Genomic DNA, 106,965 nt, shown 5'->3' with positions numbered 1-106,965 from the left:
ATAGCACAATTTCAGTTTAGGCAATAAATAAAAAGGCAAAATACATATTGTATCAACTAAAAAGTTTCACCCAAAGTATGACAGTGTCAGAGCTTACTCGATTATGGTTGCACTTAAGTTTATTGTATTATTGATTATCAATAATCAACAAATCTGGCCACATCTGCCACAGCAGTGCATCCACTGGTCTTCCCCGCTAGAGTTAATTGCATGCAGCCTGCTGAAAAATACAATTGCTAGGGCATGATCGATCATCACAAAATGTTCTACCTACCCACTACTGAATACCGTTGGGTACTGAGGTGCTTCTGGAATAATAGTCATTTGCGTATGATCAAAATCATTTCAATGGGACTGCACAGTACTGGTTGAGGTGAGGATTCAGGTTTATAACATTTTTTGGTGAGATAATGAGAAATCTCTTATGAAATATGAAAGAGCTTGTAATTTCAAGAAGGATTCAACGTTTATGATGAAAATTGGTCTTGAATAGCTGAGATATCCATAAAAGCGATCCTAATAAAATTGACAGGCCACGACTTTTATTAGGATCTCTGTGTTTTAATTTGTTTTTAGATATCTCGGCCATTTCATAACCGATTTTCATCAAATGAACCTTTGATTCCCTTTGGAATTGTATGTTCTTTAACATTTCAGAGTGGTTTCTAAATATCTCACAAAACGTTACAAACTGAATCCTCACCTCAACCAGTACTGTACAGTCCCTTTAACCTTCAGATTGCAAAATACTCCAAATCAACTCATTATCCTGGCAAATTGCATCAGTCTGACAAGTTTCTTGGTAGACCGTTTCAATGCAATGTAAGCAAATTTCAGATGGAAGATGAATTTTGAGCCCTTCTGAGAACTACAAGTGTACAGTACATGTATTGTATATTTTAGCATTCACAAATGGTGGTTCCTGAATAATAACATAATTCATTTTTTTCTCCATCATCTATTTTTCTATATTTATGTCTATGTAGCTACATGTATACACAAATTTCTGTCTATCCATCCTTTCATCCAATTACTAATCTACCTACCTACCCACCTATCTATCTACCTACGTACCCACGCCCATACCTACCTACAAGCTGTACCTACCTGTATGTATACCAGGTATACACAGTGTTAAAGGCATAATTTACCATTTGCAGATGAAACAAAAACCCACCATTTGTGCTTTAAAATAGTTCTAAAATGTGAGTTAGGGATAGAAACAACCACTGTAAAAATTTGAATCAGTAAAATCAATAAATATACAAAATGTGAACAGTAGTTATAATAAAAATGCTTCCAGACTAAACTGTATACAGTTACGGTTTATTAAGAAAAATACTTATATCTCCTCATATTTTAGGCTTTATCGCGAAAATTGTATATGGTAGGATGTTTTGTGGTACAACAGACCTACACATATGCATCAAATGTGATATCTTGCACATTTTTAAAATCACTGCTCCCAAAGGTAAACTGAACCTTTAACATAAAATATGCTACATGATTAAAACAAGATGTGCTGCAAAGATTCAGGCCAAATCCCTCAAGGTCAGAGTTCAAAAGTCACTGAATTCAAGCTAAATATGGCAAATTTCAGCTGTAACTTCCTCTAGGACTCTCCTTTCCTGATATGAATTAGAAGAAGGCGGGGGGGGGGGGGGGGGGGAGTAAAGGGTCTATGCATTAAAGGTACAGGTCAAAGATCACTGTACTGTTTAAAAAACAAAAACAAACAAAAAAACAAACAAACATAATTTCCTGTCATGATTGTATCTGTAAATACCAAGTGATGTTGTAAGTAGTTGGACAGGTTAGAAAAAAATCAACCATTACGGTACTAACATTGGAATTTGAAATGGGTGATGGGTCCATGGTCAAGGGTCATCGCACTTTAATAGGTTAAAAATGAAATTCTCGGGCCATATCTTTTGTTAGGAAAAACAATTGAAAATATTTGATAGCATTTGCACAGAAATAAAATCAACAGAATAACAATCAATTGCCTGAAATGACAGGGATAGGAGGTCAAATGTCATGTTGACAGGTTTCAAATGTTCAGCTGATATGTTAATGCTTGGCCGTGATTTCCATTTTGTATAAGTCCAATAATGATATTATATGTGGTGTGGGCCTATGACTGGATAGAAATTTGAACATTTTTGTTTGTGCAGAAAGAGTTGAGGTCCAGTGGTCAGGATCAATAAACTTATAATTATGAAAATGTGTGTGAAAGGCCAAGGTCTTGTGACAGATATTGTGAAAACATTTAGAAGCCAAAGTGATTGGGCAGAACAGTCAGGTTGCTCTAGCTTTCCTCTATCTTTTTTTTTACTCACTTTGTCCTACCTCTTCCTCCCAATCTTATTACACCTGTGCTTACCTTCTACATTTTTATTGTTTATTACCTTTATCTTTTACCCCTCTCATTGTGAATTCCGACATGAAAGGGATCGTATAGTTTTGGTTGAGACCTAATTTCAGGTTTCTAACATTTTTTGGTGAGATAATGAGAAACCTCATATGAAATATGAAAGAGCATGTAATTCAATGAGGAATTCAATGTTTATTTGATGAAAATTGGTTTTGAAATGGCTGAGATATCCAAAACAGAGCGATTCTAATAAAGTGTGGGACCTACCTTTTATTACAATCGCTTTGTTTTGCATTGTTTTTGGATGTTTCAGTCATTCCAAACCCAATTTTCATCAAATAAACTCTGAATTCCTCTTAAAATGGTATGATCTGTACTATTTCATAAGTGTTTTCTTGGTACTAGTATCTCGCAAAGAGTTAAAAGCCCAATTCTCATCTTCACCAATACTGTACCATCCCTTTAATATGTATAATGTGTACAGTCAAATTTCTCCATCGTGATCCTCATCGTTTGTTTTTTCTTTCATTTGTTTTTAATCATCCCCACCTTTCACTTCTTTTTCCATTCAGTATCTCTTCCTTGAAAATCTTTGCTCACCCAAACTCCTTTCTTTTCATTCTCCCGATGATAAATGTCTCCAGCATACAGATACAGATATACAGATATACAGTATATAGGCCTAATGTATGTGTTGAAATCTGTTACATGTAATCGTGACAAAGCCAATACATCAAAACCGATAAAAAAGAACAAGTTTGATTTTTCTCAAATACGAAGAGCACAAAGCTTATTGAAAAGAATGTCCCAAGATTTGTAGTTAACATTGCATAATTTTCCATATTCTGAATTTGCCTCGGATATTCAGCACGTATGCTTCAAAGTCTACTCCTCAAACCTCAATGCTTGACAAGTAACGTTTTCTATTGTTGAATTTTCCTGAATATCAAGTCTGATTCACTTTGAAGACAACTGTACAAAAGGTCTTGTATCTAAATCTCAGCTTTCAGGGTCAGATGCTGATGCGCAACGCAAAGAGTCCGCGCTGCGCGAGCACAGCTAGCTCATGCAATACACACATAAACACATGCAGTGCTTTCGATCGACCGCAGGTTCTTCGTCGCAATCCTCGCTGCTGTATATGCCGCGCGCAAAGCGGCGGAGCCTGCACTGCACGCACTACTACGCACCGGTTCGAGCTAGAGCTAGAGAAACGGAGAGTTACGAACGGCATAATGGCATGGCCGTGGTAGAATGCATTGCAGCGCTATATCCAATACACGTCTTCTACGCACTTCGACGGAGGAGGTGGTTCCAGGTTTATATCACTATCAGTGCAAACTGACTTTTAGAAGACCTTTGAAGCTGATGAATTAACTACGAAATTCTTTACAAACGTGGACAACCATGGCGGATGACGAGCCGACGGATAAAAGCAGTCCTTCGGATATCTACAACACTCCTCGAGTTGTGACCATTTGTAAGAGCGAGACAGGCTTCGGATTCAACGTTCGGGGCCAAGTGAGTGAAGGGGGTCAGTTGAAGTCGATCAATGGCGAACTCTACGCACCACTGCAACACGTAAGCGCCGTCTTGGAAGGAGGGGCAGCGGAGCGAGCTGGGATAATGAAAGGAGATCGGATCCTCGAAGTGTATGTATAATATTCACTCTAAATTTTACATTAAAAAAGTCTTCCATGCGTATGCTTGTTGAGGAGCGTAGTGATAAACTACAGCAATACAGGGTGACTGAAAGTAATGTAGGATATTCTAGTAACAACTAAAGAAATGGTGTAATTTTTCCTGCAGCAGTAGCCTACACGTATATATACGTGTGGGACTACTACCGTTTCCGGTGCACTTTTTACCTATTTAATTTAGGCCGTGTAGAAGTCTAGAACCTATACTAATCTGCAATCTTTACAAGCCAGCAGGGATGCCAACTTCAAAAAATTTTTATGAGTGAGATTTTCATGACTCGGCATCTCGGCGCGCGAATGTGCGCGCGAGCCAGGGTGTTGGAAGGGTTTTCCCCCCTCCCACGGCCCGTAGGGCGTTAGGGAGCTTTTTCAATTTTTAGCTCTTGATGGTGCGATCATGTGCATACTTAAGTGACTATATTTTTCACTTATTCTGAAAGACAAACGGGATACCTTCAATTGCAACTATCACTTTAATCCCTTGAGCTATGCTCATTATCATATAGGCCCAAGTTGCAGACATCGCCCGATGCGTGAGAATAATGGGCGCCATGCGTGAGATCGTGAGACGGACCCTAGATGCTTGAGTCTCACGCAGAATGCATGAGACTTGGTAGCTCTGAATCCAGCCACATGCATGTTATGTGGTTATATTCATTGGCCAAGTCACTTGATACAGCTACATGGATGCACATGCGTACAGCCACATCAACTGATCAACATGCACCAAATGCAATTTAAGTTTAACGCAGACATTTTCAGGGTAGGCCTAGGCCCGTTGTCAGGTTCTACATTATTTGGAATTTGTGTTTTTTGCACTTGAGTCTACTTCTGGGGAGCCGCTCAATGCGAAAAATTAATCTTGCGAAAATATTGATGTTTACATTAAAGTCTAGTAAAATCTAGTCTACAGAATCTAAATTATTTGGTTCTATACTTATAGTCTAGTTTAGTACTCTACAATAAAAAAGGTTAATTTTTCTTATTTAGTAGATAACTTTGGTTTATACGTCATCCACAGTATTAAACATTGTCCTTTCTCGCTCTTTTCTCTTTTTTTTTTTTGGTCTTGTCACAAACCTTCATCTTTTTAACTGCAAGATTCTCGAAGCTCTTACTTTCTACTCTAGGGCCCCTGGTTTGCTCCATTCTGATTTCACAGTCGGCGGCGGCGGCGACCAGCTAATGTAGTGCTACCATGTGTTTTGTGCATGCTGCTGTACGTGTACATGGAGAGTCGTACAAGCAAGCACTATGATTTAAAATATTTGGCTAGGTTATGCATGCACTTCAATATGCACATGTTCTTCTAATGGTTACATGTTGTGTACGGCCAAAGTCCCAATATGTATCACGATAACCCAGAACTCCATGATTGCGATGTGATAATCCTAATCAATTGCAAGTCCTCCAAATAATATAGCTTTTCATTTCAAATCTATCCTAAGTCAAAGATGATGAGATTGGAGTGAAAACACTGTAGGAAAATAAAGTAAAATATGACAAAGGTACGATAAATGCAAGGCTGGTTAAATGAGGTTATTTTTATTGCTTCACGAGGTTGTGCGTGATGCACGTTGAATGTTGAGGTGTCTACATACAGTATCTAGTTTCCTTTTTTCCTCGATGTAAACATGTGGATATAATACAGTCTCGTCACACACGTGTGGCTGTATCTGGCCACTTGGACTATGGATACAACCACACAAGTGTGGCTAGATGGTAAAGACACATGTATGCGAGTGGTTGTATACTGCTATTTATTTGATTGGCATGTGTTTTTAATAATAGGGTGTCTGATCGCGCACTGCCAACCTTCGGACAAAACGCGCCCCTATCTTACAACACGCAAGCCCCATAGAACACAATGGAGTCGCGCGCCTACGCTGTTTTGACCCCGCGTTTTGTGCTAAAAAATCGCATTTATTGCAAAATCCCCGGTCCATGCCGCTATCGAATCCTAACAAATTTGGTATCATATGAAAGAGGAAGTTTTGCTCCATAATCTATCAAAGCGCTGGTACATGACTCCGACGATAAATTGGTGTAAATGTCGTTAGAATCACACCTATCTCGATATCTCGGCGTCTGCTTCGCTACTTGTACCAGCGTGTGGCATGCGAGTAGTTTAGGATGTGCTGAATCCGATGGTGAGGTCGGTTTTTCGCTAGCTCCACGTCTTGGACCGGGGATATTGCCTAGAAGATACCCCTTGCAATAACTTTTTGATCTCAGCGAACGTGTTAGGCGTGGCTTCGTATGCAACAACCATAGTAATGTCCGAGCAAATACGCTCATACATATGTAAATCTACACGCATTTGCCCCCACATGTACATGGCGCGCATGGAGCTAGCTCGCGCGCTGTGTGTGTGTGTGTGTGTGTATCTCACGGACCTACACGTGTAGGTCAGCAGTGTGTCTACCGTCGCAAGGTAGCTACGTAGCTACATACAATGTAGTTCGCTAGATCGCTGTGTGTGTGTGTGTCTACTTACGAGTACGTGCGCACACCCGTGCCACTGAAAACAGACTGAGCTAGCTAGCTAGCTGTCACGTCGCTTCGCTTGCGATAGTTCTACAGCACTGAGTTCTATGGGGTTACGATTGCCCAGCATTCACAATGTGCATGTATGTAACACGCTCGTAAACCACCTGGCGCATCAGTTTCAAGTACATGTACTATTACTGGATTGATAATGATCATAACAGGCCTACAATGTATGAGTTCTGAAGCAATCCAAACGAATGACCATGTAGAGTCATATTTATTTTTTTAAATACTTCAGGGCAATTCCGCAGTTAGGTGGACATGACATGGATATAAGAAATGTGCCTCTTTATCTTACTCTTTAATCTAGGTATCAACTAATGCCATGGATGTTCATCAATCATTAAGGTCTTTCAAATTCAGTAGATTTTATCTTTCGTATTGATTGATTTCGCGAGATCTAAAACCATCATTTAAAATGTACATGTGGGACTGGGGATGATGAAATTCACTTAAATGCAAATTACAGTGGGTTCCTTTGAAATTTTTTCCTCAAAGTTTTGCTAAAGGGTAATAGATAAATACATTTAAATACTCCAGAAGTCATGTGACATTTTGTCAATTACAAAAGGGTGAAATGACCTGCGGAATTACTCCGGACAAATGTAACGTTACTAACCGTAACGTTACTAACCATGCTTTTGGGGGTCTAGCTAAGAAATTATTGGTCGAACTGCTAAAAAACATTGTGTGAACATTTGTCATGATGCAATAATTGAAATTAATGCAACACTCTGTTTGAAGTAACTTGAATTTTTGCACACTTTTTGTTACAAGACATTGATTTTTTTGTCATGTCCTTTTTTCGTAACGTTACTAACCAGCCCTTTAAGTTGCCATAGCAATTCTAATATTTCTTGGATTGTATTCATTCTTTTCTGTATCATAAACCTGGGAATGATGAACATGTTTTTGACATAATTTTGGCTTGAAATGAATAAATGGTAATTTAGTAGTAAAAACAAATATCTAAATTTGTTCAAATGTAACGTTACTAACCGCGGAATTGCCCTTCAATAGAAAAGTGCACTAACGATGCACAAGTTACAGTCTTTCTCGCGATCTTTATATGCAGCACATCAGATAGGCCTAGGCTACACAACGCACCATATCAGGCAAGTCAATTGTGAAGCGGTACCGCGGTGGAAGGTAGGTACAAATACCGATTTTTACGACTGAACTTCCAATCGACAAAAAAGGGCAAACAACGATTTTAGAAGCTATACTCTTCATGCCACGAATGGTGGTAAAGTGGCACCAATTCATGGCTAAATAGCCATATAACATTTTCACATGAACTGCCATAGATCTCGACAGCATCGACGTGTTATGTAGTCGTCGCATTCAGTAGCCAGCTAGATGTGTACGTACGTGTGTACACACGTACGTAGTGTAGCGCATATAGCGTGTGTGTACAGTGTGTAGGTAGTACAATAATACACTCAAATGCACGCTCGCTAGCTCGTCCGCCGATGTTGGCTGGGCCGGAATGCATGCGCTACGTATTCATTCATAACGCTGAGCGCTGTATCTACGCACAACATGTATTATGACGACACGAGGGGGAGTGGCTTCTGCGCTGGTTACGCGTTTTAGCAATCCGCTGTACGCTCATTAACCGGTCGCTGGCGATCTGCACGCGAATGCTACTTATCGGCCTTGTTTGCAAACATGATTTGGACACATTTTCGTGCGTGCTGGTCTAAAAAAAGTTGTAATATTGCAGTGATTTGAAAGTTGAATTTCTCGAGATAGAATAATTATTTTGACATGAAATTTGAAATATATGCTAATGACATATTTTTCTTTCATATGAAATAGTTTATAATCCACCTTTTATAGAATTTCAAATGTTGGAAAAATGCTACAGACACCCTATTGATAAGTATACCAATTGTAAAACTAGTTACGGTATCTAACTATATGGTCTAGACCTCGGTAATTAAAACTTAAAGCCATTGTATTGAAAGGCTACAAGGTGGCACAGTTAGTAGCTTTCTGCCTGGCCCTTGTGATAAAAAAAATGGCTCGATTTCGAGGCTGACCACCACAGATCATCTCAGTGGACCTTGCTGAGTATGAGCGATGTTTAACTTGTTATCATGCGTCCCCTCTAGCAAGAGGCAAAACGCTCTGATCCTCAGATAGGACATAAAATGGAAGTCCTGTGTGAGCGTAAGAGTCACAAACCCCGCGCTCGTAAAAGATCCCGCTTCATTCATTCATTGCAAAGAGCAGGGTGCAAAACCTGGTGAAGAAGTGGTCCATCCCCCAGTGCTAAAACACACTGGGAAACAAAAAACTGAATGATATCTAGAGGAATCTTCAGAAATTGAGGTGACAGATTTGTACCCAGAAGAAGTACAGTAGGGGAAGATTGGTAGTTGAGTGCACAGCTCATCAGTCATTGGTTAGTGTACAACTTCACAGTGAATACCTAAACACACTCACTTTGTCTTCAGCTTTCTCGGCACAAATCAACAAATCACTTTCCTCCAATCGGATAAGTATCTGAAATGAGACTCTCATTCTGGTTGTAGATAGTCTGAAGTTAGGTTGTATTCCGGTAGAGTCTGCTAATTTATTGTTAAAGGGGATGGCTAGTAACTGATCAGTAGGAATCAGTGGGAATCAGTGGGAGTGCTGGGGGATGATTGTTCCAATCCTTGTGGGATTCATTTAAGAGTACATTATATATCTGTTGTTGTGTGAAAATTATTTGCTTCAGAATGGTCTCATATTCAAGTAATGTGCAGTTCAATGTTTCCAGGTTAGCATGCCTGTACAGTGTCGGGGCGACTGTTAATGGCCCATTAACAATTGCCCCGACACTGTACAGGCATGCTAACCTTTCCACTTTTACAGTATTGAAAGCTAAAAAACTGTAGGCTGACAATTGTATGTACTGAGAGTGCTGTTTGGCAGAACTATCAATGAACCAGTATCATGCTGTCTATAAAGATATTACAGAGGACATACAGACTATGTGTAACTTAGATGTATCCTACATATGAATAGGCAATATTAAACAGGTGACTGTATGGTGATTGATCTTCTTTTTTTTTGGGGGGGGGGTGTCTACAATGTACAGTGAGTAAGTTGTCTTTATCTGCTTTCTGTAGCATTGGACCATCTTGTTGTCAGTTTTCATCTTCTTTTTTTCTTCTAAATTTTGATAGCACTTCAAGTGATTGTGCTACCCCTGTATCTCTGGTATGGCTCTCCTTTCTCTGTTCTGCTCGGAAGTGAAACTCTTATTTCATCGCTTTCTGTATGGCCTACCAGACTGCTCTGTCTGCTGTGCCTTCTTGTCTCATTTCTGTCCTACTACAGCACATCTGGGTACCGTTTCATGAAAGTTGTCAGCGCTGACGAGTTGTCAGTCTCTGACAATCACCATAGTAACAGTCAGTGACCAGAGCATTCCAGCCAATCAAAACCAAGGATTTTGCTGAAATTGTCAGCGCTGACAACTTGTCAGCGCTGACTAAATTGATGAAACACCCCCCCCCCCCCCCATGAACTCTCACCAGATTTCTGTGTCAGTTCAAGGGCATTGACCTTTCATGTCGAGATCCTGTGATAAGACTGGTTTTGGCTGAAAAATTGTTTTCGATGGCAGGGTCCTAGAAACCATCAACTCGCAAGCTTCTCCAGGGGTAACTAAAACTCGGTCCCAGGCAAGTCGAGTTAATGAGCACTAGCCTGTGTAATTACAATTTAATTTGTAATGCATAACACTGATTTATGGATACAATGTATGCATTGCATGGTAAAAGATACCCATTATATGCATATCATGATAAGCATACGGCTGTGCCAATCTGATGGAAGAAGAAACTCAAGTTACATGAGAGTTGGAGAGAATCTGACAGTAGCCTTTATTTGTCTTGTTTTTGTTTTTATTGTGTTTTTGTTGTTTTGGGGAGGGGAAGGGTTGCTGGTATTTCAGAATAATACGAGAATTTCTGTTCCAGTAGTTGGGTTGTTTGGATTTTATTACAATACAACAAATATTTCAGTTATTGTTCAGAAATCTTTAGTACTTTGTATAAAGACCTACAAGTCTCATGAATGTGATACATGCGCTGTACATGCAATACTGTATTGGCATTCAATATTTTGTAGGTAATAATCATACGGACAAGAATAAAAAAAATATATTTCAAACTGATTATGCCAGTGCTGTATACCCACACATGGATGAAAACAAAAAGAAAGTGGTCAAACGTAGAGCTGTTGTAACTTTTGTAGTCACTGTGCAAGTGCAAGATGTGGGCCCTTATATTGTGCAGGTTGGGTTTTTTTTTTTCTGAATTTATGCCTTGATTTAAAGACATTTCAATGTGCAATAATGTAAGTGTAAAAAATGCTTCATAATTGGACAGAAGTGACATTGATTCCCCCTCTCTCATAAAAGGAAATGGTCAGTAGAAAATTGGCCCAAGGTCAGAGTCATGTTTTTGCTTGTTTAATTTGTTTGTTTGTTTTTTGCTTTCCATGAGAGTGTGAGCCGTTGTATCCCCCCCCCCCCAACATTTCTTGTGATGGTATCGTGAGCCTGCTGCAGGCTTCAACAAGTCCGTCATAAATTCCAAAATTCCAAAAGGAATCCCTCACCTTTTTAGCATGGAGGACAGCCACCGTAAGTGAAGTAAGTGAATTGAGCTGCATGTCATTCTGTGCCCACTGTTTTCACCAGGCCCCTTTTTGCCCAGACGCTTGACGACAGACAGTTGGAAGAGCAACCGGCACAAAATGTTAACAGCCTCACTGGCATTTGCTGAATTAAAGATCCTATCACTAAACCTACAGGACAGTTGTCATTCTGCCAAAGTGGTCAGCCATGCAGTTAGTGAATGATTGCCATGATCTTCATAATCTGACTTTACGACACTTGTATGATGTGAACTGAAGTATGAATTAAGGTTATTTGGCATCTACACTGTACATGTATATCAGTATATGATCTTTTTTTTTTATCACCATGGTCATCTTTTTTTAATTTATGAGTCATGGACAAAGTTTAAGTAGTTGGCTGAAGTCTTTCTTGAATAGATTTGTTTCTTTTCATACATTGTACATTGCCAGATACACTTGTACACTACAGTAGCGCTCACGGTAACCTGTGTCACTCCCGCGTATTCCCGCGTGCTTCTTCGAGTGGATAAATCGGTGTTCACTTCCGACATACCTGCGGGAATACGCGGGAATACAGCGGGAGTACAACGCAGCGAGACCGCGTGCGATTTATCGTGTGGGAAACACGCCAAAACAGCCCGATGTACGATCAACGCAAGCCCGATGTACGATCAACGCAATGTATGAACAATGCTGTGCTTCGCATGGCTGAGTGTGCGATTTGCGCTGTGTTGGCCTACAGGTACATCCTTGCATAGCGCGTGTGCTTGCAGACGAACCAGCTCAGTGACAGTTGCAATTATTTGCAGAGTAAGAAGAAAAGCACGCAAAGAAAGCTGCCTCATTGTAATTTAATTCCACGTGCCAGCACATCGTACTAGTAACTCGCACGGAGGGATAGGGCCCTGTAAGCAGCGAGGTGAAAGGGACTCGATTCTACCTTCATGTCAGTCCACTGCACAAAACTGCAAAGCAGTATTACGAATGGAGCGATGTTTCAAGCACGTGATTTCCCGACGTTTTTTTCTAGACTCACAGAGAAATTATTCAAAAAAAAAAAAAAATAAATCTTTCTTTTCGACTTCGTGCACTCACCTCGTGACACATTTCCTGAGAAGAGTTCTTCTATCTTTGTTAATAAATTCACATCGAACCATGCAATAATTTTCCAGAAAAAAAAAAGATTCATCTTTAAACAATACGGAGAAAACCTTGTGAAGAAATTACTACATGTACGGTATCCGTAAATCGCTACTCATTCTCGGGGAAGTTGCACATCTCTCCCGTACTCAGTGGAGGAGTGTGGGAGAAACGCGGGAGTTACAAAGCTCGGATACGAGAGTTACAAAGATCGAACCCTAGGGTGTGAGGGAAACGCGGGAGTTACAAAACTCGCACCCCTCCCGTACTGAGAGCATGGTGTGCGGGAAACGCGGGAGTTACAAAGCTCGGATACGAGAGTTACAAAAAAGAACGTACCCCACCATCCCGTATTAAGAGCATGGTGTGAGGTAAACGCAGGAGTTACAAAGCTCGCACCCCTCCCATAGTGAGAGCGTGTTGTGCGGGAAACGCGGGAGTTACAAAGCTCGGATAACAAAGATCGTACCCCACCCGTATTAAGAGCAGGGTGTGAGGGAAACGCGGGAGTTACAAAGCTCGCACCCCTCCCATAGTGAGAGCGTGTTGTGCGGGAAACGCGGGAGTTACAAAGTTCGGATAACAAAGATCGTACCCCACCCTATTAAAAGCAGGGTGTGAGGGAAACGCGGGAGTTACAAAGCTCGCACCCCTCCCGTACTGACGGCGTGTCGTGTGGGAAACGCGGGAGTTACTATAAAGCTCGTCCCCCTGCCGTATTACTTTGTGCCCGTTTACTTTTCTTTTTTTTTTAATCAGGTGATGAAACATCGTATAGACCAGAAAAATAACAAAAAGCCTTTCTATTTCTTTTCTAATTTATGCACTTTCTCTACTGTTATCTAATCTTTTTCTGTTCTTCTTCTTCTTCTTTTTCTTTTTTTTCTTCTTCTTCTAATTACTGTCATTACAGTAGGCCTATTAGTATCATCACAACTTTGTTACTATAACCTCTGTAATTTTCTTTTGTGCAAGCAACAAACTATCTTTCTCTATCTTTCGTCTGCATGAGCACCAAGTGTTTTCTTTATTCAAGGGAAAAAGAAAAGAAAAAGCAAAATCACAAGCGTTGCGCTCAATCTACTTCCTTACGTTTATTATTGAGAAACTTAAATATATACTATAGCAACGATTGTACTAGAAATGCATATCAGCATCAAAGTAAGCCCATTTTTCTATTATTCCTTGAGTTACAATAATCTCGCATCCTTTCCTTGCTAACTCTATACCAGAGGAGGGATTACGGGCAATTTCAAAGTTCGCACTCTCTATTCAGTGGAGTGCGCTTCTGCGGTAAACGCGGGAGCACTAATCTCTCATCCCTCTCGTGATGCTCAGAGGAAGTTGAGGGAATACGCGGGAGTTACAAAGCTCGGATAACAAAGATCGTACCCCCACCCGTATTAAGAGCAGGGTGTGAGGGAAACGCGGGGGTTACTATAAAGCTCGTACCCCTGCCCGTATTATTTTGTGCCCGTTTTACATTTCTTTCTTTCTTTTTTAATCATGAATCATGTGACGAAACATCGTAGACCAACAGAAAAACAACAAAAATCCTTTCTATTTCTTTTCTAATTTATGCACTTACTTTGTGACACATTTTCTGGGTAAAGTTCTTCAATCTTTGGCAATAAATTCACATTCATACTTTTCTCGAAAAAAAAAATAGGTTGCACAATAAAGTTGAGGGAATACGCGGGAGTTATAAAGCTCGGATAACAAAGATCGTACCCCACCCCAGGGTGTGAGGGAAACGCGGGAGTTACAAAGCTCGCACCCCTCCCGTACTGAGAGCGCGTTGTGCGGGAAACGCGGGAGTTAAAGCTCGTACCCCTGCCGTATTATTTTGTGCCCGTTTACATTTCCTTTTTTGTTTAATCAGGTGATGAAACATCGTAGACCAACAGAGAAATAACAAAAAGCCTTTCTATTTCTTTTATAATTTATGCACTTGTTTTCTGTGACACATTTTCTGGGGAAAGTTCTTCAATCTTTGGCAATAAATTCACATTCATACTTTTCTCGAAAAAAAAAAGATTGTGTTGCACAATTAAGCAATGAAATATTCTTGCTCACATTTTCTTCTCTACAGTTATGGTTTAATGAGAAAAATGGCGATATTTCCTTATAGTTTAGGCTTTATTGAAAAAAAAAAGGTATGGTTGGATGTTTTGTGATACAACTGACTTACACATTTGCACCAAAAAGCGATATCCTGAACATTTTTAAAATCATGATCATCAAATAGATACAGTAAAATGTAATATATGATTTTTGTTTCCTATATCCCTGTTTTCAATTAGATATAAATGCATTTCTTCAATTTCACAAGCTCTGAATCTTTGATCTTACAGTACCATGAATACAAAGTGCCTACATTTTTTTCTTTTCTTTTTTTAGTGGCCTAAATCACTTAGCGATAATGGTATATACTATAGTTAACGCATCATGGTGTGATAGAAAATTATTTTCTGGCACGGGGTATATCCCTTTCTCATTTTCGCATGAGTGACATAGCTCGTATCCCCCTCCTGTATTGAGAGTAGAGAGTGCCCCTCCCCCAACTGATACTTCATAAGTGATATCCAGAGTGCGTGATTACACGAGTGACGAGGTTCGTATCCCGCCCGTATATTGAAAGTAGGGTGTGCAGGATTACGCGGGAACTTCAAAGCTGATTACCCCTCCTGTATCGAGAGAAGGGGCGCGGGAAAACGCGGGAGCAACAAAGGTCGTAATCAACTTGCCTGTATTGTGATTACAAAATGCGGGAGCACGCGGGAGCTTCAAGGGTCATTACCCGTCCCCTCCCTTATCGAGAGTTAAACAGGGAGAGCGGGACTACACGGGAGCTACTACCTTTCTTCTCATTAACATGACCACTTTCAGTGTTAATGCCTTCACAGACCACAGGCAATTATTGAAATTATATAATAGGCATGCTTTATTTTCACTTACCTTTCTCCTCACTTTCACGAAGAGTTTGTCGGTATATCATTATCCTCACTTCCTTGACAGAATGCTTGCCCTTCCCATAAGGTCTTGGTTCACATGTCCATCGACAAGCTCCGGATCTTAAATGTATATGTTAAATATCTGATAAACGCTATTAACGAAAGCTTACCTCTCTGCCACGACACGGAGTGATCATGCATTTCTTCATCTGGCGGCAAAATATTACATACGGTGAATATCCAAATGATGGTTGTACACCCGGAAACTTGAGTCGTTACGTGGCAAGCAAAATCCTCGACGTTGTTGCAATATCAAGTGTATATTGTAGATTTCATTGACATCCAATGAAGTGAAAAGGGAAAACTTGTCACATAGTTTCATAACCTTACTAAGTGTTCATCACACGCAGACGAAGAAAAATTTGTCAAGTCAAACCTATATGGTTGCACTATGCGTTCACTTTTTGAATTGTATATACAAATAATCTATTCTGTACTATCCTTAATCTGATCAATCTTGCTGCTCTTCTCTGCGTCTTCTAGTATCATCGTAACTTCCGTTTCTTTTACCTCTTTAATGTCCTTTCCGATAGGCGATAAGGCAACTGTCTTCTCTATATTTCCTCTGAACACCAAATGGTTTCATCAGTCAAAAGAAAAGAAAAAGAGGAAGACAAACAGCGAGGAGCTCGATATGCAATTTATATACATTCTTCGTAGAATATTCATGTTTTGGCAGGATATTGGTCCTGGCAATCACTATAATGTCTATTTCATGTATTTATGAACTGTGCATTCTTTTCTTCAAACCCACCAGCTATCAAACTCATTTTCTTTACTGGAGTAACAGTAACAGTAATGTCGTATCCTCCCCTTGTTAAGACAGGAAACAGAGGGGCAATTTCAAAGTTCGCACTCTCTATTCAATGGAGTGCTCTTCTGCGGTAAACGCGGGAGCACAACACTGATCTCAGACTCCTTTCATGATGTTCAGAGGACTAATGTTAAAGGAATACGCGGAAAGTGCTACCAGCTCCACAATACTTTGGGTGCTGAGGATTACGCGGAAGACACAAAAGCTTGCACGTACCCCTTCCATATTCCTTGGAGCGAACGCGGGAATCGCGGGAGCTACAAATCTCGACTCCTCCCGCGTTCACAGGAGGTTCTGAGCAAATACAAGCATACACAAATCCATTCCAGAATTTTATTTTCTGTTACATTTAGTCCTATCCATGGCCACATTTTTTCGGGATTGTGGTACCGGGAATTTTATATTGTACTTCTTCCCATCCACGAGCTTTGGTTCTACTAATCATTTTTTTTTTCCGGAAACTTTTTTTTTCATAGTATACATGTAATATGGCAAACCTGTAAATCCATCAACAGATTACAAGTAGTTTTTGATTTGTTCTGCATTTTGATAACAGTAGTTACAAAAATCCATGGGAAGAGGGAAACTTGTCAAATGCATAGTATTCAGCATCCACCTTAAACAAACAAATGCGTTCATCTTTCGAACCTTATTCTTTACACCTGTTATCTAATCAGTCTTTTTCTGTTCTTCTTCTTCTTCTTCTTCTTCTTCTGTATACTGTCATTCGTATCATTACAACAACCTTGTTACTATTATAACCTCTGTAATTTTCTTTTAGACAAGCAGCAAACTGTCTTTCGCTATCTTTCCTCTGCATGAGCACCACGTGTTTTCATTATTCAAGAGAAAAAATCACAAGCGTTGCACTCTTAATCAATACTTTCTTGACAGAGTATTTGTTATGGCCGATTTTGGTCCGGGTCATCAGTAATGAACATGGGAACCATTTTTCAAACTCAACAACTTAAGATCTATAGACATGAAGCAGAGAGGCGGAACTGCTTGAATCAATGCACTATAAACTCTGGGTATATACGGTTATATTTACTTGAGAAACTTTAGTATAATATAGCAACGACTGTAGACATGCATATCAGCATCAAAGTAGGTCTATTTTCTATTATTTCTGGAGTTAATAATCTCGCATCTTGTACTTGTTAAGACTATTTACAGAAGAGGAGGGATTACGGGGTAATTTCAAAATTCGCGCTCTCTATTCAGTGGAGTGCGGTAAACGCAGGAGCACTAATCTCTTATCCCTCTCGTGATGCTCAGAGGAAGCTGAGGGAATACGCGGGAGGTACAAAAGCTTGCATGCCTTCCGTGTTCACTGGAGCGTACGCGGGAATCGCGGGAGCTACAAAGTTTAATCTCGACTCCTCCCGTGTTCACAGGAGGTTCAGCGTGAATGCAAGCTTACACAAATCCATTCCAGAACATACTTTTTTTGGTTTTTGTTACATAGGTCCTGTGGCCACATTTTTCGGGATTGTCGTACCAGAAATGTTATACTGTACTTCTTCAAATCCACAAGCTCCGGTTCTTAATAAAATAATAAATAATCAAATATGAAATTTTATACAATGTATATAATACATTTTTCGGAAACGTTGTATATAGTAATAAAAGATGGCAAATTAATCCCTCGAAACATCAAGTCTTTGTTTTTATCTTTTAGTTTGATAACAGTAACAAAAATCCATGGTTAGAGGGAAACTTATCAAATCACTCAGCAATATTATTCAGCGTTCACCCAATAAAGAAAATAGCATGCGTTCACCTTTTGAACTGTATATACTCACATATTTACACCCGTTATCTAATCAAATCTTTCTCTGTTCTCTTCTTCTACTTGTTACTGTCATTATTAGTATTATCATAACAACTTTGTTACTATTAACCTCTATAATTTTCTTTTGGACAAGCAACAAACTAACTGTCTTTCTCTATCTTTCCTCTGCATGAGCATCACCACGTGTTTTCATTATTCAAGAGAAAAATAATCACAAGCGTTGCACTTAACCAATACTAGTCTTTCTTGGCAGAGATTTGTTATGGCCGATTTTGGACCGGGTCATCAGTATAATGAACATGGGAACCATTTTCTTCAAACTCACCGGCTTGAGATCTTATACAGACATGAAGTATATTGGGAGGCGGAACAATTAGAATTAACGCATATTTATTTGAGAAACTTCAGTATATTATAGCAACGACTGTACCAGTCTTGCATAATCAGCAGCAAAGTAGCTAGTATAGGCCTATTTTCTTTTATTTCTGGAGCTAAACTTAATAATCTCGCATCTTCTACTTGTGAAGACTATTATACAGAAGAGGAGGGATTACGGGGTAATTTCAAAGTTCGCGCTCTTTCAGTGGAAAGCGCTTCTGCGGTAAACGCGGGAGCACGTATCTCTCACCCCTCTCGTGACGCTCAAAGGAAGTTGAAGGAATGCACGTACGGGAGGTACAAAGATTGCATCCCTTCCGTGTTCATTGGAGCGTACGCGCGAATCGCGGGAGCTACAAATCTCGACTCCTCCCGCGTTCACAGCAGGTTCAGCGTGAATACAAACTTACACAAATCCATTCCAGAATATTATTTATTTATTTATTTTTTAACACTCGTCCTGCTTGACCACAATTTTCAGGATTGTCGTACCGGAAATTTTATACTGTACTTCTTCAAATCCACCAGCTCTGGTTCATAATCAAATATTATACAATTTTTTTTTTTCCGTACACGTTTTTTCTTCTAGTAATATCAGATGGCAAATAAATCCCTAAAAACATTACAAGTCCTTGTATTATTCATTTTGATAACAGCAGTAACAAAAATCCATGGTAAGAGGGAACTTATCAAATCATTAGAGTATTCTGCATTCACCTTAAAAACAAACAAATGCGTTCACCTTTCGTACTGTACTCACATATAAATACACCCATCATCTTAGCAATCTTTTTCTGTTCTTCGTCTTCTACTTATTACTGTTATTATTACTACTATCATAATAACTTTGTTACTATAACCTCTATAATTTTCTTTTAGACAAGCAACAAACTGGTATCTGTCCTCTGCATGAGCACCAAGTGTTTTCATTATTTAAAGAAAAAAATATCAAAATCACAAGCGTTGCCCTCTACTTTCTTGACAAAGTATTTGTTATGGCCAATTTTGCTCAGGGCCATCACTAGGTAGTAATGAACTTGGAACCATTTTCTTCAAACCCGCACCAGCTAGAGATCTTAGACTTGAAGCAGGGAGGCGGAATTGCTTGAATTAACGCACTATCAATCTATGGGTACGGTTAGTTGAGAAACTTAAGTATACTATAGCAACGACTGCATATACTATAGACATGCATATCAGCATCAAAGTAGGCCTATTTTCTATACTGAGTTGAGTTACAATAGTCTCGCATCCTTCACTTGTTAACTCTATACCAGAGGAGGGATTACGGGGTAATTTCAAAGTTTGCACTCTCTATTCAGTGGAGTGCGCTTCTGCGGTAAACGCGGGAGCACTAATCTCTCATCCCTCTCGTGATGCTCAGAGGAAGTTGAGGGAATACGCGGGAGGTACAAAAGCTTGCACCCCTTCCGTGTTCATTGGAGCGTACGCGGGAATCGCGGGAGCTACAAATCTCGACTCCTCCCGCGTTCACAGCAGGTTCAGCGTGAATACAACCTCACACAAATCCATTCCAGAATATTTCTTTTTTTTTATTTTTTATTTTTAACACTGGTCCTGCTTGGCCACAATTTTCAGGGTTGTCGTACCAGAAATTGTATACTGTACTTCTTCAAATCCACCAGCTCTGGTTCATAATCAAATATTGAGGCAATTTTGTTTTCCGTACACGTTTTTTCTTCTAGTAATATCAGATGGCAAATAAATCCCTAAAACATTACAAGTCCTTGTATTATTCATTTTGATAACAGCAGTAACAAAAATCCATGGTAAGAGGGAAATTTATCAAATCATTAGAGTATTCAGCATTCACCTTAAAAACAAACAAATATATACGTTCATCTTTCGTATTGTACTCACATATAAATACACCAATCATCTACCCGGTATTCTTATCAATCTTTTTCTGTTCTTCGTCTTCGACTTATTACTGTCATTATTACTACTATCATAATAACTCTGTACTATAACCTCTATAATTTTCTTTTAGACAAGCAACAAACTGGTATAAACTGTCCTCTACATGAGCACCAAGTGTTTTCATTATTTAAAGAAAAACATATCAAAATCACAAGCGTTGCCCTCTACTTTCTTGACAAAGTATTTGTTATGGCCAATTTTGCTCAGGGCCATCACTATAGGTAGTAATGAACTTGGAACCATTTTCTTCAAATCCGCACCAGCTAGAGATCTTAGACTTGAAGCAGGGAGGCGGAATTGCTTGAATTAACGCACTATATAATCTATGGGTATGATTATATTTGATTATATACTATAGCAACAACTGATACTAGACATGCATATCAGCATCAAAGTAGGCCTATTTTCTATTATTTATTGAGTTACAATAATCTCGCATCCTTCCCTTACTCTATACCAGAGGAGGGATTACGGGGTAATTAAGTTGGCGCTCTCTTTTCAGTGGAAAGCGCTTTTGCGGTAAACGCGGGAGCACTAATCTCTCACCCCTCTCGTGACGCTCAAAGGAAGTTGAGGGAATACGCGGGAGGTACAAAAGCTTGCATGCCTTCCGTGTTCATTGGGGCGAACGCGGGAATCGCGGGAGCTACAAATTTCAACTCCCCTGCGTGTTCACGGGAAGTTCTGAGCGAATACACTAGTCAGGAGGTAAAATCGAGACTTGTCAACTAATCATTATGAAGATGAGAGTTCACAAATGCGTTTATTTTTCGAATCGTATTACATCGTCTGTGTCTACTCTTTGCCTCCTCTTGTAATCATAATTTTTATTGTCTCTTCCCATTTTGTAAGGGGTCTGTGCCGTCCATTTACTCACTTCACAAAAGCTAATTCCAATAATCATTTATGTCATTATTATCATGACATCATAATTTTCTTTTAGCTCTATAATTTCCTTACGGATATTTCTAAGCGATACGACAGTTGTTTCGGGGAATACACGTTCTTTAGGGGCTACACGTGTTTTCACGGTTCTCTGCTAAACTTTATTCTCTGACGTTCGTGGCATAAAGTTACGGCAAATATATAGGCCATAAGTAAAGCAAACAAATGGAAATTAAAAAAAAAAAATCTTTCTCGTACGTTGCCTTACGCTGTGACAGGGAATTAACAGCTGATACGAACTAGCACAGGCTTATTAGCCCATGCGGTACCAGAAACACATATGGAAGGCAATATTATTTATTTATTTATTTATTATCATTATCATCATTATTATTATTACTATTATTATTGGTACTGCCAACCAATCGACTCGGCGGTCATAAGTTCGACAGCACGGTCGGAGAACTAGATGTGAGACACAGGTGCGTCAGTTACCAGTGGGCCTACAAACTGTACTTTACGTACCTACAGGAATACGGTACTACTATCGCAAAAAAAAAAAAACACATCGTGCTGTTTTCATGGGACTGGAAATCAATTCGACGTTCTGCATAAACTGTCATGTTGCATTGATTCTTGCCGTTCGATGCCTCCTCGGGACTCGCTCGAAATGAGAAGGTAACGATATTATACCGTTGCGTTCGCGGTCCTATGCGAATGTCTTCTAGTCTTCAATGATATTATGTAGCATAAATTTTACTTGGGTTTTGCTGGGATTGATTCCACATTTGTTTTTCAATGTACAAGTTTTGTACTGTGATTACGCCACTCGTAACACACAGTGCACATTGCGTCGTCAGGAACAGCACTACAAGCACAACGTTGAATCGCGCGCTGCTCCTACAATTGTAGCTGTGCTAGCTGTGCACAGTGTGCATGCATGCTGCAATCGCGATCGTACAACTCGCACTCGCTCGTGTGGGCGGGAGTTCCCTGTACTGTGTGCGGAATTGTCGCGATTTTTGGCGCCGCACACATCGTCCACGGACTAGCGAAAATTCTGCATGACAGAGCGCGGGAGTACGCGGGAGGACGCGGGCATACGCGGTAATCGCGGGAGTGACACGGACCCCCACAGGTTACCGCGAGCGGGACTGTATGTGCACTGTATCTCTGAGCCATGATACAGTATGTGAGCTTAAAAGTATTCATGACTGTAGTGTGGATTTTACTATTTAAACTGTTCGTACAAATCACAAAGTGACTCCTTTTTTAAGTCAAAGATTAACCTGGGAATGTTTACCGGTACCATGGTCAACATGGATTCCTGACAGTAGAATGATTTGAACAAAATTCCTGAAGTGCCTCCTTTTATACGTAAATCAAAGATGAGCCTTGTAATGGTACAGTAACCCATTATCAACAGACAAGAACATGGTGTAGTGATCCTGTGTGCGGTCTGAAATTGGTATTCTGACTTTCAGAGGCAAAGGGTTTTAAGTATATAGATCTATACTGATGCAGCATTATTTCATCACCTTTTAAAAATTGCATTGTCATTCTGTATGAGAGGAAAGACCAGAATGCGGCAAAATTACTAAATTCAAATTTTTGTGTGGGTTCCTCACTACCAGTAAGAATAATAATGACTTCTTTAAACCATTTGTGATAATGAGTCTAATGCTTATGATATAAAAATAAAGATAATGATAATAATGATAATATGATAATGATAATACTTGTAGATGACATCCACAATTCTAGTTTTACATGGTATGGCGTTATACAGGCTATTATGTAAGTGCTATTTCAAGCGGATCTAAATTAAACTTAACAAAGATTATTTTTAGTACTATCGTAATACCATAGTATAATGAGCACTGTGAATGTGCAATACCATAGTTTGTTGATCTTTGCCATGGACGTACTTTTGTTTTGTTTAGTTTTCTAAGGAAATCCTGCTTTCATGTCCTGTAGCTATATCCAGTATGTGTAATGGCTATAGGGTACTATATTTTAACATGTGTTTGTTATTTCTTTTTCTGTCACCCACTCTACTCATCCTGGCATAAGTATGACCAAACCCCTTGATGCTTTTAACTATGAGCTATATTTAAATCTATCAGAATTCCTGTGATAATCAGCCTTGCAGTACTGCATACGGCATATCAACATTTAGGGAGTCTATTTTTGTTTTGTTTTTTTGTTTTGCAAATGAAGACTTTCTGACAATGTTGTGAGTGGTTGTAAATATTCTATCTTTGTTTAATTTCTCAGGTTTCTTTCTTATCAACTTACTCTGTGAGGCAATGAATTCATCATCCATTCTCAAGACACTCTCAGTCGAATGCACTCACTTTGTGATAGCCATACATTTTCTCTCTCGCATGGTAATATTTTATGCAAACAGGTGTGTATGTATGTGTGTGTGTGTTTGGCTAACATGTAGCAGCCGTGTCACCCTGTGGTAAACCTTGTGTGAGATACAAGTGTGCAATGTGTACATATACTCAGCAGTTCTACAGTCAGGAGTGGCAGCCTTTTTTTTCAGTCAGTCATATGTGCAGTTTACAGTTTATTATATTTTATATAGAAATATTTTCCATTCTGTCTTACCTGTCCAATAGAAGAAATGATATGCCTATGTTAGATGTTTTAATCATTTCATAGATCTATACAAATGTATAGTGTCTTGGAAAATCATGTTTATGCTTTTATTCAATATTGAATGTGTTAGACTTTCAGTCACAGTATAAAGCCCATTATCATACTGTACCTGCCAAATTTCACACAATCATCATGGTTTAATTGTTTTATTAGATTATTTCATTTGTTCATGTTTTTCTTTCTTTCTCCTGAGTAGGCCTATGTTTTTCATTCTTACTCCTTTGATAGTCACAGTACAGTGTACAGTCTGTATGTGGCATTTTAGGTTTATATCATGCAATGTACCTGCAAATCAATTTCATGTAATTCTCATGATTTATTATATTATTTTGATATCCAATGATTTTATATATGGTACAGTAGTCCAGTGGATATGATGCCTGTCTGGCAATCAGGAGGTCATTGGTTCAAGTCCAATCTGATTACATTGTGTGCCCAGATGTTTAACATGGCTACTGCTAAAATACTGAATACTGAACTTTATTTGGACAAATAAAGAAATGAAATGAAATGAAATCTGTGATGATTTTTATACATCAATTAAGGGCAATTTGTCAGTCAGTTGCGATTAGAAAAAAAACAACAGCACAGCTTAACACAAGAAATATCAGTTTACTATATATCCACATGACATGCATATTCTGTGTTTTTCCTTTCCTTTTTTGCCAAAAAAAAAAAAATAAATAAATGATAAGTTTGATGATTTTGGTGGCCGGAATGCCCCCCCCCCCTCGCCCCGGAAAAAAGAAAAGAAAAAAGGTTAGATTCAACCCTTGCCAAATGCAATCCCTACATGCTGCCTACATGTGATACAACAGTCTAGTGGCAGGGAATTGGGGCACCACAATCATGGGCAAATTTGCTGTCAGTGTGTAATGTACTGTCTGTTCGTTACTGTTCAGAGTGTTTTCTTCTGGCATTGTGGCACTTGAAATTGTGAATAACACAAATGTATGAGGAAGTGTTCAGACAGGGTGAAAATCTCATCATGTGCAGTTGATGTGTGGGGGATGTTAATATTAGCCCATAATAGGCCCAACAGAATGTCTACGAGGATAATCAACCGAGTCCTTTTTTTTTTTCTTTTTTTCATGTGTTGGAAGAGAAAAGATTCATGTGATGTGTGTGCATTGTCGGCTGCAGGTGATTGTGCATTATTGTCTGAAATGCGGCCTGGGATTGGTTTCAATTCGCAGCAGCAAATCGATTTTGACACAATTTGAGAGTCATTGCAGCGCTCAGGCAGCCATCCGCTCCATCTCCTCATCCTGTCCCAACCCGGCATATTGCCATTTCTGCCTCGCAACGATGCAATATTTCAAGCCCGCTGGCTGCTTGGTGTTGACCAAGATTGCCAAGTTTAATTGAAATCTTAAATACACCTGCAAGGCCTATTGGAGAGAGAGGGGGATGTAAACATCTAGTTAGAAAGTGAAAGAGAGGAGAGATTACTGAGAGAGAGAGAGGGGGGAGAGAGATCTTTATCCTGGTTTCAATTTAAACAGCTCATCTTCTGTGCCCAAAGTTGATGAGCACTTTCTTTTAATTGTGATAGTGAAGACAAGTCTACACATATGACCAGGTGTGACCTGTGTGCAATGCAAGTGATACCTACCAATGCATATGAGGTCAGAGAATTATAAGACTGGTAAAGCTACATTATTAGCCTCAAGATTTTATGGCATTCGTACAATAGTTTTGCTCTGGACTTGGTTTGCTGATAACTTGGTTTCTTTTCCAAGAGCCTGAAACTAATTGACACTGTTACAAGAAAGGGAAATCTGTATTTTCTAAGAACGTATCGAGAATTATCAGAAGAATCCAGTTGCTGTCAGTCATGTCCAAGACAGCTGTCTTCAAGGGTTTTCCCACAAAGCATATTAGGAAGTGATGATAGTGATATTAAAATAGTGAAGTGATTTCAATAATTTGAGCAATTTGAATGACAAACTGAGATTTCTGACCAATCAAATGCTCTCAAGAGGCAGATTCACTGCACACATTTTTTTGTGTGTGGTGTATCTTATCTGATGACATTCACAAGTTGCAGAGAGGTGCATTTTTATCAAGTTGAGAAGCAAGAAGCACATGCTTTCAGCCTCCCCCCTTCTCTATTCCCGTTTGGAACTGATGTCATGGTTCAAGCGTTACAAAATATTCCTTGATTACTGCACTCAGCATAGTGCAGTCATTTGGCTCGACTAGGGTCTGATCTCTGTTTCTAGACTAGTAAGAAGAAGAAAATTAAACTTAGTCTGCTTTTAGCCACTAGTCAAGGCATAAATTTGGTAAATACTTCATTTTCTTTCTTCAAATGATAAAGATAAACTGAAAGAGTAGGGCCTACAACATTTTGCTTTCAAATTCTGTGTAGGTTAAGGGAGGGGTAGAGGATATGCAAGGGAATTTTATAATGTACACATCCGAGAGCCACGATTTCCTCCCATGTATAGGGCTCTGTACTCTGACAGCCACAAGGACTTTTCGAGAATTACGAGCGCATCATTGAGCGCTAGTGTCTCTGCCTTCCTTGTCAGCGTGTGATGTACGGTAACCTTACACCTGTCAAACTACTTGTGTCATCTGCTACATCAGGCAATCATTACTCGCATGAGAAGCGTTCGATCCGCTGTCCGTGCCAAAGATGTCTGCTTACATCATACCGTCCTAACTGGGCATGTCGGCATTGTAATTACACCCCACTTGACGATCTGCGTCAATTTACATTTTCATAGTAGGCAATCAAAAGTGTGTGTGTTGGGGGGGGGGGGGGGTTGTGTTGGGGGAAGAGGACCCTGACGCTAAAACACAATCCATGATACATACACCACCCCAACTGTCTCACCACATTTTGATATCACCCTCTTTTTTTTACTTTTTCATCTTCTTCCTCCTCCTTCTCCTTCTTCTTCTTCTTCTTCTTCTTCTTCTTCTTCTTCTTCTTCTTCTTCTTCTTCTTCTTCTTCTTCTTCTTCTTCTTCTTCTTCTTCCTTTTATCTCTTTTGCCAAAAAGTTTTGAAGAAGGCTCTAAGGTGAAGTGTTTATTTCAGCTTGTGAAAGCAAATTTCAACACTTGTATTGAATAAACTCCTTACTGTATGAGTGCAGGTTGAGAAAGCTATCCCAAGCGTAGAAGTAGGCAGTTTCAGGAAAAGGAGTTAGTTTCATGATAATTTGATCTGCTCTGATCATGATACAGCTAGCTATGTATTGATCAGATTTGTTTGAAACTGGGAGGGCTTAACTAATCCAGGAAGGTTGCAACAGAACACATTTTGCCATTTAATGTGCATGTACTGTACCACAAATAGTACAGATAAATATCAGTTTTGTTGTGTGATATTTAATTACACGTGAGATATGCCCATACAAACCTTCAAATATTGGAGATTGGAAATGATACATTTCTCTGTTGTTTACAGTTACCAAAAATTTTATTTTACATGCCTGTTATATTTTTTTTCCAGTGACAAAGCAAGCAGTATTTTGTCCAAGTTTTAATATCCTGTCATCATAGATGTTCATACATCAATCCTTTCCTCTGTGATGCATGAATCTTGGGCAGAGTCACAAAGAAATTATTCCTGTTTCAGAAAGTAGGGATTATGGAGAATATCATGCAAGTAAGCTATCAAACATCCTATAACCAAAATGACTTGGTATTGGTGCACATCAAATGGCATTTGTAATTATATATCATCATTTGATTATCAAATTGAATTTTCCCAATATTTTGCCCGTTTTGTGTGAATGTTATACTGACACAAGCTGTTGCAGTATTGCATTTTGGCAATCGGTGCTTTTCCTGTTGAATTTATATGCGCTTCAGATGGCTTTTTGACCAATTGTTGCTATACAAGGTGACCACTTACGGTGTGATTGCCTCTTTACACAATGACCTGTACGTAATATCAGGAGTAGTGATGAATGGAAACCTACCCCAAGCTATATTACCTTGCCACAAGCTCTTTGCAGGCTTGCCTTGCAAACTGTGAGTATAAGTTCCAAGCTAAGGTCAGTGGGATGGTAATACACAACAGCTCCTTCGGACGTGTGCATAGTTATTCATAGCACTAATACATTTGAGCCCTCTTCCCTCTTTTTGAACAGCAGGCAGCGTGATGTATCTATCACATATTTGTGCATAAGTGATATCCAACAAGAAATGGTTTTATAACTGGCTCTTTTTATCCTTATTATTATAAAGGGGATATGCAAGTGTACAAATGTATGATTTGGAATGGATGTTTTGATATTAGAAAGTGTTGATTTAAAAAAAAATGAACATGATTATTGCTTGTGATGAAAAATTTGCACAGTGTAATGTTTTAATCAATCAGAGTAGTGCCAGCTACACACATGGCGTAATAAATGATTATATTGTAAGTGTTGTGATAGTGAAACAAAACTTAGGTTTTTTACTGGAAATAAGAAGGCTAGGTTGGTGATTGAGTTCAGACTTGCTACACACAGTTGCCAATGGGGGAAGACTGCTCCATCTGTCCCATAACTAAATCAGGAGTAACAAAATTGCCCATAGAAGGTGACGTTTATTGGCCTGAAACTGGCAGTTGTGGCCAAGGTAAAAAAAAAAACGAAAAAAAACCCCCACAAACACAACCCCCCCCCCAAAAAAAAAAAAAAAAAAAAAAAAAATGTAATTCAAGAGTAGATTGTCAGGTGAAATCATCTAAATGAGCTGTGAATGGTTTGTAGATTCTATCAAATGTCAGCATCATACATGTAGGCATGGACAGTACTGTAAAACGAGAAATGTTCGCGTGCATTTTAATTTCGCGAATTTCGCGAGCGCCAAGATTCGCGAAATTAAAATGCACGCGAAATTTCTTATCTACACTACAGTGTATATGCATTGAACGAAGAGGCAATTCGCGAAAATTTCTTGCCGCGAAAAAGGCCGTCTGCTCCAATTCGCAAAAATTTCGTGCCGCGAATATATCATGTTTTACAGTATACCAGATTTGTATACAACGGCTGGTATCATGTACATGTACGCATACACTCGTATGACTGGGGACCAAAGTAAAACTACATTACAAAATGCTTCTTGATTGCATCAAGTCAGGACTTCATACCGTAATAAATCTCTACATTTGATGGCGTGTTAAAATCTACAGGAGAAGTCTACTCCTATGATATCATTAAATGGTCAAATAACTTGCATTTTACCTCTTTCTGCAAAATGGCAGTTCACAATATACATATGTAAGTCTCTTGAGTATTCCTATTATGTTCAATTGTAGAATTTCACACCTAACAGATTTCAGCCTACAGTATTCAACCTTTGCCTTCTCCTATGTTATATAGGGAAGTGCCAAATATTCCTAATGAAAGACTGGATGCAATTTAGATTTGTATCTGATTATTCTTGTTCGTTCTCGACGTGATTTCCTCGCTCGCACTTCCTTAAACAGTTTAATTCCCGGTCTAGCCACGGAAAGGTCCGTGTCCTCTACTGAATGAGCTTGGGCATTCTCATTCCTACAGTGTACATGTACATGTATGTCCTTTTTCCTGTGGCTATTTTAAATTGTATGATATATTTGCGGCATGAAATTTTCGCTGCATGAAATTTTCGTGAATTAGAGCCGACGGCCTTTTTTTGCAGCATGAGATTTTCGCGAATTGCCGCTAGCATTCATTGCATTTAGTGTAGACAAGAGCTTTCAGGTGCATTTTAATTTCGCGAATCTTGGCTCTTGCGAAATTAAAATGCACGCAAACATTCCTCGTTTTACAGTAGTCTCACTTTGCATTTTTTTCAACTCTCTGCACAGTGCTGTTGTTTTTTAGCAACTTGACCATACTTTTTAAGAATTTGAAATAGAATAAAATTGACTTGAATATTACTTTTGACAGTGTTTACAACCCTCTGGTTGTCAGCAGGTGATATAAAATATCGTACAATATGTACCATGTGCCACACGATTTAAATAATAGATGACAATCTATTCGAAAGATCTCAACATCTTTTTCAAAATCATAACCCAGCGACCTAGAAGGTTGTTATTCTCACTAAAAGGTGATAAACACCACTGGTGAGTTGGAAAGAATTGAGCATGTGACATGATGTATCCATTTACAATGTTCGGTAACAATTCCCAATAAATCACCCTTTATATCTACATAGCCTAGTGAGATATCCATGATGTTTTCTTGGATTGTGGGTTTGTGTATGGGGGGGGGGGGGTGGAGGAGAAGGGCACAATCCTACGAAGCTTTTATTACAGGCAATAAAACAAAGAAGGGCCACTTAAGGAATGTCATATTCAGAATATCGGAACAATACAAAGCCATAAAAGATATTTTTCAACTTAACTTTTGCATGTTTCACTTTGGATATTGAATTTCTGAACAAGCTGCACATTCACCAGTGTGATATTGAGATGTACGCAAAAGCAAATACCATTCTCAGTGCCTTCGAGAAAAACTGCAGCCCGAGTGCTTCTGTGATGTCTTACAGTTTGATGTCCCAGTGTGGAAATTTTTGCAAATTTTGTGCTCTTTTGAACTAGCATGACAATATATAACATGAATATATTTCATCTACAGTGTAGTTCTGAAGGCATTAACCCTTCAGCGACTAAAGATTTTGTACATAGTGGCCTTGGGTTTCCTGGAAGGTACAGCAATATTGCTCTCATTTCGACAACTTTCTAAATGATGTAAAATAGCCCACTGCATGTTTAATTTTGTCTATTATAAGTTACAATGTACATGTTTAATTAAAAAGCCTATTAAGACTTTACAAATAGAATGGTGTGTCATAGAAATAATTCTGACATACTTTTGTTGACCTTTGACCTCTTTCAAATTTTAATTATGCTGAACGCGAGTAAAGGTAAAGCAAAAAACTGTAAAAAAAAGAAAAAAAAAGAAACGGGTGGTTTAGGGCATTTTAGGGAGTAATAAGACAGGCGGGTTTGTGCGTTTCAGTTGCTAATGGGTTAAAAACATACTCATGTCTGCGAACTCATGAATAATAAAAGTTCATTGGTATTGGTCCAGTGCAAAAAAAAAAACCAAAAAAAAAAATCTCATACTAAATCCAATACAGTGTTATTCCAGTTGTGGAATTCAAATGCACTCAAGGTGACTTCTAATGAATGTCATTATAAAATGGGTTCAAGAATGTAGCCAATTGGAAGCGCTGAAATAAGTCACGTGTGCGTGCCTTAATTTCTCACTAACATGCACGGCCTGACGTCACAATGTTTACACTAGCAGTGCGCACTTGATCAGTTGCGATCAAGTGCATCATTTGTATACTATCAGTCTCATACTGATGTGCTTGACTTACGGTGTACGATAGATGAGCAAAATAATTATAAATTGCATAGTGTTGAAAAATTCAGATCCCCCCTTCAAAAAGAGGGTGGGGGTTGACTTAGTGATAAAGGAGATATTGTTTAAAGGAAAATACTCTGATAGGCAAACAATTTAGAAGCAAGTCTGATTTCTATGGAATTTGCTGTTGTGTAGACAAGAGACAAACAACCAAATAAAAATTACCAAATAATAAACAGGGCAGAATGAAACCTTAATGACCAAACATTTTAACATTTTTGATAGTAGCCAATGATTAAAAAAGACTGTAATTTCTGTCAAAATGTTAGTGTGTGATAGAATGCTATATGTGAGGCAGCTGCGCTCATGAAAGATTAATAAAGTAAAGTTAATGAGAACGCATCCGCAGGAAATAATTTAACTCCTCGCTCTCACACTTACAAAGATCTCATTAAGAAAAGAGCTTCCAAGTATCCTTCATGCCGATGGAATAATTTTGGTTTCAGACGTCTGACTGACTGCGAACTTTAATCATATTTCTCAAACCATGCGTCTCAAATCACGTTTGCGCGATCACGTTGTGGAGATGTTTTCCAGTTGTGTTTTGCTTGATTCTGGGTACGCATTTGTAATGTAAACAGTTGTACATCGTACCTCCAGAGCATGATCGAGGGGGTGGAGCTTAGGGTTGACCTAGTGTTCTCTTCCACTGTAGGGTGTGCTTTATTTATATATAGTTTACATGTGATACATTCTTATGCGCAAGTGCACAAAGGAGTACCTGTTTTGACTATCACGCTGTGGTTTTTGTGATGCAGCTAATATATTGTATGGCATGTTGTTTGCTGTTTATAGTGGCAGCACGAAGATTCATTTCTGCTTGTGAGCACTTGGTATCGTCTACACACATTTAGAAACACATTTTAAGAGGCGTGTTTATGAGGTCTTCTGAAAAGTGATCTAGCCTTCAGTGTAGCACAGTTTTTGTTGGTTATTCAATTCATGTGGCCTCCTACACAGTAAATCCTGACCCAGATAACGCTGCGGAAGAAAGAGGAGTACACGCAGCATGTAATCTCAACAGGCCCGGGAGATGTAGCCCATTATGTTCACCTAGAATTCAGAATCTTTTATACCACTGTATGACTTGCGAATGTGAAATTGCATGAGTACTGGGGAATGTTTCGTGGTATGTGACGAGGGCGAGGAAGGTCACACTATTAAAGCCTTGTCCACACACTGCAATTTATTGCGCACCAACTCGGCCTCCGAGATGAGCTGCCTGCCGCACAGTTTGTTTGCACCTCTTTGGTGTGCTACTGGTAGATTGTATGTATGTGAGAGTGTTTTGAAAATTTAATCCCTAACAAGTAGAGATTCACATCAATGGGGTGTGATGACAAAAACTGTTAAAAAAAACATTCAATTTACATTATCATAGTTTGAGGTGTGTCATTAAACACTGAATTCACAATCATTTACAGGTTCATACATGATTACATCATTACTTTTTCCCCCAATCATATTAATTTGTTTTTGCCCCTTCAAATTTTGCTTTGATTACATGATTGAGTGTACATCGTTTGACACACCTGTCATTCATTGTAACTTTCTTTTCTTGTATTATTATTATTGAAGTTTTGTTCTTTTACTGGAATACAAGATGTTTTTGAATTATGCTAAAAGAGTCAGAGTAAAAGCTAAGAAAAGAAAATGTACACAATATCTTTGTAATTTTTGCATATTTCCTATCAATATGAATATACACTATGTAGAATGCTCTTTTCACTGTAAATCATATTGTAGGCCCAGATGTGGAAAGGTATCATAACTTAATTATCCAAAAGTAGAAGTATAGCCCTACATATGTAGCCCCGCACATGTATTCCAAAGAAAGCTATATCTTAGCAAGATTTCATTTTAAAAACTTGCAAGTATATTTTGCAGTTTTGATTAAAGCTAACCCAAACCGCAACAAACTTGAATTCATTAAAAAAAAACCTGCAATCATTTTGTGATGAAAAGCTGTAGCCAAACTGTAGTGCCTCTGGTGTTCCTAACAATTGGATCATGTTTGCTCTGTAGGGCGAAAACAAAACCACACCACTCTAGAGATCATTTTATACAAGTTTGCAATTGTTGTGTGTGCCACATTGTTGCAAGTTACAGCTGTAAGTATCATAGGGGCAATTCCATAAATTTGTCAACCAGAGGGTCAATTTTTCAAAATGAAATTATCAGCACAAATTATATATCATTTTGATGGGAATTGTTTAAACTGTTCAAAAATGTTAATTAGAAATGCACTTTATCAAGGTCAAGGTCACAGGAGTGATTTCAATGAAGCCATTTGACAACTGCTCTGGAACCACTTTTATAATCCACTGTTTCATTTGATATTTTTTGTGAAGGAAAAGAAAACTTTTCAAGTCACTACATCATTGAATATGAAGGTAATGAATCACTTTTTCCATATCCACACGATAGAGAACGTGAAAGTGACAATTTATGTTGTCTTCTTTACTTTTATTTTGTGCATTATTTCAATGTACGTCCGAAACAAAAAAACACTTTTTTTAAATCTTACATAAAAACTTGAATGCCAGTAAACTGCAAAATCTCAATGCAAAGCAAGTTTTTGTTGCTCTTCAAATGTGTAACGTTAGAATTTTGTAATTATCTCTAATTAGTGAAAAAATATGTGTTCGGACGTACACTTTTTTATGTACGTCCGAAACAACTTTTATGTACGTCCGAAACACTTTTCATGTTGACTTCTTACTGTGCTCTGGAACCCATTGAAAACAATCCTATTGAGCTTACATATTTAAGGAATACATTTCTGTGTCTAATCCTCTTGTATACATAGGTTTATAATAGTCAATAAAATTTTAATTATTCATTAAATAAACAAATTCTGTCCATACATGTATGTGTGCACACAAACAAGTTAGGCTGAACAGAAAGCGTGGTCTGAAGTTGATACAGTGGAATGTATGAAAACCACCAACAGTAGGGAATGGTCATATAAGAGACATTCTTTAGACAATGTGTCTTTACAAGGACAGATATTGATTACTTGCTTACCACCTCCCTGCTTACATAGAGCAGAGAAGGTGGCTTGTTGTATGAAATACCCTCCTATTTTGGCCAAGACTGAGTATTTCAGCTTCTTATCACCTTGCATTCACATTGCAATACTACAATGTACTGTTTCCTACCATTTTTGTCAGCTGGTGTTTACAATCCTAATCCTGTGACTCGAAGTTATCGTCTGCATCTTCATGCATTTTGATTACAGATATATGGACACACAGCCTGCAATTTAGACAACAATAGACATGATATACATCATTGTTACGACCTAAGACCTCATAGACATGTATACAATGTTCAATTCACTTCGGTTAGTTCCTAAACTTTTTGTCAATTTTCTTCACAAAGCTATGATGTATTTATCTTCTTTCAAAATCGGTTTCATGGTCTACTGTAGTATCTATGTCATAAATTGTTTTTCAACTTAATGATTTAATTCAATGCTGCACACTGGCACTGGTCCGATTGTCCAGGACAAGTAAAAATTACTGTCGGACCAGTATTTTTTTTAAAGGGATGGACCAGTTAAAAGATGGAAAAACTGGGTACCTACTGGTCTGACAGACCAGTCCGACCAGTAGAAAAAATGGGTAAGTGTGCAGCCCTTTCTAATTTGTGATTTATCTTCATGCACTTTAATCATTCATTTGAAAATTACAGACTGATGTTGCTGCCGAAGGAGTACTGGAGCAGGTCATGCCATAAAAATGGTTATGATAGTGTTAGTGATTTATGATAATAATTATAAATATTTCAGAGTGAATAAGATTTTTTCCATAGAATACATCCTGTAGATTATGCAACAAAAATACACTGCATAGAGCCCATTGTTTAGCAGGTACTCAATAACATTTCACTAAATCTAATATTCTATATAAAAAACAACAACATCAAAAGGCCTTTGATTACCAGAATACTCCAAGCAAAATGCAAAACTGTCCCATATTTTACTTTCTTTATACATTACCATGCATGTTTTTGTGAGCTTGACCTCACAAAAAGGAACCCATAATGTTTAAATTACACTGAATGTTGTGTTTAATACATTTATCCCTCATAAATTGAATGTGACCACGCAATATTTGCTTTGCTCTTTTCATTGTAAGTTCAGAGAGTTTTGAGAACAGAGTAAAAATTCATGTAAAATTTTCTGGTCCAATACATGCATGTACAATGTACTTACTGTTGAATCAACATAAAGTAATCAGCAATTGGTTTCTTTTGATTATTTTTTTCCATAATTGTAAAGGTCCTTGTTTACTAAGCCTGCACTATGCTTTAAGACTAGGGTTTAATTCTAATATTGGTAAAACAGGCCTATTTTTCACTCTTATTTCCCATAAGAGGGCAAAATCAAATAGCTTTGACTTGCCCGTGAACAATATCCATTGTGTCAGGATTACTCTACTGTTGTCTGTAAAAAAAAAAAAAAAAAAAAAATGTATTGTTTTGCCACCATGGTATACAATGTACATGTAACAAATATCTAGTCAGTATGTTACAAACAGTTATTGGTTACTACACATAAATCTTTCCATTTTCCACAAATTTTATTTTTCTTTCTGTTTGTAAATAAATGCATCTGGTACAGTCCTTCGTTGACCGTACATTATTTTGTACCATGAACAAAAAAAAATGAAATATAATGTTTCTTTAATTAATATAGTAATTGGTTACCTACAGTTTGCAACACATATGATTCTGTTGTTCTGGCCAGTTAGTTTTTAGGCTGTATTTTGTGTTATAATCACAAAGTTTGATATAAGAATTCTGGTTCTGTAATACAAGTACATATACTTGTCATGCCTGAATATTGTCACATGTATTAAGGCAGCTGATAATGCACAGACCCTATGTATACAGTATTTTTCATGTTCTGAAGCTCTTTTATTCATTTACACTGGTAATGCTGACATGATAGACAAGTGCTATCATCTGAGAAGAGCCTAGGATGAAAAATAGTTATGTAACAAATTTCTTTTTGCATTTATTATAAGTGTTGTTGAGGGTGTACAAAGTGTACGTCCGAAACGGCGGTCGTGTACGTCCGAAACTGTACGTCCGAAACAAAAAACAAACATAATAATTTCCATGTTAATTGTTTAAATTGCAATTTTTTTTTTACATTTCTACATCATTTCACATCTACTTTAACTGTTATAATGTGAATTTTTAGAAAAATATTGCATACTTCACAGAACTTTGTGATTGAACTTATGAAGTCAGAAAATTCACTTTTTCTGTGTACGTCCGAACACATGCTATTTTTTAATCATTCCAAGGTCACTGAGGCCTTGACATAATTTTTTCATAGTTAATTGTTTTCTACTAACCACTTGTCATATCATGGCCAGAAAAAAGTTTCATATTCTCAATCTTGGTATCTTTGGCAGCTTAATAATGTGTTCAAAATGTACGTCCGAATTTATGGAATTGCCCATAGAAGACTCACTGGACATGGAAGGACAAGAGCTTTGAATTCTGAAAAGGTCATGACACCCTCTGTCCTATCCTTTGCACATTGTACACAATATGTAGTCTGGAGTTGTGTGAACGCATTTTGCACTTGTTCCGAAATTTGAGCCCCATCCTTTTGTCCAATTACTTAACAGCAAACACTCGCACAAAGCGTCACGCTTTCCTCGAGCCATGACTGACATGGTAACCAGCCTTCGGCTTTCTGTCAAGACGTGCGATCATTTGCGATTCCTTGAAATTGGTCCATTGTGGCTTCATCTTGCTTGAAAATATACAGTGTATGCCATGATTTGCACTATCAGGTATATTTTGAATGGTGGCACATGCTGTCAAAGTTCTGAGATGTAGTTGGGCTTTTTGTTTTTATTTTAGGAGAGAGAGTATATTGTAGTTGCATTTATTTCTTTTTCCTTTTCTCTTTGTCATTCTGTTTGTGTGTAGTCCAATAATCAGCTCACCATTTCTTGGAATGTTATGCAAAAGTACAAGAGTTTACTACAAACTTTCACCATTATTATACTATAATTACAATTTTCAAATGTTGAGCTTAACTCCTGAAAAGAGAAAGAAGAGGGGAGAAATAATTGGGAATTGATGTTTAAAGCGGTCTTGTTGTACAATCAGTGTATGAGTTGTACCACTTTTGCTATTTTATTCTGGTGCTTGAAGAACGTTCTGCCAAAGTTGTGAATCTATCAAAATTTGTTGGAATTTATAGGTGCCAGAAAAGACACCTCAGGTGTGCAAAGCAGCTGCTCCTAATGAAGGCCTGGGCAAGCGGTGGTCGTGCACGCGGTCACCTGATTGAATATCCCCCTGACGCTGCTGTCCAATTGCGGACGTGGTAGCTGGGAGCGAAAAACCGCAAACTAGGGTTCCTCAGCATGCAGGTGAACTACACACAGCAAAGTTATTCTAATGCCATTTCTTCATGTAGGAAAGGACAAGGAACTACAGTGTTGTATGCTGCAAACAGCTCTGACGCCATCACACATCCTTGTTTCAATGCCGCATGACCAGACCACAGGGTTTGAAATTGGCAATGGTCCGCTGGCCATTGGCCACCCAAAATCACGTCGGACTAGCTAAAGATCATAAAATTCTGAAGTTACTAGTCCGTCTGGCTAGCCAAAATATTGCTTCAGTGTCAAAATTGATTCTAAGTAGTCCACCTGGCTAGTTAAAAAAAAAGTTAAGTGCAACCCCTGGACCACCTTGTCTATGGTATAATATTGTACATGTTGCTGCCCTTGTTGCACCCGATGACCAGCCCCATCTTCAGGAGCCATGACTTAAAGGAGACTTCCCTTTTTATGCCTTCACACTTGAAGAGTTTTATTGCAAAACGAGCTAATTCCATTTTTGTTGAGTTGAGATATTTATGATATAAAGCTGCCAACAAACAAAGAAAATAATAAGAAGATGCAAGATATTTTTAGTCATACATGTAGTTTCTAGAATATTCCGTCTTGTGTCACAAGTGAGGTATTACTGAGAAGGTTTAATTTTGCTCTTTCTGATGATGGACTTGCTTTGAAATGTTTAACCCATTGTAGCAAAATAGAACTGTCCTCAACGGGTTAAAAGTGGCGCGTCGCTCATTTTGCAATAAAACTCTTCACTTGTATGCATACAGTTTAAATACAACAATTATATGGAAAAGCCAATCCTCTCTGGCATGGGCCTGTTTTACGATAGCCTAGCCTGTGAGAAGATCAGAGATCCACTTTATATGATATCTAGGGTCTTCTAGCCAAATGTTGGAGGGAATGGGATGGGGGGGGGGGGGGGACAGAGGGAGCGGGGCAGGATGGTGGGGTAGGAAGCAGAATAGTGGGAGTGAAGTGAAAGTGTTATTCACTGGGGTGACATGAGTATCTGGCTGCGAGACATGAATTGTCTGCGCCCATCAAACTTTCATCCGACTGCCCCGCAAACTGGCGCAGCCCTCCAGTCTGTGTGATGGGTGGAATTAATGGCAGGACTCATGAAATCTTCATGAGATGTGAGGAGAACTGAGAATAATGAAGTCCTTCGATTTCTCTCCGCGGGACGGCGGCTGCACAGTGTTTTCGTCTGTCCATGGAATGGAGTCTCACTTTTTTTTTTCCTTTTTTCAGACAACCGCACCATTGATTTTGGTTTGGATTGAAAACGCACCACTCTACTTGCAGAGATAGGCATTCGTGTACAGTTGCTGTGACAAATTATGCAAGATGTTCAGATTGTGCTGCACTCCACTAGTACACACACACACACACACACACACACACACTCACACACACACACTCACACACACACACACTCACACAATGCACAGAAAAAAACATTATGTCTTTTGAACAGCTTTTATCTTGTTTCCTTTCTCACTTCTTTCTTTGTTTATTAAACAGTTCTTTCAGTTTTTAGCTCACCTGAGCCAAAGGCTCAAGTGAGCTATTGCGATCGCCCTTCGTCCGGCGTCCGTCGTGCGTCGTGCGTCGTGCGTCGTGCGTCGTGCGTCGTCCGTCGTCCGTCGTCCGTCGTCCGTCGTCCGTCGTGCGTCGTGCGTAAACTTTTTACATTTTCATCTTCTTCTTGAAAACCCCATGACCGATTTTCATCAAACTTGGCAGGTAGCATCCCTAGGGGGTTAGGAACTCAATTTGTTAAAATGGGCACCATGCCCCACCCAGGGGGCCCCCAGGGGGGCCCAAACCCCCCAAAATTAAGGAATCTGTAAAAATCTTCTTCTCTAGAACCAGAAGTGATAGAGCGAAGTTAATACTATGAGTTAGTACATTGATGACTGTAGTTTCAAGTTTGTTCATGGCAGAATCAGGGGTGCCCCCCTTGGGACCCAGGGGAGGGGGGTGGGGAAGGGTTCTAATGGGGCCTAAATTGTACATTTTCATCTTCTTCTTGAGAACTCCATGACCCATTTTCACCAAACTTGGCAGGTAGCATCCCTAGGGGGTTAGGAACTCCATTTGTTAAAATGGGCACCATGACCCACCCAGGGGGCCCCCAGGGGGCCCAAACCCCCCAAAATTAAGGAATCCGCAAAAACCTTCTTCTCTAGAACCAGAAGTGATAGAGCTAGGTTAATACTATGAGTTAGCACATTGATGACTGTAGTTTCAAGTTTGTTCATGGCAGAATCAGGGGTGCCCCCCTTGGGACCCAGGGGGGGGGGGGGGGGTGGGGGTGAGGAGGGGTCCTAATGGGGCCTAAATTGTACATTTTTATCTTCTTCTTGAAAACCCCATGACCCATTTTCACCAAACTTGGCAGGTAGCATTCCTAGGGGGTTAGGATCTCAATTTGTTAAAATGGGCACCATGCCCCGCCCAGGGGGCCCCCAGGGGGCCCAAACCCCCCAAATGAAGGAATCTTTAAAAATCTTCTCTAGAATCAGAAGTTATAGAGCTGAGATAATACTATGAGTGAGTACATTAATGACTGTAGTTTCAAGTTTGTTCATAGGAGATCCAGGGGTGCCCCTCTTGGGGGTAGGGGGGAGGGGGGTGGTTGGAAGGGTCCAAATGGGGGCCTGAATTGTACATTTTCATCTTCTTCCTGAAAACCTCATGATGGATTTTTGTCAAACTTGGCAGGTAGCATCCCTAGGTGGTCAGGATCTCAATTTATCAAACTGGGCACCATGCCCCACCCAGAGGGCCCCAGGGGGCCCCAATTCCCCCAAATTAAGGAATCTTGAAAAAATTGGGCCCTTATTGTACATTTTCATCTTCCACTTGAGAATGCCTCGTCAAATTTTGGTAGAGCTGTGAATAATTTAGATTAGTGACTGCGTGAAAGGTGAACTTGCGATACTCAGGTGAGCGCTAGACCCGCGGGTCTCTTGTTCTCTTTTGAAGTGCATGTGTGTCTGTGTGTATTAACAACATGCATACAGTCTACAAAGTACTTGTGAAAGGAACATTTCTGTGCAGTTTGATGCAATAGAACTTCCAAGTTACTATATCAACATGCAAGCATCTTTTTAGAGATACACTGTAGCTCAACCTTTGACTTACTACAAATTTGCACTAAAATCAAACAAACTTTGGCAGCATACGCAGCACATTGTATGTATGTGTACCAGTATACCCTGTTCTGATATTCTTGTATGAGCACATGTGGAGATGAATATTACATAATAATCTCACATTGCTTTTATGAGAGATTGAATTCAAACAGTTTAGTTTAAAAATGGAAGATTGGTACGATTTGGCCTCAAGTGTCAGTGTGACAGGATGGTTAAGGAGCTCTTCTAATTATGTTCGTCATATGATTTTCCTTTGCATTGATTCAACCAAGTATGCCTTTTACACTAAAATCATACATTGATTCATCCACAAGCTATAGTATTTATAAACTTTTGTGCATCATAACTTTTTTTTTCAGAAAAAGTATTACAACACTGGCAGCACTTTATATGAATATTTCACTTCATCTCTACATACATGTACAATGTAGCATGTCTTTGTTTCCTCTAAATGTTTGTACTTCATTGTTTAAAGAAGGAATTACAATCAAATTCTGAAATACTCCTGCGATCACATTATGACAAATGTTAAGTTTAATTTAGTGTTTTCTTGATACAAAATACAGAGTACAAACAGATTTTTTATTTGGACATCTCCTGTGAAAATGTACCATGAGTGTCTTAGCTTAGGTTTCTTTATTTTTTGTTTGTCTTGCTTTTTATTTTTTGTTTTGTGTGTGTTTGTTTTGCTTTTTATTTTGTGTTTGTTTGTTTGTTTGTTTGTTTTTGCTGTGAATATTCTTGTGATACGGCAGCTGATGCCTTAAGTGCATGTTTACCTCTGTGATGCGCACGAGTGAGGATGCTCCCTTCCCATAATGAACACCCAATCCCAAATGCCATCTCGCCCGTTGTCAGTTCTATTGATTAGTGAGTCGATGAAGCGTCAGACAGTGGGCCCGCTCTCCCTGTCGACGCACAGGCCAGCGTTATCAGCGCCAGTGACAAGTGATCGTGTGGATATAAGATGCATGCATGGTTACTTCACTTCTTTAAAGATTTAACGTCTAAATGCGCACGTCATATTTGGGCGTGAAGCAGAGATGCCGTGAAGTAAGGAGGTGTGAACAATAAAAAGTCGTAGCTATAACTCCCTGTAAGTTTATTAAGTTTATTGAGTTATTCAGTTTGCTCTGTTTCGTATGTTATTACCATTACATTTTTCTCATTCCATGTGTTTTCTTCTCTCTCTTTCTCGCTGCATCCTAATTAATGGCTTTTTTAACATACACTGTAGGGGTAGTACAGTTTTAATCACTCATTGTGTCTATGCTTTGCAGCATGCAATGTGTGTATTGAATATCATTTGTTTACTGCACTCAAATCACCCTCCTTGGGTACAATGTATGTGAGTATGTACTAACAAAAATGATACTTTGATAGAAGCTGGCTAATGATAATAACAAATTGATGAAACATGAAAATATCATGGGTAAGCTGGACTGACTACTGTGCTGAAAAGTCGCACATTATCCCTGTCGCAAACGTCACAGAATTTTGCATGGTTGAAGAATGTCTCCCAACATTGTGTATGAAATGGTAATTAATATACTTCAGAGTTTTGGGTTTGTTTGTTTTTTTAAGAAATGAAAAACGAACGCCATGACACTCAAGATTATGCTCCCCTTTAGTACCGAGAATACCAACTGCATTTTTTTTTTTTTTTTTTTGGGGGGGGGGGGGGGTAGGTGAATTCAATTAAAATCTGAAATATTCATTCCCCCTCCGTCATGAAGAAGTCTCCAGTTTTATCATTCTGAGGAAAGGCCTGAATTACCTACCTCTACAATATACTGGCTTGTGAAAAGAATCTAATTTTCAGAGTTGCCGATGGGACACACAAACTTTAATGCGTCAAATTTGTTTACAATAGGCACTGCGCGTGCTTTTGGAATAAGTGTGCTTTGAAGAGGAAATCTTACGACCTGAGGACTGGGAAGTACCTCATAGCCCTTCAGAACTGATAGGAAACTCAAAAGAATATCTTCATTTTGCATGGCCATGGGAGTGGAAGTGGGGGGGGGGATGTGCCATGTGCTCTTTACTGTGTACATTGTACATGGACTTGTATTGCTATCGGGAAGTCTGTCCTAAGAAGGAAATGAGAGGGTAGTCAACACCTTTGAGATGGGTAAAAGACATGGTTGCACCATCTTATGCTAGGCTGCATTGTTTACCAATATGTTCAGTACCACTTCAAAGAATTTCATCAGAGTAGATGCTGTTTCCTCAGAACTGAAGACAGGTTAAATGTAATAGACGAAAGAGAGGAAAAAAGATACAGTTGCTAGGATACATCCATAGGGGGAAAGATGTCTTATCTCGGGTAAGTTGCTAGCTGATGGCAGCGGAAATGAAATCACTTGGATGCAGTCGTGTGGGAGGGAGCTTCCCCCTCCTCTTTTTTGTTTTATTGTCAACATAGCCTCAAGCTCCTGTTGACATTGGTTGCCAATTGTTCAATATTTGATATGTTAGGAATAAAAAGCCACACTGGATAAAGCCACTTTGTGGGCCTCTAAGTGAATGGTAGGACACTAATACATCAGGGATATTGCCATTAAGTCTATTCTTGTCACCCACTTTCTGTGAAGATTGGAGTTGTTCTGGGCTCACAGGATCTCTGCTGCACTTAAAAAAAGGACATCATGACACAATAAGACACAACAACACAGTATGTGAGAGTGTACTTTGTGCGCTAGGCAATAGGCACAAAGTAGAAAGTACGATGTCAAAATTAGACTCGACAGAAAGAGAAAAAATGATCTGTATGAGTTTTTGTTTCTAATAAGTGTCTCAAGACCCACTCCTTTCCAATACCACGTCTATAATTTCTAATTTAGAATCATTGTTGTAGTACTGATATGGTTGATGGTTTACTGATTTGTCTGCACAGTTAGGGAAGACCGCCTGTTCTGGCATTGTTATTTTGGCATTTTGGGGGGGGGGGAGGGGGACAGGGATTATGGTACGGACGTCTTCAGGGGAAAATGTCTGCATGGAATTCATCAGCTTCTGTCTTGATCTATCATCTTCTTGTGAGGAATTGTTTGTGGATGAATTTATCAGATTCCACCAGGTCCCTCTCATGTGAATTTTTGTGATGTATAAAATGTAATAAAGTAAAGCACACTGCAGCATGGTATACCAAACAGCTGCAGATCTAAGTTGATGCATCATTTCCCCAAATGCTCTTGATACTACAGGGCTGAAGAAAATGTTTGTTAATTACTTTGTCATGGTTTCTTTGGATTAATTCCCACGAAGCCCATAGGCAAATTTTCAGGCAGCTCATTCCGGCAAGCTCCTTTCTGAATGGTGCCTTTCACAGGCAAGCAGAGGTTAATATCTTTGAGAGAGTACAAGGAAATCCCAGCCCTACCAACCATCTTCTACCACTAAGTACGTTACCATCTAAAGAAGACGCAACTGGCCTTGGAAGGGACTTCGTACAGGAAGGCGCCTGGCATTAAGGGCTTCCTGCGTTAAGGCAGTCGGCGAACGTGGCGTGGCCGTGGCCGCGGTGTTAAGTGCCGGAGGTTGGATTGCGTCTCAATGGGCTCCATGCAGATCACGTTGGCTGGAGGGGAGTGCATCCAGCCCTGATCATCATTTCAATGTGCGTGGCCATAATGATGGTTTCATTCACGGAGTGTACTTTTCACTGATCCAAGCAACACTGCTTCAGCATTTTGCTTCACAGCTGGATTGTACATAGTATGTACATTACCACATCATAGGCTCTGTATATAAACTTGTCACTCACTCATTCAGGAACTTACTTTTTATTGTATCCAAACTTTGCTCTCCATGAATAAGGTTACTGCCCAGCACTGAGTAAAAAATAGGAAAGTTCCATGTAAATGTCTTCACTAAATGGTTGAGTCTTTGTGTGTGTGTGTGTGTGTGTGTGTGTGTGTGTGTGTGTGTGTGTGTGTGTGTGTGTGTGTGTGTGTATGCACGTGTGTGGCTCATATTAATTTTATAAGAGGAAGCAAAGTACAGCTGTAGTGGGAGATGAAATGTTTCTTGGTATAACAAGATTGTTCATCTATTTCGAAAGGTTCATACACGTGTGAGGAATACAAATCGGGATCATATAGGCTGTATCTGCTGCTCCGACAAATCTAAAAACGTCTCAGTACACCTACTCGTCCATTATGGAGAAAGTGCAGCATTAGCTGAGGTGTTGATTTCATCCTCGTAATGTCGAGTTCAATCAGTGTAGAGTTGCAGCAGTATTCTTTCTTCTGTATGGCTTCATCCACCACCAGTGGACTGTGAATGTCGGTATCAGAAAGCAAAGCAGATCGAAGTTGTCTCGCCAGAAAGAGCATTCCACTATCCAATGTGACATGAGAATTTTCATTATGAGTACATTGTACCACACTTGTATATGTTTTGCTGGTTGTACTTCTGTTTTTATTGTTTTTTTATAAACCTGTGAAAAAAAAGCAAATAAAAAAAGAGATGCAGCAGTAAGTTAAACTGTTGAATGTTGCTTACAAATTTAAAAAAAAAAGTATTTTATATTCTTTTTTTTTTTGGGGGGGGGGGGGAGGGGGGAGTTGAAAATGACTTACTGAGACCCATTCTTTTGATAAGTGGAAAGTATGCCTCACATTTCTTGATTTTATTTCAAGGAGATGTGATTGAAAATCCAGTTCATCTCTTATAATGACAAGTAGCTGTGATTGTGACACACTCACACACACACACACACACACACACACACACACACATACACTTTTATACATGCTCTAATGATTTGTTTGTCCTGTTGTCCATACTTGTGTGTAGTACGGCTGAATAAACATTGGATGATTGGAAGAAATCTATGTGGTCTAGAGGGACCAAGGGGGGGGGGGGGGTGCTCCAGATATTTTTTTTTTTCTGTAATGTTCACACTTGTTAGCACCATAAACACGTAGTTTGTACATTTTGTCTAGCCTGGAAAAGCCCCCTTTTCACTATTTAATACATTTACCATTTGTCCCTTCCATGAAAAACAAGCACTGGATGTTCCATCTCTGTATGAAAGACAGTTACTGCATCCAAAGAGTGAAGAAAGCGGGGGGGGGGGGGGGGGGGGGGGGGTGGGGGAGAAAGGGGATGGGGTACATTTAGCAGCAGATAAAATTCATTAGATTGCTCAGTTGTATTTCGTCAACAAGCAAAGATTTTAAAGAAGCCATTCTTCTCTGCTATACTGTGTGTAGTTTGCCCAGGTTGCCCAAATCTCAGCTGAAATTGAGAGGTACCGTAGGTGCCGTGGAAGACAGATTGACAGATAGACTACATTAAAAACACTGCTTAGGTGCCAGACACTGTTGCTAAACAAACACTCCCAGTCCATTGACAGTCTACCGCTTTCAGATGAAAGACTCAAAAGATTGGCGTGGCTATTTTACATCGATGGTGTTTGTTTGCACTGCTAATGTTTACAGAATCCTTCATGAGTTATGTCTTCTTAACTCCTTGTCTATTTTTTTTTTTTTTGTTGGTCAAAACCAGGGCAGATGTGAGAAGGAGATAAAGATAGAGGATTGGTGAGAACAGAAGAAGGGGGAATATAATCTTTGGAGCACTGTTCATGTTCATTTAGAGTTGAATAGAGTTGAATAGAGATCAGTTATATAGAGCTGATTAAAAAACAACCAGAGCAGTACTTATTCCATCTAAATTGGGCATGATATTAGTAATGTGGAATGTAATATTTTGCATATTTTCACGAAACAGTAATCAGGGCTCAACATCAGTGGTGGCCCCTTGGCCAGGAGCCACTAAAAAAATTCAATGTGGCCACCAACTTTTTAAAAAGGGTATCTTTTGGTGGCATAATGAGGCAGCTAATATTCAAAATGAATTTTAGATTTTCTTTGATTTCATGCCACTGCATTTCATTTTTGGGACTACCAAAATATCACATTTAAAGATTTTAGTAGCCCGAAGAGGCCACCAGACAAAAAAGTTAGCGTTGAGCCCTTGTAATATTGGGCATAGCCACACATACAAGTTAGTATAGTGACATGACATTTGCTCCTGCGACAATTGCTCCTTTCTTTTTTTCCTCCAGGGACGTAGGGGTTAGGGTTAGGGATGTGATAGGGATTTAGGTTTAGTTTGATGTGAGGGTTTGGATAAAGGGTTAGGGTTATGTTTGTGGATGGAATTTATCTTTGGCGTAGCGTGCAGATATTTCATGGGAGCAATTGTCAAGCAATTCTCACGGGAGCAAATGTCGTGGAACCATGCAATCTAGATGAGGCAGTGATGATTTCACATCACAACTCTCATAAGTATTGTATTTTCATCATGGTTTCACTCTTATAAGTATTGTATTTTCATCATGGTTTCATTCCCAAAAGGAGCTTTGATGATATCCAAAGCACATGTGTAACAACAAAGCAAACGAAGGCAATGCAGTTCTCTGCTGTTGCACAAGGCACAAACATACGTGTGCTCTCCTATATTATGTGTATTTTCCTGCCAATTTTTTTTTCTGGGTGACGACATAGCGTCGCGTGTGTCCTCCTTGATGAGGGGTTTAATTAAAAGCTTGGCATTTTCATCCCCGGCTGAAAGAAGCGCTATTACAATAATGAACCACTGCCAGTGCATCTCTGCTCGGAAGGAATTTTTTCCCCCTCATTTTCATTTTTGTTTGGATGCTTTCTGTTTTGTTTTGTTTTTGCTTATTTTTATTTTTTTATTTCTGCATTCCATTTGAGCTGCTTGCAAATATTTGATGAAAAAAACTGCAGGGCAAGAACAAGTTTATGCATGCATGTGATAGCTAAGCATCATAGTAGGATGGGGAAATTTCAAAAGATGCACTCTTATCTTGGCGCAGGCAAGGACCCTCACGAGTGCGTTGCCTGGGTATGTTTATTAATGCGCAATAAATGTCAATATGCGGAAGATGCTGTAGAGGAGGGGAGTAGGTAGAGACGTGTATCATGAATGATGATGAAATAAGAGATGGTCGGGGGAAAAAATGAAATGATTTATTAACAGTTAATGAAATGCTGAAGCTATATTCTTTGCTTGTCCATCAAAGGCATGGTTTGTTATCTCTTCTGTGCATCGCCTTGAATATCATTTTTGTGCTCTTTCGCTGAATTGCATCAGCCGTCTCATGCAATACACATTTAAAAATAGAAAACATTTAGGAATCTTTGCAGTGATAGGGTGAATTCTTCTTCCAGCATCATCCGACGGAAATTCGGGTGGATTCTGAGGCAAGTTTTTGCCCCTCCCCCTCAAAAAATACACGTGCTGTTTTACTGATCAGAATGAAATCATTTGGGAGGTCTTTCCGAGGAATTTTTCTGCAATAACGACATAACATTAAAATGTACAAGCTCATTTTATTGCCGGTGACAACGTGCATTGCATTTTTAGCTAAAAATCTGATTCCCATCTTTTCTGCGAGAAGCTGGGTCGAGTCAACATGGCGAAGGGAGTGAGAGGAGGGGAAGCTAGTGAGAGAGGTGGGACACATAGGATTACACTCAACCAAGCCAGTAGCTGATGCCTATCTCAAGAAGTTTTCGCAAGGGTTCCTCAATCAGCTCCGCAGATCGAGCACAGCTCAGAGCCGCGTAAACATCCATGGCTGTTGTGCTGCGCGGGCGGGCGTATCGCGTGAGGGATGGCTGCGAGGGGAAAGGGCTGCCGATGCCTGATGTACATTGTACAATGCAGGAAAGGTCAACATCTGAATCTGCTTGGTGTAATGATCTTGGAAATGTTAATGAAATGTAGTACATGTTTCCTGAATGGTGGATATCACTTCTAGAGCAGTCTGAGCTGCAGAAAAGATGTAGACATGTCCCCGAGAAGTGAGCAAAGTCTGTATCATCCCTGGCCTCAGCTGAAGGATGCTAAAGGCAAATTTATCCCCAGCTTTCTGTAATTTCTTGCTGTCCTTTGTCTCCTTTCTATGGGTGTACATGTCATTGTTTAATAGCACTTTTAGAATTCAGTCATACCATTGGAAAGGTGTGATAAAGCCTAGAAGTCAAAAGTCAGGATGCGTGTAAATACTGAAGTGCCTGTTCAAAGACCATAGAATTTCACAGAACGATAACACTTTCATGAAGATGGGAAGGATCACTAACTGACTAATAATGTTTTGCCAAATTATGTTTTGGTGGCGGGTAAAAAATTCAAAGTAGATGTAGGAAACATTATTTAACATGACATGTGAGAGATGTATTTAGATATTATCATTACTGACACATGGATATCATGTTGTAAAGCTAAAACCTTCAAAGGTTTTGTGTAGAAATGTTACTGCTTTGGTGGGGGGGGGGGGGGGGGGCAAGGGGGGAGGAAGGGAGTCAAGCAAAACTATTCAAAATAGTCAGCCAGTGTTTTGCAGACTGAAATGTATAGGAAAGATTGTGATCCTTGGAATGAGAATAGTGCATCAAAGAATGTAAGCCCTTATGTGTGTATATAAATACAATGTACAGTGTATGAGAATAGTGCATCAAAGAATGTAAGCCCTTATGTGTGTATATAAATACAATGTACAGTGTATGTTTGCTAGTCAGAGAAGGAAGGAGCGTGTAATGATTGCGGGATGACATGTTGGAATGGGGAAAATAAGTGGATCCATGTAAGGAAATCAGGGATTGATGACTTTACTCTCTTGTGGGTCCTTCTGAGAAATGAGTTGATGATAGTAACAGGAGGAATAGCTAGCGATGGAAGTTTTAAAGCGTGTGCTCTTGCAGGAATCTTGTGACTGGGAGTGTTTCTATACATAACACGTAAATTTGTACTTTAGCTCAAGAATTACATGAATGCAGAATATCTTTTTGGTACTTTTTCTTTATTTTGCGATACAATATTATAAAGAATGTGATGTGTTTCCTGTTTATACTGGATCATAGGATACTGTTAATAATGTCACTTATGGACCCCTTATTTTTAGCAAACAGCCTTTCAGTTGTACTTTGACTTGGGACTGTTGCATGGTAGACCCTCCCTAGCTGGCTTTTGCTGCACCAGCACACTGAGGAACACCCCACCCGAACATGAACCCAAACTCTGTTGCATACAGATTTTTTTTTTTTTTTTTCAGTGTTACCCCTAGATACACACTAAAGAAAGTTGGCAACTTTCATCCAGTCTTGCATGGGTGTGGAAAAATTGCTTGTGTATACTAGACAGAGATGTAATTTCAGAGGATACTGATGATGCAAGGATGATCATATGCTGTGAACCAGGCAAAGAAACACACACATATTCACATGTACTGTACCCCCACATGCATAAGCACACACCCACACACCCATACGCACACACACACACACACACACCTACGAGAGAGTGACCTTGGGCGGTTCAGTGACTTTCGAGATGGGCGACCGCTTGTGGTTCAGGAGCTCCAGGGTTAAGGGTGTATCTCAGTGAGACCGGCCTCGTGTAGTAGCGGTGTTTAGATGACGCTCGAGCGTGTTTACAACGCATGATCGCACACAGCGCACTGGGACTCGGTTCATATCTACTTATGCTGGCTAAGATATCAATTTTGCATGTAGGTCACCTTTCATTGCGACGCATGTTATTTTCCCCTTTCCTCCCATGATTTTTCTTGCTTGAGGGCTAGACAAGTCCAATTATTTTGTCAATTCAGTTGTTGTTGTCCTGATAGTCCATGTATAGTCTGTAAGTGCATGCTATAAGAATCAATAATGCTGATTTATCTTTACACAAGTTGTGGTCATTGAAAAATCTTGAGTACAAGGTATTATATTATCCGTGTTTGTTAAAGGCATAAGAATTAGAAATCTGTTAATCTACTGTCATATCTGCTGCAGCACTTGTTTTGATATCTCCAAAACTTAGCCTCCTTTTTTTTCTGTTCATAGAAAGGGAAACTCGTAAGGTATTTTTAATCAGTGATTGCACAAAATTGTGCTTATGCTCTCCATACTTCAGTTTGATTTTGGAAAGCAATTATCTTTGGCCAGGTATTAGTAATATGCATTCCAGCGATGTGCCCTTATTCGTATTTGAAGAGTATCATGCTAACAGATACATGTATCACCACTTTGAAGTGTATAAGAGGATATCTATAGGAAGCTAATGTCAGGGACCCAATAAATTTCGCATCTGCTTGATTTCTTTCTGTTCCTGGACAAAAAAAAAAAAAAAAAAAGAGAAAAAAATCACTTCAATCATAATGCATTCTGACACGCAAGTAGCGTCTGTGAAAGATTTTTCATCAAAGGCTGGTGCCAGTCATCAAGAACCCTCAATTTCATTTCCAGGTATACGTTTCTAATATCGAAACGCGACAAATGTGCATTGGATTACAAAATCCAATTTGGATATTGCGGCGATGTAGCCGCTCTAATGTTACTTCGCAGGTGCAATTGCCATGGCTATCGGGGCACCCATATCTGTGTATTTAACTCTCTGCTGTGCTGGGCTCTCTGGAAATGATACATATTTCAGAAGTACTACCAGCACATGCACTAACAAAAAAAGAAATGAGTGAATTAATTTTAAACTGCTTTGCATTACAAGTGCACGAATAAAGCAGGATTATAGATTATGATGCTGCTAAAATAGATTCAGCACTTTTTTTTTCTCAGTATAATCTTGTAACTGCTATTTTTCAGTTAAAAATTTGCTGAGCTTTACAGAGTCTGTAAATGTTTAGCAATTTACTGCAAGCAGCTGAAATGCATATAAATCAAAAGTTGTTATCCAGTCGTAAGTGCACACTGCACATTAATAACAACAAGTCTGTATTTCACAATGTTTACACATTTCAGCCTGGAGCAATTTGGAAGAGTGAATAGCGACATGTACATAATTCAAATATTTGCGATCAAAAGCCACCATCTGTTTTATACAGGTTTATGAAGTCACTTTATACTTGTATTACTGTGATTGAATTCTATTCTGAGTCTCTTTTTATTGTTTTCTGTAATTTGATGTGTGCATGTGTGTGCATGTGTGTGTGTGTGTGTGTGTGTATGTGTGTGTGTGTGTGTGGGGGGGGGGGGTAAGTTATGATATTGCAGCAGTAAGCACACATTAATGTGATGAATTTTTGAGAAATCTCCCAAAAGGTGTGTGGACACTGTCGCCTAGCACAGAGCTAGAGACATTACTACTAGTCGTCCAGTGGTGCTATGATTTAGCCTTTTGCCGCATGCACCACCAAACCGATCTACTCTGCTGGAGGTGGGGGGTCTTATTTCCTGTAATTGAATTTTCCCTCTCATTCATTAACTGGTTTGACGTAGGCATTAGGCGGTTCCCGTCCCTGATAATAGGGCGTTGGAAGTGGGCTAAATGCTTCCAGACCCTGGGAAGTGTTCTATATATCTTGCCTTTCTGTCTTTGTTGTTTATCAAAACCTTTTATTCCCAGAACCAAATGACAAAAAGAAAAAAAAATAAGATAAAAATAAGATAAAATAGTTTGATCTCCAGGTCCTCAATTATTTTAAGTTGTGCAAGATAAGTTCTGTGGAACTTTTCATGTTCTCAACTTGTCAGCAAAGGAGAGGCACTGTATATATATTCTTTAGTTTGGTACACAAGAATAAGAGAATACATCACAGGCACTATTATGACCTACGACCCCTCTCATTGTAACTCAATTAGCCTAATGATCATCATGATATAGCCAGTCCATCAGACAGAATTCCTGGGTTGTTAATTGAATACTTATGACTGCTGCGTGGATGTAATCACTCGTGCATGGGTAGATCATGACAGATGAATCAATGATGCTTGTCATTCTGTCAAAGATAATAAGAAATGTTTTCCATGTCATATCCTCGTTAAATTTTCAAACAGCCATTGAAATGCATTTAAAAGGGATTCCTTTACTTGTGCTGTTTGACTCACGTGGCCAGCTTGCCCGTGAAGAAGGGAAATGGTAATTTGAAAACAAATAAAAACACGTAGTAAGTGATCATGTCTGTTTCTCTGCTGGTATTGAGGTGTCATTATTGGTAGCATAAACCAGGGAGGTGGAACCACCTCCCTGCATAAACGCTATCTGCATTCTCGGCTTGCTCAGTGGTTTAGATCTGAATATGTTTTAGATCTGAACATGTTTTGTTTTTGTTTTGTTTTCTTTGGTGCCCTGCAGGGTATCTTACATGCCTGTGTCATGTGATAATTGCATATTAGTGCTCCATCCTGTTGAATTGAGACTTACGGAATATATTTCATGATTCCCCAGAGTTTCAGACCATGACATACTGAACAGTCTCTCGAATGTCTCTACAGGGTCCCCATGGTCTAGAACTTTGACAATTGTAGGGCTATGATAGCTTTGATGTGAGGGATTAACATTTCATGTAAAACAGGGTGGGAATCAATGTTTGATGAATGAATTTACTGAATGTCATAGTTGGATGACATGCATTCTTTATTCAAATAGTGTTGGAAATCATCGGTGAATGAACTATAACAGATCAGGTGAAACTAATGTTGAAATACTAGGTTTGGTTTGTTTTTTGTTTTTTAATGTGTCAAATGATAAGGTAAGAAATACCATAACAGTTGCATGATGATTACTCTAAAAGATTATGATTTGCAATAAAGAAAGCCCCAAACAAAAGAAATATTAAAACTGTAAACATTTTTCATTTTGTACTCTGACTTGTCAGAGTACCAAAACAAAAATGTTTAAAAACGTTTTTGATTCGTTTATGACTTTCAAATTGATGAAATTGTTGTGTCGAATTGTTTTTATTACAACTGATTGACAAATTGTCTCATGTCCATGCAAATAAGCACTTAATTGATCAGTATGTGATAATCAATTTGTCAATCAGTTGCAATGATAAAAACTTGATACAAGAATTTCATCAATATGAATAATTAAGGAGTACACGCTGCATGGTATAAGGATTAGAACCAGCACTGGCTGTCTGGTGGAAGCTTGGTGGTCTAGTGGATAAGACGCCTGCCAGGTGAACAGGAGGTCATAGGTTCAAATCCTGCTTGAGGAGGTATGCCCATTATTTCTTTTGCCATGGCTACTACTAAAACACTGATCAATTCAGTGCTTATTTTTGTCAATATAGGGCAATTTGTCAATCAGTTGTAATAGTTTATGACTATTTGTTGTTCAATCAGTTGTGAACATGATATTTCTTCAGTATGATACTATTAGCAGGAAAGACAGTTGAATCAATGTTCTTGTATGGATACCAATTCAAAAAAAAAATCATTCGTTTTCTATATAAATGCAACTTTTATTCCAAACTACAATGGTATGTCTAAATAAGACTAGACCTTTGAAGATTCCTTCCCCTATGCATATTTGACTTCAAGTATAAAGAGAGAGAAAACTGTCATATTTCTTTCGCACTGCTTGTGGTGTATACCTTGAAATACACACATACATGCACCCAGACGCAGACACATACTACACACATGTGCACTTTTATTTCTACACTCAAAGAGTATGTGATGATTCTGTGCGTGCATTGCCGCGGATTTGCCTTTCTTTCTGCTGCAGGAAATTGATATTGATCCCCAGCCAATGTGGCTGAGTCGCCTCCAATATCAAGCACCCATTTTTTTTTTTTTTTTTCACCGAGTCGTGGTAAGACGAGCAGCAACAAACATAAGGTGAACCCCACCATAGCTAAAGGTGAGATATCACTGTACAAAGGCAATGGCAGTTAGAGACGAGAATCTGAAAGAGTTAAATCCTGACTTATCCAGGTGTCCGGTGACAAACATCTTAAAACTGTGGTAGAGCATCAAATGCTTGTAATGGGTAAAGGAATAAAAAAATGGCATTGTATAGAATGACAGGCTAATTCTGAGATGGGACCTTCTCGTAACTATTACTTCTGATTCCTGCTAAAATTTTATGTGAAAGCTCCCTAACAACATCAAATTTTGATATGTTGAAGTTTTTCCTACCTATGTAAATCATTGGAAAATAAGAATTTGAAGTAATCTTTGCCCCTCCCCCCCCCCCTTGTTTGTCTTCTTAAAGCATGTAATGTGACTTAGAAGTTACCTTAACTCCTTATAGGAAAGGTCTTACTCTATTAGCCAAACATTAGCCATCCCAGTCAGTACTTTCTCTTGATGAGAGTCATTCACGCTCACACTTCATTGTGGAAAGATTTCAGCATCAAGAAATTTTGCTCACATTCATGTGTTGGAACGACAAGTAATGGCTATTAAAAGTCGTCACAAGTAGTACAATTTTAAGTTCAAGCAAGTAAGCTGGCACCAATGTATTTAAGTGTGAACTTGTTTGCGTAAACTTTTGCAAGGTTGTATAATTTACTGATCTTTTTGTCAACTGGCTATGGGCAGGTGAAGTACAGATAGTGCATGCTTTACTACAAGGATTTCAAGCTTGCCAGCAGCAAGTTTCTGATCGAATGTGAACAAAAGAATGATTTTTATCAATTACCATAAATTCCTTTCTCTTATCATTTAAATAGCCAGTGAGAACTGCTAATAATTGGGCATGGTTAGATGACGTCTTGAATAGTAAACCCTCCAAGATTGTGAAATTGCATGATCAGCTGACCAGTGGAACCCCAAGAATCTACATCAATAGGTGGTGCTGGTGTAGCTGATATTCCAGCGATAAAGCAATACTGTGAATATCCATCCTTCCCCTCAGGGTACAGTGTACAAATTATGTAGGTGCCCATACAGTGAGACGGAGGCAGGGAGATGTCTCTTGCGACAGTATGGCATGTTATGACCAACCGCAAGCATGCAAGTGTTGTGATATAGTGTCTGCTGTGGAATCTTGTCAATTAGGGCTACCGTAAACATGTCTACGTTCCTTGTTTGATAGAACCCCACCCCTCTTTTAAAAAAAAAAAAAAAAGAATGTTCGCAAATGAGAACCACCAGCGTACGTTACAGTGGCAGCGTCACGATGACATTGCATTGTATTGGTGATGATTGTCATTGCAACGTAGCCTCGGATGGTGCCACAATGAAATCAAGGGATGCTGAGAAACATGGATAAATCAAGGTGCACTCACATTTACAATGACATGGTAATTTACGTGATATTTCTTGTCAGCATAAATAGACTGCAAAATATCATGTTATTCAGGGTAATGATTCAAACTTTGCATGAAATACACATGCAAGATTTGTTTGTGAATCGTGGTACGAAATACGGCCGATTGTACAGCGGTGTAATTCTCCTTGACCCGGCACACTTCATGTCTTTTCCCGTTGAAGATATGTGCATGCCCATTGCTTAACCCAAAATACCAGGATACTTTGTGGATGAGAACAGTACCAAGTGAATTACCGCAGTATCTATGACCATGGTATTTTGCCATTCGTATCGTAGAATGATGCCAACGAATCACCTGGGTATTTAGTACGATAGTACTTCTGATGAGAATGCGCCTTTTGCTAGTGGTGTTATCCCTGAACCAATATTGCGCGGAGTATTCTTTGAAATGAGCATCACAGCAAAATGATGCGAGAACAACTGTCTTCAAACAATACATGCCTGTCTTCGATCTCTATTACTAGAACCAGCATGGTAAAAAAAAAAATGAATGTTAATAAAAAAAGTTTCTAGGCATTTAATAAATATTTGTGCAAGATGGATACAGAGGACAGAATCCCATTTCTATCATCTTGATATATTAAAGGACAAGTTCACCCTCAGAGACATGTGGGTTGAGTGAATGCAGTAATATTAGTAGAACACATCAATGAGGGTTTGAGGAAAATCGGACAATCCGTTCAAAAGTTATGAATTTTTGAAGTTTCTGCCCAGTCACGGCTGGATGAGAAGACTACTATACCTTGTGATGTCATATGAGTACAACTATATAAAGAAAGTATAAAGAAAATTCAAGATATTCTCACTTTTCTCACATAATAAAAGAACACTTGACTTCTCTCTTTCAGAAGTCAGGGGGAATAATATTACCCCTAACATAAGTCAGTAACAAGTCGAGGAAATGTGCACTCTATTCAAAAAGTCAAGTTTTGTGAAATTCTCTTTTTATTTTCCTTATATCGTTGTACGCATGTGACATCATACACTGTAGTAGTCTTCTCCTCCAGCAGTGATGGTACAAATATTTTAAAAATTCATAACTTTTGAACGGATTGTCGGATTTTCCCCAAACTTTCACTGATGTGTTCTACTAACATTGTTGCCTTCACTCAATCCACATGTATATGAAGGTGAACTTGTCCTTTAAAGTTATCTTAAGAAGTCTGTCAGTTGTGAGCATTATTTGTGAAAAGGACATGTAATGGTGGTAGTCTGTAATTGTCCTCTTGAATGAGAAATAACTGATTTTGATGAATGAAATGTGTTAATTGTGTTGAAATATTCATCAAAAACCATCATGAAATGGCTCTCAATACCAAAATACCAGTTTACTGCCCAAGCCCATTTACAAAGATATAAAGTAGATGTAAATCATAGACCTGTTACTTGCTAAGTGCATAAACTGCATATTTTGATTGTCGAGAGCAAACCATCCGTAATGAGTTGTCTGAGAGGCTGGTAGCCCCCAAGTGACCAATGCTTCTTGCGGTAAGTGAAAATTGGGCAGATTACTTTTTATTTTCCATCTTGCTGATGCGTGATACAAAATAATCAACAGGAGAAAGGAAATATATTGCTGCTGTTCCCAAGGCGGACACAGTCGCCAGCAATGACCAAGATGGCTCTTTTTGATCTGTTGTCTCTCGGAGGGTCAGGAAGGAGAGGCATCATCTCGGTTTCCATGACGACGTACTCTTCAGTTGCCGGGGGAGGCGTGTTTGCGATAATAACAACTTGATGGGCATTGCGTGCACGTCATGAACCCGTGGTGACTAGAATTCCGCTTGAATATTGAAGTGGGCTGTGTAGATTAAAACTGCCGGATCTACTGGATAAAACCCACTGCTCCTGGTGGATGAAAAGGTAGATTGTATGGAGAATGCTAGCACTGCAGGATATTGTTGTTAGCTCTACAGAGATGCACTAGAGGGGAATGTAGGTCTTTCATGTTGACGTTCTGTGGGGACATAATTGATTTCTCAAGGAATACATAAATTACAAGAGCAAACATATTGTGATATATTTCCGTGGCATGTTAAGTTTTAAACAACATTCTCCTTTATTCTTGTTCCCCTTCCTCCCCCCCCCCCCCAAACATCCACCATAATGCCAGTGCCAGGATAAGGGCTACGCTGTATAGGGAATGAAGAGTAATGAATATACGGGATGTGAAGGTATGTGATGTGACTGATGCAAGGCGATGGATCTAGCAGAGTGTGCATAGATATAGATGGGATCAAGCCACCCTCGTTTACATTCGGTCTTAATGTTTGTATGTGTGTTTATGTATGTCAGAGAGAGAGACAGACAGACAGAGTGAGAGACAGACAGACAGACGGACAGAAAAGAATAGAATAGAATAGAATGAGATAGGGAGTCTTATTGTGTGTGTGTGTTTGATATGTGAGAGAGACTGATAGGGAAAGAGAAGAGAGGAAGATAATGATTTGTGTGTGTGTGTGTGTGTGTGTGTGTGTGTGTGTAGGAGAGAATGAAGGGAGGAGAGAGAGGTAAAAGGGGAGATGGACAGAGAGTGCTCGATAGAGAGGGGGAGAAAGGAACGGAGAGCTGATGGCTGCATCTTATGGATAGACAAGGTTATCGATTGTGATGCAGGGGTAGAGGTGATGGGAGCAAGAAAATGGAGGCAAAGTAGCTCTAGCAGATGGATGACATGGCAGACACACGATGATCAGAACAAGTGCATACAATAGTATGTCTGCCGTCTAAACATTCAACTTCATCAGTCGAACCACAACTTAGCAACAAAACACATTCTTGTTCACTTTTTATTGCTGAAGTATAAATGCTGCTTTATATGAAACTATTATTTGTTCAGTTATCAAATCTTGCAATGTTCCTCTGTGTGAAGAAAACTCGGCCTGTTTCAAATGTTTGCATTGATCACAATAGAGAGGGTAATAATTGATCCTGCTGTAAAAAAAAAAAAAACCCTGTCCTAATCCTCACCATGACTCTTACTAGAAATATCTGTAAGAGGTGGAAATTTTCGCGGTGTTGAAATTTTTCGCATTTTGCGCAACCAGAAGCTAGCATGAAAATAAACGCACAAATATTTTTGCGTGCCATATGTTCCAGTAGTAAATATCCTGATTCTGCGGAATTAAAGCATCGCGAATTTCATCTTACCCAGCCGAGCTCAAAAAAAAATTACTCCCCCAAAAATATCCACTTTTACAGTACAATGTAAGAAGGTAAATCCTACAGTATGCTTTGGCAAAATGTGTCTGAAGATTACCCGATACAGTTGTTCTACCAGTGTGCTCAAAGAAGTAGATCCAACAGATGCAAGGTATTTGAGATTGTTGTAGCATACAAGATTACCACAAATATTATGTGCTGCAAGACTTTGGTCACACTGTTTTGAAGTTTGTTGAAACATATAAAGGTCTTGAATAGAGGCTACAGTAAGTTCACTTCTGATCACAGATCCCTACTACATGTAAATATGCCAGTACAGCCACACCCCCAGAGCAGCCTGCAAACACATTGATTGGGAGGAAGTGCCAGAATTTGTTTTGTTGTTGTGATCATTGATCAGTATTCAAATGCATATTTCCATTCAAGACTTTTCTGGAAAAACACCTGGAATACTTCAGGAAAATATAATCTCTTGGGTAAAATGTGATTCCTGCAGGGATGTCAAGTTTTTTTATCACACCTTTAAAAAGGCAATATCTGTTTTATAGTTTGTACTGAGCAAACCAGATATATTGTGTGTCAGTTCTCTCTCTCTCTCTCTCTTTGGTCTTTTGTGGCCATGCCGTTTGTGTTTGTTATTACATGGGAGCACTTATTCCTAGCTACACTACTAGGAAGTAAGCGAGGAAAAGTCTCCTGTTGTGGTTCCACATGTATCTGATGACTGTATATGCCATATATTTAGCGAGAGTAAATTTTTGCGAGTCGGGACTTCCTGACGATTTGGCGAGTGGTTAAATTCACGATCGTGGAGTACTGAACTGAACGGAGAAATGTGCATACCAATACATCACATTCATATTGAGATCAGAGTCAATTTTTTCGCTTGCCTTTAATTTCGCAAATAGCAGCTGACTCACAAAATTTGCGAAAATAAAAACCTCGCGAAATATTCAGCGTATACAGTATATGCATATCGTTAGGTCCATTTATACTTTGTGGAAATATATACGACCTTGAATAAATAAAAAAAGGTGTCTTATAAGCCTGCCCTCTCGCTCAAAGCTGCACTATAAAGAGTGACAAACCTTGCAGAGATTCAGGAGTATGAAACTTTCCAGTATAGGGGGTGGGGTTTTAGTGTAAACATTCCCATGCTGTTTATGTACAGTGACTGTACATCAGTATTTTCATGTAAAAAGTGTGGGTAAAATCTGGCAGTGCCGAAAGTTATGTAATCAAAATTTATTGTTATTTTTTTTTCCCCATTCTTATTGCCCATTTGCATGCTGACTTAGGGTAAATTCAAATATTTCAAAAGGGGATTTTTTTTTCTGTCATTCTTGTCAGGAGGAATTGTGATAGTTGCTGTCCAGCAACTCCTTTGTGAAGTCCACAATTTTTTCTAATGTTTATTTTTTTTTTCTAAGCAATATTGAATGACATCTGTAAATACATGGTTTTGCTCATTTTTTTTTTTTGAAGCGTGAACTAATCTAAGGCTGTTTTTCTTTGATTTATGTGAGATATTACGTGCCAATCCAGACCAGAAAAAAAAAATCCTTCAAAGATGCAAGTAACCTCTGTCTCCCCTATAAAAGCTGAGTCAGGCAGGTAGAATGTCTGAAGTTGCCTGAGGAGTTGGGGCAGGAGAAAAAGAGAAAAGAAATGTCAAAGAGGATATTTTATGATGTTTAAAGGACAAGTTCACCTTCATAAACATAAGGATTGAGAGAATGCAACAATATTAGTAGAACACATCAGTGAAAGTTCGAGGAAAATTGGACAATCGATGCAAAAGTTATGAATTTTTAAAATTTTTGTGTTGGAACCGCTGGATGAGGAGACTACCACAGCTTGTGAGTCATTTGCGTACAACAGTATAAAGGAAATGTATAAGAAAATTCAACATATTTTCACTTTTTTCGCATAATAAAAGAGCACTTGACTTGCCTCTTTCTAAAGGCAGGGGGAATAATATTACCCATAACATTTGTCGGTAACGAGTCAGGGGAATGTGTACTTTTTTCAAAAGATGGAATTTTGTGAAATTCTCTTTATATTTTCCTTATATTGTTGTACGCATGTGACATCGTACACTGCAGTAGTCTTCTCATCCAGCGGTTACTGCACAAAAACTTCAAAAATTCATAACTTTTGAACGGATTGTCTGATTTTCCTCAAACTTTCAATGATGTGTTCTACTAATATTGCTACTTTCTCTCAAACCTTATGTTTATTAAGGTGAACTTGTCCTTTAAGGGTCATAGACTGAAGTCTACCGAAACAGAAATGCAGGTCAGGTTGATGCTTTTTGGAAATTATTTTTTTATGCACTCTCAAAGAGAATATTATGATGAACAACGATTTTTTTTTTTTTTTTGGCCATGTTTATCAAAATGCCTGCATTAATACTGTATTGAAGCTGCTGCTTTTTGTAGTGTCACAAAGGGAACACAATGAATCCACAATTTCAGTAGTTATGACATAAGTAATGACATTTTCAATTAGTTATCAATTCGGTAGTATAGTATTGCATGATGTAAAAGAACATCAAAATTTTATAAAACCAGATAAACTATGGGAATTTTCTTGTGCAGATATAAGATATTATTAGATAGTATAATGAGACCATCCAAACAACTCCTTCAGCGTTTTGAATATCTACAAAATATTGGATAGAAGAAAAGGCTATTTTTGTTGCATTTGTTTTTGTACCTGCAGATAATCGTGGAAGAAAGCCAACTTTTATTGTGTTTTTTATTCCTTATAAATGTTTACCATATATATCATATATAAAGTGAGTCTAATGTTTTGCGGATCAGACTTCCTGACATTTTTGTGAATGGTTAAATTTGCAATTGTGGAGTACAGCAATGGGTGGAGTTTAATACTTCTGCATGTTTTAAAATGCAAAATATACAGCTTAAACAGTATTTTTTTTTCACGAAGAAAGAATTATGTTTCACAATGGCTTCTTGTTCGTCACTTGTAAATTTACACATTTTTCTTTCTTTTTGTTGTTGTTGTAAAGTGAACCAGCAAATGCAGACACAGTCTATGCATGAAAGGAACCATTTTCACAAATTTGTTTGTTAGTTTGTTCTGTGGTTGTAGATTCCCTGTTTGATATCGAAGTCCTCAGCTTTTCTTCCCTGCCACATGTATATTCTCTATTAAATGATATCTCGGAGAAATCTTCTTGTTAAATCGGGTGGCTGAAATTCTAGAAACATTGATACTGAAGACAGAGGACTTTATTTGCCATGTAGTCGACAACAGCGATTAGGTGAAAATGTCAACTTCGATGCCAGAAACTCAACCCTGCCATCTCACGGCCCATGTGTGCACATGGAGTCAGGAATCCACCAGTTGAAATCTAACGACATATCCATATATGCCAGTGTATTTTAGGCCTCAACTGGTTTCACCTACTTCAAATATACATGATCAACTTGTACCCAGAAGAAGTGTTCTGAACTGTGCCGGGATGTAATATCAGGAAGTACATGGCTGCTCGGGGGATCCCTGGGAGTTGCTATGTTATCCAGTATTCTTGTACTTTGGATTTTCGTTGGGAGTATCATTCGTTCCCTGTACCCATAGGTCCATGCTGTACCCAACGGAAGCATTTTTATGGCTTCAGTGGAGGCATGAATTCAGACAAGGTGACACCATTGAAATGCCTTCCCCACCCCTTTTAAAAGTCTGTTTATCTCATCTCTGTACTGTCTCTCTGTTCAGCTAATGTCACAGGTCTGCCTGTGGATATGTACAGTTTTAGGTGGTGTGTCATTACCTCTCTTTGTTGGCTGTCTGTCCGTCTGTTTGTACATCTCTGTCAACATACATCTACAACGTGTAACTACAGTGTGTCCTGTGTAGATGTACATACATGTCCACCCCTTCTCTCTTCCTTTCTCTCTCCCTCTCTTTCTCTTTCTCTCTCTCTTTATTGCTCTATCTCTGTATGTCCTTCATTCATTCTTTCTACCTTTATTTGACCCTACTGAGAGAGGTCATTGAGGTCATTGAGATCATGCTGGTTAGCAGGGACGAACTCCCCCTTTACACCAGGCAATGTTGGTCAATGCTCCTGTGTGCTTATTAGATCTGTTTGATTCACTCTAGTTTCTATTTGAAGAACTCCAGTTGAGACTCACATATCCAGTTATCTGTGGACAGACATAGCACTACTACGTAAGTATCTGAAGGAAAACTTAATGGATAATGAAACCTGCATGTATATGAATCAAGGGAATGCAGCAATGTTTGTAGAACTCATCAGCGAAGTTTTAGGAAAATCAGACAATCCATTCAAAAGTTTCAAAAAATCAAACATTTGTAGTAAAGTTTGGGTGCAGCCATTTTTGTTTGAGAAAACTACAGCACTTTGTGACATTCTGTGTGAAAGGTGATATACAGACGGTCACCAATGTTTAGAGCAATCCAGGAGCTGTGACCGCAACCCGGTTGGGTTGAAAGTGCATGCGTAGTACGTGCATTGAACTGTCTTGATCGGATTTGCAAAATTATTGGATAAGAAAACACAATCGCTAAATATAGAAACAGCTTATGTTCTGTAAGCTGCAGTGCATTGTACAAGCGTAATTACTATGTTTGAAATTCCTGCGCACACAATGGTTACCATGACAGTTATGCCTCTCTCAGCCATTCCGTGTGCAGTCTCGGCAGGCAGTGACTCTGGATATAAGAGAGTAAAGGGCATATAAAGTCAAAGAGGTGTAGGAGTGCTTTGTGCTGAACTCTGTGTAAATTGAGTATTAACGTCACATTAAAAAGATGACTTTATGACAGGAGGTTGAACCTGCAGAATGTTTTGCACACACAATCAGCAGTGCTTTTTTTACACTGGTAAGCCTCTCCCTCTGTCTCAATGAATCCTAGTGAACATATTCAGTGTAATATTGTGCGAGGCCTTCGACTGGTCAACTTTATTAAATCTAACAAAGACAGTCTAAACAGTCTAGGCAGAAATTTGTAAAAGTTTGCCAATTTGACCCAAAAAAAAGTATTTTAAGAACTGTAATCTTGGTTGAATTGCTTTTGAATATTCTGCAACAGATTGTATGTGAAAACAGATCTCAAATCAAAGGGATTATTTTACTGTAACTTTTGAGTAGTAATAAAAAAAAGAATAATAGTATGAAGCACCAAACCAACAATTTTTTTTTTTAATGTCTTGAATGATTTTCATAACAGGTACATAAGGGGTGCTCCAGACGATCATTAATTTGTCGCTTTTTGTCTTTTTGAAGATTTTTTTACATAAATTAATATATAATGGACCTGTAAGAAATGTTGTTACTTAGATTTAGATGGTATAAAGGAGAGCAGCCATCTAGGGCCAAGAGAAAGAGGGAGGGAGAAGCAATCATTCTGAGTGTAAGGTTTGGGGCTGGGATGAATCAATTTCTTCACGGCTCCGGAGTCCAACGTCAACATTTGCTCTGCTCTAGCAATGGTTCTCTTCACAGGGATGTGGTTCAAATGTTGTGCTGCCATAGGCATAGACACTGCAGGAATGATACGATGCATTTTGATTCATGAGCTAACCTTTTATGTTTTGTGGTAAACGTACAGTTTCTTGATGTACTCTTAACTCTTCTATCCCAAAGTCATAGACTGGTGGAGCGCCACAGAAAGTCTGTCGACCAGCTTTCTCCATTCCATTAGTATTAAAGTGCATCTTAGAGGGGTTGCTTAGATAGAGAGATAGTTTGTTTCTTCTGCATATATAATCTGAAGAATCTTTTCAAGTAAAAGGATCTCTTGTTTATTGTCAAAACTTGGTTTTGGATCTGAAACTGCTCTTGCAGTGGAGTGAAGTGCTTCAAGCTCTGAGTGAAATGTTGCGGCCATTGTGGGAGCAAAAGTTGAGTGACCAGCTGTCTCTTTAACAGTGGCACGATTGGATGTGTGCCTATACTTCATGTGGCTATTGAAAAGAGCCGCTGAATACATGAAAGGGAAATGTGCATTAAGTAGTAGACCTGCGGTTACACAGCAGGCAAACAGCGTTGCAATATTTTGGATGTTTTAGCACAATGCCACTTTAACCCTTGGAGTCCCTCAAAACTACATTACCGTGGCTTGGTGCTGTATATCTCTGAATATGGAATTTTCAATTTTAGTGTTTCTTTAGCTAAAGGTCATATCTCTTTTGCAAATGTCTCCAAAGTTTTGCATGATTGAAGAATAATAATGTCTCCTTACAACACATACTAGATCTTACAGTAATACACTTTAGAGTTTTTAAAAAGGAAATGAAAAACTAACCCTGCGTCACTTGAGAATATACTCCCCTTTTGTACCGAGAATAACGGCTGGATTTTTTACCTGGGTCCGAATAAATTCACTGGAAATCTACAGTATGGTTTCCCCCTCCGTCGGAATGGGTTCTGTTCAAGGAGCATTTTGAGTTATAGTAAGAATCTTCTTCCTTCTGTGTGGCTTCTGAAAATACTGAGGGGTTTCACAAGAACTGTATTGCGATTGGTCAATGATTTAACCAAACAAACAGAACAATAATAATGAAACAGAAAATGGATCAGACTGATAAAGCTGTGCTTCAAATGATTCTTTAGAGTTGAAAAGGCATTCAAAAATGAAGCAGTGGTATAATGCACAATAGCCTTTTGCTGCCTAGATGCAAGAATACGAGTTTCATCAAGCATGTCAAGGCTGACCCTCAGTGTCTGATTTGTAATCTCAATTACATTTTTGCTGGGGGGAAAAGAAATGGGCTAGAGAGGTGATGATTAGATGTATAGATATGGTTGTGTTGTAGATTATTGATGAAGGGATGGGCAAATCTGGTTCCTTATCAGTAAAGATGAGTGGTAAAAATAAATGAATGAATAAACAACAAACAAATAAAAAAAATAGATGAATTACATATGAATAAACAAACAACAAGCAAAGACCTGCAAGGAGAAGATAAGAGCTCTTGAGACAGAGGTCATGATATGGGATGAGGGGAGGTTGATGAGATGGAGTGATACTGGGTCGTTGTTTCCTCAGACAGGGTGATGATGTTTACTACCAAGATAGACCTCCAAGGACCAGAGAGACTTGCAGGAGAAGAGGAGGATTCATGGTGTTTACCTCTTTGGAGATGGAGGATTTGCACCACACCAGCTTTGGCTTCTCCAGGTGATGGGTTGACCAAGAGTAAATCCTACCAAGGAGGCTGCTCCACAAACTTGTTACCAGGAGCTCATTGCATCTTGCTTGGAATTTTTGAGGTGATGGATGGGGAGGACAGATGGGCACTTACTGAGCCCTCTTCAGATGAACAGGGGGTAATTCATATACTGGAGAAAGACAGCACAAGTCTGCAGCTAACAGGAGGACTGACTGGATGCAGCTCTCTTGGTATCCAAGGTGATGCGCTAGGAGACTGATGGCGATACTCAGCCTGCTCTTCAGACAGTCAGGCTCCTCAGACGGTCAGGTGACAAGTGTTGCCATGGCAACCGGATACGGGAGAAACTGCAAAGAGTAAGGGGATGATGACTGGAGGTACCGTTGTAGGCCTGGAGAAATCCAAGGTGATTGATTATGAGAGGGGAAGTACTTGGGCCCTCCACAGACAGGATGACAAACAACACCGTACCAAATGTAATACGCAGCAAATTGCGAGAAGAAACTGAAGGATGAGCAGACGTCTTAGAGAATCCAAGTTGATGGATGACAAGATTGGGGGTGTCACCATGTTCTCTTCAGGCAGACAGACACAGGTAGACAGATACCAAACAATACTGTGACGACATGATGATCAAGATTGAGGAGCATAGGGGGACTTGAAGTGCATCAGGTATCATCCTGTTAGAGATGTTGAGATGGGGCTACCAGACCCTCTTTTCTTGGAGAGATGGTAGTAAATTATGGTGTGTCAAGAGGATTCATTAAAGATGTTAAAAAGATATATTTCTTTCTTAATGTTTGAGCAGCAGTCAGTATTTCTATTTTTGCCATTAGCATCAACTGCTTCCCTATCTTTATTGATGCTGCCTACATAGAATAAACTCATCTGGGTTGTGTTCTTTTTATCCTTTGCTACAGAAGACAGAATTATGATAATGTGAGGAAACACCGTGAAGACTCTGCATGGTTGGCAAAAAAAGAAAGAATAAAAAGGGGGTCATTGTGAGATATGTACATTTAAGCCTGTGTAGTGAGATTTCGAATTGTTCATGATGCCAGTTTCTGGCTCTGAGATATCGATGGCTAATACTGGTAGAAACTATGAAGAAGAGTTATGTGCAATCCATCCCGGAGACGGTGAGGGAGATCTCTATTCTCATTTGCCGTCCGCCGAGAGGAAGGAAAGTTGATCCTCGTTTTCATTTTCGTAAGTAGGGGCTGATCAGATGAAAAATGCGAGATGCCGACGCTTTAGTACACCACCGCTAGTTCCCCGGATTTTTACTTCCTTGCTGCAAGGGTACCGCAGGTATAACTTGCCTCATAGATCAGCATGTTGTTCAAACGACAATACACTGGTCAGATACAGTGCGGTTATGTATGTTGTAATTCCTCTTAGTATTGTTTGTTTATTTGTGTGTTTGTTTGTTTTCTTGCTCTGGAGAGTCTGATTAAAATACTAATTCCACCTGCCACTAATGGCGTGAAAAGGGAAGAGAGAAGAAGAATGTGTGGGGCCTGTGGTGCGATTATTTCACCAGTGAAAATGAGATGTGTGTAGTCTGTGGAAAGGTCAACTGATGCGACCTCCTTTCTCAAAGCAATGTTCTGCTCCCCCCCCCCCCCCCATGCATGATTTCAAAATTACAAAATGTCTGCAAATCAGCTACAAATTACCACTGGCAGCAGAAAATGATATGACCCTTGTAGCTAACCCCTCCAGGGAGAAAAATGCTTGATAAATTGGCAAAATTGTCCTGCAAAATTGTCTAGCAAAATTGTCTGGCAAAGTCGGGAATCCTGGTTGCCGTGGGATGGGAGGAAGATCAAATCTTGTCTGTTGTTTAATTTTCCTCCTGTTAGCCCTGGGGTGCTGTCGTCTAGTTGTCAGGTGCATGTGTCTGGGATGGTTTTGATCCCTCACACACACAAACACACATACACACACACACACACACACACACACACACACACTCTGTCTCTTGAATCAAGGTGCTTTTCTCACTCCACCAATGTGTAGCTGTGTTTCACACCAGAATGTGCATCTCTTGAGTAGTTTTCAAGGAGATGGACGAGAGATGATTCTTAGAAGTGTCTCTATATTCTCCCGTCCTCTTGAAAAACTTCAGATGGCAGATGAGTTTCAGATGTCTTTCCATGCTGCCGTGAAGACACTGATGCACAAGTCTGCTGTTACTTTTGTTTTACATACCAAACAACCTGTCGTGCAACCCCACCACATGGCCAATGCTCATTGGACAATTCTGCAAAGTTAGAAAAGGTTTTCTTCTGCGAGATGATATTTTACTGCTAACTTTACAGGAATAAAGTTTTGCAAATAATTTAATATTTACCATATTATGTTTTTTTAGAGGATTGGGAGAATGATGGCCTAGGCAAGGTTATTGTCTCTCTCTCAATCTGATCATAGGTTCACAAAAAGTCAGATACCCACACAGTTAAATCTCCTTAAAGATGTGACTCAAAAATTGTTGAACTGTCTTCTGTCCGATATAATCTTCATGTAGCCATTTTATACTATCACATTTATTTTTTCTGCTCTTTACATGTATGCATGATTTTTATTGTTATGTAATCATGTGCTATCTGCAAGAGCTCTCATTTATATGAATACAAATGTATGTAATATGGTGTCACCGGGCTTCAAGCATCATGTACATTTATGAAGATCACAAGGTCAAATCAGTGTAAAATCACATAGATTTTGTCTCTAATGCTTATGCCACCTTTTGACAAAAAAAAAAAAACTTTTTAAACCTCTTGAGTGAAAATGCTTTCTTTGAGAAGAATGCTCTACTTTGGTATATTATGCTAAAAAAACAAAAACAATGAAAACCTTTCTTGCCTACATTAAGTTGTTTAAGATCCTCCACATTGCATTGAAAAATCCATGCTGCTACCTTCAGGTGCACACACAACAAAGGCACCGGTATTTACAGCGAACGTGGACCGCGTTCTCAAATCCAATTTGGCCGCGTGAGAATCTGTAACAGCCGCAGTTCATGAAATGGGGGTCATCCCTCCGCTTCCCTCGACTCGACGCTGGGAGGCGGTCGAGGTTCACCGAGGCTTGTGGCTTTACTGACCCAGTTCCCAAACAATACCGGCTTGATGAGTTCCTTCCTCTGCTCTTCCTCTCCTACCTGCCTTCCTTTTTCTCTCCTTCCCATTGTTTTTTTTCCCTCCCTTCTCTCTTTCCTTTCTCTCTCGCTATGTTTGCAATACCCTACATTGTTCCTCAGCTTGATTACTTTGTGTGCATAATGAGAGAGCTACATCCAGTGGTTACTAATTCTTGTCATAGAAAGTGCTCAGTCAGTTTTGTGTAAACTTGTGTGTTGCTCATATGTCCCTATGACAGAAGAATTCTTCACGTACTGGAAGAGAGAATTATTTTTAAAGGATAAGTCAATTTATATGTGAGTTTTTTTGTGTGTGTGCAATTTGCATATCTGGGAGGATGAAATTCACAGATGTTTATTACGTAGTCTACTGCTGATACATTGCTAGTGATTGTATTAATACAAACAAACAGGGTGAAAAATAAAAACATTGGTGACAGGTGTGTTTTCAGTTTTGCAATGGTGTCACAGGTCGTGATATGCACCAAATCTTCAGTGGCTATACCCAACCATATAAGGAATAGGCATGTTGGTATATACCCAACTATGTAAGGAATAGGCATGTTATACCCAACCATATAAGGAATAGGCATGTTGGTATGAAATGTCCACATCTAAAGAAGATTGCTGCTGCTGCCTGCTTCAAGCTGTTGCTCATAGGGAATTCCCTATCGATGCAACAAGGCAGCCATGTGACCTTCAGTCTATCAATCATGGATCTCGGGTATATAAATGAAAAGCCACGAAAAGGGAGGGGGGAGAAGAAGGTGTTAAACTGATGCAAAGTCTTATGTGTATGCTGAGATCTGCCATGCAAGTTGTATGTTAAGCATACAGAGTGAGCCATGCAGTGACACATCAGCTCACATGTTCAAAGTTAAAAGTACCCAACACTGCACACTGGCACTGGTCCAACAGTCCAGGACCAGTAAAAATTACTGTTAGACCAGTAAAAAAATAGGGAAACTGGGTACCTAGTGGTCCGACTGACAGGTCGGACCGGTAGAAAAAATAAGTTAGTGTGCAGCCCTGAAGTACCTGTCCCCTTAAGTCTACTTTTTGTTTCATATTGTATTTTATGCTTTTGTAGGTATAGTTGTATCTGTTCTTTTAAAGAAAGTAGCATAATTTAACTGAGAGCATCAAGATTTCTCATTGAGTGTAAATGGGTTGATATCCCGTCTTAGAAACGCTGCATTTGTTGTCGGACTGGCTGGCATGTGTGTGTTAATCCTGCTTCAGTGCATATGTAGAGGGTTTGCTGTCTTGCTATTCCACCCACACAAACCTTGCTGCTCAGTGGATCAACATCGCTGGGGTACATTAAAATCCCCCTTCCCAATGGATGGATTATACCAGTTAAGTGGGGTGTAGGTGGCTGTCTAGACTAAGACGTCTCAAACACCCACTGATTACCAAAAATCAATCTCCCGAGTAGATCTCCTGTTAGATCAAGTGCATTAAGCTCTCAAAAACTCTCTTGAACTGTCCCTCAAAATCTAGGGTCTGCAGAGTGGTGCCATGGAAAGATCTCACTCAAAAACAAAAAAAAAAAAGGAAAGAAAAACAGGTTTCTATTTGCGGTTAAACTTCGCCACATGCGATAGTTGATACTGGACCTTATTTAGTGGAGGCTGTTCTCTGCTATACGACATACAGTTGAACCTCTCTTATCAGGCCTCCCTTTATCCGGATCTCTCTATTATACGGACGCAATCTCGCCGTGATTTTTTTTCCAATAATTACGGGAGGAAAGGGGGATTCCCAACTCCTTGAGAACTCCTACATAATCACACATGAATTACATATATACTTGATACATTTCTTAATAATTATTTAGGTAAATCATCCCAAGAATTTATAAAAGAAAATGATTTCATTCTTGCAAACACGAACCTCTATTTTGGGGTCTGTTACTGAGTGTAACAATGAAAAGGTTGCAGTATACACATTACTACATGTGGTACTACAACGGGCTACATCAGTACATGTGTATGTATATGTACATGTATAAAGCATTGAGTCTCCCGTATCCGGCCAAATCCCTTATCCGGATGAGCCCCGGTCCCGACTTGTCCGGATACGAGAGGTTCAACTGTACTATAAACAGGAATGTCATTTCACTACACTGAATATGTGCTGATATGAGACTTTGTCTCCCATATGCACATTTTCAGTGCTGCTGGAAGGAAGAAACATGATTGTATACGATACAATGTGTTCTTCAGCTGCTGCGCTATTTCATGATGGTTTAAAATGAAAGTAGAAAAAATTACATATTTAAAGACCTACTCAATCATGAAGGATTATAGTTCCACAAAGAAATTACTCCTTCCTTTCTTTTCTTTGAATTTACCTTTAACATGACAGACAGTTTATTCTGTGAAGCTTCCTCTCATTTCAAGAGCCTGTCCTTTTGAATATTAGGTATTTCCTTGACATCATTGTTGAGGTGCTTGCTTTGTCCATACACGCTATGTTTACGAGGCCTGTGCTATGTTATGTCTGAAGTAACGGATCGAAAGTGCAATGAAGGAGCATGCATTGTTATTTGACGGGTAGAAGGATCTAAGTTCCATGGATTGTACCTTGTGCAATGCTAATGCCTTTTTGGCACTTAAATTTTGACATTTAAGTTGCGTAGGCAAGAAAATAATCACATGCAGAATAAAACACTAAACAGCGAGAGTAGCTATTTTTGGTGAGACAAAAATCATACCTGTAATGGAGCTTTTTTTGTGTGTTTGTGGAGGTTGTTTCTGGACCTGAAGCGTGCCTTTATCCACCACAGGAGTAGACTGCGCTTCAGTTATCTGGTCACAATCGGGCTGAGTTTCTCCACAATCCGTAATGATCCATCAATGAGGATTGGAATTGTCAAAACCTGTGATTGGAAAGGTCAGCTCACATCTTGTGATTGAGATCAACATGTAGCCTAACTTCAAGGCTGAAAGTGGTTTTTTTTTTTTTTTTGGGGGGGGGGAGGGAAAATTTAAGCCTTGAAGACCAATGTTCCTCCATCTACAATAAAATTGACAGCCATCTCAAAAGTAAAATTAAACGAGCAAATGGTCGAAGTTTCATTTGAATTGAGCATCGATTAAGAAGAGTTTGAGATTTCATAGTTACCCACGCCGATGAAAATCGGCAGGGGGTTATGTAAAGGGTTCCGTATGTTTGTTTGTTTGTTTGTTTGTTTGTTTGTTTGTTTTTTTGTTTGTTTGTTTGTTTGTTTGTTTGTTTGTTTGTTTGTATGTTTGTTTGTTTGTTTGTTTGTTTGTTTGTTTGTGTACAAGATAACAAGAGAACGGGTAAACGGATTTGCACGAAATGTTCAGGGAATGTTTGGATAATGACAGGAAAGAATCGATTAGATTTTGGTGATAATCGGTTGACCCTTGCAAATTCTGTGTGACCTTGAAGTTTTGACCCCATGGTATAGTGACCATTCCGAAAATTTCCCGTTTCTCACTTTGCGATTTTCCGCTACCATACGAAGACATAAACTCCCCAACGATCCGACTTCGCTGCTCAAATGTTCGTAAGAATTCCGAAATTTACGTTTAGGCCTATTTGAGGGACTATGTCCTTCTAGATTTATGAAAGTTCGTTCTCCGTCATCACAAACTGGCCCGTATTTTGATGATTTTTCAAATTAACATTGATTGTTTTTTTCGTTAGAGGAGCATTTTGCTCGGTCGCAGTCACACTGCACGATATGCGTGCTCAATGTCAATGCGTGTGCAAGGCCGCTGAAAATGCATCGCGCTCTACACTGTTGGTGCAAAATTGCACCGGGGACGTTGCGGCGCTCGTTGGTAGCCGAATACTGGTGCAGTAGACATTTGCATTCAACCCTTGCATTGAATAATTCCCGTAGACACTAATCATAGGGGTAATTGCCTAGGGGGTACGTAAATTTTGTTTTTCTTTTTTGCTTTTGTGGATACCATCAAAGATCGTACACTCATACGACCTTTGATATTTGATGATTTTTCAAATTAACATTGATTGTTTTTTTCGTTGGAGGAGCATTTTGCTCGGTCGCAGTCACACTGCACGATATGCGTGCTCAATGTCAATGCGTGTGCAAGGCCGCTGAAAATGCATCGCGCTCTACACTGTTGGTGCAAAATTGCACCGGGGACGTTGCGGCGCTCGTTGGTGGCCGAATACTGGTGCAGTAGACATTTGCATTCAACCCTTGCATTGAATAATTCCCGTAGACACTATTTCATAGGGGTAATTGCCTAGGGGGTACGTAAATTTTGTTTTTCTTTTTTGCTTTTGTGGATACCATCAAAGATCGTACACTCATACGACCTTTGATATTTGATGATTTTTCAAATTAACATTGATTGTTTTTTTCGTTAGAGGAGCATTTTGCTCGGTCGCAGTCACACTGCACGATATGCGTGCTCAATGTCAATGCGTGTGCAAGGCCGCTGAAAATGCATCGCGCTCTACACTGTTGGTGCAAAATTGCACCGGGGACGTTGCGGCGCTCGTTGGTGGCCGAATACTGGTGCAGTAGACATTTGCATTCAACCCTTGCATTGAATAATTCCCGTAGACACTAATCATAGGGGTAATTGCCTAGGGGGTACGTAAATTTTGTTTTTCTTTTTTGCTTTTGTGGATACCATCAAAGATCGTACACTCATACGACCTTTGATATCATCACACTCTCGGCTTGCTATAATCAAAATATCCCGTAAGAAAACGGCGTATTTCTCGATTTTTAGCGCTTTTTCCGCGACCCGTCGTGTAGACAATACTCTTAAAACTGGACTTAATTCGCGCGCGCTTGGAAAAGTTCCGATTCTGCACTTTTGACGGTGGAATTTGGGATTTTCGATGGATTTTTGGAGGAGACTTAAGGACTTTCCTGTACGTGAATGAGTGTTAATACCGTATGTGTAATGATGTGATTTGCGTGTGATGTGACTGTAGAACCAAAGATCGTACACTTCAGTGTACGATCTTTGGTAGAACCCACTGGCTGGTGATAAAGCACACTGGCAATTAAGTGGCCGAATTCTGGTAGATGACCGAATGCACATTATGTTTACCCCGACTTTGTACTTAGGCGTGGGTCTGCCGCCTTTGACGGCCCCTCTCTAGTTCCACATGTTTTTTGTGGAACAGTGACATTACAACTTTGTAGTTGTAATCACATACGTACATGCCAGTGAACATCAGAGGTGTCAATGATGTCTTTCTTTTACTGTACTCCTACGCAGCCTGAAGGTCTGTCTATTTAAAAGATTTCTTCCTTGGGTGATGATCCAGCAAGTATAACCCCTACTACCTTGAGAGTCATTGTTGCTCAATTATTAAAGGGTGTGTACAGTTCTGGTTGAGGTGAGGATTTAGCTTTTAACATTTTGCAAGATATTCAGAAACCACTCTATGAGATGTCAAAGAGCATGCAATTCTAAGGGGTATCAAAAGTTTATTTGATGAAAATCGGTTTTAAAATGGCTGAGATATCCAAAAACAAGGTGAAACAAAAAGATCCTAATACAAGGTGTGGCATATCGCCTTTTATTATCACTTTTTTGGATATCTCAGCCATTTGAAAACCAATTTTCATCAAATAAACGTTGAATCCTTTTTAAAATTGTATGCTCTTTCATATTTCATAAGAGGTTTCTCATTATCTCACTTAAGAATGTTCAAAACATGAATCCCCACCTCAGCCAGTACTGTACAGTCCCTTTGAAACCATGCGATGACTTGATTCGAGGAATACAACAATTACTTTTTGTTTCATTTCAAACACAGAAATGTAGCAAAGATTGCTTTGCATGTCGGTGATAAAAGTTCCTTTCATTTTACTCTGTGTATAATGTACAAATGAGCTTGAACACTGATTGGCTTTTTACTGTAAACCAATCAAGTCTTAGAAACCACATGTGCTATGTCTTGACTTTCTTTCAATGAAACCAAATGCTGCTGTGCTCATGTGCACGCAGCTGTGACGCACAAATGAACAACGTGAACAATGAGGAGCATGAAATACAATGGGGCAATAACCTCATCATAAAATATTGGACATGGTTGATTGACCAATCAGAATGCAGAATTCTGCATCACAAAAAGATAATTACAGATTGACCAATCAGAATGCAGAATTCTGCATCACAAAAAGATAACTACAGATATAAGAGAACTGCATACTTCATTTAATACTCTGCCTTTACCAATATTCAGTTGAAAATTTCTCAACAAGTACACTAAACAGGTGTGTCCATGCTTTTTGTTCTGTATTTATATCTAGGTATTACATATGTGAGTGTCTGTGTACACAGTATGTGTGTATGTGTTTGTTGAGAAAATTTGTGCTGCTATGTTGTGAGTGTGTGTGTGTGTGTGAGAGAGAGAGAGAGAGAGAGAGAGAGAGAGAGAGAGAGAGAGAGAGAGAGAGAGTGTGTGTGTGTGTGTGTGTGTGTGTGTGTGTGTGTAATGTCAACATACTTTCTAGTTCCTACCAGCCTCATCATGCTGAGGCGGATGGGTAGATATGACAGCCAAACATTCCTTGTCAGTTGGACTTTAACCTTTTCTGTACCAGGGACTTTGGACAGTGTGTATAATGCTATAGGGCTTTCTGTGCCAGTTGGCACTCAAAAGTACATAAAGGGTTTAACTGGTCATGATTATCCGCAATGATGCTCCTACTTCACCCTTGCCTTGCACTTGGATTGTCTCAAGTCAAAACAAGACAATAGCAGCATTCACACTGACACAAATTAGCGGGATTCAAATCTCGAGAGATATTTTTAGCATGATCCAAATCTTGATATTATATTGGATGGCTATGAATGGGATTCCGGGGAATATTGGCTCTGACGAGTGCAGTATTCCCTGGTTTGCCATGAGTTACAACCATCCAATATAGTTATCATTATTATTATTTTGTAGAGAAGGAATAAACTGTACAAAAATACCGTACTTCTACTCGTCTTTGAAGTTGACTCAGCACTGAATAAGAAGTAGGCCCTAGGCAACTGCATATGAAGCATGCAACTACCAAGATGTTTGCGCACTTGTGAATAGTAACAAGAGTTTGTGCACTACACGTAGTAGCAAGCGTTTATGCACTCAGCAAGCGCTCGCGCTTGTGATCATACTTAGATCTTATATGGTTTCTGGTACTATTCAAATTCTAATTCTAATTTGGGTATTCGAACAATCATCAATTTTTGTTGGAAGTAGCATTATATGCAGCTTAATCTAAAAATTTTTTTAAAAAGTTTGATATCGTAGGGGAAATAGATTGTCACAACCTATCCTTCATGATTTTTGTTGTGATTTTTAAAGAAAACATACTAGTATAGACTCTGATCCAGTGGAGATAAACAGTTGGAAACCAAGGCTACCAAAATACATCTGTCAAGAATAATGACTTAGATTTGAATTAAAGAATTCTGTTGCCATAGCAAAATAGCAACATAGCAGATTAAAAAATTCAGTGGTTATTCTCAACTACGCTTGGATGACGATCGTGGGGCATCGTGTGTGATGTTTACTAGCAGATGGCATGCTATTCAAAGGTGATGATTTTGAAGAGCAAAAAAATAGAGAAAAAATCAAAATAAAAGGAAGATGTGCATATATGTATCTTTTTTTTTTTTCATTGGTAATGAGGAAACAGAACAGTGTTGGTGCAAAGAGATGCATCATAAAGATGATTGTATGCAGATGATTGCTTGGAAGATGAGCTTCGAAAGGGAAGAAACAAATCTTTATGCCCAGGGAAGTAATGGGCGGGGGCTAGGCGGAGTTGTGCACTCTCAGCAGGGAGGGAGGGGGTTGGAGTCTTGAGTTGGGGGGGGGGGGGAATAGAGAGAGGACATCTCATTGGAAGATACTAATTATGTGTAATGATGGATCATCGCAGTGGGGGTACATATGATATGTGGAAAAAAAGAGCATTTGATGGATTGCTTTGCAATTGGGTCTGGCATTACAGCTGTCTCCATGTGCTTCCCTCTCACATTAGTTACCAATGACAACGATGATAATTGCCTAGGAGCTACCAGGATCATTTTATATTTATATTTCTCACTTTCTCTTTTATTCTTTCATTTTTTTCCCTCTCCTCCCTGTCTTCATTCTTCTTTATCTTCCTGTTTTTCCCATTCTTCCGTATCTATGTACCGTTCTGCAAGAAATAAATTGCTAAATTGCTCCTCCTTTTCTTTTTTTAATATTGCACAGAGCTAAGAAAATTGATATGATGATTTACCTTTTTCTGGGAAAATGCATTTTTACTGGTGTTTTTTTTTTTTTCTCTCTCTCAATTGTTGTGCTGTTTCCAGAATATTTTACACTGCCATATGTTCACAGAGTGATTTATCACCTCCGCTCTGGTTCAGGTTGTTAAGGGTTCAGATAGAAGACTTGTGCCCCTTGACAACCGTCGTAGTAATTTGCAATTGGAGAGGAAAAACAGAGGGGGCTGAGATAACTGGAATCCATTTCCTGCATGGTTAAAAGTGACAGAGATGCATGGATGCTTACCTGTGATTTCTTGGAAGGACAAATCTAATATTGAGCTGCCCTTGTGACGTGAGCAGCAATATGGCGAGATTAAGCATGGATTTGAATACAGATGATATTAGAGCTGTTGTAAATGATCAGAGACTTGAATTTTAATGTCAAGCGGTCCTTCTTTGTCTTCTGGAAATGGGATGAAAACAAGTGTATACTATGCATTATCCATCCCCCTCCTCCCCCCACCAAATCTTCACTTTCTCTAAACAGCAGAAGTAATCCCTCCCAAAGTGGTATGCCTGTAGTGTGGAGGATTTGTATCAATACCATGAATGATAAAGGAGAAATTATTTTTGTTTTATTCATCACTTTATTCCCAGGCATCAAACGGTAGAAAAATAAAATGGAATACAGGAAAAAACAGTGCAACGGGGGAAAAAATAACAAATATGATATATGAGATATCAGTGAGTACCTCCACTCAATGAGATTTTCAGCAATCTGTCACTAAGCTCCAAACATGAGAGCTACATGACTTGTAAAATGAAAAAAAAAAAATAATAGTCATGTGTGTATGTATTGATAATTTGTGAACGAAATTGTCATGTTGAATAGTTTTCCAGTCTCGCAGTGGTAGAATGATGGTGTATGTATGGGAAATAGATTTGTAGGAGGGCGAGTTTATCCAACGTTGATTTTGAATAATCCTATAGATGAATGATGTGAAGTCACAGTTGCACAATACAGTCAAACCTGTCTTAGCAATCCCATGTCTATAGCGGCCATCAGCCATATACAACCACTTAAACAATTCCCTCTATAAAGAGAAAAAGCATGGTAAAGAACCTGTCTATAGCGGCCACCTGTCTGTAATGCCCTCTTTTTTCCTCTCCCTTAAGTGGCCGCTATAGACAGGTTTGACTGCATATTCATGCATGTTTGTTTACACACACTTATAGTTATGTATGTGACATCAAGTGGTACATCTCATGATTTCCACTCATAATTTCTTGTTTATTTTTTCTTTTAATTTGTTATTTCCAGGAATGAGGTTGATGTAGAAGGAGCAACACACAAGTTTGTGGTAGACCTCATCAAGCAGGGAGGCAACGAACTCACACTCACCGTCATCTCCGTGCCAAACTTTCGCGAGGACAAGCGGGACCTGAGCGACGAGTCCTCGGGCTACTCGTACTGCGACTACAGCGACAAGCGCCCGGTTCCCATCACGATACCGGACTACCAGCACGTGACCAGCAATGGCGAGAAATACGTGGTGAGAAATAAATCTTTGTTGAGGTTGTTGTTGAAGTGTGATTCTACATCGTATGGGATTCGACCTGTCAGCTAATAAATTGCATGAATAGAATAGTAGAGATTTATCAAAATCAGACAAAATAAGAAGGTTATGAAATTGTAAAGTTTTCCATTTTTTCATGTGAATAGTGACATCAGAAGAAACCACATTATGCAAATTAGGAGAAAATGATGATGTCATCCTGTCACAATTCTCCCATTGACCTGTGCATGAATTTTCACTAAAATTCATTTATTTGACATGAAATCAGTAAGAACAACATACATCCATCACACCAAATTATTGCAGTCTAACAATAGCCTAGTCACAATGACTTGATTTCTGGTTGCTAAATCACAGACCCAAAAAATGTTATGTTTAGAACTTTTTTTAAAAACAATATTTTCTCTGTACAAAACTTGCAGTAGTCTTGAGATAATCCACTGTTGCTGTTTATGTGTGAAGATGTATGTCTGAGCGAGTGTATGTATGTGAGAGTGTGTGTGTGTGACCTAATGATTGCTGAAGTCAGACTCAGTTGAAAACAGGTGGTATCATCTGGACTATTTGCCATCCAAACATCATGCACAACAATGCCTCGACCCCCAACAGCCCAAATACTCTGTTGTGGATAGTACAAGTCACATCTAAAGTTTAAGTTTATGTCAATCCTGTATTTGATGTGCATACATTTGTCCCTTCCAACAGTGGGAATGAAATGTGGACGACTTGCAGAGAAAACTCATCGAAGAATACAAAGTATCCTTGTTTCCTCGCCGCCTTCTTGCGTCACTCAATTCCTCCCGGGCTTCCATTTTTCGCAGTAAATTTTATAAAGTCTTGTGGCGAATCTGGGCAGTGAATCGACAGTACATCAAGCTTCTTTTTTTCTTTTTCTTTTTTTGATCACTGAAGCTCAACACAATAGCAGTTTGAAAGTGGAAGTGGGAATATATCTAGTGGGAGAATGCACTCCCTCAGCTTTGCACCTTAACTCCATTACTGCAATCAGCACGCTTTGGGCTAAACCTGTCTGGGTAGAGCTACATGCAAAGGGGGAAAAAGAAAGAAAAAAAACTCTGCAAATTTGACATTTTTGGAAGAGGACACAAAAGCCTGCCCGGAGCATTTTACACATGGGAAAAGCAAAGATGGTGCGAGCATCATGGTGTAATTTTTCTTACGCCTTCTTCTTGCTGTGCCCCCCCTCCTTCCTCGTCATCTTTTCCCCCTCTTTGCATCTGTTTGCTGCTCTTCTGCTATTTGGTGTTTGTGTTTGGTCTGATTCTCCACAATGTTTGGGAGGGAACTCAAATTTCAGCGCAAGCCAGAAGTCCGGTGGGCAATCACGTCGCGAGATTGATGCCTCGATTGTGTGACTTCTACTCTCGGTCAACACGTCGTCAGGCTGCGTGGTGCAGCGCAGCGAGAAGAGAGCCGATGCTGAATGCAGTGTAGGAAAAATTTATGTCGGACCGAAGTCGCTCGCTTATGCCTGTGTGGCATAGTATGTGAGAATGTAAAGCATTGAGCAGATTTTGTTCGTAATACAATGCATAGGACAGACGAGGCTTGGAAAATTGAAACAGAAGAAAAGATAACTGTTAAAATCTTTATCATCACATTTGTAATGATAGTCAAGATCTCTAGTAAAATCCAGATGTTACATGTATGATTTCCTTCTATCTTCCTTTTCTGTCTTTATATGTCTGGTTTCTGTTTATCATCAAAGAAATGAAGATAATGTTTCCTTTTGTGGGAGGTCTACATATGTTGTGAAAATCAAGTACTTTGATTCCAGATTTGGGATGTGCAATGCTGATAATGGACTCCTATAAATATGTGGAAAAGGATGATATTCATGAACCTATGATGACTTGCATAAACAAAGTTCAGACAACTGGCTATATTTGGTGAAGTTTGAGTTTGTTGCTGTAACGAATGTCAATAGTGTGTTGCCTGTGCCATAAGAGTTTACAGTACTTCAAGGACTTTTTTTTCACAGTACCATATTAATGATAGTAATACTGCTAACTACTATTCATATTAAATGATAATGAAAATGGTGATGATGATGATAATCATGATGGTGATGATGATGATGGTGATGATTGTGGTGATGTTCATAATAATAATGGTGATGATGATGATGATAAGAAAGAAAAGATGAAGAAGTAGAAGTAGAAGAATAAGAAGACGAAGAGAAAGAAATAGGAGGAGGATGTTAAAATGTTTAAAAATTTGTTTAAAAATTTGTTGAAAATGTTAATTTCGGTTTTCCTCTCCTCTCCAGGTATACAACATCTACATGGCGGGCAGACTGCTGTGCTCACACCGCTACAGCGAGTTTGCCAACGTCCACGCCAAGCTGAGCGCGAGTTCATCGACTTCCAGTTCCCGAAGTTCCGGGGAAGTGGCCGTTCACGCTGTCTGACCAGCAGCTGGACACGAGGAGGAGAAACCTGGAGTATTATTTGGAGAAAGGTGAGTGCTGGCATCAGCAAACAGCCTCCTCATTTGAGTCAGATGAAGTTTGCTCTTTCTCACGTGTTTTCCCTTTTGATAATGAATACATGTACTTGCAATCTTTTGTTGCGGTTATGGTGTTCAATATCTGCTCCTGATTTGTTGAAAAGTCATTGCCAAAGGCAATAAAGGAGCTCCACAAGGATTGGCAGAGATGCCAACCCTCACTTTTTTTTCTTTTTTTGGGCAGTATTTTGTAATGTTGTTTTAGACGTAGATACTGTAGGTTTCATGGAAATACTGCTTTATCCAAATTGTACGACTACACATGCCTATTACAAGACAGGTAAAAATACTTAACCCCCCCCCCCCCCCCCCCCAAAAAAAAAAAAAAAAAAAGATGCCTTTTTCAGCCCTGGGAATACTGCAGTGCTGTTTACAAGGGGGGTGGCATCCCTGGAGCTGTAGATGTGTAGCAATAATAGTGGCATGTCATACCAGAAGATTCTAAAAAAAAAAAGGAACCCAGGTAGCTTTGTCATATTGTACATGATTGTAGATGGTATTTTTCTCATATTATGTTTATTGGTGCATTATGACTTTACTAGTATTGCTTAAATCTTGCAGGGTATTATAGTCATGTAGTATGACTGCTTTCTTGTTTGTTGCATAATCTGTAATGTTTCATATCATTACATATTTCAAATATGACCAAGATCTTAGTCCATTTTGACCAAACCTGTGACTTTCCGATCCATGCTCCCGTAAAAATGCCGTGGTCTCTGTATAATTCTTTAAGAGGAGACACAGAATGTGAGCGCCACAGCTGTTTGTGTGTAGTGTATTCTTAAGATGGTTATACTGGGTACAGAGTTTCAGAATTTATAGTGATTGGCATGAGGAATAAGAATGTTTTCAAAATTCATAAACAAATCACAATGAACAAGGATGATGCCATAACAGCTTCACATACAGTAAGAATGCGTGATCGGGCACTGAATGAAGTAAAACAAAATAAGAAAGCATGCTTAAATTCTACACTGGTGAACTTGTCAAGCAAGTGGTATTAGTTACGTTCAGACTGTGATCCTTAACGTTGAGGATAAACCAACTTTAACGATAAGCTGGAAGTTAAGTAATGGCGCCAAGTGTCGCATGGTCTCTTTCGTCACAAAATTGTTTTGTTCGTTGACCAGAGACAACGCCAATGTCGTCAACAAAGTGACAATTTCGTGACAAAAAAGTATTTCATTTTGTCAACAAAATTGTTATTTTGTTGACAGAATTGTAATGTCGTGATAAAAGAGACCATGAGACACTTGGCACCTTATACTTATCTACGAGAGTTAGCTTATCCTAGAAGTTACGGATCACCGTCTGAACATAACTATTGTATTTGAATTACATTGCTACATTTCTGGAATGTATGAGCCTCCTATGTCATCATCCTTGTTCAGTGTATTACTGTAAAACATGAAACATTCGCGGCATGAATTTTTCGCGAATTGGAGCCACGGCCTTGTTTGCGGCATGAAATTTTCGCGAACTGCCACTGGCATTCAGTGCATACAGTGTAGACAAGAACTTTCGCGTGCATTTTAATTTCGCGAATCTTGGCACTCGCGAAATTCGCGAAATTAGAATGCACGCGAACATTCCTCGTTTTACAGTATGTTTTAGGTTTTTCAGAGTATTGGTTTATTTGCTCAACGACCACAATATATTCCAGAAATCTGGAATTTGCACTATCTATGTATGTAACTACCTAATGCAACATTATATGAATTGTGTGGAATGCCCCTTGAAGCTTGGAGAGCATTGGCTTCTGTAGCTGTGAGTTGATTTAGTGACAACAGTAGTGAAAGGATGGATTTTGAACGGAAGAATGTTGTGGTTGCGATGCCGCTCTCATGGCAGAAAACGATGAGGAGTCGCTGTGCGTGTGAGTTATGCACACACACGAAACAAGCACCAGTCATCCGTGCATGCTCCACAGCCGTCCATGAGTGTGCATACACATAGGTGGTTTGTACTGGCTCATTAGAGTTCGCCAAAGAAGCATGGCATTATAGGTCCCAAGGCAGACATAAAACCCCATGGAGACCAGTCAGTCGTCATTGCATGGCCTCCCCGCCCCGCCCCCTTCCTTTACCCTCAACCCCAGCCCCCCTCCATTTTTATCTAATCAAATCCAAAGAGACAGCTGTGGCGTTTCCGGCCATGCAGCGGAGGAATCAAAGGTGGCGTGACATCTCTCATTTTCGGCAGTTTGATGAGTCCCGCTCGCGCTAACTCGCCCAATATGAGCCTGCCCCCATTATGTTTTTGGACGTAAAATGGATGAACTTTCGCTGGCAAATTTACATTCAGAAAGGAATGCGACTTGCATGCAGAATGGGTTGTGTTATCATGTAAAATCAGATTTGATGCTTGACTGTGTAGAAGAAAAAGTAAAATGTTTTGCCGAATAACTTTTTTGTTGTTGTTCGTAAGGGTAGTGCACGAAAGGTGAGAGTGACCCAGCTTTTAATAAAATTAGAAGGTTAGAAGGTTAATGCCCCCTGTAAGCTGCAGACTCTTGGTTGTAACTTGTGGAAACGGCTACAAGCTGTAGATCACCATGGAATGCTAATGCTTTCTGAGGGTAAATTGAATCTCCTTTCAGCATCCATTTAATTCTTGGTGACTTTCTGTGGCCTTGATGTGAAATGTCAGTTTCTCATTTCAATCTTATCTTGAAGTCTGAAGGAAGTCTCGGACATCATCAGAAATCCACAGTAGTCGTGCTCTTCGTCAAAAAGAAATAAAAAGCTCTAATGCTTTGAGAAAAAAGAAAACCCTCATTATATTCCTATCTTGATAACATATATGGCTAAAAACAATATGGGGACATCGGGATCTGCTTGTATGAACAATGCCCCCCATCATCATTGGTGAAGTATAACTTCTCAATGTGGAGGCAGAGTCACCAAATCTGTTAGGTGTCCAGGCGAAACTATATGTACTGTAGAAGTGGAAATTTTCATGTGAATAATTTTTCGCTCTTGTCTGGGCAAGATAAATTTTGCCAGTTTTTAATTTTGCAGATGTTCATAGTTGAGTGAGCACTTCAAACAGCTAACCGCTGTCACAGCACTTAACTAAAAGCTTTGACAGCATATACTGTGGTTAGAGATACAAGGTGTATAGCTGGTCCACATTATGGCAGCAACTTCACTAAAAATGCCACAGGACTAGCAAATGTGAAGAGCATGACAAATAACATAACAAATCAGTGGTGGATCCAGAGGGGGGCCAACTGGCGCATGCCCCCCCCCCCTTTATTTTTTGTTAAAAACAAAAGAAATGAAATAAATCCCAGAAGTGGCACCAGAAATATTAGTTGCGCCCCCCCCCCCCCCCTTTACAGAATTCCTGGATCCGCCCCTACAAATATACCCCTACGATGAACTTAGCTTGACATCAAAAAATATAAAATATCATTAAGTAAAACAGCAAAAACTTTACATGCTTTCATATTTGTCCTAAGATCAAAATGTGCAAAAGTTTTCATGAAGTCTATGACGCATGTTATGCTCCATTATGCTCTCTTTTATACAAGAGAAGATTCAGATTCCACACCCTAGAAAATATAGTTTTATGTTTTATGCAAAGAGGAAAATCAAGAAAAGAAAGCTTGTCATGGGAACATACATTGTATGGTAGCAATTTGAGAAAAAAAAACCCAGAGAAATCCCTGGACAGAACGCTTTTTATGGGAATCATAAGAGCATTTGAAATGGAAGAGGATTCCTTAAAAGTGAAAGAAGAATGAGAAAAACTCGTCAAAACAACACAGTGGCAGCTTCTTTGGTCCATCTTGTTCGTTTAGGGTGAGATTGATGGTAGTGGATATTTGTTCAGCCCGTATGATGCTGACAAGTGCCCCCAACTGGCACTGCGTAATGCAAGGGCCGATACATACGTCGTGTTCACTTATTTAAAGGACAATTCCCAACGTCTGTATACAGGTGATCATCATCTGTCTCAAGGATTTTGTTTATTTTTGGCAGTTTTGTTTTGTGACAGTGTAACATCTGATCAGAAAGTCCTCAATACGATTCCCCCTCGGCCACAAACATTGCTTTGCGGTGATTCTGTAGTAGAATGTATGCATGATGCCTTTGCTTAAAACAAAGATTTTAGCCCATGAACATTCATTGTCAACTAGAATAAGATGAGATAGATCTTTATTAGTTTCAGCTGAATGGGACAGATGATACTAAAGATTGTCTATATGCCAGTATGTCCATATTGTACTCTAGTGTACGTAGGCCAACCTGAAACAAAAAAGCTATATTGGTCATGTAATATTAACAATTCATGATAATGTCATTTACTTTATTTCTTTGAAGTAGAAAAATTAGAAAATTTGATTTTTAATCTTCTTGAAAGGAATTCAGTTCATCAGATTAATGTGAAGTCCTTTTGTTGTATGTCATTTTTATTTTTCTCTGTTTTCCCTTGACAAGAAATGTATAGACGTTACCTGTACAAAACTAGAAATACGCAGGATCATGGTGACATAGGCAACCCAAAATATCTACCATGTAGATTGCCCTATAAGTTCCACTTATGCACAAATCCCCCCCAGCCTGGAAGAAATCCGACAGCAACTGAATGGCATTTAAACCCTGCTCTCAGCGGTAGGAAGTTAACAGAAATAGATGGCGCTGCTACCCCAAGAGGGCTCTTTGCAGTATAGATCATTGTCAAATCTCATCAACAAATTGTTTTGCAAACGGCGGGGATTTCTTGGCCGGGCTTTTGAACAGATGTTCAGATGATCTGCTTGGAGCTAAATGTCCAATGCGAAAAAAAGAGTAAAGCTCTAAGAAATGCAGTGCACTCACTTCAGACATCATTTTATGTGTGTGTGTTTGTGTGTGTGTGTGTGTGTGTGTGTGTGTGTGTTTCTTTCTTTTTCTACCTTCCAAAGACCAGGTTAGTAATGTCACACCATGCATAATTCATAGCATTGAATCCTAAACGATAGGGCAGCAGAGGTTTATCATTTATTCAGTAGTGTAATTGGATGTGGTTTAGGGCTTTAAATGTAGCCCTGCACAAATGGCCAGGGAATTGCAAAATGAATTTTTCATGTTCGGTGTTGTATGCAGTAACATTATCCATGGGTTTCTGTAATACTGGGCATTTTCTTTATTTATTTTGCTGTCAGACATGGGTTTCCACTGTCAGAGCAAGCTACAGTGACAGCAAGTGACTTACTACATGCATTTACCGTAGGTTGTCCCATTTTTCAAGTCATCTAAAGTCTGTATTTGGGCCATATCCACTGAATCCTAAGCGTGTGTAGTCTTGAAATTCTTTGACAGCAGTCTGAATGGATTTGCAAACAATGAATGTCATGAATAACTGAGTAGATTTATCACTTTCATCTTCAGAATGTCATGGTGTCTCATTTTCTTTGACAGCTACATACAAGTAGCAGTTACAGCAGGTCTCTCAGCGGTAATGAATTTTTCTCTCTCACCCTGCCCCCCCCCCCCCCCCATGATACATAATACAGAATGCAGAAATTGTACTGATAGTGACATTCATACTGTAAAGCACGATATTTGGCAGCATGAAATTTTTGTGAAATTCCTCTGGCACTCGATGCATATACATGCAGTGTAGACAAGAACTTTCATGTGCATTTTACTTTCATGAATCTCAGCTCTTGCAAAATTCATGAAATTAAAATGCACACAAACATTTCTGGTTTTAAGATATCCTGGATGTGCAATAATGGCAGTAATATGTCTATTCTACCTGCGAGATTAGGTCTTGCCTACAGCTTTGCTACCATAAAATATGTCTGCATTACCCATGTTTCACCTGAGACTCGTATTTTGTATTTGCCCCACCCCCACACACACACATACGCCGAACCACTTGTGAACCTATTAATCATTAGTCTACGATGCCAATGTACGAGGTGCCACTACGACAATTAAAGTGGATCTCTCGGGCAAGGCGCAACACCTGCTCTCCTCAAGCATGCGACAGAGTTCATGCTTGAGTGGTGGTGTTGTAGTGGCCAAAATACTTCCAGTTTAGTAGAGCAGAAGGTTGTTATCCTGGGTACAGAGTATGGACACACTTTCCTATTTGTCTGTGCTATGTTCAGTGTTTCTTTCCAGATGGGTAGTTCAATTTGTCCTTCTCATGTGATATGTAAATAGCTGAAGATATTTATCCCACCCTCCTCACCCAAGAAAGTAACTAGTGTGTATGACTTTGAAGAGCATTATATGAAGCGTTTTGTCAGATATTTATCAGAAAAAATATCAGATGAAACGCTTCATGAAATGCCCACTAGTTGTGGCTCAGTGGGTAAGACAGTGGACCATTAATCTGCAATTGATGGTTCAAGTCTTCTGTCTGTGGCTGATGTGTCCCTAGACAAGGCAATCTATTTTCATTGCTTAGTCGGGGGGGGGGGGGGGGGGGGGGGAGGGGGGGGAGGGGGGAGGGGGGAGGGGGGAGGGGGGAGGGGGGAGGGGGGAGGGGGGAGGGGGGAGGGGGGGCAGTTCCCGTGGTTGCTGGCTTATAAGTATTTACTGCTTCCATAGCAGCCATGTTAAACAGATCACAGTACAAGTTGACATTTTGTTGGCTGAGAACCAGAAGGCATTATTGCAGGGTTTTTTTTTTGTTTTTTTGTTTTTTTGTTTTTTTTTGCGGGGGGGGGGGGGGTATTGAATCATTGATATCACATTGTAGAGCTCAATCTCCTTTACATCTTGGTGTAAATTTAGAATTATTTTCGTTTTCAGCGCAAAATGTTAAAAATCAAAACCATGGTGCTATTTTAGTTGATATATGGAACAATAATTTTTACCCACTTTTGATTAGATAAGCTCATTGTTTTGTGAAAATTGATTACTTTGTCTCTGTTTATGCTCAAAGCTTAGAATGCATAGTGCCCTTCTGGTTCTCAGCTGACAATATCAATTTAATGCCACTTTAGCATTGTGCGCAGTGCGCAGATGATGAATAGAATATAAATGTAATTCCTGGCTACTGTTTCTTTTGCTTTTGAAGTATTTTTTTCCCTTTGTTTTGGCATTTTTATGCCTCCAAATGAGTATGGCATTCAAATTATTTAGATTTATTACACATCATTACAGGCTATTTTGTGTCCTATTTTTACCCAGTGACTGTGCTGTTGTTTACAGTACCAAGTATTAGAGAATGCATTCCGAAAGTAGTTCAATGTCACGAAGCATCTAAGAGGAAAAAGGACCAATTTCAGATTAATGTGTATCCATACTTTCGAGACTGATTGGGTTGAAGTGCATTAGGTCTTTATTGGTGATGCAGAGGTGTACCAGTTCATGCTCTTAAGATGACGGTGTTTGTTTTTTTCTGATTTTATCAAGAGCTTGAAAGAGAGAGAAAAGATGAAAGAATGACAGATGTGTAAATGGGACACAATTTACCACATCAATGTCATTTGATGAAATTTCATAAACATGTCAAGGTCCAGTCCTTTGTGGTATGATGCTAACATTACATTGAAATGCACTGAAACTGCCATGACAGCATGTAATAATGACATGATTCCATTAATAAGTCCATATCTACATCAGATAGCAACTATGTTGAGATGACCTTTTGTGGCATATTCATTGTGTGGGAACTTATTCATCATGTTCTAGTATAATAACAAAGAGGATAATACACACATTTATGCATACACTTATACACATTCTCATGTATTGCATAGACATACACATACACACACACACACACACACACACACACACATGCAAAGATACACATACTTGCAAACATAGACACACATATGCAGACACACACACCCACTCGTATTTGTATTCCCAAATACACATACTATGCCTCCACTGTTCAATGTCAATTTGAGTGCTTGTAACATGATAAAGCACATACTGCTCCTTTAATGACTGTGGATTGTTGTAAGACCTTCTTTTTCACAGTTGTGTCCATCTGTGAATTCTGCACTCTGTTATGTAAGTGCACCAACCCGCAGACAAGGCACGCACAAGCCCAGAGTGTATCCAATGTAGCCTCTGGATTGTTGTGGTACAAACCTGATTTAGATGCTAACTTAATTTGTTTGACTTCTCCCGTTCCATTGCTGTATATTATCTTTATTGCAGGCAGAAAAGTATACATTGTAGTGCAATGTATACACAAATCTTACATTCACTCCCTATCTGTCTCTCTCCCTCTCTTTCTCTTGTTACAGTGGCGGCTGTCAGGGTGATCGGTGAATCTGACATAATGAGAGAGTTTTGAACTCAGAAGCAGTAGACACTGAACCAGAACGGGTAAGTTGGTCATTGAAACCTGCCCTTGGTACATAATATGTTTCTCCTTCTGCCTCTATCTCTCTTCTCTTTATGCCTATCTCTCCTCGCCCCTTCTCTATCTCTCCTCTCCCCTTCTCTATGTCTCCTCTCCCCATCTCTATCTCTCCTCTCCCCTTCTCTATCTCTCCTCTCTTCTCTATCTCTCCTCTCCCCTCTCTATCTCTCCTCTCCCCTTCTCTATCCCTCCCCTCTCCTTATCTATCTCTCATCTCCCCATCTCTATCTCTCCTCCCCCCATCTCTATCTCTTCTCTCCCCTTCTCTATCTCTCCTCTCCCCTTCTCTATCTCTCATCTCCCCTTCTCTATCTCTCCTCTCCCCATTTCTATCTCTCCTCTCCCCAGCTCTATCTCTCCTCTCCCCATCTCTATCTCTTCTCTCCCCATCTCTATCTCTCCTCTCCCCTTCTCTATGTCTCCTCTCCCCATCTCTATCTCTCCTCTCCCATTCTCTATCTCTCCTCTCCCCATCTCTATCTCTCCTCTTCCCATCTCTATCTCTTCTCTCCCCTTCTCTATCTCTCCTCTCCCCTTCTCTATCTCTCATCTCCCCTTCTCTATCTCTCCTCTCCCCATCTCTATCTCTCATTTCCCCTTCTCTATCTCTTCTCTCCCCATCTCTATCTCTCCTCTCCCATTCTCTATCTCTCCTCTCCCCTTCTCTATCTCTCCTCTCCCCTTCTCTATCTCTTCTCTCCCCATCTCTATCTCTCCTTTCCCCATCTCTATCTCTCATCTCCCCTTTTCTATCTCTCCTCTCCTCATCTCTATCTCTCCTCCGCCCATCTCTATCTCTCCTCTCCCCTTCTCTATCCCTCCCCTCTCCTTCTCTATCTCTCATCTCCCCTTCTCTATCTCTCATCTCCCCTTCTCTATCTCTCATCTCCCCTTCTCTATCTCTCCTCTCTCCATCTCTATCTCTCATCTCCCTTCTCTATCTCTCCTCTTCCCTTCTCTATCTCTTCTCTCCCCATCTCTATCTCTCCTCTGCCCATCTCTATCTCTCATCTCCCCTTCTCTATCCCTCCCCTCTCCTTCTCTCTCTCATCTCCCCTTCTCTATCTCTCCTCTCCCCATCTCTATCTCTCATCTCTCCTTCTCTATCCCTCCCCTCTCCTTCTCTATCTCTCATCTCCCCTTCTCTATCTCTTCTCTCCCATCTCCCCTTCTCTATCTCTTCTCTCCCCATCTCTATCTCTTCTCTCCCCATCTCTATCTCTCCTCTGCCCATCTCTATCTCTCATCTCCCCTTCTCTATCCCTCCCCTCTCCTTCTCTATCTCTCATCTCCCCTTCTCTATCTCACCTCTCCCCATCTCTGTCTCTTCTCTCCCCATCTCTATCTCTCCTCTGCCCATCTCTATCTCTCCTCTCCCCTTCTCTATCCCTCCCCTCTCCTTCTCTATCTCTCATCTCCCCTTCTCTATCTCTCCTCTCCCCTTCTCTATCTCTTCTCTCCCCATCTCTATCTCTCCTCTCCCCTTCTCTATCTCTCCTCTCCCCTTCTCTATCTCTCCTCTCCCCTTCTCTATCTCTCCTCTATCATTCTTCTCTTCTATCATCTCTTCTATATCTCCCCTCTCCCTTCTCTATCTCATTTTCTCCCTTCTTTAACTTTCTCCCTCTGTTTCTCCTCACATCTTCTCTATCTTTCCTCTCCCTTCTCTATCTTTCCTCCATCATTCTTCTCTTTTATCATCTGTTCTCATCCCCTCTCTCCCTTCTCTATCTCTCCTCTCCCTTCTTTAACTTTCTTATCTCTCTATTTCTCCTCTCTACTTCTCTATCTCTTCTCTGCCTTTACTCCCATGCTCCCCCTTTCTTATTTTTTTTTCTCTCTCACAATGTTTGTCTTTTTGTTTGCCTTCATGGTACATTTTTGTCAAGAAGCTGTGCCCATGTTACATGCCATTTAACATGAAATGCTGACATTTCTTCGCTGAGCTCCAGTGATAGATATGGTCGTGGAATCATGGAGTGGGGGCTATGGATGAAAAGGCTTTCAGGTGGCCGATGAGAACTAGGTCATCTAGAAACGCTTATTCATTCATCTAATGAAGAATGTAATGTCGTTTGGTCTGAAGCAGGGGTATGGAATCATAAATTAATGTGAAAATGTCTGTGACCTATTAATTCACGAAAAATATATGTACGGGAAAATAACAGCTTATACAGTAACCCAGGGCAAGCATAACCAGGACCTCACATTTTGCAGCTGTTTTGCCCGGGGGGGGGGGGGGGGGGGGGGGGGGGGGGGGGGGGGGGGAAATAATCCTGGAACATTTAAGAGCATGTTTGTTAAACATGAAGCCACTATGTAGCAGATTTTTTATTGGGCATCGTACCATACATTGTAGGCAAAAATATCTATGCTGTGAACCTCTCTTCATGTATGCATGAAATGTACCTAGTGAGATGACGCAGTCATGTGTAGGTGTGAGAACACTGCAAGAATGATCCGTAGAAGCCCTCTTTTTGTAGCAGGGTGCACTCCATTACATGCCTAGTGGAGATACAGTTTTAGCATAGATGTGGAGATGCCAACTATTTTGTACTGTGTTTTGCCACAAATACTGCAGGTTTCTTGGAAAATTTTTTTTTTCCCAAATTGTAGTACAATGCATGTCTATTGCAGAAAAGGTCAAAACACTGTTTTTCTTCTAGAAATATGCCATTACGACCCTTAGAATACCGCAGTGCTGTTTACGTGGTTGGTATCCCTGTGGATGCAAAGAATATGCGAGATCAAATCAATACGAGAAAGTGTTGCATTTCAGGCATTAGCTCTTCATCCACCTCCATCACTGTATAAGTGACCCCGTCGTGTGCCACACTTCGCACTGACCTTTAGGGTTTCACAGGTTCCACGAAGTCATCTTCCATCCTCCTGTGGATTCACCCAACTCTTTCAGGTCAGGAGAAACTTGGGCAAGAGACACATTTACATGTCATTAGTTTCCAGTCTGTAACATTTTGATATTGATGGAAAGCTTGGCATGTTCTTAGAGGGCCAGTCAGTAGGCCAGTGAGAATAGATAAATTAGAGAAATTGTTGGATATATACCAGTCTCAAGATTCACACAAATATGTTTAAATTAAGAGAGCACTTGCCTTGTTGCATGTGTATTTGTGTGTGTGTGTGTGTGTGTGTTTGTTTGTTTGTGTGTTTGTGCCATGATGATACGACCATTTGCTCCTGCAACAATTGGTGGGGTCTTATTTTCTCGAAGGACTTATGCGTAGGGTTAGGGTTGTGATAGTAGGGTTTTACGTTTAGTTTGGTATGAGGATTAGAATTAAGGTTTGTGTTATGTTTGTGGATAGAAGTTATGTTTGGCTTGGCGTGCAGGTATTGCATGGGAGCAATTGTTGCAGGAGTGAATGTCAGGGAACCATGTGCACCACACATAGTCCCAGCAAGAGAAGATCTACGTTCTGCAGACAAGTACCTGCTGGTGGAACACAGAGCACACAACTCTTGGGGAGCTCGTTCATTCCGCGTGGCTGCTGCAAAGATATGGAATGGCCTTCCACAGTCTATCCGCAGAGCTCTTACCACAGAATCTTTTAAAACAGCCCTCAAGACCCATCTCTTCAAATTGAAAAACTAGCCAATGTGTAAGAATGTATGTTACACATTTGGAGACAATTACTTCCTGGAACTATTTCTTTTTATTTTAACTGTCATATCACAAGCAGTGCACCCATGAAATTTAAGCTGAATTATGTATTTATTTTGGAGCAAGCGCCATGAGCGCCTGACTTGGCGGATACCGGTGCTATACAAGACTTCATCATCATCATCATCATCACATATCTATCAAATGTTCTCTTTTTTATCCATTTCTCTGTCTAATTTGAAAGGTCCCCCCCCCATCTCCTCCCCTCCCCTTCCTTCCCTGTCCTTTTGATATTGGCCCCATGTTGCCTGTTGATCAAGCTGGGTTGTCTCATCCTCCCTGAAAACATATTTTGACACCTTCTGCGGTGATGTGGGGGCCGCGCATCGGTCCTGCAGAGATTCCCACTTAGTGCTATTTAGAGGCCCTGATGAGATTTTGATGGGAGATTTAATAAGATGGGAGCCTTGGAAATTGTGCGGAGACTATTAGATTTGGAGACACAGAGAGATTCCTGCGCATCTTTGCTGCTAACTTTCTTCGGAAATTCTCCCCTCCCAGCGATCATTAGAGGCAACAAGATGCTAATAACTTTATGTGTGAGTAAAGATATATGTGCTGACAGCCATTGAAGTGTGTTTAATACATAAGAGTATTAAAATAAAAGCAATGGCACTGAGACATCTGCACAATTCTTCTTTCAAACTTTGCCATCTTTTGTATATGAACAATGCAGGATTGACATCTTTGGGTCTGCGTCACTTAAATACACCTGTTTACTATTTGCCGGTATACTGTTGTAAGAAATTGACTGTTCTTGTCACTGTTGTTCAACCTCACAATCTAACCTGATGTTTGTATATTTCACAGGTTTATTTTCGCTATCAAAATACAAGCTTCAGTATCAATATTTGTGGACTGCAATAATGTTTGATGTTACTTCATTTAGTTCATAGATGTTAAGCATGTGAAAAAAAGAAAGATCTATTTGAACTACCTTGAACTTTGTCATGCATGGGATACTGTACACTTCAATTAAAGTAAATGTTACATGTCATAATACAAAGCAGATATGCAGGTGAAGAGGGGAGAAAAAAAGACCTTGTGCTTGTATCATGATACTCCTCTGTATCCAACCTATTTCAATTTGTCAAATTCTTGTTTGTAAGAATCTTGGGAATCTGCTGACTACATTGTCATTTTCTCTATGTACACACTCAAAGTATGTGAAATGGTCACAAATCAACCAGTGTACACACTCTGTTCTCATTGAAAAAAAAAAAAAGAAGCAGTCTAAGAAAGCAGCCACCAGACTGCAAAATAAAGAAGGAAAATCCAACCTGTTATTTCAACTTGTCAAATTGTGTGTAAGAATCATTAGGATCTTTAGACAAATTAGTCAATCCCCATGTTTATAAGGATGTGATTTGTCATAGGAGAAGAGCAGTATAATTCATTTTTCTTTGATATGCTTCACAAAAGTAGTCTTCTGTCTGAAACACTGCAATTCAATTCTTTTTTCAATTCAATTCTTTTTTCAATTCATGTTTTATTTCATTTCTTGAAAAGAACGTCTACGACATTTCACTTTCTTCGGTGACAGAGAATAAGGTTTCATAAGGAAAACAAAGTAAACTGAGAAGAGTATGAAATAATTGTGGAACCTTGTAGTATTAATAAAACGTCATGAAAACTGAAGTGATAAAAAAAGATGAAATAACAATGCACAATCTTCGAAAAGGCAAACTTACCTACAAAAGCAGGAACAAACCAAAAACAAACACAAATTTGTTCCTGGATGATCCTGACAAGGTGCAAGAGATGCTTGTAGGTTGCGATGTGCAAAAATCACATCAATTTCTGCTCCTATGGTAGGCTCACGCAACTCCACTGCATCAATGCTGATTTGCGTTGATTTTTGTCTACGTTTTTGTCTATGTACAGCAGTCTTGCTCTCGAGAGTCTTGTCTTAAAGCAGACTCATAAACAGTAATTTTGCGTCCAGACATCAACTTCTTTCTGTGATCTCATACACTACCATGATCCCCCCCCCCCCCTCCTTCAAATTGGCAATCAGACACACATTTATATAAAATTACCCTTACCCCACAGGGGAAGAAGCGGGTTCAGGAATGCCATGACAGCACCATCTGAATTGTTAAAATGAAAAACAACTCACTTGCATAAACACAATTGCCCAGATTATGTCATGTACACCACGCGCAAAATCTCCACTGATTTTAGGAGAAATTCTTCTTAATTTCTCAGAAAATGTGAAAAAAAGAAATTTGAAGTGAAAATACGAGCTATATTTTTGTTCAAATTCATGAAATTCTTCCGTCGAGATGTTTTCATCGCAACTGATTGACAAATTGCCATACATTGACGTAAATAATTTGCCAATCAGTTGCAGTAGCCGGGTTCACACGTACACCAATTAGCGGGATACAAATCTCGAGATTTGCATTGCGATCGTCATCCCGAGTTTTTTGCACATGTGGACAGAAAAAACCCAAAAATTAGCGGGATAAGCATCGCGATGCTAATCCCAAGAAATCTTGCACTGGTTCGTCAATTAGCGGGATAATTGGCCCCGCGCTGGTACTTGTGAACGGTCGGGATTAGAATCTCGAGTTTTTATATCCCATCATGCAATGCCCACATCACAACAGCGAGGCCTCCATGAAGAGGTCCTTCACCTCTTTGGAGCACAACAACAACAGCGCGCGAACCACACCACTGACGCGTAAAAGACAATGGACAGAGGTAAGTGCGCGCAGGCAGTGATAGAGAAGGGCGCTGTGTGACCCAGTTTGCAGGCTTTGCTGTTATCTCTATTGGCAATTAGCGGGATAATTTGGTACGTGTGGATGCTCGCCAAATTAGCGGGATACCGATCGCGATCACTATCCCGCTAATTTGGTACTTGTGGACGCTCGCAAAAAAAACTTGGGATGTGCATCGCGATCGTCATCCCACTATTTTGTACGTGTGAACCCGGCTAATGAAAACATCTCAATGGAAGAATTTCATGAATTTGAATAATTATGCAGTACCCGCTGCATGCTATAAGGATTAGAACCAACACATGCTGTCGGGTGAAAGCTCGGTGGTCTAGTGGAGATGACACCTGTCCGGTGATCAGGAGGTCGTAGGTTCGAATCCTGCTCGAGTATGTACGCCCATGATTTTTTATCATGGCCACTACTACAGCGTGTCTCTAAAAAAAGTAAACCCAACTTCAACGGCAAATTTTCAGAAAAGTATAAAATATTTACACATTATTTTTTCATGGTTAGATAGTCCAATAAGTCTTCTGTCCAATGATACCACGTAGGTTATGTAACTCTCATGCATGACTGAGCATGATTCAACTTAGCGAATGGGTGTGAAATCATCACTGTGGCAAGTTCCGTGATCAGCATACTTTCTCACATTGTACCAGATGGCTCTTTTTGTTGGAGGCTGCCTGCCGAGGAATTGCACCCGAAAAGCCTCTTGAACTTCCACGAAACTTCTTGTTTCCTGGTATCGAGTTACCAGGAATACTCTCTGCTCAATTGTCAACTGTACCATGTTTGGAAAGCATGTGAAGTGTGAATGTGTCAGGAACAACCTTTGCTGAAGTTGTTATGTAATCATTAGGCCTAACATGTGACAAAAATTTAACTTCAAATATGCCCTGAATGCATGACAATAGCAAGAAATAACTTGCCACAGTGATGATTTCACACCCATTCACTAAGTTGAATTATGCTCAGTCATGCATGAGAATTACATAACCTACGTGGTATCATTGGATAGAGGACTTATTGAACTCTCTAACCATGAAAAAATAATGTGCAAATATTTTATAGTTTTCTGAAAATTTGCTGTTGAAGTTGGGTTTACTTTTTTTAGAGACACACTGTAGAACGCTGATCAATTCAGTGCTTATTTGTGTTGATGTAAGGAAATTTGTCAATCAGTTGCAATGAATACATCTCGATGGAAGAATTTCATGAATTTGAATAATTACGCAGTACCCACTGCATGCTATTAGGATTAGAACCAACACATGCTGTCGGGCGAAAGCTCGTTGGTCTAGTGGAGATGATACCTGTCCGGTGATCAGGAGGTCGTAGGTTCAAATCCTGCTTGAGTATGTACGCCCATGATTTTTTTATCATGGCTACTACTAAAACACTGATCAATTCAGTTCTTATTTACGTCGATGTAGGGCAATTTGTCAATCAGTTGCAATGAAAACATCTCAACAGAAGAATTTCATGAATTTGAATAATTACACATTACCCGCTGCATGCTATATAAGGATTAGAACCAACACATGCTGTCGGGTGAAAGCTCGGTGGTCTAGTGGAGATGACACCTGTCCGGTGATCAGGAGGTCGTAGGTTCAATTCTTGCTCGAGTATGTACGCTCATGATTTTTTATCATGGATACTAATATATTTTTGTTGCTCATGATGTCTTTTCCAAAACAATGTGACCGTGAGTGTGAGCTTTGCTGAACACAAATGTTCTGTATTTATACAAGTTTTGGAACCTTTGTCTCTTGCTCATAATGGTGCAGTACCAAATGTTAAGTTGACATTCTAATTGGGGACATTTAATATGAAAAACCACCTGAAATGATTTGAACACTCCCTTCCCCCCCCCCCCCCATGCCTCCCTCTATAGAGAAAAGTTTGCTCATCCCCGCTGTTGAGGGCATGGCTCACTGTGTGCTAACAAAGATGCATTTTACAGCGCACATATTTTTTGAAAGAGCATTGCCTTTCAAGAGTGACCCCCTGTCACTCACAATCATCAGTGTCACTTAATAGGTCAGTGTGCATTACAAAAAACAATGTAGTGGCAGTCACTGTCTGCAAAGATTAGCATACTGGTTTTATAAATGATGCAAGGTTGTTTTAAAGCCACTCTAAGCAAGAATAGGATGTTCTGTTTGTTTTGTTGGGTGTTTTTTTTTTTCTTTTGCTTTTTTTTAAAGGGGAGATTTGGGTATTCTATAGAAATGTATATTTTATTCTGTGTAAGTTCAGAATATGTATTCCTTGATTTTTACATGAAGCTGAGGCCGGATATGATTTGAGGTAAAGGTAGAGGGGGAAAATAGCTTTGCTGTTAACATACCTTGTGAAAACAAATAACATTATACGCACAATTTAGTGAGATATGGGAACTGACATAATACTTACCAAAACGCATAAAGAAGACCAGTTCTGGAAGTGGCACAAGACGGAAAGCTGGTGGCCTCTGTAATTAAAGGTCAATTCTTTTGTCAACGACATGTAGTAAGAAACGTTCAAACACAGACTAATTTTAAAAACAAACAACAAACATTTCTATGGATCAGGCTAGGCCCATATGGCTTTACTTCAAATCATAGATCAGGTTGGCATTGATCATAAAAGAAAAAAAAATGATTTGATGATAGTCTGATATATGCTATAGCTAAATGATGTATATTATCAAATGTCCTTTTAAACTGACATGTAACCAATGGGCTCATGCACAGATAAACACTTACAAAAAAAAACAAGAGTGCTTGTTTTACTCTTTTCTTGTGGTCATCCAATCCAGTGATTCATAACTTCACTTTTGCCCTCTTTTCCATCATAAAATGTTGCCTGCCTGACTGTTTTTGAAAGCGAACGAACATTGGGCTTGTAAAGAATCTTTTGTTTGGTTTGCCAGAATGTAGAATTTTCTATTTCAACTGCAATTTTAGGTAGCTAGAGAAGCATTGAGGAGAAGGATAACATTCATGTTGAAATGTTTGCAAAGTGTATATTTCCTTACAGAGAATATCTTTGTATGGATAGATGAAAAGGTAGATCTATACATTAGAAAAAAATTGACAGATGCATGTCCATACCTATACCTATTGTCCATACATACAGTGTACATACAGACATACATACAAATGTACATACATGCATGTACCAATATACATTTAAATAAAGATATTTGACATGCTGCATGTATTACTTTAAATTCAATTTCTGCAATATAATATCTGGTTTGGTATACCTCGTTCCCACATATCTCTGCTGGAAAGGACTCGACTTCAATATGTGCAGTCGTACTCTAAGAGATGTGACTCCTTTTGTTTGGCCACCGCCATCTTAGGAGCAACACATTGCTTTACATTTCCCTGGGGTTCGTGCGCAGTGAAGGAGCGTACTTGATGAAGTTACCTGAAACATATCCTGCATGTTCGACATTTCGTGTGTATCGGCGCCAACAAAGGAGTGCAGTGCTTTGCGTGCCTTGTGGGTTTTATACGGCCTAACCTGACTGTCGCGGAAGCCCCGAAACATATCCATACTCACTTAGTTTGAAAATAATATACTGCACATTTTAGGCGAGTGCACGTTGATACGATGGGAAGAGAAAATGAGATGGGAAGAAGTGCCAGTTCCCTTGTTATTGGTTTGCCAGTAGCATTTTTATCCGAAGCTGTAAATTTGCAGGTACATTTTATGATTTTTGTCCCTTCTCTTCAGTGATTTTTTCCTCTTTCTCTCTCTTTCTATATATCAATCTGTCAAGATATCTGTCTTTCTATCTTTTCATTTCTATTCATCATTCCTTAGTATTCTATGTGAGTGAGTGGTACTGAAGGCATTATATTGTTGAATCGTCCTCTCGTTATGCCATTGCGTTCTGCCATTTGCAGTTCTAGTACCACAGAAGACTTCATGATCAAGAGTACATATTCACGAACATACAAAGATAAACAACTACTGTATACGCTATATATTTCGCGGGGGTTTTATTTTCGCTAATTTCGCGAGTCGGGAGCTATTCGCGAATTTAACAACACGCGAAAATATTACCTTCCAAAATGAATCCCTTGCCGTGATGATACGAAAATTTCAGTACTAGTAGTATACCATGTCATATGCTTACCGAACAGACCATATACTGTACTGGCTAAGCTTGTTTACGTACATATAGCATGTCCACGTCTACTTACGAATACTGTAGAGAGCCAATCCATTCATTATCGCAAGGGGACCACTCGTCAGAAATCTAGCGCGATGGACTTAACCACTTAAAAAATGTTGAATTCTAACTTACTAGTTAGCAGAGTTTGGTAAGTTTTTTTCATGCAGTGTATAACTAGTATTCTTTTTGCTAGTAAGTTGAAAATTCACACTTTCTTTGCCACTTCATATTTTCTCTGGTCCCCCAATCGCGAATTTAACCACTCACGAAAATGTGTGACAGCGGCAATTCGCGAAAATTTATGTACGCGAAAATTATAGCGTATACAGTATATCAGTGCTGTTGAGATAGTGCAATTTCCCATAGAGTTAATGCAGGACTCATCCAGGTCATGTAAGCTTAACGGTTAGTATGTCCTGTCACAAGGTAGAAGGTCAAAGGTCAAAGTTGATATAATCACATTCAGAGGTCAAATATTCTGTTTCAGATTGGGATGATTTAATGAATGAATTTGATGAAGTTCAATCATGTGTGATGTAGTGATAGACTACATGTATTCAATGAGGCAGCTCATCAGTTTAATCTGTGGTATGCCTGTTATTGCAAAATTTGGTGATCTACCCTTGTGTTATTAAAAGAGATATTACATATAAACAGAAGTTAATTTTCATTGAGTTTTGATGAAAGAGACATTACATATAAACAGAAGTTGATTTGCATGGAGTTTTGATGAAATATCATATCTACCATATCATACATTGTATGTACTGTACTTTCCATAAAGATTTGATTGCAGTTACTGCAGAGATAATGATATGTAATAAAGCACTTTGAGCATCTCCACTAGTGGAAAAGTTTAGAGTCTCCTTTTGATTAGAAGGATTTATTAGATTTATGTCGATTTCGATACCATCATCAATTAAAAGAACAATTATTCTATGCAATAATGTAGGGCTTGACAGTTGACACATGGCAGGATACACTATAAAAGAGAAGACAAGCACATACAAGGCAAGATTATGTTTGAGATATTTTGGTCACTCTTAACGGAAATGTAGTGCTTGTACCTCTGCACGCATTATGTGAATTATGCAAAATATACAGTATGAGTTGTTATGGCAAGCAGGAAAAAGAGTGCAGCTGCACCAGATTATAATATTGAGCCGCCCCAGCTGTGGGCAAGATTTATCAAGTCAGCGAGAGGGAGATAGAAAGATAGAGAGGGCGAGAGAGTGCTGGAGTTGAAGAAAGTGGGCGAAGAGTAATATTTGGCTGAGGGATAATTCACCATTAATGTCAGTGAATTTAGATAGGCCGCTGATGATTTATGCCCAGGCAGCATGAATACTTGTATGGGAGGGAATGAGAGAAATATGAAGGGATCGGTTTGATTGCCACTGCACAGCCGGGCAGTCTGTGGAGATACTCCAGCGAAGTGTGATGGAGCTCCGTGGAATCAGGCAGGCTGGGCGTAATGTGAGCTCCGCTCGAGAGCTGTTCGCGCGAGGTCGTACTGCACTTTCCTGCCGCACTCTTAATTCGTTGCCAGCACAAATTGTTCCTTATTAAAAATGTTTAATGTAATCATCGTGGTACTGTAGGCAGCAGGTGCGCTCATCGGCAGGTGAACTGGGAGAACAGGACATGGTCTATGTATTCAGAGGTGCTGTAGTGTAAACTTTAAAGAATGCTCGTCTGCTTAGCCCATGAATACAAACTGATTCTTAGTCTCTAATTATATGATGCTCATTAGCTGTTGAATTGATTGTGCAACACAAAGTTTGTGTGCATTTGAAAGTACAGCAGTGAAAACATTAAAAAAATCCTTGTGACTCTTTAGACATTGAATGCTAGTTGATTCTTACAAGTATCAATCTATGATGCTCATTAGCAGGTGAATTGGAAGTTCCACAAACTTTGTGTATTTGAAGGTATAGTGGTGTAAAGTGCAAATACCACAGAATGCTCAACATTACAGCCCATGAATGCATGCTTGTATAGTCTTTCAGTCTATGGTGCTGTACAAGCTGTCTTGTTATAAAATGCTCACATATTAGTTCTCAAGCTGCAGAACTGCTATAGATACCTGTTCTTGCTCTAAGCAATGAAAGTTATTGAAAAGCTTCACCGAGGTTCAGTTTAGAATAAATTTGGTGATACCACCTTCTGCTTCTCACTGACTTTATGATATAACAGTGCTTTAAACTGAAAGAATTGCTGCTGTTATCCCAAACACAAAGCAGAGAATACTGATTTTAAAATATATACACTAGGTGATAGAAGCTGGCTTGAGGTGTACGAGATATACATGTAATATGTCATGGTAGATATGCAGTGGCACATAGTGTTCACACTGTCACGTGGTATTCATTTTGAGGTGCTTCATACCTTGAAGTTGTATGGAATGATATTTATTCTGTTTACAAAGGATGCCAATTAAAAGATGCCAACATTTCTGCAGGAGGTACACTTCAGTGCCCATTTAGGCTGATGCTGCGTGAATGGGGTCGTTGCATGCGACACTAGATACGGCACCTAGCTACGAAACGATTCCTGCTCCCTCAATCACGTGCATAAGTGATCGTGACAAAACGCCGTCCTGATGGGAGCTGAAGTCAAGGTTGCCTCTGTAGTGTTTGCGCTAGTAATTCAATTTTCTATTCATCTAACACTAATATGACAACCTAGCCCCCCCCCCATGCTCTCCTTTGCATGAGCAGTGCATGTGTGTGTGTGTGTGTGTGTGTGTGTGTGTGTTTGTGTGGCGTCCTGTACCCATGTCTGTCTCATGCACCTGACACCGAGTTTGCATACACCCTCCATCACACCGGAGATGGCGTGATGGGATGATAAACTACAGTGGGTCTTGTTTTACTTGCCATTATGGTTGTCATGACTTAAACTACCATGGCTATATCATCTATGGTTTATAGCCAGAATAGAGGAGTCCTTTTCCTTTAGCATACTGCATTGTAAATTGTTTTTTTAGGTTGGCTTCCTATTTGATAAGAACCATTATCAAGTATTAGAGGTATTGAGATGGAGATTATGCAGCGTTTGACAGAAAACAACCAACAGAATTGCGTGCATTACATTCAGTGCAATTCTTTGATACCAGATCATGCTTCTCTGGGAATGCAAGGATTGATAAATGAAATGAAATGACATGAAATGAAATGAAATTTATTCACCAAACAAACAAACAATGTGAACAAAGTCACAACAATGAATAGTTGAAATATGCTAGAAGGAGATATTAATTTGCTGTGTACAAGTACTTGAAGAAAGGAGAAATAGATATTGCAAGATTGTTTTTTTTTGAAAAAAAAAAAGTTGTTTGACAGTTAAATTCTCAGTCACCTGAATAGATAAGATAGTTTATTTTTGTGCAGGTATGTTTTATCTGCTTCATGTGGCTGTGTAGAAGGGTTCTGAACGATGCAATAAAAGATTCAAAGAACTGACCTGGAGGAGACTATTCAATTTGCTCCTATACATTGAACACAGGTATAACATATTAACATGTGTGTGTAGGTAGATTAGATAGATAGATAGATAGATAGATAGATAGATAGATAGATAGATAGATAGCTAGATAGTGTAGATAGACAGATAGACAGACAGACAGACAGACAGACAGATAGATACTGTATACGCCACATATTTTGCAAGTCTAAATTTTCTCAAATCGGGAATTTCCGACGATTTTGTGAGTGGTTAAATTCGTGATCGTGGAGTCCTGTACAAACGGAGAAATACAAGTGTACGTCATATTCACATTGGGATCAGAGTCAATATTTTCGCATGTCTTTAATTTCGCGAATAGCACCTGACTCACAAAATTTGCAAAAATAAAAACCTCGCAAAATATTCGGCATATACAGTAGATGGAATGGAAGGCAATGAGTTTACAAGAGGAAAGAGTTGCATAGGACGTGTATGCTGACGGGAAGATCATCAGCGATTCTTGGAGCATTGTGCCTAATTTGGAGGAGGGTAGAAATGATCAGAAATGGGGAGGGGGCAGGGGCTTAAAAAAGAGATCACATCCTATATTAAAAGTTTTCAAGAAAATCATTGGGGGGGGGATTTGGTGAGAGAAAGTACATAGTTAGCATCAATTACACTGAGTGTAACTGAATCGTGACCTAATTCATAGGTGTACAGTATCTTACTCTCTGCAGGATACAGTGTCTCTTACTGTGTTTGCTTGCGTTAAATCTTTATGGATGTCGGTGCATTCCCTTCGCATCTTGTTTGCCGTAATCTAATTTTCATGAAACCGACCCTGTTACATCTTGCGCGGAGCATGTATGGGCGAGCCCCTCTCCGTAGCACAAATTCGCTTCTGCATCTGGGTAAATATGGTCGTCCGCTGTTTCTTCATTTCGGAGCCGGGGAATCTCATTCGGGTTCGATTTGGCCGCTGTTTGCTCACAGCACAATGCTATTTGCCCCGTTGCAGGACAATCTGGTGTGAAAAACAGATGATTCCCACATTGATGCGAGCTGCGTGTCGCGTCATATTTGCCGCGTGCTGCATATCGTGGAGGTTTGGCAGCGATGTCCCAGATATGCCATGTGGGGACTTCCCCCCTAAGCAATAACTACCACGAAATGGATGTGTAGGAGTAGAACAATCGGGGTTAAGGTGAATGGAGGGGGGGGGGTCTGGGGAGGAATATACTATAGTCACATGACATAGTTGTACACAGTGTAACTGCTCATGAGAGAGTAGACACACTTATCAAAATTTTAAAAGCTAGCCAAGGGAAATCACCAGTAACAGATAGCCCTCCCATCCCCCCCCCCCCACCCCCACCCACCATATCTGACCCTCCCTCTGGGGTCAGAATGACATGGGGACATCATTGGTCCCAGAATTATGCTCCTAAAAAATATGTATATACCTCTCAAGATTTGATTGGATGCTATCCTACTCCTTGCCTCCACTTCCCCACCCCTCCCCTCATACCAGAAAGAACTGGTAGTACCCAGTTCCCCATCTAGCAACAGGGGATTTCATGGTGTCCTCCTTTTCCTGCTCGGGGAAGCCGGTGATTGCCGAAGCCATCCAGGTCTCTTTCCCTGTCCAGTTATAAATTCATTATTTCCTCCTTTTTATTAGACTCACAGTCCGGGGGAATACGCTTTATCAATATCATATTGGCAGCCTTTTATTGGGTTCCGCGACATCTTCCTCACGGGACCTTTAATGTGTCATGAGGCACGGGGAAGGTTTACCGACGCAGATTGGATATTTATTTGGCTGCGAGTCAAATCGGGCGATACAAATATTGCCGGCCAGTGTTGAGCTAAGCCCCAAACCTTGTCATGTTCTATTTCTTGAATGTTAATCAAACCACTGAAATGAAATGTTTGGCACTATTGAAATCTAAGGCGGCGTCTGTATTGGACAGTCCGACAACAGGTCGTAAGAAAACGGGGCTCCTTGCTTACATTATGTGAGATACTAGACTTGTGTTGTAGTTTTAGCTTTTGTAAGCTGTTGCCTAGTAGAAAAACCTGATGAAATATACTGTAAAATGAGAAACATTTGAAGCTTGAAATTCTTTGCAAATTGGAGCTGACTGCCTTTCTTGTGGCAAGAAACTTTTGATTGCATATTACTTATGAGAATCTTGATATACTTAGCATCTATGTTGGCATTGTTTTCATAGCTCATATTTTATCTATCTATCTATCTATCTATCTATCTATCTATCTATCTATCTATCTATTCATCTATCTATATCTGTTATTGTGTTTGTGTGTGTGTGTGTGTGTGTGTGTGTGTGTGTGTGTTTACCTGGTATAGTATTCATCGCATAATCGGGACAGGTTGGGAGTAGCAAACACGGCCCCTTTAAGCGAGGTGCCCGATTTCGCGATGAGTACTCACCATACACTAACGGCATACGACATGTACATGTAGTGCACACACACACACACACACACACACACACACACACATGCATACTGACGTACTGTACATGTACATGAATACACAACACGCTGCCCCTCGGCGCGACCCTCCAGCTCTCCCTGCATTCTCGCAATGATGTAGAGTAATCGCAACCGGGTTCGATTCTTCTGTCAAACACGCGTGTACACGTAATCAATGTCAGCTCATAGTCTAGATTCATAAAACGTTATTACGTATTCGCACATACATTGAACCCTTCTCATCTTTCACGCTCTCCCTCCCACTCTCTCCCCCATTTCACTGAATACGTAACTGTTCATAGCCCTCATTTCAATCACATAACTTTTGCCCAGTCACAACTGAGGAAGATTGTGACGTACACACCGATCACAGTGTACAGCTGTATTGAAAGTTGAAACCAAAGACAGTAGATAACAAGATACGAAGGCGCGCGA

General features: G+C 39.5%; 1 protein-coding gene across 1 annotated transcript; it reads left to right on the top strand.

Annotated features, from left to right (window-relative positions):
* The first annotated feature begins 3,703 nt into the window (after positions 1-3,703).
* Positions 3,704-89,962, top strand: LOC139737694 (sorting nexin-27-like). Its single transcript, XM_071648374.1, is given in 6 exon segments — positions 3,704-4,026; positions 78,893-79,124; positions 81,439-81,514; positions 81,517-81,546; positions 81,549-81,629; positions 89,887-89,962. Coding segments are annotated over 6 exon segments (714 nt in total). The 5' UTR covers positions 3,704-3,781; the 3' UTR covers positions 89,937-89,962.
* Positions 89,963-106,965: the final 17,003 nt, after the last annotated feature.

Source organism: Diadema antillarum, unplaced genomic scaffold, assembly GCF_040938485.1.
Source record: "Diadema antillarum isolate AM-2024a unplaced genomic scaffold, OU_Dant_1.0 seq00000699_RagTag, whole genome shotgun sequence".
Lineage (NCBI taxonomy): Eukaryota > Metazoa > Echinodermata > Echinoidea > Diadematoida > Diadematidae > Diadema > Diadema antillarum.
Note: the sequence above shows the minus strand (reverse complement) of the source record. Positions and strands in the feature narration are given on the sequence as shown.